Source organism: Dioscorea cayenensis, chromosome 20 (genome assembly GCF_009730915.1).
Source record: "Dioscorea cayenensis subsp. rotundata cultivar TDr96_F1 chromosome 20, TDr96_F1_v2_PseudoChromosome.rev07_lg8_w22 25.fasta, whole genome shotgun sequence".
Taxonomy (NCBI): domain Eukaryota; kingdom Viridiplantae; phylum Streptophyta; class Magnoliopsida; order Dioscoreales; family Dioscoreaceae; genus Dioscorea; species Dioscorea cayenensis.
In genome coordinates, this window is record NC_052490.1 from 32,124,069 (window position 1) to 32,265,549 (window position 141,481).

The 141,481-nt window shown below is 33.7% G+C and overlaps 13 protein-coding genes across 27 annotated transcripts; 7 read left to right on the forward strand and 6 right to left on the reverse strand.

Annotated features, from left to right (window-relative positions):
* Positions 1–3,223: 3,223 nt before the first annotated feature.
* Positions 3,224–7,097, forward strand: LOC120251724 (protein phosphatase 2C 51-like). Its single transcript, XM_039260360.1, has 3 exons — positions 3,224–4,207; positions 5,954–6,059; positions 6,370–7,097. Exons 1-3 carry the CDS (start codon positions 3,437–3,439, stop codon positions 6,690–6,692), a joined length of 1,200 nt encoding a protein of 399 aa, XP_039116294.1. The 5' UTR covers positions 3,224–3,436; the 3' UTR covers positions 6,693–7,097.
* Positions 7,098–9,153: 2,056 nt separating this feature from the next.
* Positions 9,154–15,622, forward strand: LOC120251796 (spermidine synthase 2-like). 7 transcript variants are annotated; one of them, XM_039260449.1, is made up of 11 exons: positions 9,154–9,385; positions 9,995–10,199; positions 10,344–10,388; positions 11,062–11,138; positions 11,244–11,366; positions 11,843–11,947; positions 12,028–12,100; positions 12,278–12,349; positions 13,483–13,678; positions 14,767–14,899; positions 15,257–15,622. In XM_039260449.1, exons 2-11 carry the CDS (start codon positions 10,022–10,024, stop codon positions 15,353–15,355), a joined length of 1,101 nt encoding a protein of 366 aa, XP_039116383.1. In that variant the 5' UTR covers positions 9,154–9,385; positions 9,995–10,021; the 3' UTR covers positions 15,356–15,622. The 7 variants fall into 7 exon arrangements, 6 of the variants coding, with proteins under 6 accessions (XP_039116383.1, XP_039116380.1, XP_039116382.1 ...); XM_039260446.1 differs by having other exon boundaries at positions 9,154–9,361; XR_005533489.1 differs by having other exon boundaries at positions 9,160–9,361; positions 9,971–10,199; positions 14,733–14,899.
* A 584-nt stretch (positions 15,623–16,206) lies between these two features.
* LOC120251461 (long chain acyl-CoA synthetase 4-like) lies at positions 16,207–24,982 on the reverse strand. The gene is made up of 21 exons (XM_039259976.1): positions 24,942–24,982; positions 24,375–24,441; positions 23,115–23,440; positions 22,952–23,015; positions 22,773–22,862; positions 21,955–22,011; positions 21,691–21,739; positions 21,403–21,479; positions 20,857–20,896; positions 20,690–20,784; positions 20,264–20,431; positions 19,697–19,807; positions 19,541–19,628; positions 19,344–19,410; positions 18,976–19,051; positions 18,766–18,883; positions 17,942–18,187; positions 17,587–17,726; positions 17,071–17,253; positions 16,846–16,965; positions 16,207–16,476 (listed from the first exon to the last, which is right to left on the reverse strand). The coding sequence occupies exons 1-21, from the start codon at positions 24,980–24,982 to the stop codon at positions 16,441–16,443; spliced, it is 2,259 nt and encodes a 752-aa protein (XP_039115910.1). The 3' UTR covers positions 16,207–16,440.
* Positions 24,983–26,128: 1,146 nt separating this feature from the next.
* On the reverse strand, positions 26,129–34,089 carry LOC120251550 (beclin-1-like protein). The gene is made up of 10 exons (XM_039260106.1): positions 33,852–34,089; positions 33,132–33,475; positions 32,742–32,912; positions 31,778–31,902; positions 30,710–30,758; positions 29,813–29,971; positions 29,339–29,424; positions 28,474–28,545; positions 26,868–27,017; positions 26,129–26,666 (listed from the first exon to the last, which is right to left on the reverse strand). Exons 1-10 carry the CDS (start codon positions 34,003–34,005, stop codon positions 26,441–26,443), a joined length of 1,536 nt encoding a protein of 511 aa, XP_039116040.1. The 5' UTR covers positions 34,006–34,089; the 3' UTR covers positions 26,129–26,440.
* A 1,949-nt stretch (positions 34,090–36,038) lies between these two features.
* LOC120251946 (splicing factor SF3a60 homolog) lies at positions 36,039–44,306 on the forward strand. The gene is made up of 13 exons (XM_039260597.1): positions 36,039–36,300; positions 36,404–36,517; positions 36,604–36,708; positions 38,227–38,369; positions 38,585–38,681; positions 38,870–39,034; positions 40,717–40,788; positions 41,093–41,251; positions 42,214–42,291; positions 42,482–42,610; positions 43,186–43,332; positions 43,743–43,894; positions 43,978–44,306. The coding sequence occupies exons 1-12, from the start codon at positions 36,127–36,129 to the stop codon at positions 43,887–43,889; spliced, it is 1,530 nt and encodes a 509-aa protein (XP_039116531.1). The 5' UTR covers positions 36,039–36,126; the 3' UTR covers positions 43,890–43,894; positions 43,978–44,306.
* Positions 44,307–44,841: 535 nt separating this feature from the next.
* On the reverse strand, positions 44,842–49,786 carry LOC120251945 (probable plastid-lipid-associated protein 14, chloroplastic). 2 transcript variants are annotated; one of them, XM_039260595.1, is made up of 13 exons: positions 49,302–49,786; positions 49,154–49,197; positions 48,998–49,076; positions 48,751–48,867; positions 48,386–48,568; positions 48,207–48,293; positions 47,455–47,561; positions 47,285–47,372; positions 46,818–46,898; positions 46,659–46,735; positions 46,211–46,346; positions 45,990–46,052; positions 44,842–45,537 (listed from the first exon to the last, which is right to left on the reverse strand). In XM_039260595.1, exons 1-13 carry the CDS (start codon positions 49,641–49,643, stop codon positions 44,905–44,907), a joined length of 2,037 nt encoding a protein of 678 aa, XP_039116529.1. In that variant the 5' UTR covers positions 49,644–49,786; the 3' UTR covers positions 44,842–44,904. The 2 variants fall into 2 exon arrangements, with proteins under 2 accessions (XP_039116529.1, XP_039116530.1); XM_039260596.1 differs by having other exon boundaries at positions 49,154–49,193; positions 49,302–49,423.
* A 761-nt stretch (positions 49,787–50,547) lies between these two features.
* Positions 50,548–59,198, reverse strand: LOC120251816 (histone-lysine N-methyltransferase ATX4-like). Of its 3 annotated transcripts, none has more exons than XM_039260470.1 (21): positions 58,083–59,198; positions 57,924–57,979; positions 57,621–57,804; positions 56,603–56,653; positions 56,424–56,515; positions 56,225–56,314; positions 55,820–55,955; positions 55,440–55,536; positions 55,224–55,323; positions 54,956–55,080; positions 54,543–54,685; positions 54,288–54,392; positions 53,441–53,505; positions 52,912–53,116; positions 52,331–52,420; positions 52,179–52,235; positions 52,008–52,097; positions 51,528–51,614; positions 51,168–51,242; positions 50,954–51,054; positions 50,548–50,817 (listed from the first exon to the last, which is right to left on the reverse strand). In XM_039260470.1, the coding sequence occupies exons 1-21, from the start codon at positions 58,881–58,883 to the stop codon at positions 50,727–50,729; spliced, it is 2,841 nt and encodes a 946-aa protein (XP_039116404.1). In that variant the 5' UTR covers positions 58,884–59,198; the 3' UTR covers positions 50,548–50,726. The 3 variants fall into 3 exon arrangements, with proteins under 3 accessions (XP_039116404.1, XP_039116405.1, XP_039116403.1); XM_039260471.1 differs by having other exon boundaries at positions 55,224–55,320; positions 57,924–57,982; XM_039260469.1 differs by having other exon boundaries at positions 57,924–57,982.
* A 5,477-nt stretch (positions 59,199–64,675) lies between these two features.
* Positions 64,676–69,722, forward strand: LOC120251640 (isocitrate dehydrogenase [NADP]-like). Of its 3 annotated transcripts, none has more exons than XM_039260236.1 (16): positions 64,676–64,796; positions 65,499–65,542; positions 65,621–65,730; positions 66,229–66,266; positions 66,407–66,484; positions 66,584–66,637; positions 66,726–66,827; positions 66,966–67,051; positions 67,155–67,258; positions 67,421–67,489; positions 67,579–67,694; positions 67,808–67,842; positions 68,806–68,948; positions 69,094–69,216; positions 69,328–69,420; positions 69,542–69,722. In XM_039260236.1, exons 1-16 carry the CDS (start codon positions 64,748–64,750, stop codon positions 69,549–69,551), a joined length of 1,254 nt encoding a protein of 417 aa, XP_039116170.1. In that variant the 5' UTR covers positions 64,676–64,747; the 3' UTR covers positions 69,552–69,722. The 3 variants fall into 3 exon arrangements, with proteins under 3 accessions (XP_039116170.1, XP_039116171.1, XP_039116172.1); XM_039260237.1 differs by having other exon boundaries at positions 69,328–69,417; XM_039260238.1 differs by having other exon boundaries at positions 64,677–64,796; positions 69,328–69,450.
* An 85-nt stretch (positions 69,723–69,807) lies between these two features.
* LOC120251642 lies at positions 69,808–70,798 on the forward strand. The gene has a single exon (XM_039260239.1). It carries the CDS (start codon positions 70,400–70,402, stop codon positions 70,640–70,642), a length of 243 nt encoding a protein of 80 aa, XP_039116173.1. The 5' UTR covers positions 69,808–70,399; the 3' UTR covers positions 70,643–70,798.
* An 892-nt stretch (positions 70,799–71,690) lies between these two features.
* LOC120251622 (CTP synthase 1-like) lies at positions 71,691–78,201 on the reverse strand. 2 transcript variants are annotated; one of them, XM_039260212.1, is made up of 21 exons: positions 77,883–78,201; positions 76,781–76,860; positions 76,007–76,093; positions 75,759–75,809; positions 75,552–75,669; positions 75,331–75,435; positions 75,157–75,221; positions 74,956–75,039; positions 74,813–74,863; positions 74,662–74,724; positions 74,507–74,553; positions 74,314–74,383; positions 74,151–74,213; positions 73,812–73,901; positions 73,693–73,731; positions 73,387–73,614; positions 73,235–73,320; positions 73,098–73,146; positions 72,938–73,018; positions 72,741–72,834; positions 71,691–71,887 (listed from the first exon to the last, which is right to left on the reverse strand). In XM_039260212.1, exons 1-21 carry the CDS (start codon positions 77,998–78,000, stop codon positions 71,691–71,693), a joined length of 1,866 nt encoding a protein of 621 aa, XP_039116146.1. In that variant the 5' UTR covers positions 78,001–78,201. The 2 variants fall into 2 exon arrangements, with proteins under 2 accessions (XP_039116146.1, XP_039116147.1); XM_039260213.1 differs by having other exon boundaries at positions 75,331–75,387; positions 77,883–78,061.
* A 17,298-nt stretch (positions 78,202–95,499) lies between these two features.
* On the forward strand, positions 95,500–107,787 carry LOC120251219. The gene is made up of 21 exons (XM_039259757.1): positions 95,500–95,875; positions 95,982–96,066; positions 97,144–97,183; positions 97,293–97,541; positions 98,067–98,166; positions 98,248–98,322; positions 98,751–98,849; positions 99,093–99,209; positions 99,299–99,414; positions 99,546–99,645; positions 99,848–100,206; positions 100,665–100,986; positions 101,568–101,788; positions 102,014–102,232; positions 102,378–102,564; positions 104,074–104,324; positions 104,768–104,860; positions 104,988–105,089; positions 105,228–105,588; positions 106,340–106,477; positions 107,043–107,787. Exons 1-21 carry the CDS (start codon positions 95,744–95,746, stop codon positions 107,556–107,558), a joined length of 3,882 nt encoding a protein of 1,293 aa, XP_039115691.1. The 5' UTR covers positions 95,500–95,743; the 3' UTR covers positions 107,559–107,787.
* Positions 107,788–124,353: 16,566 nt separating this feature from the next.
* On the forward strand, positions 124,354–126,528 carry LOC120251197 (glucan endo-1,3-beta-glucosidase 11-like). Of its 2 annotated transcripts, XR_005533396.1 has the most exons (4): positions 124,354–124,522; positions 124,693–125,732; positions 125,832–126,022; positions 126,252–126,528. XR_005533396.1 is itself a non-coding variant. In XM_039259734.1 (3 exons), the coding sequence occupies exons 1-3, from the start codon at positions 124,450–124,452 to the stop codon at positions 125,907–125,909; spliced, it is 1,191 nt and encodes a 396-aa protein (XP_039115668.1). In that variant the 5' UTR covers positions 124,354–124,449; the 3' UTR covers positions 125,910–126,243. The 2 variants fall into 2 exon arrangements, 1 of the variants encoding a protein (XP_039115668.1); XM_039259734.1 differs by lacking the exon at positions 126,252–126,528 and having other exon boundaries at positions 125,832–126,243.
* A 5,284-nt stretch (positions 126,529–131,812) lies between these two features.
* On the reverse strand, positions 131,813–135,422 carry LOC120251694 (TPR repeat-containing thioredoxin TTL1-like). 2 transcript variants are annotated; one of them, XM_039260312.1, is made up of 7 exons: positions 134,244–135,422; positions 133,804–134,002; positions 133,550–133,731; positions 133,135–133,468; positions 132,853–133,057; positions 132,614–132,696; positions 131,813–132,536 (listed from the first exon to the last, which is right to left on the reverse strand). In XM_039260312.1, exons 1-7 carry the CDS (start codon positions 135,071–135,073, stop codon positions 132,384–132,386), a joined length of 1,986 nt encoding a protein of 661 aa, XP_039116246.1. In that variant the 5' UTR covers positions 135,074–135,422; the 3' UTR covers positions 131,813–132,383. The 2 variants fall into 2 exon arrangements, with proteins under 2 accessions (XP_039116246.1, XP_039116245.1); XM_039260311.1 differs by having other exon boundaries at positions 132,614–132,720; positions 134,244–135,419.
* Positions 135,423–141,481: the final 6,059 nt, after the last annotated feature.

Sequence of the window (141,481 nt, forward strand, 5' to 3'; positions counted from 1 at the left end):
GTTTGTTAAGTTATATATATATAACACAAATGGATAAACTATGAAATTTGTTAAAAAGAAATGCTATTTTTTTTTTTTACAGAGGCAATAAACACTACCCTATAAGAAGGTGTCAAAGAACAAACAGATATGATAGTGCATAAGTTATGATAGCTTATAACAATTCTCTATAAATTTATTAATTTGACCAAACGTTAGATAAAGTGATTAGAGTTTTACCTATGCCTAGAAAATATTTCAGAAATTAAACTGATTTAATAAATCCCCAAAGAAATGCAATTCGAGAATGCATTTATGCAATATGATATTTACACAAAAAAAAAAAGAAAATTAATAACGTTTCGAGTGATATTTGAGTATTTTAAATAATTTAATCTAATTTTCATATTAACCGCGTCCAAAACTACCAATGTCTATTTTTTAATATGGGATTCGCAAAAATTCCTATCAAATAATAATTATTAATAATTATTATTGTTATTATTATGTTAAAAGTATTTTGCCATGGCAAAAATTGAAATTTATTACAATAGAGTCGTTTTATCAAAATTGTAAGTATTTTCATTAATCTTTCTAGCTAACTCTTGATTTATAGTGGATTTTAGTTTTGGAATGCTTAAAAATTAACAATATCATAGCTTATGAATCTTATGTATCTTATGTGAGAATTAATATACGGGTTATATATATATATATATATATATCATGAGTTGATCAACGACCCTTGTTTATTCATATTATTGAACTTGAATAATGTTAAAATAAAAAAAATATATTAAAAATTTACTGAGAATCACTACTGATAATTTAATAATAATTTATTACAAATTGCTTAAGAGAGTAAAAGTTTGAAAATTTGAATAAGTATTATTTATCAATACTATTTGCTAGTTTAGGTGTCGTCTTTTGTAATAGTAACAATATTTTCACCGCTATGGAATTGCACCATAGAAAAATTTAGTTTGTGTTAAGAAAAACTATCACTATACATAAAATATCCATATTTTATCTTTGTATATGAGGGTTAATTGTTATAATATTTTTATCCTGATACTTGCAATGTAGCTAATTGATATTGGATTAGTCCTCCATAATTTAATATTTTATTAATAAAGAGTGTTTAGCTAGGGAAAAAAAATAATTTTTATTTCATGAAAATCAAAAGATTGGAATGGCTAAGAACAAAAGGAAGCTTTTATCCTCCTACTCTTTTGTTCGTTGATACAGATATTTAGATGATCTTTTGTAGAAAATGGATGAAGATGATAAGGCTTTATTCTCTCTTTTTCTTTTTATCAAATGGGACAAGTTTTATGCTATTATTTATTCTATTAATTTATGGATAGTGCACTAGATCTTTCTTTTTTGGTTGCATATGTCATCATGGATAGAATTATTAGGCCATGCAAAGAAAAAAAAGGTGGTTGTGTGACAAGGAGAACAAGGCATGCAAGGTGGCACTTCTCATTCATTGTGGTTTTGGTGTTATTTGAAAATGAGTGGGAAATTAATGGGATAACTTCTCATATATATATATATATATATGATAAATATGGAAAGAGTTAACTATTTTGCTTGAAGGTAATCAAATTCTCAAGGAACTATCATTTTCTTATTGTAGAATTTGTGTATTTTATCTTTTTCTCTTAACTTTTCAAGTATATATATAAATACATGATACTGTGATATAAAATGAAATTGAGATAAGAAAAAAAAAAACATTTCACAATAAATTATTTATTATTATTTATTATCTAATATTTTGATTTACATTTATATAATTTTATTTTATTTTTTAAATATTTAAGTTTTGATAAAAAAAAATAGTAGTATTTGTTTTTTTTCACTATTATACATGATTTTTAAAAGTCTCTTTCATTATTGCAATAGATTCAATAATATGAGTTGGATCTCAGCTTATGGTCATTATCACCAACAAAAGCAATGAAATGCTTACATTATCAAGAATAAGACATAAAGCGGTTTATTTATGTGTGGAAAAAAAAAGTAAATTTATATCATAAATACTATATTCCGAAATCACTGAGATATTTTACAAAAAATAATTGGCGTTATTCATGTGAGAGGAATATCTCTGTCCTAATTTTAGATCATGAGATAAATATAAGGAAACAGTGTGGTATGTACAAAATTAAATCTTCCAAAAAACCGTAGACTAACCCAATAGTAATTATTGTGTAATGTGCTTGAGATCAGGTTTTGAGTTTGAGCCTCTTAACTCGTATTGCACTTGCTCACATGTGAAAGTTCTATGTGAAAATATCTCTTATCCTCTCCTCTACAGTTGTATAACAGAGAGATTTATTTCTACAAGGTTATTCAAATCATTAAAATTGATGTATCTTCTATTTGTCTATCATTTAATTTTAATTTGATGTTTGTTGCCTTAATAAAAAAAGTTAAATCTAAAAAAACCAACTATATAGCTAGTATTCAGAAAATCAAAACATAAACTTTTTAAGACTTATTATATTATTTACAGATAATACTAATCAACACAAACTCATCAAACATGTTTAAAATAACAACTTTAAAATAATAAATGAAATTGTGGACAAAGGTCTGATATTTTGGAGACAAAGAGCAAATATGAGGCAGTTTCCCTTAGCAAAGACGGGCACGCAACACTTACCCATCTCCCAATATTTAAACCCAAATATGTATATATAAATATTTTTCAATAAAATAAATTTTCATTTAATCTTCTATTTTATTTTATTTTATTTTTACACTAATATGATCTAGTGAAGAAGAAGAAGAAGAAGAAGAGGAAGAGACCAAATGGAAACTCCAAGGCCACTGTCTCACTTCCAGAAAACACTCACATGCAAAGCGCCACCACATCCTAACTGACTTACACCTGGAAACTCCACTTCCCGACGCCTGCGTCCCCAGACTTCCCGTGCCTAACTCACTTCCCTAATCCTGAAAACAAGGGCATTCTTGTCATTCCATCCCCCACACATCATCAAATTAAGCGCGCGCATCGCCGGAGCCGAGCCTCGCGACCCGAGTCACCCGACACGCGTCCAACCCGTCCCGAGGTACGAGTCAACATTCCACTGACCCCCACGTCACGCTTCCAGAACTACCCTCGTTTGTCGCTTTCTAAACACGCATCTCGAGGCAAAGTCACGGTCGATTTCGACCCCCCTCATCTCACAAAAAAACAAAAAGCCTCTCATCTCATGCAACGGCGCGAAGAGAATATCTCGCCCGAATCCCAATCGCTCCATCCGAGCCGCCACGTTTTGTAGGTGATGAAATCCAGCCGTCCACGTCTCCATCGTGAATGATCCACGTTGAGATGCGCCAGAGGTACGGCCCAATGGGTGCCTCGTGTACCTGGCGCTCATCGGACGGTGCTTTGTGATCCAACGGTGGGCGTTGATCGGCTTGTTCTCGAGTATTAATAATGGACCCCTCCCCACGCGAGTTGTTCTTCCGTCTTCTTAGTATGACGGAAAATCATAAAGAGATCCCTGAGGAGGGGGATTTCGTAATAATGAGTGGGACTGAGGGGGTTTCTGAAAATAGTGATCTCGGATCCGGGCGGTGGAGGCGGGCGGAGATCCGGCGAGGTAGATCCGATAACGATCGCGAGTTGGAGACTGGGTCCGCCGATGAGAACATGAAGCGGATCCGAGGAGAGAACCAGAGCTCCGACGACTCCTCGTCGGGAGAGCCGTCGTCGTCGTCGTCTTCGTCGACGTCCCACGTCTCGGCGCCTTCGTCGGACTCTGAGACTATCGTCGTCTACGGCGACGGTGGACTGACCCGTGCTTCGGTGTCGGTGGTGGGGAGAAGGAGGGAGATGGAGGACGCGGTGACCATGGCGCCGGGATTTTCCGAGGGATACGATTTCTATGGGGTTTATGATGGTCATGGCGGAGCGAAGGTGGCACGTGTGTGCAGGGACAGGATGCACGTCGTGCTGACGGAGGAGGTGAGGGTGGGAGCTGAAGACGAGGTGGGGTGGAAGGAGGCGTTGATAGCGAGTTTTGCGAAGGTTGACGGGGAGGTGGTTGAAGCGGTGTTGAGTCCGAGGGCTGAGGAAAGGACGGTGGGGTCGACGGCGGTGGTGGCCGTGGTGGACCCAAAGCGGATCATGGTGGCCAACTGCGGCGACTCGCGCGCGGTGCTCTCGCGCGGGGGCGTCGCCGTTCCACTCTCGACTGATCACAAGGTATAAGCCTGGGCACATTCTTTAATCTCGTGATTAAAAATAAAATTTTTGATTAATTTTTTATCATATTATTAGTGGCTCCATGTGTTTTCCGTGCAATCTGTGGATTTATGGGCTTTGAGATGCTTCTAAGTTCTTTCTAACCATGTTTTTTTTTTGGGTACTCTTATTCAATGAATGCATCCTATGAAATGTAGTAGTTTTTTGAATTTTTTTCTTGGTTCCTTAGTTTCACGTTTTATCAACTTCATCTTCTTCTTAGTGTTGTTTTTATGTGATTTCTTATATTTTTATAGAAACTGTGGGCTTCTGAAGTTATTGTGAGGTTTTACCAGTAATGGCCCTTGCATGTGGTTTCTGACAATTAGGAGACATTTTGGGCAGCTTTTGTGTTGATGTCCTAGTTATTATATTGTATGCATTCTGACACATTTGGTTGGAGATCAAATCTCATGTTTTGCTCTAATTAATTACAACTTAATTCCATAAGATAATAATTTTATGGTATCACTAAGCATGTGAAGTAAAGGAAACTCTTTGTAGGTTGTGAGAACCTTGCCATTTGAACCTTGCATCCGAAGAAACCAAGTGTTTTTAGTCTGTGGTTGTTGCCTCTTTTTAAGTTTTAAGTACTACTAAAGTACTACTGCATAAATCTGTTTATGCTGGAGATTTGAAAGAATTTGCTTATGTAACTACTATTTGTTCCTATCAGTAGGAACATTCCACTGAATTCTTGCCTGATGAAGTTGATTATAGTCTTGTTTTTAAAATTAAAAAGATATGAATTGAAGATCTGTTGTTTGTAGGTAAGATTGGTACTTGTCCTTTTTTGGTTCTTGATCATGGGGGATTCTTTTTTTTTACATATTCTAGTGATGGTTAGCAAACTCAAAATTGAGAATGTAGGTGCATGGTTGACATAGTTTTCTTTTTCAAATGATCATCAGTGTTACAGCTTTTGTTTTGTTTTGGTCATGATTTTCAAGAGATGTGTGCCTTAGATTTCTCAGTATGGTACAGTTTATTTGCAGCCTTCCAAGTGATTTTTTACTTATCCAGTTTGTTTACCTCCTGTGGTAGTGGTTTTGTAAAAATTAGTCTTATAATAAGGGGCTTGAGACATGGTCAGAGTTCTTTATCCAGTTTTTTTAAGCTGCTGCTTCAGCTGCCGCATCTCAATGTGCATCGATCGATTAATTCCTCTTATTCTATTGTCATTTTGAAGCTTATCCTGTCTCTCTGTCTGAGGTTGTTCCTCTTCTATTACCAAATTGCTAAGTCACTCTTACTGTCACTCTGGGTAACTATACATGAGATTTTCACCTCATACAGCTCCTCATTCAATTCTTTGGAAGTAATTGGATCCTTCCCTTCATTTGAGAATCTCCTTCTTCCCATCCTCAAGAGTAACTAAGACCAATTTAGTCAAGTTTTCGTTCTTCAATTGAATAGACATTACATGAATATTATTTGACCTTCCGAAGCCATTTTTATTTCAACTCTGGAATATAGTCCATATATCCTTGGATCGTTGGCATTTATTTCTAATCTTATTCTGACTTGAGATTTATTTACCACATTCTATTACAAATAAAGTTTTGCTTGCTTTATAATGATTTGTTTCATCGAATGCATGACTTATAAATGTCTTTTTTCTATAAATCCTATTCTGTCACTTAATTGTTGCAGTGAATAAGGTAATGTCATGTTACTTATACAGTTATACTTAATGCATCTGCACAGCCTGAGAGGCCAGATGAAATGGAACGAATTGAAGCAGCTGGAGGAAGAGTCATCAACTGGAATGGTTATCGGGTTCTAGGAGTACTAGCCACTTCTCGCTCTATAGGTATGCATACTAGAGTATATTTAAAGACTAATATAATGTGACATGTTAAAAGATGAACACAAGTTTTTGACCAACTGGTTTTGCTTAAAGTAGGTTTCCTCCTTGTTGAAAGAACCTAGAAATTCATTCTGTTTATTTGACTGATTGTTTAGCGTTAATCTTGCAAGTTGGAAGCAGACTCTTCATCTATATAACCTTCTAATGGTTTTCCTTGACAAAGCTTTGACATAATTTCTTGTTGCCAGATGTCTTGATCTCATAATTTACCATGTAATTCCCCTCTTGATAGAAAGATCATGATCCTGTGCAGGGGATTACTATCTTAAACCATATGTGATATCTGAACCCGAAGTGACAGTGGTCGACCGGACTGAAAAAGACGAGTTCATTATCCTGGCAACCGATGGACTATGGGACGTCGTATCAAACCAAGTGGCTTGCAAGGTAGCAAGGCAATGCCTCAGTGGGCGAGCAGCTAAGATGTTCCCTGAGGCGGTGAGGGGCCGTACTGCTGTGGAAGCAGCAACATTGTTGGTTGAGCTTGCAATGTCTCGAGGAAGCAAAGACAACATAAGTGTTGTTGTCATCGAGTTGAAGAAATTAAAAGGAACCAAGACCTCGCGAGGTTCTTGATTGCTTGATGCCGCGCCTCGTCTGTGTGCTTTCGTATTATAGGTATGTTCACGTGTAGCAGCTAAGTGTTGGTTGTGTTTACTAGAGATTGTGACCACCCGTTCACCAACCAAACTATGCTCTTGCCTCTTATCTTCTTTGTTTCCCAGTTTCTTGGTGTTTGCAAAGAAGAGATATGTTAATGTTCCTCATGCCATGTTTCAGCTTTGTGTTCTTCTCTACCATGTTATGTGCATCAAATCATGTTTCATCATGCTATGTTTCATATTTGTGTTCTCTAGCATGCCATGTGCATCATATTTATCAGTTATGGTTTACAGAGTGGCAACTGACAACCCATTCTTCAATTGGATTAAAGATGGAATTCTATTAGAGGAAGCTGGGTGTAAACCAAGAGATCAGAAACATTTCCATTTTTGTGATTGAGATTTTTTTTTTTCTCCCATGGTATTGGTAATTGATATTGAGTGGTTGGAAAGCTCATTATTATAAAATGAATTAAGGCCCACTTAGCATTGTCCTGAGTATTGGTCACATGACAAGTGTCAGGCAAGAGATTTTTCAAAACCAAACGAGATCATTCGTTTGAAATGACCTCTTTGCCTGTGAAAGGGACACTTGCTTTCCCTTTCCGGGGTGGGGGTGGTCACATTCTGGGGTCCATTTTGTCTGTCCACGTCAATATGGCTTATTAAAGCAGCGGTGCTTAAGATCCTTTAAGTCTGGGCACGTCATATATTTGTAAAAATAAATAGTTAGAAATAATTCATATTTTTATTTATTTATTTATCTTGGCCTTTTTTATTATTATTCCTCTTTCATGTATGTGTGTACATATTGGTGATATAATGGTTGCAAAGATAAAAAACCCCCCAAAAAAAAAAAACTATTCCTATCTTTTGTTGAACTAATTGAAGGTGAGTAATTTTTAAAAAGTGTATTGATGTAGCAGCGGTATTGAACGGGGGTAAAAGAGACTTTCCACGTAAAATTCAAGCAATAAATTTGGGAAAACAGACCCTCATACTAATTAGGGTGAGTAACATCCAACCTTTGTAGTTTAGTCCTGTTTTGCTATTAATTTATGAACTTTTGACTTCCTTTTTTCACCTATATGTTAATTTTGTTGTGGTCCCTATCCTTTCATCTCCATCATCGAATAAGAAATTATTCTCTCCTTCTCAAATAATGGCTTTTGTACAAAGAAAATTAATTGATTATGTGGGTAGAGATTGGCACGTGGCGGAGATGATGAGTGTTATTCTTCTCACTCTCTCATTTCGGGTAGAAATTTTTTGTCTCCGCCCTGGTTAAGAAATCATGGAAGGAGGAAGTTCTCACTCCTCACCTGCCTCTCAACACAATTTTTTTTAAATTTTTAATAATGTAAGGCATAAATTCATAAATTTAATAGATACCAATTGAGATTAATCTTTGATATTATATCATATTTTTTTTAATGTTTTAATTTTTTTTATTTTAACACACACATATATATATATATATAATAAAAACATTTTGAGGGCAGAAAATCTCTCCTCACTACAGTGATCAGCCAAATTTATTCCACCGTCCCCTCAAGAGAGAATCTAGGATTTCATACCCCATACCCATTATGGGATTACATTTTTCTTTTCTTTGAGAATATTTATTTTATAAAGACTCTTAAAAAGAAGAAAATAATATACTCTTTTAATAAATATGTATTATAGTAGTATGTAATACATATGTGAGAATTAAAAAAATAAAATTGCTTGGGGACTTATCACAATAAAAGTTTTTTAATAAATGTTATTACAATAACTTAGAAAATTACCTGATAGTTATTAAGTATTGACATGTGAGAAAAAAAGCTCGAAAAAAAAAGTAATAAATACTTTTATATATGACAAAATAATAACTAAAATGATAATGGAAGGTCATGACATGTGGCTTATCCGTCCAAAAAATAATAGAAGTAAATTTTATGCATTTAAACATGAATTTTATTAATTTTGTCTTCTTTATGATTTTTTTTTTTTGTCCATGAACAAATATTCATTAAAAAATAACTATTCATAGCACACCATTTGAGAGGAAAAAAAAATCCAAATAGGGATACATTCAAATAAGGAAAAAATAAAAATAAAATAAACTAAACATAAAATATAAACTATAAAGATAAACAATGAAACTTGAAACAGATGAACTTATAAAGCCAACCTAAAAAGGACCCACTAGTTAATGATAAGTGAGGAGGAATAAACACATACTATTATAACAAAGACATTTCTAAACCAAAGTTAAAACAAGCGTCACTAAATTGCTGACGTGGACACAACTACTCAAGAAGAGGTCGAATTAGTGGTCCATTTATTGGGTGGAATAACAAAAAAAAAAGCCAACTGGGAGTGAAATGGACGGCTGATATAGCTTAGATCAGAGTCCCCGATGATCCGATATCACCTTATAAATACGCCCAACCATTCGGCATCTCTTCTCGCTCGCTCTTTTCATTTCTCTTCTTCTCCGCCGACGTCTCGAGAGAAGAAAAGGAGCGAAAAGCGAGCGCCGAAAAGCTCTCCACGATAGAGACCCAAAGCGAAGCAGGAGCATCGTGCGTTGATTCCCATCTTGTGCTTGACGACATCGCTAGATCGCCTTCTTCTCCGCCATTGAAACCAGCTGAGGTTCTCTTCTTTTGGTTTTCACTTGTGCGTCTTTGTAGCTCTTATGAGCTCCTTTTTGTTGGTAATTGACTGTGATCTGGAGATTTGGGTGTTTGATTTTCTTGGGGGTTTGGTTTTGTTGGATGGCGTGTTTTGGAAGTGGTTTTTTAGTCCGGTTTTTTTGAAAGATCTAATGCATTTTTTTTTTAAATATGATTTTTACTAATTTTTTATAGAGTTTTTTTTAGCTTACGCGGTTTTTTTTGGTTGTTTTTGCTGATTTTTTTTTAATCCAATTAAATTATATGTTCTTTTTTTTTTCTTTTTTTCTTTGAATCTTCTTGCATTTTTACGTGATTTTGAAGTGATTTGTTAGTGAGACGATGATTTTTGTTCTTACTTCTAGTTTTTTAAATTTTTTTAATTTTTTTAGTTCTAAATGTTGGCTGTAACGTTCCTTTTTTTAATTTTTTTATTATTATTTTTTTATTTTTTATTTGTGTGTGTGTGTGTGTGTGGGTTCCAGGTGTACATATTTGAGATTTTTAGGGTTTGGTTTCTAAGATGTTGTCTGGTTTGTCTATGCTAGAAAATTTATTTTTTTTGTTGGTTTCTGTGAACTTTTTATAGGGTTTTTTATTTCTGAACTGGTAGATTGAAAACTACAGAGGCAACAAAGTCATGGACATTAGTGGTAGAGGTGGAGGTTCTGAGGCCGCGGAGAACGTGAAGTTAAATGGAGCTGGGGGAAGTGCCTCTCCGAAGCGCATCCCTCCTTGCTGTCAGAAAGCTATGGCTTCCTTGCCAGAATCGGAAGCCAAGTGCCATGCCACTGTGGTTTCCGGGTGGTTCTCTCAGTGTGAGTAGTGCCCTGTTCCTTATCTAGTGATTTTGCGGTAACTGAGACTATTGGCGGTGGCATTTGATTTCTGTTTGGGGCGTTCTACATCTCTCCCTCCAGCTTGCTAATTTTTATTTGGTTGACTTTTTTTTTTTTTTGCAGATAAAGAGGGCAAGCCATTGTATTACAACAACCCAATGTGGCCTGGTATTCTTTATCTTTGAGTGTCTAGACTTTTATCCATGCCTCATTTCCAAAATATACTAAAATGCCCAGTGGGAACATTTCAATTCTTTATCTACCTCAACTCTGTTGGTTAGTAATTTGATGATTGTTTGGTTATGGAATACCTCTTGCATGCTATACATTTGGTTTAAGGACAAAACGAAAATAAAAAAAATTGCTTTGTGGTATGTGATCTGCAGTTAATGGTGTGCTTTATTATCACTATCACTTCTTGATAGCCACCGATGAAATTAATGTTGTCTTTCTCCAAAGTATATGATATATTACTCCTTTTGGACTAAAAAAAGTGCTACATGGTAACAATTACAATGGTTGGTGCAGTGGACAATTATTGCTGATTTCTTACTCCAGCATTGATGGCTTGAAAAAGGGAATATTTTAGGATGCACCTGTCTCAACTCCTTGAGTGCTTTTTTGAAAATAATGTTCATTGTTATCCCAAAACATTTACAAAATCTTAGATCATTTCACCACCTTCACTTGACACCCAATTTTTGAGAACTTTTCTCCTCATTATGCATCTGATCTTGACACTTGATTTTTATTCAACTTAAACTGTTTCTTGGGTAAACTTAGTATCTATATGTCTCATGTGAGGAAGCTTGCAGCTTTAGTATTTTATTGCTTTTTGCAGGAGAAGCTCATTCTCTGAAAGTGGAAAAGATTTTATTCCAAGGAAAGTCAGACTACCAAGAGATCTTGGTCTTTGAGGTTTATGGTGTTCTTTCTGGCAAATATTTCGCCCCTGACATATTATATAGCTAGACCTACCTTTTTTATCTTTCTTAATGAAGCAACTACATAACTTTTGTGCAGTCTACAGTTTATGGTAAAGTTCTTGTGCTCGATGGAATTATCCAGTTGACTGAAGCAGATGAGTGTGCATATCAAGAAATGATTGCTCACCTTCCTCTTTGTTCAATCCCATCCCCCAAAACTGTAATATACCCAGATTCTGCAAAGCATTATATGTATATTTTCTTTTTGCAAACCCAACGCATGCCAATACTGTAAAATAAATGTGGCTTCTTATAGTGTTTGGGTAATCACCAGCCATTGTTGTGTTTTTGTGCAATTATAACTGGGAATCAGTTCTGAGTTCATGCTAAGATTCCATATAGCCTTAACCTGGAAAACCTTGTCATTTATTTGATTTTATAAATTATGGACCCAACGTGATTCCCTACTTTATTGTCCCCTGATTCAGTTTTTAGCTGAATCTGGATTAATTTTTGGCTCAATATGGATGAATCTGCATCATGTTAGACTTTTAGCTCATATTTTATTAAAGCATTAATTCTGTTAGCATGCATATTAGATTTTTCAAGAATTATTCTTTGTTGTTAATGGTCAAGTGTTCCTCATTTCTAGTTGTAGTTGGTTCATCTGAAGTTACATTGAACTTTATGTTGCAGGTTTTGGTGATAGGAGGTGGTGATGGTGGTGTGGTTCGAGAAATTTCACGGCACAGTTCCGTGGAGACAATTGATATATGTGAGATAGACAAATTAGTTATTGATGTAAGCCTGTGTTTTATTTGTATTACGTAGGGAATGACCATGGTTGGTGTTTGTTAATATTTCATTTATTCTCCCGTCAGGTCTGTAAGCAATTCTTTCCAGATTTATCTGTTGGATTTGAGGATCCTCGAGTTCGACTTCATGTTGATGATGGTATGTTAAAAATTGGTTTTATACTTTGGTTATCATATTTACTGTTTAATGATTTTTATGCAACATAAGGATGTGGAAGGTTTTTTTCCTTTGTTTGCCACTTTGCCTCTTGCTGATTGCATTTGACCTACTAAAGTTTTTACATTTCTTGGTCTCCAAACATGACTTTCTATGCAGCTGTGGAATTTTTAAGGAATGCTTCTGAAGGGGCATATGATGCCATCATTGTTGATTCATCTGATCCAATAGGTATGGCAAACTTTGTGCTTGTCAAGGTTTTTATAAGGCCATTGCCTTTTAAGCTCTATATATGGTGCTTTAAGTAGTGCTTGCAATGGGAAGGTGGATGCTAATCTGGAAGTTTTTCTATAAATAGAATAGTTGCATGGGTCCTTATTTTGATAAATTTTTGTGGTCGGCTGTCCTGTATTTTTGTGTGCCCATATCAAGAAGAGGCTGTTGTTGGTGGTTATAGAAAAGACACATTCTTCTAAAGCAATTTACAAAAAAAAAAAGTGCTTATGTTTACATAGTGAAAAGTGATAACTAGCTGATTGTAAGCACAAAGTAGAATACCTTTGTGATTACATGTCCTCCTTCATGTAAACTGCTTGTTGTACATGTCATATTGAACTTATGTCCTGTAAATGTGTGTATATATAAACTAACATGATAAATAGAGCAATTCAAGGAAGCATCTGATGAGCTGTTTGAAAGCTAATCTTTGATGTTAATATTACCTTATATTCAGTAATAAGATGCAATATTACCTTCTGGCTAACATTTTCTTACAAAACTGCTTCACAAAATTTGTAAGTGCTATTGTGAGGAGCCAGGTGGAAAAAATATGATTGTCATTTTATGTGGAGTTGCTAAGGTGACAAGAACAACTCACTTGACACTTGGCAGTCTTGAACTTCATCTACTGGTAAGATGGCTTGCACAGCGGCAGCACAGAAGTTTTGTTGTTCGTATGAGCATGCGAACCATAGTTGTTAATAGGGATTTTTTAATTAAAATATGACTCACAAACAAACTTTGATCTTTTAGGTGAATGGATTTCTATTTGGTTCTAATTTATAGTTGGACTTCAATAAATAAAGCAGATGATATTATTTGTTCTTGGAGGTTGCTACAGTACCCCTTCTATGGATTTCTCAAAAGTCTCTTAGAGTTTCCTAAACTTCTCTCCTCAAGCTCTAAATTATGCATCAAAAGAATCTTTTCTCAGGGCGTATGCTTTTTAACTAATATGGCAAGATTGCATGTTTGTAGTCTCCTTTTGCACTGTTTGGAAACTTTTTATGTGATTTTTTCATTTTTTTTTTAAAATAATTTTCAGATACGATGCAATATTCTCTCTTGCTTAATCTTTGTTACAGGGCCAGCTCAAGAGCTTGTTGAAAAGCCATTCTTTGAGACAATAGCGAGGGCATTGAGGCCAGGTGGTGTTCTATGTAACCAAGCAGAGAGCATGTGGCTTCACACACATCTTATTCAGGACATGCTCTCTATCTGTCATGAAGTCTTTAAAGGTTCTGTGCGTTATGCCTGGACAAGTGTGCCAACATACCCTAGGTATTTAGATTTTAGGCAAAGTTTGTTTTTTGATATTTGATAAATCATGTGAATGCCTATTTATTGCTGCAAAAGCCTTACTGGTCTGAATTGCTCGTGATGAGTTCTCAGTGGTACCTTTTCCCTCATGCCATTTCAACCCTACAGTTTCAGGCTATTCTTCATAGGAAGCTTCTAATATTGCAAAAGCTTTGAACTGAGTTTGCTTAGGTGTAATTATTTCTTTGCAATATTTTAGTAATCAGTGCACATGCAAACGCTGCCGGGTAACTGAGACTCTGATAGAGTTAATATGCATTTGCCCAACTCAATTTATTATTATTATCATGTAGTGTCTGAAGTGATCATATAGCCTTCCTATTGAATTAAATCTAATAACTCTTTTGGCAGTGTCCCAATGAATGAAACATGAACTCAAATGCTTGAATTTGGTTTTTATAAAGACAAGAGTCGCTACCTTTCCATGGTTTGGCCATTTATGCCAATCTCACAAAGCTTTTTTGATTATTCCCATTTGTTGTTTGAACCTTTGAAACTTTCAATATTTGTCCTTTTTTCTGTATTTTCCAAACATTATGCAAAGTTCGTCAGTTTATTTATTCTAAATAAAATTATCTGAAAAATATGAATTCCTCCCTTGTATTTATTCGTTAACTGGTATGAAATAACAAAGGATGCGCTTGATATGCATAGGTTGAATCTCATGTCCTGCAAAACTAAGATTAATGTGGGTAGGTTTTGCTTTTATGTGTACAGATGTCGTGTATGGTTGAATTCCTTCATTATTGTTACATTTATTTTTCATGAGCTAATTGTGTGTCTGTGTTGAACTCTCTCTCATGATGAATCTAGCACTGTCATTGCTTGAAGGAAGATGTATTGTGCCTGAAACATGTATGGTTAAATGTTCCATGAATAATGGTAACATACAAATGGTTTAACCACCTTATATATGTTCAGGATCAGTGAGGGCATGTATCATTTGTGTTAATTCATGCTTTAGCTGGATCATATTCAATTTATTGTACATTGTTATAAATCTGCTTCACTGAAGGGTTGGATGCCTTCATTTGACTGGCCTTTGGCAGTGGTGTCATTGGATTTATACTGTGCTCAAAGGATGGATCACCTGTTGATTTTGTGAATCCTGTAAACCCAATTGAGAAGATTAAAGGAACAACGCTCAAGTCCAAGAAGGAACTCCATTTTTATAATTCAGAGGTATCATTATTCAGTTTTTCTTTATCCTTCCTTATTTCATCAGAGGTGATGTGGTTTTGATTTGGTACGGATATGCATCTAGAATTACATAATGCATACAGCACTGCCACTGGGCATATGTCCTCAACAAAGACCATTAATCTAGGACATGGTTTGATTATGGCTGAAAGATATTTAAAATGCAATTTTTTCCAAAGGACATTTCTTGCTTATATCATTGATGTTTTAAAATATATTCCATTTCAATTTGGGGGGTGGGGGGAGTTTACTTCTAATATTCATGCAAATATTTTTCTCATGCTTATGTGATGTCTATATGTGAATAACATTGGCCATTCGATATTTGCTTATGGGTAGGTACACAAGGCTGCATTTGCATTGCCCTCTTTTGCAAAGAGGGAGCTGAGGACCTTAACAAGGGCAACAACCATGTTGGGGGCTGCTTTGACTTCATAATTTGCTGTTTAGGACTAGATCTAAAACCCTAGATTGTTTTCTTTCGGGAGGATATCACCTTGTTCAGATGAATTCCTGTCCATAAAAAATCCTTTGGAGGATACCACGGAAGTATTGTTACTCTTAATGGCGTAGGAGAAGCTAATACATCATAATCTGAATAAATGTATACTATTGCATATTTTATTTTACTTTTACTGTATGTTGTAGTAAATAACACTTGGAACAAATTGTTACTGAATGGCATCCTCCAGGACTTAAGGTTTTTGGCGTCAAAATGAGCAGCTAGATTGTTAAGAAAGACTGGGAATAGACTAGTCTTGGCAGAGCAAACAGGGGCAGAGCCCATGCACATATAGATCTTGCACACAATTATTGTTCACATTCCCAAAAATATGCTCTTATTTGAGATTCAAATTTTCACCACTTATTAAAAATTTTAACACGGATCCGAATATTAATAGATCACTTGGTTGTTAGTCTTCAAGACTTAATTGTTGTTAAGTTGCTTATATTTTGTGAAGCCAATGGTATGTTGCCAGGATGATTTGGTTTTTTTTTCTTTTCTTTTTTTTTCTGTTTTGGGTAAAATAAAGTGGAATGATGATTTTATATCCATGCTTAATAAAACACAAAAAGGTACTAGTAATGCGTGATTATCAGTCAATTCACGATTGTACGAGTGGGAAAAGCGTGGTTTTTAAAACCATTTTTTTTTTTTAAACTCTTTTTTTATATTAAAAACCAGCATCCTCGTAAATAAATAATTAGTTGTTTTAATTTCAGGAACGTGAATCAACTTGCCAAAAAAAAAAAGAAGATTAAGTAATTGCTTGCGGTAAAAGCGTCCAGATGCTAATGATGAATGCCTGAGATATAATATAGCACAACGCTTCATATGGAAGCTACTCTGATTGTAAGGCTGATGTTCCAATAAGCTATAATGACAATAAATAATTCCTCTGATGCCAAGTACCAAATAGACAGACATGAATTTTGCATATCTACATGTGAGACAGACATGAAATGCTCCGGATAATAGCGGGCTATGCTTGTTTATGAAACACTCGAGCAGCTTCTTCAACTCACTTTGTGCTCTTGTAGAGCTCATCAATGACACTCTAAAAAGGTTTAGCATCATAGTTAACAATTTGAAGATAAGCACATGAAAAACTAGCAAGTAAATAAATAATCTCTAATAATACCAAATGGTGTCAAAGCATATATATTTATTATAATTTCTTATCTACCACTAAAACCAACATATTTGTGTTAATATCCCCCCAAGAACTCTACATGCAAAACAAACTTCATTACTAATGTTTGCAAATATACTAAATGGGGCAATATTTGCAAAAGTCTCAGTTTAATGCTGGGTATATAAGATTATGACTTCAAGAGCAAATTGGTATCAAAAGGCCAAACTTGAATTGAGGAACTGAAACACCTGAAGAATTACAAGATTAGTGAAGAGGGGAAGATGGTCTGACCTTGTAGTATTTAAGTAGTTGTGGGCGCTTCTTTTTGTAGGTAGGAGTAAGCAAATCACGGTCCATGTCAAAGGGTACAGGGTCAAGGTGAACAGCTTTTATGAACTCAAAACCTTTGAGCTGCAAGAACAAGAATAAGAAAAGAGATGATGTAAATACTCTCTCTATCACAACACCTGCAAACCATCTAAATCAGAGCTCATTCTTGAATAAGAATGGTTTAACCTTCTTAGACTTTCCAATCTTAGCAAGCTCCCCAATGAAGTATTCTTTTGCTTTTGGATCCTGGCAAAGAGCTTCAAAATCACCGGTAACTCCATTGGCTTCAGCCCAACGCTCGAGAGCTTGTTTGTTGGGATTTAAAATAGCAACAAGGAAGGACTCGAAGCTGTTCCCGTAGATCCATATCTGCAACAATACCAGACATCTCTCTTGAGAGGGCTCATCTCTAAGAAAAGAGTAATTTTTGAGATTTTCTCTAGTGACTTCAACATTAATTGGGAGTTAGTTAGTAGTTATGAAGAGCATGAATCAGTGGGCCAAGTGTGATATTTTTTTTTTTCAAGGTTTTCAGCTCTTTTGGTATACTTGATCTTAAAATTTCTAATGAAGAAAGGATAGATACAGGGAAGAAAATAAATATACGTAACTTTTAAAAGATGTAAAGGGGAAATGTGACTGACATAGTAACATCACAAGCTTAGCCAATTAAATTAGAGAGTAGTAAGTTAAAAGACATACCGAATCGATATCAGGAACAAGCCCATATATGTTCTCTAGATTTTCAACTGCCACATACTCTCCTTGTGAAAGCTTAAAAATGTTTTTCTTTCGGTCAATTATTTTCAGGCTTCCATTTTGTTGCCATTCACCAACATCACCTGGATCAAGCCATGACAATTTTTTTTATCAAATAAAAAAAAATCATGAAATTTGTTATATAACATGGGAGATAAGCAACATCTAGTTTCATCCTAAATGACACTATGATGTTTCACTAACCCAGTAAATTCAAGCTTATACTTGACCAAGAGTGGATTGACTATGAAATTAAAATAATTATTATAAATAAAATGTCAGATGAGGTGACACAAACCTGTGTGAAACCACCCATCTATCATAACCTCCTTAGTGAGGTCATCTCTTTTATAGTATCCTGAAAACAAAGTTTTTCCCCGGACGCAGATTTCTCCCCGTGGTACGGCAGCAAGAGCATCATAACCCATTTCAGGGACAGACTCCAGGCGCACATCAACATTTGGAACTGGAGGGCCCACAGTGCCAAGCATTGATAATTCATTTGGTAGAGACACAAAAGTCCCTGCGCAGGACTCTGTGAGACCTGTAAGCAAACAAAGGAAGTATTTATAACCAACCAAATTATTAACCAGTCTCTATGTTCTGTAATTTGATTAGCATATGAGACGGCATAATTTTAGGTGCCCAAATAAAAAAATGTTTGGCCACAAAATTTTGATACATATATACATACAAACATATGTGAACGTGCATACAAGGAAGTTGAGACATTCCCAATTTTCATGCAAACATCTTCATCATAGTAGTGACACCATGTCCCAATTTTCCCATTCTAAAGTATTATCCAGTAAAAACAATCCAAGATATAACTTTTTTTTATTAATTACTCGTCCAGAATTTTCGTAGGAAGCAGATACAGGTGCAACTGATTTTGATGGCTTACATGGAATTTTAATCATTACATTAAGAGGGGGAAAAAACATTATGGCTAAGCTATATAGGACCGGCTAACTCTAAAGATAGTCTTGTGATTTTTTCTCCCTATTGCTTCCAAGAGCATCAAAATATTCAATTGAGCAAGTGGGTAATTAGAAAATTACTCATTTCAGTAATAAATGACATATCAATAGATAAGTTATAGTATTATGTTTAGAGAATTACCATAGCCCTGTAAGACATGAGCACATGTCACCACTCGCAAAAACTCTTCAACATGGGTAGCCAACGGAGCTGCTCCAGACAAGATGAGTCGTACATTCCCACCTAGCCCTTGTTTTACCTAAATAATTAATTTGAAACTCATTTAATGAGAACATGCGCAAATGTTGCTGGTTGAAAAGAGGGAACCAAAGCTGCATTTTGATCACTTACCTTGTTAAATACAATCTTATCAACAATCTTAGCTGCTTCTTCATGCTTGGCTCCTTTTGTCATGTTATACAGTTTGCTGCAAGGTTTACAGCAGACACATTGAATGAGATGAAAGGTTATAACTTTCTCATCCTCTTTTTTTTTTTAAAAAAAAAGGGAAAGCAAACTATTATACTGAATAAACATCAGAAATCAATTGGTGCACAACAAAAAGTATTTTCAGCAGCAAAGACAAATTTTAAACATCAACTACAAAAAGTTGAAGAAGGAACAATGTAGGAGATGATTGAAATTTTGATATGTAGTGAATGTGCCAGGTTGTTCATAGGGGTAAATTTTTGACATAAGTTATGATTATAGGAACTTACTATTTGAAACCGAGATTAAACAATGTGCTCTTTAGAAGGCCACCTGATGAGATCTTATCTTGCAGACCTGAGAAACAAGTAAAACAGTTCTCAAAATAATAGTATGAAAGAAACATCATCAGAAACAATAGCATCTCCAACAAGTTGAAAGAACACCAATATAAAATAAATAAATGGAAGTACGGGCTTTTCTTCACCTGTGAAAATTCGATCAAGCACACGTGGAACAGCACAGAAGATAGTTGGTTTTAGCTCCCCAATGTCTTCTACCAATAGTTTGACATCCTGAAAGAGGAACCATAATGAACTGTCCAAGATGGTTCAAAATAGTGTATGTAAATCCTGTTCCTTACCCCACGCCAAAATCCAATTGAAGCTCCACAGAAGATAAACATCTCTTCAATCACCCGATCAAAAATGTGTGCAAGAGGGAGATATGAAATATAGACATCCTTCTCACTCAACTGCACAAAAAATTATTATGTCAGTAATGTCATATACATGAGATCAATAATTAAGTTTAATGCTGATAGTTATTTTCATTTTTTCTTGCTTTCTAACCTCATAATCAACCACTATAATGAAGCATGAGATATGAGAAGTTATGTTTCTCCAGACAAGTTGGTTTATTTAGTACAGAGATATAGATAGGAATATGTTTTTAATTTGTTTGTGCATGCATCTTAGACATTCTGGGCATGTGGTTTTTTTTTTATTGATGCTCAAACACTTGGGGGAACCTTGAAAGTACTTGGAGATATTGCCAAGAAGTAATAAGCAATAAAGCAGGAACATGCAGGCCAACCATGATATAGAAAAAGGCAAGAAAGCTCTAAATTTCCCAACATATTCAATTAATCCTATAAAGCAATAAAATAATAATTATAATAATAATGTACAACATTAAAAAAACAAAATACCTGCTCATTGACACAATCAAGCAAACGAACCACACCAGAAATAAGAGTAGTGATACTTTCATTGGAGATCATCACACCTTTCGGATCACCAGTTGTTCCACTGGTATACATTATAGTACAGATATCGGTCTTCTGGTTAATTGGAAGATCAAACTGCTGATCATTTCCCTGCAGTTTATACATGAAGTGGAACATTAAAGATATAAAACATTTTTGCCTCAAGGAAAGATCATACAAGCAACGCACAAACAATAGTAAGAAAGATCATACAAGCAATGCACAAACAATAGTAAGCACAGACTAACCAAATATCTTTTAAACCAAAGTTCCTGATGTGCCAACATACAAGTTATATTTTTCTTCGGAAAAAGTATTTAATAGAGTTTTATATAAATAAATATAGCAGAAGTTGTTAAATGGGCCTACCAAGAGCAAAAACTCATCCCAAGAATAAATAGCCAAACCAAACTTCTCGACCTCTTCTTTTTGTTCATGAGTGACTTTTCCAAAACTCACAATTGCTGCAAACAGAAAGCATCATGGATAAGGAATATATGGGGCTAATCTGGAATACGAATAACAATATAGCTTACTCTTCAAAAATTTTGTGGAATTTGGAAAGGTTTTCAACACCTGATAAAACAAAAGGAAATATTAGAATTATCAAGGAATAATGCATTTTGTTAATCAAGATCAACTAGCACAATATTTTGATTAAAAATACAAAAAAAAAGGGATAAATTTACAGAATGCTTAAATACATCATTCAAATATTAAGTTATTTTCATATAAATGATATGATGATACAAGAGTGTGTCTTTTGAACAGCTGACAGAAATAATTATTAATTTGCTCAAAAACAGTTTATACTGAAACACAATGGACACTCCAATTCAATGACACTTGGCCCTTCAGCAGTACAGACATGCAAAATTATGGCAGGACTATCAATAAGAACCAATAACTTTAGTAGAACGAAAGAAATTATCAGAAGTTGACAGAAACAATTGATAACCAGAAATCTTCTCTTCATAACCCAAGGAAAACAGGTAATTCATGGAGATGAATTATTTCCTTGGACTCATTTATGTAGAAACTAATAAAAAGCTCAACATGGATGAAGATAAAACATTGTTCACCTCAACAATCTTCTTTTCTTCCACAAAAGCAACTTCAATTTCGGCATGGCATATAATAAATTCCACTGCTCCAGCACCTAAAGGCAGAAACGAAGAAAAAAAAAAAGCGGTGAATAAGAGATGAGCAAGCAGGACAACAGATAGAAGAAAACATTGAATGCTTCATACACAAATGCCAACAAAAAAATATTGATGCAAGTAACCAGAGCAATAATAGTGATTTTCATTAGTCAATGAAAAATAAATACCCAATATGCACAATAAATGGCTGAATAAGTAATTACATACCAAGGGTATCGTACAACGGAACACAGTAAATTCCATGAGCATTGCAAGCCTGTGAAGATCATAAGGTATATGTGAAAAAGATGATGAACAGCTCCAAGCGGGCTCTAATGCAAGAGTAGTTTTCCATGACAGCATTTAAATGGAAAATGCAAAATGTTCAAAATCTTGATGAGATGGAACTTGAAAAAATGAAGCTGAAATTTCAAGGGTACAATCTATCATTTATTCAAGCCATTGACAAATGAGTCTGTGATTAGGAAGTACCTCCATACTGATGACCCACTCAGGACAATTAGCACCATAAATACCACATCGACCTCCCTAAAAAAAAAAAAACATGACAAACATATTAATGGTGACAATGGCTACATTGAAATGCTGTGGGCATACCAGTAACTGTAGATAAAATCAATAAATTCCCAACGTTTATAATATCAAATCAAGGCACATCCTCAAGCGGCAAAAGCTATGCATCTCCCATTAAGCATATAAATTGGTAAAAGCAACTAGTCATATTTTGAAAATAAAAAGACAAAAGTAAAAACGGAATCTGCAATAATTCCTGGTGCAGGGTAGAGAGATGGGGGTAGGTGGGCAACACTGCCACGTCCACTACGAAAAACATTAAGAAGCAGGGGAAGCAGCTATTTCCAGGATAATTTTTAGTTAAGACCAACAGTAATGAAAGCCACGAAGCTGACTTTTCCATTAGAAAATATAATTACTTTTATCTCAAACAAATCAAAGTCCAAATAGATTAAATGATAGTAAAATTCATGCAAAACACAACTAGCGTGACAAAAAGGGATTTTTAAACACGCAAAACTCAAATAAAAACATACCAATACGATTCTAAACAAATGAGACCTCAAAGTAAATAAGCTTATTAGGAAATAGAAACCAATAGTGCTCAAGATGGGGAATTTAGTTTATACCAACCTCATTCATTGCTCACAAGGTACACATAAAAGTAAGAGCACTTTCAATTACATTCCTCAGCATTTACCCAATCACTCTCAGCTAAATCACATTAAACCTATATATATATATATATATATATAAAGATATGAATAAAAAAGTACCTGCCCGACACCACAGCTTCGAATTGAAGCGCCGACCTTCATCACAACATCGTAGACTTCCTTATAAGTCATCCACACGTACTTCCCGGCCTTCACCAACACACATCAAATCAAAGCTCAAAAAATCAGCATCCAAACACTCAATTCACGGATCAAAATCACAAGATCAAACACGATACCTTCCCATCCACAATCTCGCGCCGCCCAAGCATCCTATTCCCGGGATACTTCTCCACCGACAATCTACACCCAAACAAGAAAACCATAGATCCAGTCAATCAACAATCAAAATTCAAAAGCAGAGACCAAAAATCCAAAGATAACGTAAAACCGAATCCAGACCGGAATACATCCCAGCAACTCTCGATGCCCGAGACCGCCGGGGGAAATCCATCCTTCGCGAACGCGCTACGGTAAACGGGTCCGGCGGAAGGGCATCCATCGGCGGCGCCGCGCCCTGGCTCAACCTCAACGAGATGCTCCATCTTCACAGCTTTCAGCCTACGATACCAAATATATATATATATATATAAGATCCGATCTCCGGTGAACTTTGAGAATAGTCGATGTGGGACTAAAATAAATAGAAAGAGAGAAGCAAAAAAAGAAGAAGAAGAGATGAAGATTGGTGGCGCTTGGTGGCCAGAAACAGTTGGGTTTAGAGAAGACTAAATAAGAGAGAAAGAGAAAGAGAAAGTGAAAGAGATGGAGGGTGGGGACCACCAACTCTGAAGTCTTCTCTACTTTTGGATTTTCTCTTTTAATTATATATATATATATATATATAAATGTTTATATTTTTACGTCAATGAGCTTTGGTGTCAATATCGATTATTAAAAAATATTAATGTGACAGCATGAATTGGTCAATTTTGTCCAGAAATAAAATTAATTAATTAATATGCTTGCGTTGAGGTTGGATGAAACAGTGGGTACTTAAAAGCTGATTGGTTTTTTTTGTTTATTTTGATAATTAGAATTATTTATTTATATGTATATATATATATTGATTGGATATGGTTGGTGGTGTAGAGAGGAAACACTTGGTCAAGGTAGAGATTTTGAAGTATAGTGGTGATGAGATATATATATTTTTTTTTATCTATCCGTGGTGTTATTTTATTATTACTATTGCATCTATCACGTTCATGATACTTTAATTTAATTTTTATTAAGTTATTCTCTTATTTATGTTTTTGTTTTGGATATCACATCACATTGTGTGTGATAGAATCATACAAATAGCACAATTATATAATATGTTAAAAATATAAAAAATATAAAAAAAATCACAATAATTATATTATTTTTTATACCATAAAAAAAAGAAACAAAATAAGTAAATCTTAAAATTAAATAAATAAATAAAAACAGTGTTCAATCTCTTCAAACAGCGCTACCATACCAAATCCTAGGATGATCCAAAATGAAATTTCCACATTAATTCACAAGTACTCGGAGGGCATGCATGTAATTACAGAAAGTACAAAATAATATATATATATATATATATATTTATTTATTTATTTATTTATAAAGTAATAAAGAGAGTTAATATTGCGGTGATTGAGTTGGGCCCATGTCTGACTGAGCGTGGCATACCTCGGAATCACGAGTTGTATTAATGAGAATGCTGGAGTCTGGACTACTAGATTCTTTGACATCAATGCTAAATTATAAAAAATTAGAAATTAAAAAAAAAAAATTTCAATGAGTGTTACAAAGTTGGAAAGGGTGGGTGAGCTGAATGGAATGGGCGGCTTTCTTTCATTTATAATGGAGAAAGGTTCACCTGCCCTTCAACTTAATTAGTTATTGAGATATATATGATTTATAATGGTATATAGGTTATGTATGCACTTTGGGTGGAGCCAGTTACCAGTATGTTGGGCTAGTTTTAGAAAGAGCACAATTAAAAAATGCGTTTGATGCGCCAAAACAATGAAGGGTAACATAGTACGATTTTTTTTTTTTTAATGCTTTGTTTGATTTATAAATAAAGTATATGAATATAGAACAAATAAATGGTGATGGACAATTTAATGTTTTTTTTTTTTTGTTTTATTAAAACCATAGGAAAAAATTCATTTAAGAGACATAACAACTATAAGGATTATTATTTTTAAATAAATAAAAAAATTATTGTAATATGTCCCCATTATTATTCACCTCTGCCAACCACTGTTAATCACCACTAGTTCTCCACCCATGATTATCATGGATAAGTCATCAACCACTAACAACTATCGTCGGTCGACCGTTAATCGTCTTTGATTGATCTCTGCTGTCATCTAACTATCATTATCAATAAGTTATTAGTTACCATTAACCACTGTGACTGGCCACTGATATCCTACTTCTATCGCCAACCAATTATTGGCCACCAGCATCATTAGACCATTTTTCAAGTTAGTCATTAATGATAATTTTATTATATATTTCTATATTTTTTTATTTAGTTTTATTTTATATTATTTATTAAACATCAAATATGTAACAACACGAAAACATGCGTTGTAATTCATCCATTTGTGTTGGGCTATATTGCATATGCAGTACCCATACGCGAATCAAAAGGAGTTATTGTTGGGCTTGGTGTGGGCCTGCTTAATTGTTGATGAAATGGTTTCATGGAACCCACACACGGTTCTGGTGGAAGGTGAACCCAAGTCATGTCACTGTTAAAGTGAGTTTTAATTTTGAGGAGATGTGTGCATGTGGGTGTGGGATCACATGTATTATTTATATTTATATCTTCTTTTAAAAATCTATAATTTGTATAACCATATGTCGAAATTTCTTTATATATATGTATATAATGGATGTCTATACATGTATACCATAAGGTCAAAGTCAACCAATTTTTAAAAAAATAACCGAATAATAAAATGAATTTAAAATAATAAAAAAAATCAGATCATTTTTTTTTTTATGATAGGTGTAGTACTTAGTATGGGTGCTCTATGAAGGTAGATAACCAAAACAAATGTGAATTTTTGTAAGGGTTTATATACATGCCATGCTTTTAAATATAATAATACTACACAATGTTTATGTGATTTATAATGTAAAAAGATTAATTTATCTTTCTTGGATCTTGAAATAAATAATTTTATAAACTTAGAGTATAAGATTCATAGAATAATTGATTCTCCCAACTCAGAAAAAGTCTAAGATAATAACAGAGATAATTTTTTTTTTTATCACAAATGTTGATAAAATGGACAAGTTAATGACATTAGTTGGCATTTCCTTATAGCTCAATAAAACGTTTAATTAATTTTTGGTTAAAGAGATAAATAAAGAAATACTAATAATGAATAGTAAACTATTCATCTGCATTCTCAAAAAATAAATAAAATAAAATAAAATGAACATGAGGCCTTCAAGAACAGGTCCACTCAACTGTGCATGTGTGCCCACCCAACCCTAAAACTTGCCGAAACTACATAAAAGACAAAAACAATTAAAGTAGATCTTCCTCACAAATCTCCAGAACTGAATGAGCACATGGTAGGTGTTCTTAAGCATTTATCAATAAAAATAAAATCACAACCATAAATGTGATTAACTGGGATTCTTTGTTAACTTTGCACATTAGGAATAACAACACTTCAGCATTGTTGTTGTATGTACAAGCAGAGGAATGAACGTTGTTATGCCTTTGGTCAGCTTCTAGATTCAGAAGATTGCTTTGCACCTGCAGTTCCGGTTGTCCGAGCTTCGGCATGAGAAAAGGCCATCGTCGAGAGAGGCTGGAAGCTGGTATTCCCAACAAACCAGTATAGCACCCATTTAAGATTGCACATTGTGAATTTCAGAGCCTTTGTCCAGTTTTCCTGTTTGTTAAAACTCTGGGTAATGGTGAAGCCCTCCACTTTATCATTCTCAATCCTATGAACAATAAAACACACTGTTTCAGCAATAATGGAAAAAGAAAGGATGTGAGTTTATGTTGTCCAACACAAAGGCAATGGATGGCGCTGCTTTTGGTGTTTTGGTCATGCATTATCTCATTACAAACTAATGGATGTATGGTTTTAGTTTCTGTCGCGTAAAATTAGAGAAGGGAACAATAAGTACAAGAACACTCACTTGTATGGCAGCTTAAAGCATTTCTCAGGTGGTATATTGTTTTCTTGGTCCTTCAAGTAAGCAAATTCAGCAAATTCCTTGAGGCACGTCAGGTATAATGTCATTGCTTTGTCATAGCGAGTGCTCCAAAATAGGTTGACAGGACCAAACCTGAAAAGTATGTTTGATGAGATGCCTCAGATTATCTTTCACCTAATCAGAGAGAAGATAATACATTTGAAAAAATGTTCAAAATGTTGTCCTCCAAATGAAATCAGACACCTCTTTTCCGAGATTGAATGACGGGGATTTTTGTTGTACTGTTTTCTTGCGAAAGATGCATTCTATAAAATTTTATGTTAACTAATATCCATTATTTCTCATATTTTCCCATACTGCTTGCTCCCTCTTTTTTTTTTTAAATAAAGTAGATAAACCATGAATTTATTAGAGCTTACTACCTCCTTAGTGACTTAAAAAAAAAACAATTGCCAGTATTTGCTGGTGGCTTGTCCTTGCCATATGGTGCCCTATAAACACCGTAAGTATGTTTCATTAATTCTGCCCAATATACATTTTTTTTTTCCAATGAACCCTTCGTGCATCAGTGATAACACTAGCATTAGCATTGTGATTGCACTTACCCATAGCATTGAAGAGGGATGATAAGGAAAGGACACTACCTACATCATTTTTAACAGACACATCTTCAAAATTTTCTCAAAGACTTGAATTTTATAGGTTTAGATCCCAGCTTTCTGAAAGATAGTAACCTACGGAACCTATCCACTTTATCCAACCTAATCTGAATTGATACAAAAATTGGTATGATCAAATTGACCACATTAAACTTGTGAACAACACATATAGACAGAACTCAGAAGGCAATAACACATTTCCACAATAATCATCAACAGTAACTGGCATTTCAATTATTAGCTTGCCTACCTCAACTATCAACTTTTATTTATCAGCACAAAGGAAATAAAAGCAAACAGGCATAATCTTAAAACAAGCAAGTGAGAATAAATTCAAGAAAACTACCCAATACTTTAAATTCTGAAAGAAAGCAGAAAGCAACAACAAACTTGATGATGTTACTTCTCATCCTCAAAATTTATCATGACCCATTTGATAAAAAATCCCTGCACGCGAGTGAGCTTGAACTAGAAATACAAAGAAGAAGCTGCCAACCAACTATAGTAGGAAATTCATTTCAAGATTTGAGTGCAATTATAATAGGATAATGACAACTGAAACCAGCTGTCCATATAGGGATGCTGCAGTGGCATCATGAAGGAATTGAAATCTCTGTTGTTATAATGACAACAAGTATTGAAAAGAAGAAAAGACCCTTAAGCTAATTGATAGTGCCATGTGAACTTCTTAATTTAATGAAAGGCAATTAGCCACATTTTCACCAAAATATAATAATGCATAAAGTGGAAGTTCAACATTACGGAGATATGTAACATATGCTAGATTTAGACTAGCGGAAATGTTAAAGAACCATCTATATCCTATGGATATCAATTTGCCAAAGACAGTAAAAATAAGTTGCATAATAACAATAAAACTTAGTTTGAAACATGAAGAAAAACAAAATGAAGTTAACAAGAGCACTTACAATTCATATGTATTGTTGCTGCTGTCCATAATACGTGGATAACTTCCCATAGGTAGAATTTTGATACGATATCTTTCAACAAAAAGTAAAGGAACCATCCAGTAACAAATTATAATTAAAAAAAAAAATTCAGTTTTCAGTATATAATCCATGCTATAACCGTGAAACATGTGCTGGGCAAGGTACAAAACTGCTTGTGGTTGTGCAAGTGAAGTCTCATGCATTTGTGCATGTGTGCATGAGAACATGTTATGAAACTCAATCAGAAACATATTTGCAAATTACAAACTTAAACTCATTTCAAAAGTAGCATGACATAAAAAGATGAAACAAAGTCATTAAAAGGCACTGCCCCAAATGCATGTGTGCACATGAGCATGTTCTGAACTCAATCACAAACAAATTTGAGAATTACAGGCATAAATTCATTTCAAAGGTGCAAATAAAAGATGAATCAAAACACTAAAAAGCACTATCCATACAATAGCTAATGGTGGTAATCTTACTAACCTGGTCATATAACTCAAGATCGACAAATAGACAGATGTCTTCTCAGGCATACCCCCTTGAAACACACTTCTCATGGTTATACCACGTCAGCAGCACCCTTCTCCTAAGCTAATGCTTCTCTAATTTATCACTCAGCAGCCCTCTCATTGAATGTTATAATATTCTTTTCAGTAATAAAACATGTTTATGAATGTGTATCAGATTTAACAAGAACTACACCAAAGTGCACTTCTTTGGCTATCGCCTACATGGCTAATGGTTGCTTACAATATCATTACTATCCTAGCTATGGCAGTCAAATACAAGAATAGAAAGAAATCATGTCAATGTCAATCAAATACCACTGCAAGGATACTGAAATTTTGGACGAAAATATTGAGCCATTGTATGCAGAAGCAGACATGCCTGCCCCCATGCTGCATTTATCTCATCCCATTCAACCTAACAAGATTCAAATGGCCTTGTCAAACAGTCACAATGAATAGCAAGGTTCACATGGAGCAATGAAACATACTGGAAATCTCTATTTCAGATTCTTGTACTGACACATAAATAATAATAAAAAACAAAGGTGGAAAATCAACACCCGAAAATACTTGAAGCATAAGTTAATTTAAGAGCAGAAAATGAACATATAAAAAACACAAGGATATAGTTAGAGAATGCGTGAAATTCAATGAAACCCAGACATATCCTAGATACAAACTGAGTATTACATGCCAAGAAAAAACAATGAAGTTCAGAAAATATATATATGTATAAAGTAAAATTAGAACTTGGCGGACAAACATAATCTTCAAGAAAAAGGCAAGCGTGGAGACAAAATCACCTGTGTCTTGGGAACACGACCAAGTCGAAAGTTGTTAATGGTCCCAAATTCACCATCATGCCAGATTAGGAATGCATCATTCAACACATTCGTGCGCTTCAGCAATTCTAGGTGAGCTTGGGAAACTTCAATCTTGGCCAAAATGGAATCCCTCTCTTCCTGTCATGTCAATCAAGCTCTGGTTTGATGAGTCTACTGAACATATAACAAAGCTATGTACATAAAAAACTGTAACCGCTCTTAACAAACCATCTGCCAAGTATCTAGAAGATAACATATTATAAGAAACTGACATACTGCAAAAGAATGCTTAATGCAACAAAAGATCAGAATTGAAGAGCAAGATATAACAATGTATGCACATACAATTATATTATGGAAGAACTAAATACTGAGATACAATGATTTCTACGTCGCCCAAGAAAGCTATCATTAGAAAAGATGCGGCTATTTAAAAGGTCCGTCAGTAGTTGTGCAATAAATAGACAAATAAAATGAACATATGATCATAGCTGCCAAAAAGAGACCATCTAACCTTAGAATTTACCATTTGGTGCAATTCTATTACTAAAATTGTTAGAAGTCTTGTATAGCATGCACTCCCAGAACCCCGAAGGGACAAATGCTCCACAAACATCATGTGTGTTGTTTCTCTAGGAACAATCATGAAGACAACCAGGCTATTAGCACCACTACAATGGTTCTAAGATATATACTAAAATATAGGATGAGAGTTTAAACCATACTACTTTTCTTTTTATTATTGTAACTCATAGCGACCTTGCACAGCTATCTTGAACTAATACAAAAAGAACAATAAAATTTGCAGAGAACCCTATGGAATAGCTTGTGGAAAACATAGACTAGAGCTGACATAAAAGGATTCATGAAAACCACCTGGTGTAAGGTCAGCTGGAACTGGAAATTGTTGAACTCATGCCAATACCTGTTATAAGGGAAAAACAGCAATCATAGAGGTCACAATTAAGATGCATAGAATAATGTAACATAGGAAATTGACACACAGAAATGGCAACAATTCTTCAATATCATTATCCCAAATTTTAACCTATTCGAAATTTCTAATTTTCAACATGAACACAAATAACAGGACAGATCTTATGCAAAGACAGAAAAACTAAAAAGCACGATCGCATCAAATGGTCAATAACCATGCACCTTCCACATAATTGTATAGGGATTCATTTTGGAATAAAGAACCCATGAAGTCCAAATGTAACATCTCTCTAGAAAAGAGCCATGAAGTTGATAATACCAGAAACTTTGGGATGACTTTCATAGTTTCTAGAATAATTGACAACATTTTCTCTACCATGTCAGATGCTTGTTACTTGAAAATATTTTTCAGATCACCAAATTAATAAAATACACCACCTACTTTGAAAGATACATTAAGTGGACATTGGTCTATCTTAAAGATAGGTCAAGATACGAAACATATGCACATAATAATAGAAAACAATGCAGGTCAGAGAAGATAGTGCCATCCAAAATGAGTTTTTCAGGGCTTATATATGATGTTCTCTAAGTTCTAAAGAAAAACGAGCAGCTTCTGGGAAAAAATCAATAAAAACATGAGGGCAAGATAAGGAAAGAGGCATCATATAGTGGCAATAGCAATCAGTCATCCACATCAGTGTGGTTTAAGATTGGGATAGTCCTAATGCACTCTGCACCTTGCACAATCCCTTGGGTTTGAAGATAACTGCTGCTTGAGAATCAAAATCTAGTGCAAAAATTCACCAAATTTAACTAAAATAAATACTTTCCAAGAGGCAAATTTTCCACAAGAAAACCAATCATGTTCAATAATTGGAAAAACATAACTCAAACTCAACTTGTTAAAGATCCTTTTGTATTTGCAAGAAACAGAACCAAGTTGAAATTGTTGAAGTTATTAAATACAGAAAGCATACCAAAAAAATTGTAAAAAGAAGCACCTACCTTTCTTCTAATTCCTTAAAATGATTTGATTTTGATTCTAACTCCTTCATTTCAGCATCAACCTCTACACATTGCCTTTCAGCTTCTTCAATTGCAGCTTGAAGTTTTCTTTCTTCTTCCTCAACCTTGAGCATCAACAATTATGAGGGAATGAGGCATATCATCAATGGCTATTTTGGTAAATGCACGGGCACAACATTTTAGATATGCATATGCCATTGTTCAGATTAAAATAAAATTTGGTTAGATTGTGATCATGGTGAACTTCAGGGTTTTTTTTATTTATTTAATTTTATTGCATATATCTTCAAATACTACAGTTACTTGTAAAATCCAATGTACAAAAGACATTCCAGTTTTGACTTAATTCTTTCAAATTGAACGTAGTCTTACCATCACATATGCGCAAAACTCTTCTTATAAAATGTGCACCCGTAATGGAAGGCTTGCTCTTTCCGCAGCTTCTTTGATGCATTATTAAATGAAACTTAATAGAACCAAAGTACTGAACTCAATGAATTTTAGTAAACCATAATTATTGAAAATGAGCAGTTGATCAGCAAATTGCTTACAATGAATAATTCTCCTAACCCGAGCAAAAAGTAGGTACAGAAACAATAAAAGGTTTTAAATATACATAGCCTAAGTTCAGTCTAGTGGTAGCTTAGCTTCAGATGACAAAATATAAATTGCTAGTGACATAATTGAAGAGAAATTTCTAAATAAATTTGACAACAAAACCTTAGTGATGATATCCTACATAGCTTAAGTTTAGTTTAGTGGTAGCTTAGCTTTAGATGACAAATGTATATTGCTAGTAACATAATTGAAGAGAAAATTCAAAATAAATTCAACAACAAAATCTTAGTGATGATATGCCTGCATAAACTACAATATTAAGTAACGGCATGCATTCAGCATTAAATTTCATTAAGGAAATAAAAAAGAAAATCAATTTAATCACCTTCATTTTCTCCCGCTGGAAATCAGCTTCGCTAAGAACATTATATGTCTCAAGGTCAGAACGTTGAAGACATGCCTCATAAGCTTTTATGTCCCTATTCACATCTTCAACCTCCTTATCAAGTCTGTCAGACAAGATCCGCATGCATTCCAAACACAAAGGCTGCTCAACCTATAGAAAAAGTGCAAAGTGCATGTGATAACAAAGAAGTAATCAAACATTGGCTACTAAATTGGCCATGAGGGCCTGTCTATACCAGTATCAGAAACTAAGACTCATACCCTATTGTAATACACAATTTATTTTTAAAGATCATGTCAAATGTTTGAAAATTGATCTAACAGTTCAAGCACTCACTGAACACTAAACAAGTCCCATGCGTATTCTTACCTGTGTCTGTGTCGTGGCGATATCAAATGCACGCTTCAAGACAGTTATTGTTGAATGGAACCCAGAATTATTTGCTTGCAAAGGACTGCTTGGACTGCTCCCAGGAAGAGCAGGGGAATGAGACCCACCTCCCTCAGTCAAGTGCTCATTGTCAAACATTGAAGCGCCAGCAGGAGACACCACTACATATGAATCATCGATTCTGCCCTCTGAATTAGTAGCACCGCTTCTGGGGCGAGGTGGCAAACCATGACCCGGAGTCCTTTGTTTTGCTAATACCACATATGAATGGTCCATTCGGCTGGATCCCATCACACTTCCTTGAACTGTGGAGGCCTGAAAACCTACAGAAAAACAAAGGATGAGTCTCTAATTATATTCCATGCCAGAATAGCAGCTTGATAGAGATTCACAAACTGGATCAAGAATACACATATTATGGTTCCAATGCTAAATGGAAAAACAACTCCTGATGAAAGAAGAAATTTGATTAATCGAGAGTGAGGAACCAACAAAGAAATCAACTTAGCAACTAAAAAATCAAATTGAACGTATTGCGCGCCGGATTCGAATCAGTTCAGCATAAACATGAAAAAAAAATGGGAATATAAACATCAGAAATCATGCAACGGATGCAAAAAGGCGATTCAGTTAACAGATTGGGAAAAATTTTTATGGGAATTTCGGATTTAAAGAGGAAAGGAAGAGGAAAAACCAAACCGGAGCGAGAGGGATCGCTGAAAAACTTGTCAGAATAATACTCGGCGCCGACGATGCAGAGAGAATTACGACAGTTCTGGCAGAGCCATCGAGGAACAGTGGTATCGACGGGCAAGGCCCGACCTTTATCTCCTCCGATGAGCTCGTCCTTCATCTGCTGACGATTAGGGTTTCGGCTTCTCCCGCCCTTTCTTCGCGGCCTGGCCTTTCAGACGAAGTGCGATGCGTTCTCACCGGGACTTGTATTCGTCTCTACCCGATAAAGGGTATCTATTTGCATATACACCCCTCGAATATTTGTAATGACATTGAGATCCTAAAGTTTATAGAAGTAAATGTTTAGCCTGTTTGATTAAGCCAAAGTTATTATATAATTTTTATAATATACCATAATTTAACATTTTTTGATAATTATACCATATCGGTTGTTTGGGTATTTATTTTAAAATATAAAATTATAGTATAATATAAATATTATGAAATCAAATAAATTTTTTTTTTTTTAATCTAGCCACCAACCTATTAGTGATCCGTCCACTTTTCGGCGACCTTTTTTTTATTTTTTTTAACCAAACACTCATTCTTTACAAATAAAATATGTTATAATTTTTGTAATAATCATTTACACTTCTTACATAATCAAATTATACCATATTTTTTTTATTTTATAGACAGTTTTATATAAAATAATTGTTTATGTTTTTTTTCTTGATATTTGTTTTTCATTATAGTTTAAACATTTTAAATGCTCTTTTAAATATTTGGAAGTTGATTTTAAACCGGAAAATACATTAGAATTCCTTAATATAAATGGGTAAATGACCCAAATGGTTACTAAACTATGTGCCAATTCTTATTTTAGTCACTAAAGTAAAAAAAAAATTCTATTCGAGTCACTAAACTTATCAATTCCTTCCAATCAAGTCACCCAGGCAAACAACTTTAACAGAAGGCTGAGCTGGCTTGGCACCTCACCATTAGCCTCGCTTCGTCAGCGACATCTATACACTGTTCATTGTCACAATTCCCTTCTTACGTCTAAACAACTCATTCACCTCTTTCCAAACTCCTCTCTTTCTCTTCGCTCTATCCCCCCCCCCAACACCCAATTATCATCACCTTCTTCCTCTCCTTCTTACTACTACTTAGCTTATCTCCATTAATGAGCACCTCTCTTATCTTTATTTGCCCAATAACCAACACTTGAGCTACAAACCTTCGGCAACCTCTCATTCTGTGTAGCATGCACACAAGCCTCTTCATCCTCTGTTTCTTTTGCATTTGATTCACATTCACTGCTTGCAATGAAAGTAACTAAGTATTCTCTTCATGCACTCTATGTCAACATGGGTTAAAAGATCTTTATTGGAGACTTTAGTGAGTTGCATGGCTATCATGGACTCAAGCTCATGAATGCATGCCTTATTTGGACGCTCGTCAATGGCAGCATGTAGAATTTGAAGGAGATTTTATGCATGTATTGATCCTCTCTTGTTTGGTATTAACCCCATAATTGAGCATATGAGGATAAGGGAGGTGCTCATTAATAGAGATAAGCTGAGTAGTAGTGAGAAGGAGAGGAAGAAAAAGGTGATGATAATGGGGGAGGAGTAGATGAAGGTTGAAGAGATGGAGAAGGAGATGGAGAAGATAGAGAAGAAGAGAAAGAGAGGAGTTTGGAAGGAGATGAAGGAGTTGTTTGTATATAAGAGGGAAATGGTGAGGATGAACAATGTGTGGCTGTCGCTGACGGGGTGAAGCCAATGGTGAGGTGGCAAGTCAGCTCAGCCTTCCGTTAACGTTGTCTACATGAGTGACTTGATTGGAAGGATTTAATAAGTTTAGTGACTCAAATAGAAATTTTTTTTACTTCAATGACAAAAATAGGAATTGGCGCATAGTTTAGTAACCATTTGGGTCATTTACCCAATATAAATTCATCAACAATATCACAAAGCCGAGGGTTAGATCACCGTCCATTCAGGATCAAACGGGCCAGATATCTTAACGAATTCCTTACAGATCCACGCGATATAAACGGTTGGATTGTTTCCATCGTCTCATGGCCCGCAGAATGTACGGTCAGTGATGCAACCAATAATATCAAACTAAATGCTCCCCCGCGGAGCAGCAGACCGACAACGCATTCTTTAAAAAGTAAAAACCCTTCCCCCAAACCCTCTCTCTTTGGTCTTCGGGTTCATTACCCAAGCTCGGAAGCAAACCCTAGATCCAACGCAGGAGCTGCTCTGTTGCCGTTGCTCACTCTCCGGCGATGTCGTCAACGCTTCTGGAGGTGACGCGGTCGGCGCATGAGGATGTGGAGCGGCTGGAGCGCCTTGTCGTGAGGGAACTTCAGCGGGAGCCCACGAACAACCGCGAGCGCCTCTTCCAGAACCACCGTGTTCGGAATATGATCGATTCCATCATCAATACCACCCACAAGCTTGTACTTTCTCTATCCTATATATTTCGCTTTCTTTTCCTCTTTTGTTTATTTTTTTTGGGCTAATTTTTGGGTGATGTTTCGGTTTATGTATTTGTTTTTTAAGATTGAGATCTATGAGGACAAGGATAATGCAAGGAGGGACGAGATTGCGGTACTGGGAGGACAGACGGCGACCGGGATAAACTTGTTCAGTGTTTTCTATGATCGGTTGAAGGAGGTGAGTTTCAGTAAAATAAGTTGTGGCTCATTCGTATTCATTGGAATTATTTTGTTCAATTTTTGTTCTTGAATGGTTCTTAACAGATTCGGGAGTATCACAGGCGCCATCCGGCTGCTCGTGTAGTTGATGCAACTGAGGAGTTTGAGGAGCTGCTCAAAGAAGAGCCGTATGTAGAGTTCAGCGGCGAGGTATTCTACATTCTCCTTTTTTACATCTAATTGGGTGATTTTTTTACGTTGACATGCTTTAGAACTAGTGCCATTCTTTGTCCATGCATTTAAGTTGTGTTGATGGTGATTAATTATGAGATCAGACGATAGTGCAGTTTATTGCGAAAATATTTATGTGACACAGTGTATATGTATTTATATATGCCTAAGAAAGTTCTTTCTTTTTTTGTCTTAGTTCCATGCCTTCCATTATAAGTGAGATTGCGTCCTGCTATGTCTTGCTGGCTTGAGGGTACTGATTTTCTTGTAGGATATTGAATAGCTTGTACTCCTATAGGACCTATACATACTAGCGCCATAACGGTCTCTCGATGGTATGAATCGTATGATAATGATGGATTTTATGTCCTGTTTATTGTAACTGGAAATTACTTTTCCTGTATGTGCCTGAGCACTTGTTTTACAAGTCCTGATATCCTTGGATCACAAGATTTGGTGTTCCTACTGTTTCATACTAAGTTGTATGTACCACTTTGAATGTTAATGGTCTCTTAGCAATTGATCAATATGCCTTTGGGTTTGGCTGGTTAAGTTGCAGATCTCTTATAATTGAAGCCTTCTATTCCTTGATTAATTTATTCCGGGTTGAGTTGATTGTGCATAAGGTCTAGTAAAAGGCAATGCCAAAACTTATTGATCAGTGTAATGACCCCTAAAAGTTCTAATTATCTTGGAAAATGATCTTAGATCTATTCCCTTTTTTTATTCATTCAGAGTTTCAAGATCTTCTTAATTGCGCAAGCCATAAGTCTTTTCAGATCACTAGTTTTTCAATGAATTATTTCGCATTTTTGGTTGTCTTGATGGATGATCTATAGTCAATAATCAACCATGTAACCAAGACATTAACATAAATGGGAGTGGAATACTTGCTTGAGATATAGTAGGTAGAGCCTGATTTTAGGTGAACCTGGTTTAGTTGTTCGATGATCATGAGCTTCTATTTTGTGAAGTCATGGTGCCACGAGGTTGGATGTGATATATTTGTTATAATATACATGAGAGGGGTCATTATAGAAGAAGAGCCATTAGATCTCATCCTAGCTATGAAAGTGTTATGCTCTTCGAAATCGAGTCTTGTTTACTGCTCGGGAAAGTAATAATCATTCATCCACCGGCTTATTTTCTATGTTTCTTATCTTAATTCCTGTTATAGATTCAAAATTTCTCCATGGATTTTTTCTTTTTTCTTCTTTTGATAAGTAAATAGTGTATTGAAAGTTGTTTGTGATTTTGTTGTGATATATGCATCTTAATTCCTGCAGGATTTTTTGATTCTGCGTTTAGGATCATGGTGGCATGCATGGTAAGATTTGGACGATCACTCTGTTGTCCATGTATAATATGAGCAGTTTTAATGAAGCATTATCTCTCTGTTTGTGTATGCATTTGTTTATGTTTAAAACCCCTTATAGTTTTGCCATTGCTTATCTTTCTTAGAGTCTGACATCTGTTGGGAAATTTTTTTGCCTGTAGGAAGCTTTTGGTCGCTATCTAGACATGCATGAACTATTCAATGAGTACATCAACTCAAAATTTGGAGAGCCTATTGAATACTCTGCATATTTGGATACATTTTCGCATACTCACAAGATTCCTTTAAACCTAAAACTGACAAGGTAATGATCCTATTGCGGATTCTGTTGGGTTTGCTCTTTTAGGTAGTTTTTATTTGTCAATCTTAAATATCACAATTTGTTTATTGTTGTGATAATTGCTTGTAAATTTTACCTCGAAAGATGAATTTTGTACATCATTCAAAACATTTATTCCAATGACTTTCCATCAACTTGATTTGCTCAAAGCTATCTTATTCCGTGGCACATTTTTGCAGGCAGTACAGAGATTATTTGGAGCACATTTTGGAATATTTAACATCATTCTTTGAGCGGAGGGAGCCCCTGCAAGACCTTGGTCGTTTATTTTCAAAGGTGCAGTTCTTTTTTCTTTGTTTCTTTCTATTTGAAGTTATTTTCTTGTCTTGTTTTGTGTTTTTTCCCTCAAATTTCAAGGTTTTTGCTTGTGTGTTTGCATAAAACTAATTTAACTAATGTTAATGTAGCTAATGTTATATAACGTTAATTAATAAATCAATTCAATATCCTGCTCTTGGTGGCAGGTTGAGGCTGACTTTGAAGAGCTTTGGGCTGATAGTAAGATAGTTGGATGGGAGAAAAAAGAATTGGAAAATGGGCAGATTTCATTCCTGGAATCTGTTGTTGATCTTGATTATTACAGCACTGTCGAAGAACTCATTGAACTGGGCCCTGAAAAATTAAAAGAGGTTTGCATTTGTATTGCTTTACATTTTTTTATTTTTAATGTTCCCAGTTCTTTTCGATCTATGGAGATCCCTTCTCTTTGTTGCTAAGTTTTCTTAAATTTCTTTGCTAAAAAATGAATTATTTGTATCTAGAGTGCTTCTAATTTCAATGACTGTTAAATATCTTATGTCTGTTAGGGGCCTGCTGAACTTTATATATTGAAATTACCCTGCAATACTTTTAAATTAAGCCTCAACAACTTTTGATTCTATTTTCTTTACGAGATCCATATGGCTTTAAGTTGTTTTCTTCCCTTTCAGATAGTTTGCTCAAGTTTTTTGATTTATAGTTTCATCTGTCCTTTTTCCTCATGATGGTCTTGAAACCATTTTAAGCATTAACTCTTGTCCTGTAATTTTCTTTTTGTTTGGTTCTCTGATTAGCAGCCTTTTGCATTACTGTCCACCTCTTTTTGGTTAGTGTATCAGATTCTTGTAGAAGATGGTTTCCATATTAATCAGAAAATAATCAGAAAGTTTCATTGTCAAAACCTTTTTTGTGTTATTGTACTCGCAGCACTGTCAACTTCTTTCATTAGTCAATTATTTTTCTGTTAGATTTCCATCTGGTATCGAGATGATAGTGGTGTATATAATTATAGAGTGTTTTCTCTATGGGTTTTAACTTGCCAGACATCTTAGTTATTGTTTTTCATCAAGTTTATCCACTGCAAATTTTGTAGTTTCTGCTTGACTTATGTAAATATGAAAAATCTTATATCTTAAATAAAACCTGGATTGCCCTTTTGAACTAAGGGGCTGTTTGGTTACCTGCAACTAGCTGTAAGTAGCTGTAATGTAACTGGTTTTACATGTAAAATGTTGTTTGGTTTGCTGTGAAATCAGTTTTACATGTAAACAGTTTTGCAGTTTTGTGTACTTTTGCTGCATTTCAACTTACAACAAATTTTGCTGTAAGTTGAAATGCAGCAAAACATTTGGGCTAAAATCACCATTCTTCACTCTCCAAATTATGCATTAAAAGAAAATGAAAACTTACATGTAATCAATTGTTAATATAATTAAACTTATACTTATTTATATTTTATTAAATTTATTTTTTTATTTAAAATATACCAATTTGTATTTAATTTTAATTAAAAAAAATATTTTTTTATATAAAATTAAAGAATTTTATATATTTTTAATTTAATAAAATTATTATTAAGTTAATTAATTAATTAATTTACATTAGTGTTAAGAGTAGATGGGGAGAGTTAAATTAATTATTTAGAGTTAGTATTTAATTATTTAAGTTTCTTATTATTATTTGGCTTAGTTATTTGAGTTTCTGATTATTATTTTTAAATGTAATAAATACTTTATTAAATCATTTAATTTAATTTAAAAATTAAATTAAATTAAATTAAATTAATTATTTTAGTTTAAATTATTTTTTTAAAATGCATTAAATAATTAATAATAATACAATATATTGGGGGTAATCTCACCCTCTCTACTTACATGGTGACCATATCTTCTAACTTACATCAAACCAAACAAATTAAAAAGCAATGCAGCATTTTCAGTTACAGCAAACCAAACAGCAGTGATGTAAATAGAAATGCAGCATTTTCACTTACACTGTAATTTCACTTACAGACAACCAAACAGCCCCTAAGTATTCGTGCTTTTTTCCACAGGCCTTAGCAGCTCGTGGATTGAAAACCGGTGGCACTATTCAGCAGCGTGCAGAGCGTCTATTTCTGACCAAGGTAAATGCATATGTGGATTGATTTGAAACTTGTGGATTGCTGACTAATAATTCATTGCTCTAATGGCACATGCCATATCACCAGCTGATTGTGTTATTTCTCAAAATTCTTTTCAAATGGGTAGTAATTAGTAAAGTGTGAATAATCCAAAAATATTTATTCCTTTAAGCATTAGATATGTAATTTGCCAACTTTTGGTTGTGTTTGGCCATTTTTGTTTCACTTTAAATTTTAAAATTGTCGTAATGATACTTGCTCATAACACACTCTATTCTGAAGTCTTTGTCATTACTTCTCTGAGCAGCACACTCCCTTGGAGCTGTTGGATAAAAAGCATTTTGCTAAAGGGTCACGTGGTTCTGAGAAAAATGGAGTGAATTTAAACTCACAGCAAATCGACTCCAATAAGGACATTGCTTTGATGGAAGCTAAGATGCAGCGTTTGTGTGAAATACTACAAGAGGTTTGTTAGTCTTTTGATGATTTTATTGAAGAACCTCCATTTTTTAGTCTTTCCCAGAGTGTAGTCTGTTTAGATGGGTCGCTTCTAAATTCAAAGTAAAACCTGGACCTGAAAGAAAGATGCTGGTTTTGCTTTGTAGTGTGGTTTTAAACTTTTAAGTAAAAGAACCTCCATGAATACTTAACAGAATCTTACCAGTGTCTACCAACTGAAAAAAAAAGTCCTTATTCTGGTACTAGGTTACCAGGGAGTTTAAATTGGCCAATTAAAAGGCCTGCTTAGGCATTTAAGAAGGTCGTTGACATAAAATTGCAAAACAACAAGGGTAATTATACCATAAATGTTACAGCTATTTTGTGAATTACGGTCTTATACCTATTTGTACTATGTAACTTAGGTAGGTTTGCACCCTATTTAAACTAAGGTCTACTTGGTTGGGGGACATCATGGGACCGAGGGTATTCCACCACCTCTAACCAAAAGTCGTTAACACCCAAGTTGTGTTAGGTTGTCCCACCAATCTTCTTTTATTATTATTATTATTATTATTTTTTTACAATATTTATTTGTAAAAGTTTTCCCTCCAAAAACAAATTCAAAAAATTTAACCCTAACCCCATTAACCCATCCACCAAGAGAATGCTGAAGTTAATACTGGGTGAGTTTCGTCTTGTATATGTAAACGGACAACAGACAAGATTAGCATATTTATGTTAAAAATTTAACTGACAATCGTAGACATGTGGCAAATTAATTAAGATTTTTTCTATATTGCGGTGATCTAGCTTTCTTCACATGAGTAATTGCAAAGGTTGTATCCAAATTATCTGCAGAAGCACTTTCAAACAAATTGTTTAAAATTTTCGAGATTCAACTGTATAAGTTGTTTCTTGTTGTTTATAGATTATATTTGGTTCTGTTGGCTTTGGTTGTTGATTTCTTCTTATTTCCTCTGTGCTCAGACTATGCAACAAACAAAAGAAAATGTTGAGAAGAAGCAAGCTTTGACATATGAAGAAATGGAAGCAGAGCGTGAAGAGGTTAACATGCAATTTGAAGTTGATTTTTGTGTTATGCGGATTATAAATACTTTCCTGTGATGGTTTAGAAATCTTAATATGATTTTATATAAGTTTATACATTTTATGCTCAATTAAATTTTCTCAAGATATTTTTCCTTGACAAAACTATAGGTCAGTTCCATTAACATGTTCTCTTTGTATCAAACAGGAAGAATTGCCAGCAGATACTGAAAGTGATGATGAGGAGCAGCAGATCTACAATCCTCTTAAATTGCCTATGGGATGGGATGGAAAGCCAATTCCATATTGGCTCTATAAGCTTCATGGTCTTGGCCAGGTAATTTACCTGACTTTCATAAGATGAGACCACTGTTACGTCTCCATATAAGACTTGTCTGAATAATATGATCTTAAAGCATTCTCTGTCACTGAATTAGTTGTATGATTGTTCAATTGAATTGTTCTAAAACATTATTAGTTTTTATGGTGGATAGTGGGAAACAAGTTCTTTTGAAATCGGTGTTAGATTCTCTTTGTGAATGATCATGTGCCAAAATATAAACCTATAGACTATAGTCATTGCCAGCGACTTGTTTCATGACTATAGTCATGGCTATGGAATTGTACATGACTTGTTCTGAGTTATCATTTCCATTATTATTGTGAATGATTTAGAGTGTGCTTAATAGTTGTGTTGAAGACATGCCTTAGGTTCAGAATGCCAGCTATGAAATTGTCTTTTGTGTGTCTATTTTCCACATTATCTGAAGGTGTAGTTTTCACATGATCTTGATTATTATTATTATTATTAATTTTTTGACCTTTTGAAAAGTTGCTTTCTTAGTTTTCTTAGTTAATCTTGATTATGATACAATTTATCACTCTGGATTGCTTTGTAACCATGCATCCCAGGAATTTAAATGCGAGATATGTGGGAACCACAGTTATTGGGGTCGCAGGGCTTTTGAGCGTCATTTCAAGGAGTGGCGACATCAGCATGGAATGCGCTGCCTCAACATACCTAATACCAAGAACTTCAACGAAATTACATCTATTGAGGTATGCAAGTTATGCATGTACTCTTTTGTATGGGGGGCTTCCTTGTTAATATCATTAAATCATTAATGAATTGTCTATTTGTTGAGCTTACAGATTTGTTTTATTTTTTTGTTCTAAAAGTGTTATGTTTTCAAATATAGATTTGTGCTTCTATAGCAATTATCAAACAATTTATCTTGTCCAGTAATTGTCCTTGACATCTCCATTCAACATGGAGACTAATGAAATCATGTACCTAAGAAAAATACTCTTGATGCTAGCAGTAAAAAAAAGGTATAATACTCTGGTATCGTCTAAATCAAGATGTATGATCATGATTCAAGCTACCTTGTGTTTCACATCATATTTTTACTTCGTGGATATTGCACCTCAAAGTATTTAAAACCTACATGTTCAAATTGTGTAAGCAGGAGGCGAAAAAGTTGTGGGAGAGAATACAAGAACGGCAAGGGCTGAACAAGTGGCGGCCAGATCTTGAAGAAGAATATGAAGACAGGGAGGGTAACATTTATAATAAGAAAACGTACACTGATCTACAGCGCCAAGGCCTGATTTAAGAGAAGTATATAAGACTTCTTATCTCTCCCATGTGTCTACAATTCTTTTGTCAAATGTATTAATTATTTTAATGGATTTGTTTTGCAGCATCTTCTTCTTACCGCATGATTTTTGTTGTCCCATTTGCTTCACTGATCATAAACCTGGGAGGCATAAATATGCATTGATAGGATGACGTGTCTGTATCAAGTTCTCCAAGTGCTTGTAAAAGCAAGATCTTTTTGATGCCTGTGTCTCTGTCTACGAGCTTTGGAACTTTACATTTTCTCAATTGAAATTTTATTGTAAAATCCGTTTTAGCGAACATTAGTTGTTATCCGGTCTTCATGTTATGACACATTATCTAATTTAGGTTCTTGCGATCAACAGAGATATTTTGTGTCTTGATATAAAGCTTGCTCATTTTGATTCTCTGATTGCAATGGCCAGAACATGAATTAATCTGTGGTGTTGAGCATTTTAAGGGATGGCCCAGCCCCTTGAGTTCGTGTTTTGTCAGATTTGAACGGGTAATAAGAGTTCACTAGAACAATTGAAAGAGGCACTTCTTGACCATGCTTGTGTTGATTTCTATTTGATCCATTCCATATAGTTTTTAGGGCAAAGGCTATTTCATTACTACTCCGAATGCAGTCGTTTGTTATTCTCCTCACCTTGGGCATCATCAGAGTAATAATAACAATAACAACAACAATAATAATAATAATCATAAATCAGAGTAGCCTCCATTTTCTAAATATTATCCTGCTAAGATCTTCTTGGTAGAATTTAATTATTCGGATAAATATACTCAATTGTTACTCTTTCCTAAACTATTAACATTAATAGACATTAAGTTTTAAAATATTTAAAATTAATATTTCAAATAAATATTTTTAAAAAAGACTTCAAACCCCATATTGCAGTTTGAAATCATTCAACAGTGATAAGCTCTATCCAAAGAACAACGCATCAACAAAACCTAATTTATACAAACAACTATGCAATTTACAAGTGACTGAATTTCATGAATGGTCAGCACTCAGCAGTATAAGGCGACCTGGTGAAAAGCAATGCAGATCCACTGACCCCACGGAGAACCATCATCCTAGAATCTACATAAGTCCCACACACAAGCTTTGACACATCAAACATCTCCGGGGGGATTTGTGTCCGAACCTCTTGAATTACCCTCTGTGCCACATCAACATTTGATTGTGATGATCCAAGGCTCACTGACACATCGATGTCACCAAATATGAGCTTTGCTGCAGGGAGACTGAATGGAGGTTCTTTGGTCTTGCCTTTCTTCCATTTCTTGCCATATGTTTTCCTGGCGACGAATTCTTGAGAGGATATGTTTTGGGATTCAATGTCTTCTTCTCTGAGATACAATCTCCGTCCAAAGGCTAATTTGAGTGAAGATTTGACTTGCAAGTTGCCAAGATCACCAGATTTGTCATGTGGCCATTGTTGTCCAGGCATGACTTTGAAATCGATATCAGAAGCCAGTAGAAGAGTTGAACCATCTGAATCAGAGGCTTGAGTAAAGGTTAGGTATGCATTGCCAATAAGAACTCTTAATGAAGGTTGCCGAAGTGTCAGGCCTAAATGCCTTCCTGTGCAATACAACAGACGCCATCTACCAGGGAGGAGATCAACCCAATTCTGTGTACAGAAAAGATGGTGCTAAATTAATAACAACTCAAGTGTCAAAATACTATTGTTGCTCTCCAACTCATTTGTTCAGTATAAAGCCGATGGAAGAAAGGAATTGAGAAAAAGCAAACAAAGAGAGTAGTCACTTATGTTTGCTATACTTTGTTTTGCAATCTGTGTCAAAAGCAATTTCACAGTTTTTCAAAAGAAGATAGAAATTAAGTGCACATCAAAAGGAAGAAATTAAGTAGGTAACAAGAAATTAAAGCTTTTCAAAGCTCCACATGAATGTGCTACTGATTTGGAAACATAGGCAGGAGACCTAAAAATATCAGCAAGAATATTCCTGAAGATATTTGAATGAAAGAATAAAAAATGTTTGTGAAAATTAAACAATAGAGTCCAAAAACAGAATAATAGGAAGACAAAGTGCTTGTAGAAGAAATCGATAACTTTATTACCTTCCTTCTTAGATGAGGATTTAGCAACTCCATCAATTCGATGAAATAAGCTATCCTGTTACGCTGTATAAAATGATTGCACAGCAGTGAAAAATTAAGATGTGGGTAGCAGAAGTTAGTGCGTGAAAACAGAACTGGAGTGGCAAACAGAAAAAAGAACATGACAGGAACATAATAACATATGTGTGTGAAATTCCAAATTTAAACAAGAGTTAATTTACCTGACGCGGGACGTAGATGTAATCTTCTACTATTCTTACAGCAGTTGAACCTAAACCCCACCTGATGAGATCCATGGATGAGTCTACACGCCATTTAGGTCCACAAAGAAATGGATGTCGCAGTGCGTCCACACAACTGAAAAAGAAAGAAAACAGAAACATCCCACTCTGCTCAACTTCTAGTTACAAACGGGTGGTAATTTTTAAACAGTAATGACTCAGATGACAGTCAAATAACCTTCTTGATTGTACTTCAGCAGACCTGCATTTCTACAACTCACATAATATTCCAACAAAATACGCCATCTACAGAGATGAAAAAGTAAGAGAGGGAGAACGGATGGGTGGGGTTGAGGTTTATCCCAGGGACGTTTGTAGATTATAAATCAACAAATGTCCCCATAAGGCCATACAGTGATATAACCCACATTATTAGTACCAAGATTACCTAATCCTCTCAGATGGCTTTGTGGCAAGGAGCAATGATAGAAGGTTCCAGCCAGCACCCCAGTTCCTATCAAGAATCTATAATAAAGTCACCAGATGGTCATATTTCGTAAATGACCGGAAAAGCCCACAACGAAATGTAGGAGAAAGTTATAGAGACCTGCAATCCAGCATTTCCAGAATGAGAGTCTCGATATAGAATTGGAAGTAGAAACTCACGTAGGCCAGACGGGCAGTTTCCCTGCAATTGTAGACACACAATAGTTGAGTGAAAGCTCCCTGAACATAAATGCCAGTTAGTCCTGTTAAGACAAATTCCACCTATTCAAACTTCAACATTCAAAAGGCTTGTTTGAGGCCAAAGAGGAATTTTGTCAGTTTCTAATGCCACAGAGCCTCATGTTATAAACTATCATTTGTAGTATGATTTGCTTAAGTCTGGTTCCATGTGTAAATCTGTTCAAGATAAGCAATATATCATCAACTACACACATAGGCCTTGATTTTCACATGTAATAATTTTACCAAGGATAAGTCCAATTATACAAGGGCGCATTTAAAACTTTTTCCCTATCTAATATTTCATCAAATTGTTTGTAAGTGCAACTAAACTGATGGAAAACAAACCTTGAACAAGAAAGTCTTAAACTTGATAAATATTGAAGAGTCCATAAGCTCCCTCAGAACCATTTTTGCCATGATGAATCCAACACATCTGAGGATGATGAAAAAACATACATCATGGAAAAGACCATAACAACTAATTTCGTGCAGAATATAGAAATTATTGCCTCTACCTCATATCAAATGCAATCATTAACTGCCTCCGATTGATGTTTCCATCTGTTGCGCTACTGTTTGTACTGTTCTCATAGAAATCAACAGCATTTCCTAATATGCCTACCTAAGAACAAATAGTATTAACTAGAAGTGGTAAACCATGTCTTCATCAATCACCAACAAAAATTATCATTGCCATTGGCACATCTATTGTAATGGGCATATTTCCCAGTTTGCCTAGCACACTTTCACACATTTCTCAAATAGATTAGTTACATGCATCTAGAGATTTGCCTAATGTGCTCTTGTTGCATTTAAGACTGAGAAAGAGTCTGATGCAAACACATAAATTTACTTGAGTATGAAGCCAAGTTTGTGATATTTATGACGTTATACATGAATTAGAGTATGTTAAATTATAGATCATTTTCCTTGCATATTGTTAGCAGCTTAGTGTAGAAAATGATAAGGAGAGAGAATCTAAATTACTTTTTAGTGACTTACCAGAGGATGGACATGATGGCCATCACAGTTAGCTTAGATTATGACTATTCAATGTTATTAGTTATATTTAACTTAAATTTTAAATATTGGTCCTTCATTACATGATGCTTATATACTTCAATTACACAACTAGATATAGTGAAGACTTTCATGTTTATCATATGCTCAATCTGATTGTATCATAATTTAATGCATTACATGTCTAGCATCTATATAGAGCATAATACACGGTGATCATCTTTAGAAGGATAACACTGTTACTCACTTTGACATGTCTGTCAACCAGGCTAATATGCACGTTCTCCAGCCTTAATTCAGTGTGAGCCAAACCATGGCTGTGTAAGTAATTGACCTTAAGGACCAAAAGCAGAGAGATGACAGTTAGTGTTCCAGATACTGCTACTAGTTTCCCACAAACCGTTATCAAAAAACTATCCAACTTACACCAATCAAAAGATCTCGCATAAGAATCCTGGTCAGCCGTAGTTGTCGTGTAACAGCAGGTCCTCCTAGTTTGTCATCCCCTATCCTCCTAACACACTCCTCATCCAATGTCAAGGCGGCTTCTAAAGTTGGCAGCCAATCTGTCAGTTGGAGCCAATGTTGCAAAGAATAACTCCCATGATACTGCACAAAGACAAGATTTACCCATAATCTCAGGCAATATTCATTGCTGAACATTTAATTAAGACATAAGACAACTCAGAAACTGTTAATCAAGCTCAAACAATTGGCAAGTACATTCGATGAGTCCTGAAAGAAAATATTATAGCTTAAGCATTGCAGAGTTTACAAAGAGTAAATCTCACTCCATGGACTAGGGTGAAAGATTCATCATCCTCGCCACTTATTGGTGATACAAAGCCATAAACTTGCAACGAATAACAGTGGTACATGAGTTGCCGACGTGCAAGCTTCTTCAAGACCTGTATTTCCATGCAAAACTCTCATAATGCAATAGTTCATAGTGGGAAGTGTAATCTCCTATAACTCAACATACACACGACAGAAAACAACACTGAAATACAGCTCAAACTTATTAACAAGCAGACCAACCTCCAGCGCTCGTCGGCCTCTGCGCTGAGCTTGCGTGCTCTTGAGCTGCCGGAGCACCACTCTTGCATTATACAACATACTGTAATCAACCGCATTAACTTCAGTTCAAGTTCAAATTAGCAAATGCTTCCATTTTTAACAAAAATCTAAGCTTACTTGTCCGGATTGCTCACTGTCGCCTCAAAGATCATCTCATCTGCCTAAAACCCCCCATTAATCAATTAAAGAAAAAAAATCACAAAAATCTTAAAATCAAAGCGAAGAAAAAAAAAAAGCAATCAAATTCATAATCACAGAAACATACCCTGCCATGGAGACCAATGCTGACATAGTTAGCAACAACGAAATCGTCCATCTTAAACTTCAAAACCGGCCCCAATTCCTCAGCCTCAACATCCACTCCTCGAGATGCAGTCCCCATCCCAGCTTTACCCACCAAGCATCTCACCGACCTTTGCCGCCTTCTCCACTCAACCAATCCCATCCGACCAACACCTCCGACAAACGAAACACCATCCCTGGATCTCCAGATCGAATCCCGATAATCAAGGCAGGAAAAAACCTTGATCCCACAAAGCGCCATGAGAGAATGGAAAACCACAAACCCTAGAAGGGAAGGAAAAGAGGAGAGATTGGAGAAGGACATGGCGGTGGATATATAGAGAAAGAAAGGGCACGAGGGGATTGCGTGTGGGTATGCGCCCGGGAGCGACTCGCCATGAGCGCGCCGCGCGTCGACCTCACTCTCTAGTCTCTACCGAGAAAAATCTTACTTCCTTTCGTGCTCGAAAGAATGGTAAAATTTCTAAAACACACCCTGAAATACTTACAAATTTGTAAGGGCCATTTGTCTCAGACTAGACTAACTCGTGTCAGCGTCTCAGGGACTCGGAATTGAAGGATAGGATAAATGGCATATGTACCCTTGTCAACTATTAATTGGTTTATTGATATACGGATCGCCGATAGAGCTCTTCACCGAGTGGTGAGAGTTCGATTCTCTGTCACATTCCTGGGAGATGTGAGCGGTGATTGTGTGTGTGGTCCCAACACTCATGTATGTGCGGCCCCGCCCCCACTTGCTCTACCGAGATTTGTGCATGTCTCTGACAATTTAGCAATGTCTTCGGGCTGTCTGTTCCTTTTGATAAAATTTTTTTTTGCATATATATCCTTTTACAAAGGTATATTTATATATATATATATATACCCCTTGATTTTCAGTTAATGGTGACGGAGGTATTATCCTATCCAAAAACATTAATAAAATCAAACAGTAATATAAAAAAACAAGGCATGGGAGTTTCACACAGAAAGTCTTTCGGTGTTCAGATTTGACTTTACGCTTCATGAATAGTATAAATATGAATTTTCTAATTTATACATAGTCAAAGGGTTAGTCTCGTTAGATGAATAAGTGACAACGAATACTTAAACTTTTGACCCACAAAAAATCAGTTCACGGACCATACATATGGATGGGACATTTATTAAAAAAAAATTGAGACAGATGGACAGAAATAAAAAATTCTTTAATCAATAATTGGAACTGTTTCTTTTTTTTTTATAATCACTATGTATACACCATTTACAAAAATGATTCCCTGTGAGGAAAGAATGCCTGTAACAATGAGCTATCACAATCTTGAATATATTTTTTCCCAGAAAAAAAATTAAGATATAGATGGTATTGGAAAGAATGGGTGAATCAGCGGTAATGTACAGAGAGTTAGTTCATAAACTTCCGGCAGTTTGAAGCTTTGCAGAGGCAGGGAACTTTGCTACACTCACCTTCATCTGGATCAAACAAATAGTCATACCTACAACAAGAATACCAGAGATTAACAGTTAGCATTAAAATTGAGAACTTCGTACCAACTCAGCATTCTTAGCTTCTTAAATATGAAGGAAATCATCGTATTTTTTAACATGAAAGAAAGAAGAAAGTGGAAATACGTCAACTCAGTTCCTGCAGAAACATTGCTCTTGGCTATGAGCACAATGCAGCTTTGACCATTTCCAACGCTCATGATTCTTGCATAGCAATTGGGCATGCACTGCATTAGGGAAGATAAAATTAAGAAGCCAGAAAAGTGTAACTAGTATTAAAGTGATTTAGGAATCGTCAGGGAAACAGAAAAGTGAAGTCTGCCAGAATGTTAAGACTTACAGAATGGTTAATTAACCGCGCTATGTTTCCTTTGTTTGTCGCATCTATCACTACCTCTTCACTGATTTTGAATAGCTGCAATCACAGAAGAAAAGGGGATGAATAATTGTGATGCATATGTAATCATGTCCATGCATATATAAACATCCCAAATAGATTGTTTCCTTTAGGATTTTGTATTTGCAATTTTTGATGAGATGTTTCTCAAAAGAGAACTGGTACTCATTTAGTTAGATATAACCTCTACTCATTTAGTTATATACAAATGGCACTTTCCTAAACAGTTGCATAAATTGATAAACAAATGATTAGATTTGCAAAATTAGAGAAACTAATGCACATAGATTAAGGATAGCTTACATAGCAATCTTTGCCTTCCAACCTATACCGTGCCTCCCTCATATCCGCCACAACGCGTCTAACCTGCTCCCCTCGGTATACAAGAACCTATATGCAGGGTCAGAATTATTAGTTCAGGTTTTGCAGGCCTCCAGTATAAACTGACAATTACATAAACTGAGCACAATGGATAATAATATCTCATACTGTGAAATTAAATGGCACTGAAGTCTGAACAATTTTATTGCCTATGTATGTGGGTGATGATTTCCACTCACAACGATGTGCCTTTAAATTGTAAGGATATTATCCCAAAATAGTTCAGGGCCAGGCAATACATATACTTTACTCTAATAACTTCCCAAAATGCAATAGCATAGACATCAGACTTCCAAAACACATTATCAGTCCCACATTAAGCGTGTGTATGACAAACTGAGCTGAGAGCAGCTAAGAAACATTCCCACATGAAGTTAAGAGAGACACGAAATGAATCATTACCATTTCTCCCTCTTGAATGTTCCTCCGTGCAAGGAGTCCCCATCCATGTATCCCTGATCTTCCAAAACAAGCCCTACTTTTTTCGGTTGACTGGAAGTATGAGGAAACAGCAATTAATAAAAATCACAAGATCTACCACTGAGATAGTACCATAGCTGCATGAAAACTTGCCTGCAGGTAGAAGAGCCTCTCCTTAAATGTTGAAAATGGCTCAGAGTCTTTCTTGGCCTGTTAAGTTGGAACAAAGCAGCATAATGCAAGTTTCTGATTGTTCATCGTTATTGTTGTATATCAGACAAAGTTAAAAGGAGAAAAATTCATACCCCAGAATTATTCTTCAAGTTTTCAATAGCATCGAGAGAATGACGACGCGGACCCATCAATATATGGGCAGTGGCATCCTCTTTCTTTCGCTAAAAGGAGGATAAATAGAGGAAATACTATTAGAGGAATTCAATTTTCATACGCCTATATCAGGCTTATCAAACAATTGAGAATGAAATAAGATGCGCAATCACCACTATATAAACACCAGCGCAAATATCAAGACAAAATAGACTAAATACTGAAGTACATTAACATGTGATCAGGGCCAAATAAACCATCCGAGTTGGACAAAAATCAATGGGGTCAGTACAGATCATATCATAAAAAACTGGAACTGATGAAAATATCTTCAGAGAAGATGATATTACAAAACTAAAAAGCCATAGTTCCTGTCAATATGCAGCCAACTTTCAAATAAATAGCATGGTTTTCATGAAGGATTCTTAAATCCATTTTTCATGAGGAAAAAGTCCAAGAACTTTGGTACAAGGACCAAAAATGAGCTTCAATATTTAGTTCCATAAGCATTGACAAGCAATAGCGCCAAGACAATTGTCAGACTAAGAAAAAGAAATACCTCGGTTTCTATCTTCATATATGGCTGACATCTCACAGAAGATGAAGACTCAGAAAGATGAATTGGTGAGATGGATTTTTTTGGGATGTCCTTCCTTATTAACCTTGAACCTTCACGCTTCTCATTACTTGTCTCGGGTGCACTCTTGCCAGATATGACTCCTAAAGGAGTCTTCAAGATCAGTGCAGTATCCATGTTTGGAGCCCTGTAAAGAGTCAAGCTATCAGGTAATTTTCACAGAACAATCTGCACTTCTTCCATCAATTTTATTAGGTACCACAGTATCAAGGTACAACTTAACATAAAATGGCAGGAGATCTATGTTCATTCTGTGATGGATGGTGGAGCTGGCATAACAGGCATCTGAATTTTCAGTTAAAAGAATAAATATTCATAATTTCAAGTAACATCAAGTGAAATAATTTACTAACATAAAAATTAGGCACAAATGATCCATAAGCAAGGCGCGATATTAAATAGGGTGGCGCAGAGACAGTTTTGTGATAAATTCCAAAGACAAATGCATTACCTGTGCTTTGCACAATAAGACACCTTTCTTGTTATCTGCTTCCCATTTACTTCTGAGCAATGCAACTGCAATGCAATGAAAACACATGCAATGATGGAGTATGTTTCATTAGATATAAATGAGATTTATGTGCACAAGCACTATAGGTAAGTATTTCAAATGTAAGATGAACTTCAAGGTGCTACTGAATCATCAAAAACAAAAATGATAGTTATCAGTTGATAAATATGCATAATACTAATTGAAGCATGCAAGAAGATAAAGTAATGTTCCATAACATCAATGTGAGACGACAAGGGACAATTTAGGATCTAGTTTGACTTGAGCTCATCAACTTCTAGATCTAGATTTTGAACCCATATGCCCAAATACGCTAAAATTTCTATGTGAAAACAGTCTTTTATAAAACTTTAAAAAAGGTTTTAGACAGATCTCATACTCTACTTTCACAGAGAGGTGAATCACACGCCACCAAGATGGAACCATGATCTAAATGGATTCCAAATCTGGGCTATTTTGCATATTTCAGATTTAAGCTTGAGCTAAATCCAGATCTGCTTGCAACATTTTCACCCACAAGAGGATTCCAGGATTATGAAAATGAGTTGTACACAATATCAAAATCATCTTTAACATAGCCTTTAGCATGCAAATCTGTGTATGCGTCCTTATCATGTATGCCTTGAGTTTGTTTTACCATGAAGAAATCCCATGAAAATATCATATATTTTGTAAAACATATAACAGATTTAAATCACAAGTGATTATCGTAGCATCAACTAAAAAGATTAGAATCATGAGAATTTTATCAATTAGCATAAATGCTATTTTGAAAAACTGTGACAACCTCCATGCGGTATCCTGCTCTTGACGCACACATTGCATGATAAGAAGTGGAGCACTTGCAGCATTGTATACAGGAACCATGCATTTGCTCGCATATCACACAAACCTGAAAGTAAATGAGTGGTAAACAGTTAAATAGATTGCACTAGGTCATACTCATGTGAGATTATAGCAGCATAATGGCACTGGTTACTAAAAGAAATATTCCAATTCAATTGTTAATAAGCACAAAAAAGAATATGAACTATGTCTTAACCTTTGCAAACGAATTGAGTGGAATTTTCAATATGCCAATAGCAGGTTCCATTTTAAAATTTGCAAAAGAAACCTCCGGGTGAAACCAGGCACATGTCACGTGCACCCATAACATATCAACATCTGTTGGCTTCAAAGCACCCCCTTGAAAAAAAAGATAAATCATCCTTGTCATTAATAGACTAAGAGAAAAGAAAAAAATATGGAAAAGGAAGACAATGGCATCAAAATGCTGCTCAAAGAAATTGACACTTTAATGGACGTGAAAACAAAAGTAACAACAAGAATAGCTTCACTTGCAATGCAAGACCCAAGAAAAACTCACAAATATCATTTTAAATTCACCACATAATGAAAGCCCGAGAATATCCAGAGATGGATCAGCGATCTAATTTTAAATAAATCTAAGCATACCTTTAACAGGACAAAGGCAGCACTGCCGTTCAAGGTGAGGTGTCTCACATGCTCTGCAAATCCATGATGTGAAATCTGTTTCACACACTACACCATAGCATTCCTGGTGAACAGCTATTTGGCATCTGAAAAAAAAAAAAAACAAATAGCCAAATTATAACTCACACCAGTTCACCCTCACAATTTTACACATCCTAGCACAATTCTCTTTTTTTAATTAAGAATGGCTGAATATCAGAACAAATACTCTGACAATATTGCAATATACCTGTTGCAAATGATGATTTTATTGTAATCCCAGTCTTCAACCCATCGGCAGACTGCACATCGTTCTGTTGTCCATTTTGTACATACTGGTTGAAAAGCTTCTGCCGAAATGGTCCATGATCACCAACACATAAGCATGCAATAAATCTTATATACATATTCCCCATAATTAACCATAATTCTTGTCAGAAGAAGAAACATCAGAGGAATTATTTACCTTGCAAGAAATCAAGAATCCTTTCCTTTCTGACATTAGGAACTTGGCTTTCAGCATAACTTACAGAAACCAGGTCATTTGCTTGGAATTGATCTAACTGTACACCAAAACACATATAGAATATAGTCAGCATGCAATTTATCTTGCCAAGGATGATTTGGTTCAAAATGATGCAGATTGATGCCCTAATTAGATGCAAATTATACACTTTTTCATGAAGTTATAGTGTCAACTGTACAGAATGTTCAAGGTTTTGCTCTATGGTTTCTAACTGTGCAGTATATCTGTCCAAACTGCCACACTAAAATATTCAGGACATGACTAACAGAAAACTTTATTTATTCTTAAAATAACTGATAGAATCTGCATTGAGAACAAACCCATTTTCCAAGTGGCATCATTGTGCCTTTTACTTTAACACTCATCTTCCATTTCTTACTTCTGGAACCTGCATGTCGCTCCCATTCACCAAGTGAGAGTTTCTGTGTCTTGCATGAGCCACACTGGCAGATAACCCTGGCAGACATTAAGAGAACAACCTATGTTTTAAGAATAATAACAAGAAACTGGAAATGATCCTAAAAGAACAACCTCTTCACCAGAATCAAATGATAGGTTTGAATAATGATTGCGCTCATCCACAAAAAAATCAAAGAATTAAATCAAATAAAAAAACAAACGGATAAATCAAATTAAAATTCATGAAGCAGCTGTAAGAACGATGCCCATCTATATCAAGCTGCTCATTAAGTGGAATTCACCATAAACTTTTGCTTTGTTCTTACATGTGCTGCTTTAGCAGGTAAGTTCCATCGACACCATTGCAACAAACACTCAGCCTATCAGGTTGTCCACGTTGCTCCATGTTGTCATAACTGCCCAATGAAAAGATAAGGACATCATGTTAGAAGCCATTACACAAAGTGTTGAAGTGAAAAATGCACCCAAATACAGGAAAGGAATCATGGGAAACATTAAGAGTACCTAACCCCTAAGTGCGTTTTATCGGTAACTGATTGTGGAGAAAAACAATTTGCCTTTCGGTCTGGGCAAAAGTAATCAGCAGCGTCCGGACTCTGAGGCATAAAATTCGTCAGGAGTAAAAGAGAAGGGGTTAGGAAAATGCGAAATAGCATTATGCATGAAAAAGGATTCTGTCAAACCTTTGGACTGTGGGCATTTTCATATTCTGCATGACATCCACCGCGTATAACCTAGATTTATAAACCAATATACATAAAAAAAAAAAACGTGCATAATCAATTTTTTGCAAAAGAATTAAAGAAAAATATAGCTCATGATTTAAATTTTGCAGAAAGTATACAGATTTGAAAAAAAAAATAATGAAAAATACATTTCATGGTTTAAAAATTTTGCAGAAAGTCAAATAATTGTCTCGATCTAATTGCTGTAAACAAAATGAGAAAAAGCTGTCTTAAAAATCGAAGATGAGTCAACTGCTTATCTCGATGCAACTTTGTGAAATGACGAGAGGAAAATGCTTCCTACCCCTAGATATGGCCTTGGTTTATAAACCTCAATGGAAGTTAAAATACCTTATTTAGTCCCTCTAATATAGTCAGTCTGTCATTTTAGTCAATCTAATATAGTTTGTTTTTATGAAGTCATTGTATTTTAATTTTTGAAAAATGTAAAAACTACCTAGGGACATATTATATTAGAAAGAGGGATATATATTTCTCAAAAATTAAAATACAAGGATCTTCTAGGGACAAATAATATTAGAGGGACCAAAAGAAAAGACTGACTATATTAAAGGGACTAAATAGGATATTTTATTTTTAAACAGTAATTGTAAATCTTTTATCAATTTTTAGTTGCTCTTAAACTTAGGGCTTAGTCCGTAATTTCCCCACCGTGACTATGATATTTGACAAATTAGAGACTAATAAGATTTAGCTATCTAATCAGTATCCGCAGTGGCTTAGACTCATTTGACCATCCGCAGGTTATCAGACCCTAGATCTAGGGTCAATATATTTCTAAAACCAACAGTCAATTAGAATGACATAATTCTCATGCTAAAACATAGTTTGCACATGGCTCATAGTTAGTTCCCAAAGCAGTTTGACACAAGACATCTGGCATCCTGACAAACATTTGCTACCCATTAAATAATAAGGAAAAAATAATGAAGCTGGACAAAAGTGGCCAACGGACCTTCATCTGCGATTGCCGTTCGTGCACGTGGCTCGAACCTATTGCCTGATCCAATACAGTGCCATCACCCGCATTCATATCCTCCGGCAATCTCAAAAAACCATGCTCAGCCAAGAACGCCTCCTCTATAGCCAAGCGAAAATCACTAGGATTGTTTCCTACCGGCAGAGGCTGCCCTTGAAACCTGACAGAACACATATAGTTTTTACGCACAAATCAGGCCGCCAAATTTTTAACAATTTCACTTCAACAATGAACAAACATTTTCGAAATCAAAAAACCAAAAATTTCAATAATACTAACCTGTCCACATTGTCCAAAAAAGGAAATAACATCTCCTGGTTCACCCATGCATACTGCTGCTTCATAATTAGTCCCAAACTTTGTCAACACAACCTTAAACAGTAAAACCAACTTAACTAATAAATATTTATAATATATATAAACTTGAAATGAATTTACCCTTCTATTTGCGTCACTGGAGTACCCAAGGAGCAATACATAAGCGGACTGATCTGCTCTCCGAATCACAACTGAAGGCCACACCGGCCTACTCTCTCCTGTGTTTGCCCAGAAGATCTCCGCTGGAACAAAACCCACTGGTTTAGCAACATCCTCACAAAGTGCATTGTGCCCGGGCACCCGCATTGCCTCCGAACAACCACCAATTATTGATTGTTGAACTGAATCAATGCCCGTAGGTGAAACACCCTCTGTGACTGCTTCAGAGTTCTCGTCAATCGATGCAAGCGTGCTGCCAGACGTTGAGTTCTCGCAAGCCTGACAAGACGTTCCCTTTTTGAACCATGTCGACGGGATAGCAGGACTAGGGTTTTTATGTAGAATTCTCGCGTTCGAAGGATGGGCTCGATCCTTATCCATTGGGAACTCGGAGTCAAATGCCTGAGCCGTAGGGTTGTCCTTCTCCGAAGGGTCGAGTATCACCGAATCCTTGAACCTCGACGGCAATGCCCTCCCCCGCGACGTCCGCACCATATGCGACCTCTGTTGATTCGACTCCACCTCACCAGAGCAGGACACATCCATCCCGCCTCTCCTCACCACCGGATCCCCTCGGCCACTACTAGATAGGCAAGGAACCCCCACAGCATCGCCTTCTACCTCGATAGGAAACTCGCCGGCAATCCTCCGCCGCCGCTTGCAGCAGCTCCCTGGAGGTTCCTCCCCGCAAGCACACGGCTCCTCCGCGTTGCAGCGCTTCATGCTCGGCATTTGCGTCGCCAAACTCCTCCTCACGATCATATTCTCCAAAACCCAATCCAATCACCAGAATTCCAACGCGTAGAGCACGAATTCGATCCAAGATTAGATCAAAACCCCCACGCCATAGACGAATTCTCCGAATCGAGAACAAGAAAAACGAAACCCTAATCCTCACGGGAGCGTCGCCGGATGAAATCGCTCTCCAACGACTCCCAATTAATTTTTTATTTGTATATATATATATACAAATAAAAAGTTTCACGGTGCGATATGATGAGAAGTGTTGTGGGCGTGATGAAGGAAACCCTCAAATTAATTTTTTTTCCTTTTAATTATAAAATTTATGCCCAAATATAGAGTTTTTTTATTTTTAATTTTTATTATTTATTTATTTTTTTTTTTTTTGGGTTATATTTTGGGTCGAATCCTAGAAGAAATCAAAAGAGCTTGAGGTTCTTCTCTGACTGTTAATGGATTCGGGTTCGGTTTCGCATTTGGATTAGGATTCGGATTAGGATCCGGTATCAAATGATTACAGTTTTAGTTTTTTTATTTTGGTTTTTATTCTGAATTCTATGCTTGTTTTCATGGAATCAGTTTATTTAATTTTTTATTTTCCTAAGAAATTTTGATTTCCTTGTTTCACTTTGGATGTATTTTTGGGAATGATTAATAGTAGTTATTTATGATTCTTTGATTGATGCACTGGAGATCACTGGATCTGAAGACCAGTAAGAGAATGGTTCTTGTTTCTCTTGTATCATCATCATCTTCTTCATTGGATGTTCATGAAGTAATGAGAAAAATGATAACTGATACAGTGTTAAGACTTAAGAGAGCTGAAGAGTCATCAATGGCGATGGTTGTTGCTTTTTCTTTTTCTCTCTCTCTCTAGAACCTATCTGAAATCCTAATAAGTAATTAATGTTTTTTTTAAAAAAAAATAAAATAAAATAAACTGTAGAGCTAGATTGCATGAAGAAAATATCAATTGAAGAAGTTGAATTATTTATTTATTTATGAGAGAAATGTGGTTTGTTTTTAGTGTCTTGTCTTGTCCGGATCTCTTCGTTGTCGCCGTTACCTGGAGATTTAAGATTGATATATGCTCTAGTTGGTTTGAATGATGTATTAATTGTCTCATATTTGGTTTCTAGCTTTCGTTGATGGATTCTTTTGTAACTGGTTTCTTTCTTGGGTGTGTGTTTAATTATTATTATCATCTTGAGAACATTTCTTTCCTAAATTAGTTGTTTCTTTTTTGAAGCATGATTTTTTATACGGCTTTCATTACTATAGTTTTGCCGCAAATTTTGTGATGTAACTTTCTCAATTAAAGCAGTGTTTTTATTTTTTTCAGTACGGGTATTTTTTTTAATAAAAAAAAATTATAGATAACATATGTGCTTGATTTTTTTAAATATACCGCCCACATTTTGCTTGACGGAAATTTTTATCCTCACCTACACTTAAAAAGCCTGATATTAATAGGTTAAAATACTAAATGAGTACTTATATCGAGGGATGCATTTTTGGTGGTTTCGTATCTAAAGCACTTCATGTAGACATTCAAAAATTTATTCATCCGATCACATAACTGAAACAAAACATTAATCATACATTCATACTCATTTATCATACATTCTCCTTAATTGATTAATATAAATTAATATTGTTTTGTATTTTTATTTATTTAATATTATGATTTACCAACAATAATAGTCTAATGATTAAAATACTTGACTCCCTATAAAGATTGTGGATTTAACTCAACTCATTCCTAATGCATGATTGAGAAGTGTGTGTTTTGAGATGACTTGCCCATATTGTTATTAAAAAAAATAATATCTTGATTTTATGAGATTAAGTCTTAAAAATTAAACATCATATGTTTATTTATTAATGATATTTTTTTAACTGTAAATAAAAAAATACATGTTTAAAATATAGTTAAAGTAAAAAAATTACATCAATTATTATCAAATGCAACGCAATTGTGATATAAAAAATTTACTTCATTTAAGAGAAAATACATTATTAATTAATTAATTAAATTTAGATATCACTAGTTATTAGAGTTAATTAATTAAAGGATCAAAAAGAACACAACAAAAATAAGCTCATATCTCTTAAGTAAAGGTGATAATATCTTTACACTATAAAATTCATGTACAAACAAACACAAAAAATGTAAATCTGTAAATTTGTTTTCCACGTCCATCCAATTAAACATACAATTATATATATTTTTTATCGTACACTTACGCATTATTATTGTTTATATAAATTTTTTTAGTAATTAATTAATTAATTAAAATATATACATATATTAAATACATATCCTAATTCAAATAAAAATCAAAATTTTAAAATATGTTTATCTAAGTCATCATAACCGAAGTAATATAATATATGGTTAAGATAAACAAATTTGATATATTCCAAGATTGCCTAAAGAGTATAGATCTGGAAGCAATTTATAAACTAAAAATTATCTAAGAGTACAGATCTTGTAGCAATCTAAAATATGCAAATCTCAATATCATCCGAGCGTTAACTATATGTCCATAGAGTTTATATTGTACATATAGCTTAAAAAAAATTATTTTTTATCATTTACCTCCATTTAACCAGCGCACACCTACCGAAGCAATTACGTAAGTTATTGTCGCCTCATGAGCACCACTCACCGTTGAGTTGGCATGAATATTTCTTGTTCCTATTACCTTCATGGTGAACACCACCATAGCTTCTAAGGACGTGGCCCAAATTTTGGGCTCAATCGTGGGCTCCTCACTCTCCATGAGTGTATTTTTGATTACTTGAGCCATAACAAAATTAGGTTCAATCTTAAAAAAAGATTAGTATTTCAATAAGCTTATCCAAGGAGAATGGGATAGTGTTGGACTTTGAACGTGGTATAAAAAAAGACCTAGAGGTCTTAGTGAATTTAATGTGAATTGGAGACCATGTTTGAGCAGGGGCGGAGCGACAGGTGGATAAGGGGGCGGCCGCCCCACGCCCCTCCCCTCCCCTCCCCTCCCCCGTCGCCCACCTCCTTCCTCCCGCTTTTATTTTTATTTTTAAGCTTATATATATATATATATATTATATTTTCATTATTTTCTATTTTTTTTAATTTTTCATTTGAATAACTTGATTTATTTAATTTTTTTTCTTTCTCATTTATTAGATGCTTGTGTTGAGTTTTTTTTTTAAAACATTTTGAGAAAATTTATAAAAATATTTATGATTGATTAATGTGCATTGATTTAGGGATTTGAGAGATATTAAACCTTTAATTTAGTAATAAATAATTTTATTTTAAATTATGGTTAATTTATATAGAAGTTTAAATGAAATTTATTATTTTTAAAAAATATGTAAATATTGGTTTATTTTGTATTTACTAAGATCTTAAATGTAAATAATTTAAAAAATATTTAAATGAATTCAGATAAATTATTAAAATACATATATCTTGCAAATGAGAATTTTTTTAATTAAAAATATTATTTATATTTTTACAATTATAAATCAGAACAATATCAACCCAACGGTAAAGCGAATGAAGGAATTAGTTTAGGTCATTTGTTTTTTAAAATCCTCATCTTTATAATTTTTTTAATAACAATTTAAAAAAATTAAATTTTGAAAGACTACCAATAATTATCATAATACAAAAATATTTTAATTTAATATTTAATCAATCTAATTTCATCTCGGTTATTTTATTAGATTTTAAAATAATACATTAAGATATTAAATATTTTATTTTAATGCTTAATCAGTTATATCTTCTTTAACTAACTTTTCAAAATTCTAGAGTGATCCTATGTACTGGCTTTTCATGCATTTATTTCTCCAAAATTAATATAATATTTATTTCTTTTAATTAGAAATAAGAGCTTTTATAGTTTTTATATTTTTACAATTTTCTTGTTAGATTTTTATTTTGTTGAGTTTTATTCACAAATTTTAAATATATCTTTTTATCATGAGTTTAGTAGTATGTGAAAAGACAAACAAACATCGCAAATAAGTATTTATTAAAAAAAAACTAAATAAATTTAATTTTTATTAAATAAATTTTAGGATTTATTCTAAATTTTGATAAATATATATATATATAGTTTGATACATTAATTAATTTTAATTATTTCTCTTAAATTTTACTTGTTATAAAAAAAAATAAATGCATTTTATAATTTTAAATTTTAATTTAAAAGTTTTGTTAATTAATTATTTTAAAACATGTAGTTCCCCGCCCTCCTCTATATAATTTTTGGCTCTGCCCCGTGTTTGAGATTTTTTTTTAAAAAAAAAGAAATATGAGCCCCTGGTTGGCTAATCATGGTGAGGACCAAAATAGTGCATTATCACCTTGTTATTCTTTCTCAAACTTGAAGAAGTCTGTCTGTAAGTCAGTCAGTCAGTTTCTTTCATATGTTTTCGGAAAATCCAAACCATTATGCCAGGATATGAATAGCTTAATTTTTAATTTGAACAATTCCATAGGATCAATTATATATATATATATATATATATATGTGATCCATAAGTATGTTATTGATTACTTGAGGCATAGCAGAATCCGGTTCAACCTTAAAAAAACGTAAGTATTTCAGGAAGCTTATCCAAGGAGAATGTAATAGTGTTGGACTTTGAACATGGTATAAAAAAACCTAGAGGTCTTAGTGAATTTCATGTGAAATTGGGAACTAAGTTTGAGTGTTTTTTCAAGAAAGAATATGAGCCCTGGTTGGGTTATCATAGTGAGTGACTTAATGGTGAGGATCAAAATAGTGCATTCCCAATTTATTATTCTTTCTCAAATTTAAAGAAGTCTATATGTAAGTCATCAAAATATGTTTTTTTTCTTTCATATTTTTTGAAAAATCCAAATCATTATGCCACGATATGGATAGCTTAATTTTTAATTTGAACAATTACATAGAATCAATTATATATATTTATATATGTGATCAAAAAAGAAAAGTGCTCCAGAAAAGAATAGTGATGTATGATAAGTATGTATGTATGCAAAGTAGCCTATAAACACACCTGTATGGAAACATTCCCCACTTTCTTTCTTTATTTCATATGCATATTAGAGTTATATATGAAACAAAAGGATGTTTTTAAACTATATTTTCTGACTTCTTAAGTTATTATATTATCACAGTCAACATTTGTTAAAATTACTATCAAATTGGATTATGAAATTAATTAATAAAAGAATAAAGAAAAACTTCTATATAATTTTTTTTTTCAACAAATGATGTCCAATAAGTGATGTGAAGAGATAAACAAGTACAAAAATACATTTATTACAGTGATTTAATGACTTTATAAGAATTAATCTCTTTTATTATGTAACTCTATAGAGGAATAATACACCGCACAACTCTCATAAGAGACCTGTTGTGTATTTATGAGTTGGGGGCTCGAATCCGAGACCTCTTCAACTGTAAAGCAAGTGAGAGCTGTTGGACTACACCTTTGTTCTCTTCTAGTTAATTATTTTAACAATTAAAAAAAAACAATTTTAACTATCACAGTTCCAGGAAGCAGAGAATTTGTATCCCCTGTTCATTTAAATAATAAATAAATAATTGTAATAATTTAAAAAATGTAAAATTAAATAAAAATTAAACTAGAGTTGATATTCTCCTCTCAGGCTCCCACCCGCCTCTTATTATATCCACACGTGACTACACGTGCGCAAAATATAGATGAACACAGATTTCGTCTTTCCCTAATGCTACTGACAGCTGGCGGTGTTGACTGGCCAACTAAGGTCAACCATTCGGACCCTTCTTATACCGAGACTGAGAGCCTGGGATTCCCCGAGCTCTACGCCCATCGTTTACCCTCCGGCGTCACGAGCTCTCCGGCGAACAATGGCGTTCGAGAAGATCAAGGTCGCCAACCCGATTGTAGAGATGGATGGTGAGTGCCTCCTTCGCTTTCTCTGTTTGGTTTGTTCCTGTCACCGCGGCTTCCATGATCCAGTGTCTCACGCTCTCCTTTCTTCCGATCCATCCCACCTATGTCCTTGATCACTCGGATTTTGGTTTCGTTTTGCTGTTCATCTCTGTGGATTGAATTAGATGAGTTTGTGTGCTGGTTTTGGTTTCTGACTTTGATTTTGTGTAGATTTTTCGATTTTTATAATTAAATTCAAAGCATTTCTATGTTTAGTTACGCGTTTGGAGTTTCAATTTCTTGTTGATTTTTTGTGGCTCTCTTGTCTGCGATCTCTGATCGATTTTGTATGCTGCTTTAACTATCTTCAGAGTGTTGTGTGCTGTCTTGAGTCGTGTTTTTTTGTTAGTCTTATTTCATGAGTTCCGTGTTTCCTTGCCCTTTCGTGCTGAACAATTGATTTGCTTGTTTTTGACTTCTGTTGTTCAACTTTTAAGCAATAATTGCTCTTTTATCATTGCATGCAATAACATTTAGGGAGTGTGATGATTTTTTCTTTTTTTATGTGGAACTTAGTTGGAGGTGTTCGTTATCATCAAAGCTCGGTGAAATTTCCCGCCTTTGCACTAGTAAAAAATTATGTCTTTGTGCATATGTGGAACTTGTTTAGCTTATTGATTAATGTTAGTTGTTGGATGCGTCAAAGTTATTATTACTTTGTTGCAGGGGATGAAATGACCAGAGTTTTCTGGAAATCAATCAAAGAGAAGGTGGACAGACTGTTTTGATGTTTTTTTTCCTCTCTAATTGGTTTTGAGTTTTGTTTAATTATGCCATCTCCTTGGCAGCTTATCTTCCCCTTCTTGGATTTGGATATTAAGTACTTCGACTTGGGTCTCCCTCATCGTGATGCTACAGATGATAAGGTCACAGTTGAAAGTGCAGAAGCTACACTAAAGTTAGTATTTTCTTCCTAAGCTGATAGTCCTTTTGATCTATTTCTAACTATACCTACTTGTTTATTTCATTTGCTTCTGCTGTTGTTGGTTTTCTTCTTTGCCGTATTGTAACATTGAAACAGTTTGATGCATGCACCACTAGCCACTAGCTTCCTCATTATTTTATTATGAGGAACTTTACTGTCTTGTCATTTAATCAGAGCATTAGATGAATTTTTGGTTGCAAAAGTGAGAAATAGTTGAATATTGTGCCTTTGTTGTATAGATTTTTCAATGTAAAGGGTGGTTCTTGATTACTTAAACTTTTCACTTTCAACTTTCATGCATTATCTCTCTTTCTGTAAATCCATATTGTAATAGAAATTGCCTCTTTTGACACTGTTTTTTAATTTCTTTCTTGGATTGACATATCACTCTCTCCAATCTTGATGGTTCTGACTTTTTTTTAAGCGTCTATATATGGCATTCGAGCACTAATTGGTGCGCTTCAATTGCAGATATAACGTGGCAATCAAATGCGCAACAATAACTCCTGGTGAAGTTGACTGATCATTATAGACAATATGATATAAATTTATAGTCTTCCTTTTATGTTCAAGTATTAGCACTTAATAATATTTGCTCATGATTACAGTTGAATTTATTCTACTGTACTGTTTTGCCTTTATATAACAGATGAAGCTCGCGTTAAGGAGTTCAACCTGAAAACTATGTGGAAAAGTCCAAATGGGACAATCAGGAACATTTTGAATGGTTAGTCATGATGACACAATGTTGTTGCTGTTGTTTTTTTTTTTTTGTGACCGTGTTCATTTACATGTAATATCTGTTGTATCATTGGTTTTGCTGCAGGGACTGTGTTCAGAGAGCCAATTATTTGCAAAAATGTTCCTCGGCTTGTTCCAGGTTTTGAGAGCTTTTATCATGTTTTTGTTTTTTCCTGTGCAGTATACATGATATTTTCTTTGCATGGCCTGATCTTTGATATATTTAGGGTGGACAAAACCTATATGCGTTGGAAGACATGCTTTTGGTGATCAGTACCGAGCAACCGATACGGTTATTAAAGGCCCCGGCAAGCTCAAATTGGTATTTGGTAAGTTTGCATGTTTCAGTTTGTCATACCAGTCCCCATGAACAATTGCTGACATCACATGGGCTGCTTTTTTTTTCTTAACTTGTTCTTATTATTTCATTTTCATAAAGAATTTTGCATTTACTCTTGTACTTTTAGAGGGGAAAGAAGAGACTGTGAATCTAGAGGTGTTCAACTTTACTGGTGCGGGAGGAGTAGCCTTGTCAATGTATAACACTGATGAGGTTTGCACCTGCTAGCTTAGATGTTTGACTCATTCTGCATCTTTGGAATTGACTTTACATTGCTATTGTCATGCTTGGTTTTCATTCTCTTCATTATGCATAGTCAATTCGGTCATTTGCCGAGGCATCAATGAACACTGCTTATCAGAAGAAGTGGCCACTTTATCTCAGCACTAAAAACACAATTCTTAAGAAATATGATGGAAGGTAAGCTATTCCCCTATGTCAGCAATGATCTTCCAAATAGCTTCCCTTATAAAATCCATGTGCAACATAAAATTTGGTCCTTTTTTGTATTTGACAGTTTACAGTTTACAGTTTACCTGGATTCTGTAAACGCCTAGGATTGATTTTTTTTTCCTTGTGCAGATTTAAAGACATCTTTCAAGAAGTGTATGAAACTGAGTGGAAAGCCAAGTTCGAGGCTGCTGGAATATGGTGAATTGCTTCTGCAGAAAGCATCATTTCTAAATTTTTTTCCCTGAACTTGTATGTGATATTCATACATGTTTATTTTGATGTTTTAGGTATGAGCATAGACTTATTGATGATATGGTTGCCTATGCGCTTAAGAGTGAAGGTGGTTATGTCTGGGCATGCAAGAACTACGATGGTGATGTGCAGAGTGATTTCTTAGCTCAAGGTCTGGACCTTGTTTCCTTCAGTTTGCCTGGAACTAACCTATAGTTATCATGCTATTATCATGGAGAAGTCACCTTTGCCATCTGAAAATCATTTTCTCCTTTCTTTGTGCAGGTTTTGGATCGCTCGGATTGATGACATCAGTACTGGTATGTCGTAATGTAAAAATCTGGTTTGCTCACCTTGTAAGAGTATGCTGCCTATAATAAAATATATTCCTGAGTAGCTTAATGGGTTTCATGAGACTTAAAACGTGGACAAGTTCTAGAATTATATTCTGATGATTAGAATTTCAAGTTATATTATGCCTGCTGTTTCATTAGGACACTAGCATATGCCACTCTATTGTGTGGAGAAAATTTATTATAGAAGCTGTGGCCTACAGGATGTTGGCCTAATTCATGGGCTAAGTTGATAGTTTGAACTCTATTTGTGTATGTTGGATGAGATCTAAAATAATTAAGTATTAAATATATTTATTTAAATAATTAAATATTGTAAAAAGAGGTAGGTGAGATTATTTTTGGATGCTCGGTTTCATAAGCCCCATCTCCCAAACACCAAATTGTTTCCCATTTTGACTTTCTGACTTTTTAATGTAAAAGAATTAATCAAAGTATGGCTTGCCCGTGTATTTGTGAGAAAAGTTTAAACCCGGATTCAACCCTAGTTAAGATGGCATGTGGCAACTGGCCTCCCCCTTCTTCACTCATATACCCTATGAAATGTTTTGTAAAGCCTTCACTAATTATGCATTCAGGCCCAATTTATGCATATGCAGACATACATTTGTTTATATATATGTATAATATTACTGATTGGTGGGCATAATGTAGTTTTGCCATATGTTTTTGCATGTCTAATATGGTCTTCTGGACTCTAATTTTTCTATTTTTGCTCTGATTGTTAGTACTTGTGAACTTAAAGCATTCAGCCAAACTATTATGTTCTCTACTAATAGTTGGTGCGGAAAGCATCTTATGAATGTTGGATCTAATATAATTCTCTGTATTTAAATTAGTTTGCGTGATCAGCAACATTGATTCGCCTCTAGGGATATCTTTCCATTGTGCTCTACTTTATCTATTTACTAGAATCTACTATTTGTTTAGGTTTGCCCTGATGGAAAAACTATTGAAGCTGAGGCTGCACACGGCACCGTCACTAGACACTACCGGGTACACCAGAAGGGTGGTGAAACCAGTACAAACAGTATTGCATCAATCTTTGCTTGGTCAAGAGGGCTTGCACACAGGTATAAATTATCAGCCTAACTGTAATGTGAAGAAACCAACTAACTTCTTGGTTTCAATTAAGTTGTTCTTTTCATTTCATAAATTTTCTCATCATGTAAGTTATGTATTAATAATTGACCAATGATATGTTTTACCGCACACCAGGGCAAAGCTGGATAGCAATGCTAAACTGCTTGATTTCACTAAAAAACTAGAAGCTGCTTGCATTGGATGTGTGGAAGCTGGGAAGATGACCAAAGATCTTGCCCTTCTCATTCATGGACCCAAGTATTTATTTATATATTTTTTTTGTGATTTGCTGCTTCAATCCTTATTTCTTTGGACTTAATGATTTATAAATTTCACCATTCATTTACAAAATCAATTTCTCTTTTCCAGGGTATCCAGAGACCAGTACTTGAACACTGAGGAGTTCATTGATGCTGTTGCAGGAGAGCTGAGAGCAAGACTCTCAACTATTACTTCAAAGTTGTAAATCCTTTCTCACTCCCACAAACTGTGGTATTAGCCCTTGTATATCTTTTTTGAGATGTTATATGGCTTATAATAATGCATTGTTATGATGGTTTCAACTTTTCTCCTTCTTCTACAGGGCTGAATAATGTGCATCTGCAGATAACTATGAAGAAGTTTGGAGTCCCAGATCAAAATCAAATAACAGAGAGGCTTTTAAGAGTCACTCAAACCATGTTTGTTTACAGAATCACAGTGATAGATTCCAACCATGAAGGTTAATTTTTTCATATATATATATATATATATATATTAAACCACTTAAAATATGGTAAAAAATAGATATTGTTTCTTATTTTAATAAAATTATTGTTTATTCACCGCTAATAAAAAAATAAAAATGGGCACATGATGAACAAACAATTAGAAATAAAAAATAATAAATCTTATTTCCTAGCTATAAATCTGTTTATATGATGTATCCTTCTAATAAAAACTATCACCTCGTTAAATAAAAATAAAACGTTTCTGGTAAAATAAAAAAGGATTCTCGGTTTGACAAATAAGTAAGCAAAACAATTAGAAAAGGAATTTTTTTTTATATATGATATATGATGTTTATGCATGATATCTTAAATAACCTATATATTTTACTTTATTGCCTTATTGGTAAAGCTTAAAAAAAAAAAAAAAAAATTCTGTATTTACTTATAAAACTGAGACTATTTTTATTAATATATATTAGCGCAACAATAAATCAGACGGTTGAGAGGTTCTACGCAAACTGCAAACATACCCTGCCATCTCTACACGTGCAGCATAAAACCCAAACACGTGTTACAACCTCCGTTGAGCCTCTCCACCGCTCAACAGCAACGTGTCTACCCTGACCTCTCCCTATAAACTTAAGTCCAAAACAAAGAGAAACAAATTAAGAAACAATAAAGCAAGCATTAATTTCAGGGTGATCTCGGAGAAGAACAACTGAACAAGAGCCATGTCCGGAGCACAGGGCGCGCAGCCTAAGGGTTCACTGACTCCGACGACCTACGAGTCAGTTGAGGGCGGAGAGAACAAGACAAAGATGGATCCCCGGTCCAAGAAAGACCAGGGCCCTATCCAGATAGATAAGATTCAGGATAAGGTTCCTGATGCCGCCGGCAAGGGTGGCCCAGTCTTCGGTGCCGGCAAGGATGACAACAAGGACGATCTCGGCGTCACCGGCACCGGCCCTGCTTAATAATAATAAGAAGAAGAAGAATACTGTTTGTTCTCTCATATATATCTGTGTTTCTTGTATGTATTTCTTTTGTGTTTTATTATGTAAGTTGGTATTGTATTTTTTTTTTTTAATGTTTATTATCAAGGTTAATATGAGTAATATTTTGAGATAAAATTATAATTAAAAATGGATAGATGTATTTTTATGTTGTGTAGGTTTTATATGTAGGAACCGTGGGTGCTAGTCCGCATGTGATTGAGACGTTCTTAGAGTATCTTATATTATAATTCTAAATTCACATTTACTCACATTCTTGAGGAATATTTTTCGTTTTTTCTTCCAAATGTTTTTAAGATTGTATGGTGGGAGTTCAGTGACTTCAGTGTAGGTGGTATATTTTTTTTTTTGAGTTTTTTTTAAAGTGTATTTTATTTACAGGTATTCTCTTCGAATACGAAGACCAAGATCGAAAAAATGGTGCTTGACTTTCTTTCAACGAGGCAATCATGTGTTCCCCTTTTCTTCATAGTTTGTGATAAGTCATCCAATATAATCAAGAACTTTTAAAATCTTTTACTAATTTTCTTTTAAAGATGGTTGCATACTGGTGTTTGGACTGTTTAAACAAATGTGTTTTAAATTTTTAAATTTTTATTTTTATTTGTATTATTTATATTTCTTAATTAGTTTTTAACTATCAGTACATGCCACTCATTTCCACCATTACATTGCAGGAGAGAGTTGGTCCCTAACACAAACCCAGGAAGTGAGCAATTTTTTAATAATAATATATCTTCATAACAAAATAATAAAGGAGAGAAGATCATATGATTAATATATATTTTGAAAATAAAATCACAATCACAATGTACAGATAATGGCATTACCAAGTCCTCTCAAACAAAAATTTCACAAGCTTATAAATAAAAAACAAAAAGAAAAAAAAAATTAAAAAGAAAGACACTATTGCCTGGCAAATACAAACTTGCTGCTCCTCCTTGTAAAAAAGACCGGAGCCAGCAGCTACCATTCTAGCCAATATCTCAAGCTAACAAACATAAGAAAGTTAAACATGAACACCATTGCCATTGGCATAGAAGGTAGCACCATTGACCATGAGCTTACGAGACTTATTTGCATTCCCATTTGGGTACACCTTTTGTGGTAATACACCATTAGCCACAACCTTTGTTTGTACCCTGTTTACATGCCCTTGACCATGCACCAATGTTTCCAATTGCCCACATGAAGCTGCTATCAACCCTGCAACATAACACCATTAATAATAATCAGTACCTGTTTCATTTGTTCTTGAAAATATGAGGAACACTATGGACTGAGTTACTTTCCTTGTCATTCTTGGATTAGAATTTCTGTTTTGGGTTTGATTTTTTAGTGTACATTATCAAGATGTTTTGACGTTATATCCCATTTAATTTGCGAATAAGCGAACTGTACAGTGCAAATGATTGAGTTAAAGCACAAGTGTTTGTATTGTTTTGTGTTTAACAGACAGTAAAATCCTGGGCTTAATCCCAGTTTTATTATGTTTTGTTGAAATCAGATATGTTAAAGGTAATCTGACTTTTTTATTTTAACTACAGATAATTTTATCTATTAATTGTGTTGTAACTTGACAAACACAAAAAAAAAAAAAAATTTGACACAGACGATACCCCATTTAAGGATTAGCCAAGTACGTGCACATGTGGGCAATGCCGATTGTTGGTAACTGACAAATTTTTGTACTATGGTTTTTTTTAATACAAAAAATCTATAAAATTATGTTGTATTTATTTACGTTTTGGATTATACTCCCTACTTTTTTTTGCAAAACAAATGGGCAAAAAAAAAAATATATATATATATAGTGTTGTGCCTCGCATTTTCTATGAGACTAACCCAAAATAAGTTATAACTGATATCTCATTATACTCCATGGGTAGGCACAGTTGTTGCACCCCACAATTTGTGTCTTTGTGTGATTCCTAAATATTTATTCTTTCATTTTTTTTTCCGGCTTCATTGCTACTATGTCTTGAATATTGCTCTAGTTTTATTGTGTGCGTGTGTGTGCGTGATTCAATTAGTCGATAACAATCTGTGGTAAGAGTACCTGAGAAGAGAGCTGATGGTTTTCCCGGCCTTGACTTGAACTCGGGATGGAACTGGACTCCGACAAAGTAAGGATGAGAAGGCAGCTCAATAATCTGGAGAAACATAGAGTTTAACATTTTAGAAATAACAAACAAAGAGTTATATACCAACATTCAGAACTATGAAACTAGTTTTCTATTTTTCTTTCTTTTTCACCTCCATTCTTTTTCCCGTATCATCTTTGCCGACAAATGCAAGACCAGCTTTTTCAAGTTCCATTACCATCTCAGGATTGACCTGCAAACAAGCCCACATTCAGAATATGAAGATATCACGGTTTGTTTAATAAAATCATAAGACAAAGATATTGGTAAACCTCGTATCTATGACGGTGACGTTCATCTACATAGGCTGCATTGCCATACCTGATAAAAGGTGAAACAAAGAAGTCAGACATTGAACAGGGGCAAATGCAGAGATGGAGAGTTTTTGAGGTATGTTTTGTGTGCTTACAACTTTGCAGACTTGCAGTCCATAACCTCAAAATATGTTCTTCTTGATCCTAGGCGCATTGTCGCTCCCATATGAGTTTTCGAACCCTGTGTTTCATAAGTCAGCAATGCAGCAAAATCTCAGGAATCATATAATGAAAGAAATGTACAAACCTCTGGCATGAAGATAACACAAGGATTTGTTGTATTTGGGTTGAACTCTGTGCTGTTTGCATCCCAGAGTTTGAGAATGGAACGACAGTACTCAATGACGGCAATTTGCATGCCTAGACAAATGCCGAGGAATGGGATTTTGTTTTCCCGGGCATATTTTGCTGCTAGTATCTTTCCTTCCACTCCTCTGTCTCCAAATCCTCCTGGAACTAGTACACCGTCCGCACTCTGCAATGGATGTTCATTTCACAAACAGTTCTTATAACAAAGAATTGTGGACAAAATGTCCACAGAAAAATTAGCTACCTTGAGTAACTTCCATGCTGCCTTGTGAACTTCCGGTGCCTGTACAGAGATAGCTTAGAAATTTTTCACAGAAGGATAATAAAGATAAAAAGAAAGAGGTCTCAAACAATCAAACCAACCTCTTTCAAGGTTGTTTCTTCAAGGTCAGAGGCAGGAACCCATTCTACCACAAGCTTGCGACGATGGGCTACAGAAGCGTGAAGTAGTGCCTGCATGGAGGAATGATGCCTTTATAAGTGGTTTTTTCAATAAATGACTGTTTCTATTCATAACTAGATGTGTTTGTGAACATGATTGAGAGGGAAAAAAAAGAGAAGTTACCATTGAGAAACATTTCCAATCATGAAGAACACTTTTTTTATTTTAATTTCTGTTACTCAATTTATAAAAATGAACTACAGCTACTATCTTAAAAGATCAAAAATCGTGGTAAAAAAAACATGGCACGGAGAAATGACCTTCAACACAGAGAGATATGAATCAGAAAGGCCAGTATATTTTCCAACCATGGCAATCGTAACCTGAAAGTTAACAATTTGTCAGCACATTCTATATTATATATATGATAACAAAGTCTTTAAATCACTAGAAAATGTAAAGCAAGTTACAACTAGCACCCACAGTTTCATGCAATGTATCACAGATCTTAGCCCTCTCCATCCATTCGAGTAGCATGGGCTCACGAGCAACACTGGTGAGATGATAAAGAGTTAGGTAAGTACTTCCCATATTCAATACAGATATCACAAACAATAAATTACATTGCAGGCTATACAAGAATTAGTAAAAACTTGAAAGAGTTCATCAGACCAACCCTTGAAGGTTTAGTGCCTTTATAAGAGCTTCATGCGCCTTCTGCTCCTGTTGTACACAAGCACATAAAGATATTATACAAATTCTTCTTCAAAATGATATTGGAAGAAAAAATGACAAGAAAGTGGCATGCAAATCAGCATGTGCAAAATTAACCTTTAGTAGCAAAGGGATATGCCAAATATTTGAAACATCATAGAGATTGACTATATTTGATACCTGCCAAAAAGAATTAGCACCAGATAGATTAACTCCAGCTCTAAGAATAATGTGTAAGCAGCACTAAAAAACAATCTTATCACATTACCGGAACATGACAAAATTGGGAGAGTTTTTCTTTCACATTTTCATCCAGAGCCTGCCCAAAAAAAACCACAACAGAATCAACATATAAATAAGAAAGGTAAAGATGCAGCGAAGACAAATCAAGTAGTGGGCATGGAAACAGACCGTGGTACTGCGACAGGCTAAGATATCAGGTGTCAATCCAAGACCTCTCAGACCACGAACACTATGTTGTGTTGGTTTTGTTTTCTACAGGAAGTTACGAGAGTTTCTCAGAGGCTGATTGCTTAAATCATAAGCGTTGAGCAACTGGTGCAGAGTCTAAGTAATAAGTGCACAAACAAGGCATAAACCAAATGCCCTTACCTGTTCACCAACTACATTTAGAACTGGCACTAGGCTGACATGAACCAGACAGAAGTTGCCAGGACCTGAAACAAAGGACGTGCGAAAAAAATAATAAGAAAGAAAACAGAAAGGGAGAATAAAGATATCAAACCATCTACTCAGAGGCATTGGAGCTATAAGCTATCTACTCACCTACACGACAAGAAAATTGACTCAAAGCTTCAATAAATGGCATGGATTCAATATCCCCTGCATCAAGAATGCCATTCTCAGTATGCCGTGAAAAGATCGAGTCCCCTGCAATCGCATACTTACACTAGTATGGGGCGTGTAATATGAAGTATAATTTACAATAGCAAGGCGCATAAATTATTCTCTTGAAGCATATAAACAAATTCAATAGTTGTCTTCACCTATAGTTCCACCCAATTCGATCACACAAACATCAGCAGGCCCTTCTTTGCCATCAACGGGTATTATTGCAACGCGCTCTATCCATTCTTGTATGGCGTCGGTAATGTGAGGAACAACCTTCAGATGAAACAGAAACAGGTTCAGCATCACAGAGGAGGATATTCTACATTGTTAGAAAGAATATAACAACAACCAGTTGAACTTACCTGGACAGTTTTCCCCAAATAATCTCCTTTTCTCTCCTTGTTGATGACATGCTATCATTCATAGCAAAGACAAACAAAGAAAAAAGTGAGTTACTCTGGGGGAAAAAAAAAAGACAAATATGAGTAATAGGGTTCGAAATTGGCAGATGATTTAAATGTCTATGAAGTTCATAAAAAAAAACACGCCTTGAGATTTAAAACAAGTTAGATAAATACACTTTCTGAAAAGCAGCCTTGTATATTGGTACCTGGTATATCTTGCCGGTTGTGATATTATTATCACGCTTTAATCTGATATCAAGAAATCTCTCATAATTTCCCAGATCCAAATCAACCTTCAAAAATATTAACAACTTTAGTGCAAGAAAAGTGAATTCAACAAGGCAAATAGACCCAAAAATAAACTTTTCCAAACAGATAAGGTTTATTAAAAAAAAAGAAAGAAGGCCTAAGAAAACAGAGAAAGGCTTAACTTGAAGTCACTGTCAGTAGAGCATTCTGGCTGACTGAGAGTGAAACTTATGAGATAATTATAAACTAGAAACATCCGGATTGTCCAAATGAGAATGACAAAACGTTAGAAAGAGAAGACCCACTTTATCAAGATCAATTTTATTTAAAACAAGAAGAAAAGAAAAAGGTGGTATTCTCTTTGCTTATAGAAGAGCCTAGTGAAAGGTGGTTTGGATGTTATATAAAGCAAGAGAAAGCTTGATCAATTTATTTAACATATAAATACTTCAAAATAAGGAAATGCATGAAGCGGAAGCCTGTCAAAAGAGTCCAAACATAGGAAACCTTTGGTTGATTATTTTACATGTAATTAATCAAAATGAGAAATACAAAAAGAGCCTGCAATATTAAACAAATTAAGTGCTTTAGTTCAAGTCTTCCAAACACTAAATGGTTGCATCTGCTCATGCTAGGAACAAAACAAAGATGACCAGATTAAACAATAACTTAATACTAAAGGACACAGTGAACTAGCATAAAGCAAAGGATGGCAAGAGGTTCTTCCTTACCTCACCACCATCATCTAAAACAAACACCTCCCCGTGCTCGAACGGCGACATTGTCCCGGCATCTGTGTTTAGATATGGGTCTACAAGCATTCAATAAACATAATGAGCACATGACATGAAAAATAAAAAACCAGGGGCATTCAGCTAGCCAATATGGCTTGATAATCATCTCAAAGACTAACAAAACAATTGCATCCAAAAAAATGTCTGATTAGTTAACACATATCCTCAGCTGCAAACTACCAATTAAAACCAAGGGAAGAACACATATGAATTATTAAACAAACATCCCATGTTCAGCATCATGTCAAGACATTCAAAAGGACATAAAAAGTCATGGTCCCCATCCAACCAAAAGAGAAATTTTCTTTTATACAACAAGTCTATCTTTCTTTTCCATTTGATAGCGGTTTCCCTTTTGCTTGAGCAAGAAACATTGGGTCCCTTGGTTGCTTTTCCTTAAGAAGAGGAGAACCTGGTGTCTGAAATCTCTCTTCACAATATAACAAGTATAGAAGCATGAAAGCTCGCTTCAATAGGCAATATTGAAGCTTCAATATTCTTACTAAAAAGGGAAAAAATCATCCATTTTCTCAGCTTGCTAGATATTCAAAGCCATGTCAAATCCATCTATATGAAATCAATTAAAGCTATCAAAAATTCTTTCTTCATTTTCTTTCTTCATCATTATCACATAAATAAAAAAATCTGTTCGAGCTTCTGAAAAAAAAATATAAAAAAAAAATTAACGAAAAAACGAAAAGATGTGCAAATTAACGAAAATCACACTACCGTCATGTCATATCTTTCCACCTAAAAATCCATACTTTTTTTTTTTATGGACACAAACGCGCGCGCGCGCACACTCATACATATCAAAAAGAAAAACTCAGCCATTCGGTGAAATGCTACAAAACCAAAACCAGCTTCATCAAAACCCCAAACTTTCTGAACCCCCTCAAGAAAAAAAAAAACCACAACAAAACAGCTCACGCAACTTCTCTATGTGCTTCCCCCAAAGAAAACCAACAAAAAATTAGTATTCCCAAACCCCCAAAAGGACAGAGAAAAATGGGGAAGAAAAATCAAGCACGCAAAATACCAATCTTAATGGAAGTGATTCGGAGTCCACAGGCCTTAAGCACCACTCCGATGCTACTCGCCGTCACTCCCTTCCCCAGCCCACTCACAACTCCTCCAGTCACCAGCACGTACTTCATCTCTCCTCCTCCTTCTCTCTCTCTCTCTCTCTCTCTCTCTCCCTCTCTCCCAACTTTCCAATCCCCCCACTAAACCCCACTACCGCAAGAAAAACCACACCTTTGGGCCTCTCGCCGCCTCCCTTGTTCCCGCACAGCACTATGATCCCTTGCTATGCCTCTCTCTCTCGCTCTCTCTCTTCCTCGATGGCCTCGAAGAGCTCCAATGGAGGACTTTAAATACGCTCGACGCCGAAGGCTCTTTGTCTCTTTTGATTTATTTATTTATTTATTTATTTAAAATTTATATTTTTTCCTCCCTTTTTTTCTTTTTAAATATTTCCACTTGCTTTTCATACTTTCAAATTTCAATAGTCTTTAAATATGCACAGTTAATTTAGTTGACCAATTTAGTCACTAATTGTACCCTAATTAGTCATTAATCCTATCCATTACTTTGAGAAAACCTCTTTTAACTATCCTACGTACCACTACACCTATGGCCTATGCCTATTTGCATTTAATTAAATTATTTTTCATGTTCATGTGGGCCGGTCCGGGCCGGCCGGGCTTTTCATGCCCGAACATGTTATTTTATAATTTTTCATTCTAGAATTTTAATTTTAAAATTAAAAATAATTATTTAAATAATTTAAATAATTTGGGGGTTGTGTGTGTGTGGGTGGGGTGGGGGTTTTGCCATAAAAAGGAAAGGTTTCCGAAACATTATTTTCGAAATTTTGGTTGAGTTTATTTGGCTTCTATTTTCACTCAAAAAACTGACTAGGACATGAAATTAGTTTGTGTTGGTTGCGTTAGGTGCGTTGGTTAGTGCCTTCTTGTGATGTTAACTAATAACTAGATGGATTTATTAAGTATCTTTATCTTCTTGCATTTACTATCTTGTCCATCTCTATATTGGATACTAATGGTAAAAATCCATAATAAACCATCTATTTACCATTACCTTTAGAAAAAAGAAAAAAAGATAGGCGTTATATAACTACTTTCCCTCCATTCGTTTTTTATCCGTCATAAACCCTATGTTTCTTTTTTTCATCGATTTTTTTATATTAAGAAGTATTTATTTTTTTTTATCAAAACTACCATAATACTCTATTCAATTCTCTTATTAGAATTAAATATGAGAGAGAAATGTAAAGATATAAATTATTGGTAATTTTGGAAAGATAACAAACTTTTTATAAAAATTTGTGAAATAACTAAATTTATTGGTATGTGAAATTCGGTTATTCACGACAGATAAAAAAAACAGAGGGAGTATTTTATAAAAATTAATATTTAAATAAAAAATATATTAATTGTTAATTTTCAAAAAATATTAATAGTAATAAACAATTAACAATATTCATAGAAAAAAATAATTTAATTTTATTAATTCTAATTAAATTAAATGTCTGTTGGTTCCTGTAAAAAAATTTAGGGAAAAGTAAAAAAACAATACCTTGTAGTTTTCCGAGATTTGCAAAATAAGGAATGTGGTTTTTTTTTCAATTTTATGATGTATGATTTTTCAAATTTGTAAGAAAAAAAGAAAAACAGCATTAACGATGATTAACTTTTGATCATTTTTATAGTGGCAAAAATCGTCCATTCATATAAAAAAAAACTGCCACGTGACATAAAAAATATAATTTTTCAACATGATTTTATTAGATTTTTGAAAAATTTAAATTTTTTTATTTAGGAGAATTTTGGAATAAATTAATAAACTTAAAATAAATAAATAATAAATAAATATTTATTTATATTATATAAGTTAATTTTAAAATAAAATGCGATTTTGTCTCTTTGAGTTAACACCATTAATGACTTAGTAACAGTTTTTCTCTTTTTTGTAAATTTTAGGAAACTATTACTTTTCCCAAAATTTTAACCCCACACTCATATCTCCTGATTAGACATCCTACATAAACTTATCCCTGTCTTTATGGATTGCCAATTGCCTTATGTGATGTTCTCCATTTTTTTTTAGTTTAATTTTGAGGCAGAACTAATTAATAAAATAGTATGTTTTTTCACTCAACATGCAATATGTTCCACTTAAAAAATAAATACATGATTTCTCTAGCTCAACACCATGTGCAAAATTATCTTAAAAACATTTTTTTTTTTCTTCACTCCTTAGAAAAAAGAATCTCGCATGTGCAAACACCAACTGTTTGCAACCTCAGTGCATCAACCGTTTTCAATTTTTCTTTTTTTAAGAATATTATTATAAAACATTAATTCATAGTGTATTACAGAACCACTTTGTATTCCTTTGAAACATGGATGGAAAAAATTATAACAATTAAAATTTTTATACCAGTGATTTCAAATGATATTTGTATCATTGTTGAAAAGATGAGTTTGAACCTCAGTTTACATAAGTTGAGAATATATGTGTTGAAGTATTAATTTTATATTTGTGTATGCCTTTTACATAATTGACACGCTTTAAAAATAAAAAAAAAATATTTTTTTTTAAATGAAAAGTAAAATGGGTCCAATGGTAGTGATAGATTGAATTGTTTTTTAAAAAAAAACATAAATAGTCAAGAATTCACATTGATATATACATATAAAAGAAAATTCATTTGTGACGTTTATAGGGATGTCCCCAAATTTTTAAAATATTAAGAGAGGAATGAGAAGAGAGAGATAGAAAGAAATAGGCGCATAAATAGTAATATCAATAGTATTCTAGCATGGTACCTTTTTCAATTGGTTGTTCTAATATTCCTTGTGTTCCACTTTAGATTTAGTAGAAATCAAATTAGATAGCTAAAATTGATTGAGTCAATATTATAAAAATACTATACATCCTATTTTTTACTGTGCTAATAATTATAAGCATAGTAAAACTATACATATGAGTGATCCCGACCGTTACTTTCTGATCTAAGGTTTTCAGAAAAACAGTGATAATGTTCATTGGATAGTGAATACCTGTTGGATTGAAATCCAACGGTCTTGATCAACGTTAAATCGAACGATTGTTTACTAAAACATAGGTCTCTACAAAGTCATAAGACCATGTATGGAGGCTAACACCTGCCCAGTGCCGGAAGATCAAGAAAGTTGGTCGTTAATCTATGAACGTTAGTGGAATGATCCTCGTGTGTGTATTCAAATAAAGCTTTTGTTGGTCATGTGCCACATCCTTGATATCTCGATTTTCATTTGACTATGACATCAGGTGAGAATTGACCAGGACCATCTTAGTCATGGCAAGCTTAGGTAATGGAAAAATTGTGGATAAAATGGTTTATCTATAAAGTTTTCTCAAATATAAAGTAAAATAAATATAAAATACAGTTAAATATTTTTTTTGTATGACAATAAGAGGTGTTGTCACGTATGTTAAAAAAAAATATATATAAAAAATATATTTTTTTATATAAATAAGACTCTTGATATCTCACATTGAAATTTATGACTCTTAAAAGACAAGTAGGTAAAAACCCTGAAAAAATATATATCATTAAAAATTATTAGAACTTATATATATATATAAGTTAAAATTTAATAGTTTGAAAACTTCCATTTAATCATTTGTAAATTGTATAAAGGAAACCTTAAACAGTAACTTGAAAGCTCCCCATCAACCAAAATTACATCAAATTTTGTTGAAATAAATAAACAGATATTTGTCACTTTGTGAATTATTTTGACACTTATAATGAACATTATCTTAAAACCGGCCTTTTCAAATTCATATTAGTAAATTGGAAAAAAAAAAAAAGGTGAATTATAATTTACTCCAAGTAATCAAACGAAACAATATATATACCCCTTTCGAAAATAGGGATATTTACTTGTATATCTTTATCCATTACTTTTATTCACTTATATATTTACATGATTAAAATTCAATTAAAATTCTTTTTGTTAGTGAACTATCATTTATTTTCTTCTCTTCGTTTATTGTTAAAAGAAAAATAAATAAATAAATAAATAAATAAAATCCATAAAATTTATAAACTTTTTTTTTGTCAATAAAGTTATAAAATTAAATAAAAATTTTTATGTAAGAGTAAATAACCAAATATGATTTTTACAGTGAGATATTAATAATTACACACTTTTATTATAAATTTTTTATGAGCCCTTAAATAATTAGAATATAAAAATTTTCTTTTATGGTTTATAAAAATGTAATTTATATGTCGGCAAAAAAAAAAACTCACATGGATCAAAATTTTTGGGGTTTAATCAGAATGACATTTAATTGTCTGTCATGTTATAATCATCAAGATGATGACATTGATAAAAAGAGTTGTTGAAAATTCTTGTTGCTAGATTTTGAGATGGCAAACCTAAAAGCATGATAAATCAATGGTCACAATGCTGCTATGGATCATATGCAAACAGCATTAATAAAGACATTTTCGCAACCCTTGCCATTATCACTTCTTAGAATTAATTATTTCAAGTATATTATAAACAATAATTTATTTTTCTTTTTCATTATTAAATGTATGAGCAAATAATATGGGATAACTAGTCAGGAGGTGGCTAAGTGGTAGAGATTCGAACCATTTAAAGAAATAGTTTTGAGTTTAAATTTTTTAATCTTTTAGTATCACGTTTTGATTGGTTTAGAGCTCATGGATCTTAAAAATTTAGATGATACAAAACTTTAAAAATATTTTTAAAAAATACACAATAACAATATATATGTGTGCACTTTTCTCGTGAAATTTAAATTTATGTTGCAAGTCTATGACATATATATCTATATATATTTGCTTATTATCTTTTCAAAGTCCCATTAAAATAAATGTTTTTTTTATTCTTTTCCACTATTAAAATTGTGAGAAAACAAATGTGAAATAATTAAGAGAAGTTACTCTAAATAATAGAGACTTGAGTCATTTAAACAAATAATTTTGAGTTTAAATTTTTTAAATTTTGTAGTTGTTGATCTAGAACTCATGGATCTTACAAAATCTAAAGGATTAAAAATAAAAAATAAAAAAATGGTAGCACTAGTATATGTATAAATTGTTTATTATCTTTTCAAAATTTCATCTTTCCTAGAGGAAGCACCAAAGCATTAATAAACAAAATTACAGAAGAGATATTATTCTCTGATAACAAACTCATGTGATATGCATTATCATCTCCAATAATTAATCGCTCAAGTTATGATTAAAAAAAATTCCTAAAACTCATAATTGATGGGACATAATTATTTTTTTTAATTTAACTCAACACAATAATTCTTAAGAGCAATGGTCTCTAAATCTATATAAGTGATGTACTAAAAATCTGCTAAAATAAAAATATATATATTTGAATTCAAAATAATTTATTTTTTATTTTTGATAAAATTTATAAATGATAAACGAATATGAAAGTGCACCAATTACGGTGGTTTGACTGACCTCACAGAAGTCTCTTAGAAAATGAATTGTAATATGAGATGGTCAAATTTAATACCTCTCAATCACAAGTACGGGTAGTTATCAGTAAACACCAATTACAGTAGCTAGACTGACCTCACAGGGGTCTCAGAAAATGAATTATAATATGTGATGCTCAAATTCAATACCTCTCAATTGCAAGTACAGATAATTACCAGTGAGTTAGGACACAGTTCCTCAAAATCATTTACTTAAACTACTAAACTATGTACCACTCCGAGTTATAACCTATTAATAGAAATTCATATATTTATTAATAATAAAGATAAATTTATTATCACTTTTAATGAGTGATTTTTTTATGTATATAAGAATTTGAAATTGACATAACTTAGTTAAACGACTCGAGTTTTTATTACCTAAACTATAACTTAGTTAAACGACTTGAGCACCCCCTTGGCCCCATCTTTTATATATATATATATACATATACTAATATATATATATATAGATATATATTATATTTATATTTCTAATTAATATGAATGTATTTATATGTTTATATTTAATATAATCTTGGATCATGTGGATTTATTTTTTATATTCTATCGTAACAAGTTGCTTCACCCTATTGAAAATTTACTCTAATGATTTTTCTATATAAAATCTTCAAATTTTTAAAAACAACTTTATAATAAGTTTTGATTTTGTTGAATGTCATAATTTTGTGAGTCTTACTATTGAACTAATTAAAATTAGATTGTATTTGGTCGAATGATTCAACTTTTACTTAGTAGTGATAGTTGTTAGATGTATATATATTTTATATTTTTTAAAATATTAATTATTATTTAGTTTGAATTAATATAATTTCATATTTAAATTGAAACGAGATTGGATTTGACTGAATAATTCAACTCTTATCTCATAGCAATATAATCGTGGTATATTTTTTGAAATATTAATTATTATAATTTTAAATTTAAAGTAATATAATTTTTAAAAAAAATTAAAATTAGTACCCTTTGATTTTGGCCCTAGTTCTGCCACTGTCGGTAATAATAATAAATTTTTGGACACACATTCATTAAAAAAGGGGAAAAATAAATTAATTTTCTATCAAATAAAAAAACATGAGAAGGCAGGGTTTTGGTGGAGGCCTTGGGCAGAGGGTAATGTGACACATGGGAGGTTGGCTTTTTAAATTAGCTTTATCTTCAAATGTGTTTTTGCTCTTTGCTCTCCTCCTCGTGGAAAACTATGTCCAAGAGATTCTCTTCTTAACATGTGTCTGCTTTTGTATTTATTGACTCAACACCGCCACCTTGACTTGTTAACATCCCATTTTTTATTTATTATTTATTTCTCAATTAAATTGTCATAAATAATAATAATAATAATAATAAATTTAATTAGCATTAATATGAAAACAACTAACGGGTGTAAAACAAACATTATTTTTACAAATTTAAACAAATCATGTGTCAAAAATATGCACGTGAAAAAACTGATTTTTATACCACTTGTGCGATCCAACTGTATAAATTGAGTTTTTAAATTCATATTTTTAATGTGAGTTATGGATATAAAACAAATATTTGTACTTGATAATTAAAAATAAAAATTTAATATATATATAGAAGAAAGAAAAGAAAATCTAGATAACAACTATCTTGTACTCAATGCTGAAAAAGTGTAAAATGATCGATGAAAACATTTAACATGAACAACAATAAACGAAACAAACAAATTAGTAAGCCTAACGTTAAAGTCAAGTAAATACAAAATAACAAAAATATTAAAAATGAAATAATTCAAAGAGGGTGTCTGGGTGTGTCATGCGTGAGTCATGGCATGTGAATATAACAACGAATCTTGTTAGTTAGTACACTTGTTGAAGTGGATCCGTTTCATATTAAAGTTGTATATATTTGTTTTTAATTTGAGACGTGATTATTAGTGACATGGCACTCTCTCATTTGTCACAAGTCTCACGAGTTTTGATTTTTCCTTGTTAACCCAATCCAAGTGAAAATTCGCCACTCTCAACGCCGAAATAGGCAACATCAAGTCAATCACGGGGGTACCATATTTATATATATACAAAAAATTAATTAATTGTTAGTACATATTAAAATATGTTCATAAACTTTATATTTGGCATCTAGTTCACTAATTATATATATTTTTTAATTACTAATATTTTTTTATAAAATGAATAAATAACGTTTAATTAAAACTTAAAAAACATATGCACAAAATAAAAAAAAAGTAGTCTAAGAAAATATTACCCAGAACAATCAAAAAAGCTATATGACGTATTCTAATACCTCCATGAACTAAAAGTCTGATCATAGTTTATATTAATAACTGGATCACCTAGTTTACTGATACCCATAAACTCGAGATTTCTTTTGATTTTCATAAATGACTCCTTTAAGTCAACTCTCTTCATATCTGTCATATCTGTCATTGTAAGAATCAAAGCAAGCAATATATGATTGATTTTTGAAATAATCAGGGTTAATCCGAATTTTATTTTATTTTCTTTTTATTTTTAAATGTGTTAAAATATTTTAAAATATAAAAATGGAAAATAAATGTTGCAATAAACTGTGAAGATAAAAAAATAAAAAATAAAAAATTGTTTCCATGTAATAATAAATATAATAATTATTATTATCATTATTTTCAAAATATAATAAGCAGGGCAGAAGGTCCGAGGATTTCGCGGGGGAGTGGGGCCCAGCGGTCCGGTGCGACCGACCAACCGTCCCGTCGCCATCCGCTCAATACGCCACGTCATATGTGGGGCCCATAGTGGCCGTTGGTCAGTTCTGCCCCGCAGTATTACAGGGCCCCACGTTGGCGCCGTTTGTCCCCACTCCCAACACCCCATCGCACGTGGCCGGCAGCTGCTGCCGTTGTTAGTTATTACCTGATTCTTTTGACCCTCCTCCCTCAACACACCCACCCTACCTTTCCCACTCACTACCACTCCATTGTTTTATTTTATTTTTTATTTTTTATTTTTTATTCTCTCTTTAATAAGAATTATTGGATTTGTTGGTAAAATATCGTATTAAATGGCAAACGTAAAATAGAATATCCTATTTAATCCCACTAATATAGTCAATCTATCTTTTAGTCTCTCTAATATAATTTATCCCTACAAAATTACTACATTTTAATTTTTAAGAAATATAAATTTTTATATGAATTTATTAAGGACAAATTATATTAAAAAAATAGACTTATATTTTTTAAAAATTAAAATACAGGGACTTTCAAAGAACAATTATATTCGAGAGTCCAAAAGAAATATTGACTATATTAGAAGGACTAAATAGGATATTCTACTTTTTTTTTTTTAATAAATATAAATAAGTTTTGTGTGAGAGCATGACACATATGAGAAACAGAAGCACAAGTTTTTAAAGTCTTCACCCTGTATAAATTTAAATTCGAATTAGCCTTTTCAATTAGATAAAAATATGTTTTATAAGTTTAAATTCAAATCTGTCTTTTCGATTAGACAAAAATATGTTATATATGAGATTGATTGAATGCTAAAAGAGTACACAGTAGTTAGCATTTACCACTATTATTATTATATTTAGAATTAACTTTTTATCATTATTATTTTTTCTTATAAAAAACATACTGTTCATTAGTATTTTTTATTAAAAATAAAAAATGTTTGATTGGGAAATAAAAATACAATGTTATTTTTAAAAAATATTGAATAAAAAATTTATTTACATTGATCAAAATTTTGATATGACTAATATTTAAAAATTATTTTTTAAAGATAATAATAAGTATTTATTAATATAAAAATTAATAAATATATTTATTTTTGGTTGAGAAAATTATTCTTTATCCCAATCAAACGTGGCGAAGCATTGAAGAAATTCAAATAAGGTATTAAACTAGTTAATAATTTTTATAACTTTTTTTCCGGAGGACTCGGAACTATGATAAGAATGTGTCATTTTTTTCTTCAATACTTAATTAATGCACCAATTGACGGAGGTTGCTTAGTGTGATTAATGATCTAATTAATAAATTATTAAAATAATAAATGAGTTGTTATTAGAGATTTTAATTTGAGTTTAGTTACATATAGTACTTGCAATATTTAAAAAATGGGAGATTTATATTTAATCGAAAGAATAGTCTAAATAGTTTTTTGTAATAAAACATGGACACAAGCCATGGCAAGGAGGTGCACAAATGTGAATTTAATTTTTTAATACACCTATGCCATCATCATGTGTGAATCGATGTTCAAATGCCAATTTTCATGATAAAAATATGAACACCATATACTAGAGAATCAAATGCTAATAAATTAAGAGTTCATTGGTGTTCTAATATAAAGTTTTTATATAAATTTTTAGTTAAAAATAAACAATTAATAAATAAATTTATTTATTTATTTTTATACTTTTTCCTTCCTTTCTTTCTTTCTTTCTTTCTTTCTTCTTCTGTGATAAAGAAAGATGTAAAAAGGGTAGTTGGGTTGGTGACCACTCTTTGTACAACCTCATGCACGTTTTAATAGAACTGTCCTATTTTAGAATGGCTGCTTTACGTCAATTTAATTAGGTTTAAACATAATCAAAAGGTCTTATTCACTATTTAGTCTTCTCTGAATAAATGAAGTCTAGTTTCCATACCTTAGTCATCTTGTGTTTATTTTGCTTATAAGAAAAAAAATACATATACATATATATATATATAATATTAAATATTGTTTAATGGCATGCATGTTCAAGTGGGAATTTGATAAAAATGTTAGGTGATAAATAATATGAGAGAGAAAACTGCATTTCATATTGTAAAACAAAGATAACTTTGTTTTTATTTAATCATAATTTTTTAGAAAGTTTATTTGTGACAAGAAAGTTTATATATCGACAAAAAATCCAATTCGAATGTTTATATCTCCTGTATAACGTGTGCTCTTTTTTTTTTGCATAAAAAAAAATCATTTGTTATATTTTTTTTTATGACATGTTAAATCACTAAAATCACAATTTTTTAAAAACTTTTTTTATACAAATATGATGCGATGTATTAACACTAAATTTTGTTTTTTTTAATACAATGACAAAACACAAATTAACATCAATAAGTTGTTGCCATCATATAAAAAAATCATATTTAATGTGAACTGTAATAATCTTGCTCTTTAATTTATTTATCCTATGTTCACTTTTATAAATATAAAAGAAATTATATATATTAATTCTTTAAAGTTATACCTTAGTCACCTTATATATATTTTGTTTATAAATATATGTATATATATATATATTATTTAACGGGATGCACGCTGAAGTTGGAATTTGACAAAAATGTTAGGTAAAAAATAATTTGAGAGAGAAAAAACTTATATTATATTTTTTTTAAATAAATGGATAAATCATTTCAATTAGAACGCTTATCCCTTATTGTAATACATGAATATTTTTATTTTAGATTTAATCATATATTTATTTTTTAATTTATTTATGATGGGAAAGTTTATTGACAAAAACTCTAATTTGAAATTCTAAATATGTCTTGTGCATAAAATGCAAATTTTTTTTTGTAATATATATATATATATATATATATCATGTGTTTCATTTTTCTTCTAGACTCGTCAAATCAGTAAAATCTAAATGATTTTAGAACTCACTTTTTTTTTTTTGTTCTTCATACAAATATGATGCTATGCACGTATTAACGTTAAATTTATTTTTCTTGTGCAATGACAAAGCACAAACAACAAAAAAGTCTTGCTATCATATAAAAAAAGAAAATGATGTATTTAATGTGAATAGTAAGAAACTTGATTTTCCCTTGTCCTGTACTCACTTTTGTATATATATAAAAAGAATTTATATATAGTCTTTGAAGTTATTTCTCATTTAGTTTGGAATTAAAAGTTTGGTTTACCAACTTTGCCACCAATCCTCATGTTTCATTCCATTCAAACCCTATGATTTAGAAATACAAAGTCTATCCAAACTTATCTTCCAGCACATTCCTATATAATTTATATTCAAACTTGACTTCTTGTTTCCTCTAAAAAAGCACATCATGCGCCTCATGCATACAGTGTTTATATAAACGATGGCATGTTTCTTGCTTTTCATTTATTCTGACATATACATATAGAATATGAAATCATGAAATGTACGTGAGTAAAAATAAACATTGATGTTTATTAATTCACTCTTGAAAATCAGTGGAGATACCTTGTATAGTTTGGATTGTGATATTTTTTTAATTGTTATTTTTTGGATCTAAGTTGAAGTACCGTATATTTCGCTTAAAAAATATAGGTTTCATGTTTTAAAAGAGCTTATGGTTTATTATTGTGTTTTTTTTAATGTAACATTAATGTTATGATTTATTTAATATATAATATATGTTTCATTAATTTTTTTATAAAGCATGTATAAATCATATTAAAAATGTGCATATACATGAAGTTAATTATTTAATATATTTATGTTCTTAATATATATAAATTGAGATTCAAACTAATTTTTTTTAGTAGGGAGTAAACACTCTATATAAAGCGGATTTTCTTAAAATCAGAATTAAAATTCAAACTCTAGGTCTAACAGACCAAAACACGCTTGGGTTTTTAAAATCAAAAAGCAAATGTCAATTAAGATCACTTTTGAACTTAAGACATAACCAGTCTTCTTAAACTCACTAATGAGTGTACACGTGGCAGCATGGAAAGCAAGGCCCACACGTGTCATTTGTCCAAGTCTATTCTTTGGATCTTGTGGGCCCGACAAAGTTCCAAGATTATAGGAAGCCTTTATCAAGGTGGCCGGCACTTGCCGACTCTCTGATTAAGAACATAATAAAGAAGATTAAGATTAAGATTAAGATAAAGGAGCTCCTCAAATCATTGGGACATCTGTTTTTTTTTTTTGTTTGGGAAAAGGAGCTGGATCAGCTATTTCATTGGGACATCTGGTTCACAGCTCCACATTAACAACTACACCATCCTGAAACTAACTTATAATATTTAGATTATATATTGTTAATCAAACAATTAGACTTTATTGATTAGAGCCAATTAAACTAATTTGCTTATTATCATAATTAAGCCGGCCTTATGTTGTCTAATTAGCATAAAACCAAACAAGTCGATGATTTGACTTGGACTTTATTGGTGAGAACGTCAAATTATTTCCCCGTCGGATCCGAGTATGATCGGATAGCTAGCATTGAAAGCTAAGGAGATATTATTTTTTATTTTTAATTAGACGTACAAGAAGAATTGATATTATTTTTCTAGCTCCAATGAGAAGAGATTGCTTAATTTAGTTATTTTTTAATAATTAAATAATTAATTCTTTTATATTGATTTTATTGGTAGCATTTGACATACCTTCACGCTGCTGTGTTGGCGCTGCATCGGCATTTCTTAAATACTATATTATATCTAGTATAAATATTAGGCTTGACTTTTTTCCGCGTGCAAAGAAATTTTCAAACAAGAGAAATACGGACTGATTTGAAGTAATGTGATTAAGACTTTTAGCCTAGTTTATTTCATTCCAAATTATTTATATTTAATTAATAAATCAAGCTTTAAACTTTTGCAAATGTGTGTGTGTATATATATATATATATATATATATATATATATAAGTGGATAGCTTCATTGAAAGCGTTGAGAGTAATTATAAACAATTACTTGTCATGAGACAATTAGTTGTAACTTACCACAACAACAAGAGAGGAATAGAAAAAAATAATAATGATTTATCTTAAATAGCATTGTGGTAGATGAAATAAGCTAATATTTTAACTAGGTCCAAGGTTATGCATGTGTCATTCCATCAAAATCAGTGGATGATCCGAAGAATACTCAAGGTTGCGCTTAATAGTCATAACGAAATCCTTCTTCTGTAAGATCATGTGTATGATACCAGTAAAGTCACACATAAATATATATTGTATGCAAATCCTTAATTAAATTCAAATTCTTTTTATGTTTTTTTATGTACGTATTAATGCAAAATCAAACTTCTAGAAACATATAGACACGAAATAAACAAGTAAATACTAATAAATAATGTCATGAAAAGGGAATAAACCCTCAGTGGAAGTTCGTGAAGTTTAGGACTTGTACATTTTCAAAAGTTTTTTATTTCAAATTAAAAATTTTAGTTTAGGAAAGTAATTCCTTGTGCATGACTAGTATTAGTTACTTACAAATAATAACCAAGCTGAAAAATCTCTTATAAATCTTAATTCGTAGGGGAAAAAAAAATTGAGTTTATTCTCTCATTTTTCTAAATTTATTTTGAGTTGAGAATCAAAATATAAGTTTTAGGAAAAAATTTAATTATTTTAAAATTGACCACCACACGGATGTCAATAAGTTAAGACGCTATTAACTATATATATACATATGTTTGAAGTAAATATGTTGAAATATGTTGAAATATATTTTATATATTTTGTATTTGCATCAACCGTACTAAGTCACGGTTGGTGTTCTGCTTTCACCAATCTACATATATGAGCTGGAACCTTAGTTTTGCTGACGTGGATGGTCAAAAGTAGGACTGCAATATTCAACCATCCTACGTGTAAAGATTAAATGAAATCAATGTCTCCATTTAAATATATAATATGTTAAAAGTCAAAGTAAAATGCACACTTTTCCATAGATAGAGCCATATAGGTATGGTCCAATACCATGAATTCAAATTAAGACCCTATGGTAGACAACAACTGCCATTTGTTCCATATGGTCAAAAGTTAAAAGGACATGGAATCTTGGAAACAAGAAGGAAAAGGCGAAGATGACTTTTCCATACTTGCAAACCTTTTAGATAATATATATATATATATATATATATCTAAACCCTATGCAAAACAAACGACAACTAATACAAAACAGATAAAAGATACCAAAAACATGAATATATATGGGAAGCAAGATTATCTATTATATCTGAAACATAGAAACATAGAATCATGAAGTTGGTCTTCATGGATACATTTTGATATGTATCAATATATATATGCACAAAAAGAGACAAAGAGAGGCAAATGTGCCTGAAAATACAAGTGTGTATGATGAAGAGGAGTCATATATATGAGGTTTGTCTTCCATCATGAAGGTGGTCTGATCAAGATGGAGCCCTCTCATTGATGAGAGAATTGTTTATGGTGAATCCTCAAGCAATCCAAAACTGTTTATTTGTTCTTGAATGAGGACCTGCTAACTTTGCCATACCTTGTCTTTGACTTTAAGGCACTTATGCTTTAGTATTTTTTATTTTTTTAATTATTGTTATTATTATTACTGTGTTGAGGCTCCATCAAAAAGAGAGATAGAGAGGTCGTTAGTTATTAATTAATGGCACTGTAAAAATTAAGAAACTCCAGACACGTACTCATTGCTGATGTTTCATTAATTAATTATATGCATGCATGAAAGAGTGAGCTTAATGACCTCTTACGTGTCGAGGCTCATGCATGCATGCATGCAATGCATGGAAACTCACGATAGGAAGAGAGAGCTACGTGTTGAGGTTTCATTAATTACATGCATGAATGGAAACTTTATGGAGAGAAAGAGAGATTAGAGAGCTCTACCCAAGTAACAAATTGTATGCTTGCATGCATGTGGATCAAGGTTAGGGGCATATTAAATTAAGCTCTATATATAGTACGTGTGTGTATATTTATATATTAAAAAAAATAGGAAAATCATTGCAGCATTATATTTAATAATTAATATGAATCAACTGACTCCTCCTTATATGTATAGGTTTTTTAATTTGTGTCCTTAATTTCTTAAAATCTTCTTTTGTAAATTAAATATTATTAGGATTCAGGGTTGAGAACCTCAACAAGCTAGCTTGCACTCTCTAACGTTTATAATTAAGACTGCATTACTTTCTCTCTTTTGGGAGACAAGCAGCACCACCTGAGGTTCTGGGTGACTCATAAGTTTGTCAAATAGTGATGATCAGGAGAGTGAAGACAACATCTATGATCACCAAGATAAAAACAAAAAATGAATGAATAAATAAATAAATAAATAAATCAAAAGAGATGCAGTAATTTATTAGTATAGATGTAGCTGAGGCCCTGAGGGGATTCCTTGGCATTGAATGGAAATGAAATTGAGAGGAGGGGGCCATGTGATGCCATGATCTATTCATGTCAGGATGAACCAGTGATCTCCGACACCACACATGGCACTCACATCACACCACCATGTGCCATTATTTCCTTCAATTCTCTCTGCATGCCTTCATGACTTTTTATTAATTTCCTGCTTTTTTTTTTACTTATACATTATTGGTGGCTAGCTATAATAATACTTTGGTGCACTGGTGTAGTCTTTAGGACCAGCATGCATAGCTAGAGAGGTCTCTTCTTCTTTCATTTCCTTCACTGCATGCATTAATGGATGAGATTCAATGCATCATCATCACCATGCATGCCTCATCATCATCATCATCATCATCATCATCTCTCATATCCTATAATATTTCTTGCTTTGAATCCATTAAAATCTAAGTGTACTGCAGCTGTTATTGAAGGGAGTTATGACTTGTAGTGCAAGTGCTGATTAATATAATTAATGCGTATGAGTTTCTTCTCTTCATAACCTGTGTTCTTTACCTTTTTATTTATGTCTTTGTATGTATTTGCCGTATTGTTTCTTAACTTATTTAATTTGTTGTTGTTATTGTCGATGTGGACATGTCTGCAGGTAAAGTGTATCTTTATTAATGTTTTGATGGAGAAAAATAATAGTAAAAGTACTACTCAAATTATGTACAAAAATCATCCGTATATTTGATTTTATTATCTACTTAATTAATTCAAAAGATTCGATTAAAATTATCAACATTGCATTTGATTCAACTACAGAAGGGTTGGAAAATGTATGAAGTTTTCAATGAGATGATAATAGGTTTGCATCTTTAATCTATTTGAACACATGGGTACTTGTATACATTATTCCCCTGACTAATAAGAAAAAAGTTTATCAGTACCAGTTCCGTGCATGCATGTGAATTATCAACTCCACTTTAATTCACTTTATTTTCAAACATATGTATATACAATGCAGAGCATGCAGTGGTTCATGTTAAGTCATTAAATACTTTTTTAATAATTATCATGTTAAGTCATTTAATCAATATTTATAACTCTCAAGTCGCACTAAAACTACCACAAATGGGCCAGTACATATGCGGCCATTTGATACTTTTTTATTATCATGTTAAGTCATTTAATCAATATTTATTACTCTAATTAAGTTGCACCACTAACACTACACACAAATGGGTAGTTACCATTTAATACTTTTTAATTATCATGTTAAGTCATTTAATCAATATTTATAACTCTTAAGTTGCACATAAAACCACACACAAATGGGTACATGCGTATCTATACTATCTGTATGTATGTGAACCAACTACTCCTAAATTATTATTATTAGTTCCATTCCAAAATTAATGCGTGACTTCAATTTTAACATGTTTATAATTACGTTAGCTTTGTTAACTTCTCTAAAACTACTTGCTTGAAGGACTAATTACTTTATTAAAAAAAAAATTTTATGTCAAAATCAGTACAAAAATTATATAGTTAAATGATTTTCAAGATTATGTATATATATTTAATGATTTTTAAGTATAAATTATACACAACAAGAATAAATAATAGACAACACTCCATGAAAATTCATACGAGATTTGAAGATTCGATAAACAACATGCAAAGATTTGATGACCTGACTTATAACATAATAATAACAATGTGGACTCATATTAGGTCTATAATATTAATTGATGGTATTTATCAATATCATTTAATTAAGACACACATATAAAGACAATTATGAAAATTACCTAGCAAATTGTGATGTATTTACTTGAAATTACGATCCAAACCCTGACTACTTCGTGGAAATGGGCCAGCTCTGGATTAATTTCTGAATTTGGGCCAACCCATAATAAGGCCCATTAAAAGAAATGTTTTTCATAAGAACCCCTGAAAATAATGTAATTACATAATGATTCATCTAAAAGAATTTGTTTTATTTTCCGGGGGTTATTTGGAAATTTTATCAAACCACTGCTTGTCACCGACCTTCGACCCTCCTTTCGATCGATCTCGGGAGGTTTGAAGACGGAGAGAAAGCGAACCGAAGAGAAGCTCAGCGACGTTCCGTTCATCGACCTCCTGCTCCGGCCTCCATTCATGGTGTTCCGGGTTCTTCGATCCTTCTCTGTGTCCGCGAAGCCTCCTAGTTCGATCGGAAGGTTTAGATCTTAATCGCATTTTTTTTTTCGTTTTGAGACTGAAAGAGGAGGATTGTAGAGAGAGAGATGCTTCGATTGAGGGCTTTCCGGCCGTCGAATGACAAGATCGTGAAGATCCAGTTGCATCCGACGCATCCATGGCTTGTCACGGCCGACGCTTCCGATCACGTGTCCGTCTGGAACTGGGAGCACCGGCAGGTAGGTTGAGATCCTTGGTGTTGGTATTTTGGATCTAATGCCTGTGAAAATTAGCTCGGGAAATTCAGTTGGTTTTGATGTCTTAATTTGTTGTTGTTTCTTTTAGGTTATTTACGAGCTGAAAGCTGGTGGAGTGGATGAGCGGCGGTTGGTCGGAGCGAAGCTGGAGAAGCTTGCTGAAGGAGATTCAGGTACTTGTTGATCTCTTTCTATGATTTGCTTGAAATCCTGGATAGTAGTTTAAGTTGTTAGTTTGCATCCGTTCTCATTTTATAGTGAATTTTGCATCACAAATGACTGTAGTAGAAGAATTTTGCATCGTGGTCCTATTTCTTAAAACTGGCTTTACTGAAATCATGTACTAGCTGTTATGTGATGAATATATGATAATTGTAGATTCAAATGCCATTTTTTCCTGACATTAATTCTTGACGCGATTAAGCAAGGAGGTGAGAAATTGATAAAATCATGATGACAAAGTTAGATTCATGGTAAGAGGGAAATACGTGTTAGCGACAATACAATGTCTTGTAAGTATAGTTTATGGAAAGGATATTAGATTGTTTATGGATTTAGCATCAATCTTCAAAGGCTGCTAAGGCAATATTCTTGCAGATGACATGGTTACTTTTTGATCCAATTAAGCACTCAGAGAGGATGAAACGATGCTTAAGAAAGCCATACAAATTTAAGAACCATGAAATACGTTTGCTTTATCTAGAGCTCATTATGATATTTGATACGTTTTGATACCCAATAAATCTAATTATGTGATAAAATAAATGTCTGATACCAGATTTTAACATGAAAATTCTGATTGTTCAAAGTCGTTTACGCAAGCATTGGCGCTGAAAGTTCTTACTAGATGTTAGTCTAAATTTAGTCACCCCCAATATAGGGTTCACTAAATAATTATGTTATTGGTATAACTCATGTTGAATGTGCCCAACAAATTAGCCCAATCATCCATTTGAGCGTTTCTATCATGCGCTTGGATGCTCTCGTTTTAATTGAAAATAGAAAATTGTAAATGGAGGATTTATGTGGCCAATTTAAACCATATGTATTAGGCTTGCTGGTCATGCTGTTTACCTTTACTCTATGAAAGATAACCAGTGATCTTGATTACATTTGCTTAAAAATGTCAAGGCAGTGTTTTGTGGCGAGGTGTATGTACTCAACTGCCTGTTTTGTGTTCTCTGTACCTGTGTATTTGTTTAGCACTGGTAGAACACATTAATTTTTTTTCCCGTTCTTACCACTTGCAGAACCTAAAGGAAAACCAACAGAGGCAATTCGTGGAGGCAGGTAAAAGTTATTATTAATTTTTTTTTGCCTAATTTATTTTCCTCTTACATCGCCTTTCTGAAACATTTTCTGTGTGAGATTAATGACTTGATAACCATGGTATCCAAAGTGTGAAGCAAATTGGCTTTTATGATGATGATGTGCGGTTTTGGCAACATTGGCGTAATCGCTCTGCAGCTGCTGAAGCCCCATCTGCAGTTAATCAGCATCCTTCCGCTTTTAATTCTCCAGTGCCATCCACTAGAGGACGGCATTTTCTTGTCATCTGTTGTGAAAATAAGGCCATTTTTTTGGATTTAGTGACAATGCGTGGCCGTGATGTGCCTAAGCAGGAGCTTGATAACAAGTCTCTTCTTTGGTAAATTTTCTGGTTCTCAGTGTCTTCAATTTTTTCAATGATAAGAAGAATGCACTTTTGTTTACTGATCTTTCCTAGTGAATTATCAGATCATCAGTCAAAGGCGCAGGTTTTCTTATGCATAATGAGATAAATCAGAATGCTCATTTAAATCTAGAGGGATTTTTATGGTTGACAGTTAGAGTTAATTAATATGAAAGTAATTTACAAATTGGCTATTTTTCTTTATGTCCAGTGACTTTAGATGCTTGAGTTGTGAACATAACATAAGCTAATAATTAAAATGCATTTTTAGAGTTTTCCATATTTTGTGAATTAGTTGTGTGAAATTTTATTTGATATGAATTGTGAATTGTTCTTGAATTTCCCAAAAATCTTGAAATTTATATGACCATGATTTCCATTTTATTCCCTGCCTGCATTATTTTCTAACACCTTCTTAGTACCTTCAGATCCTACTCACATGGTTCTGCTGCTATTCGGCTGTTTAGATTTGGAAAATCTTAACTTGTGCTATCTTTGCAGTATGGAATTCCTATCCAAAGCTGCTATTGCTGATGGCCCTCTTGTTGCATTTGGTGCATCAGATGGTGTTATTAGGGTTCTTTCAATGATAACATGGAAGGTTTTGACTATCAATATTCAACTATGTGATATTTAACACAATTAAAATATATTGATGCGATATCCGTGGTGCTTTTTACAGCTTGTTCGTCGCTATACCGGTGGGCATAAAGGATCAATAACTTGCTTGATGACATTCATGGCATCTTCTGGCGAGGTAGCCTGCCACTTTTGTAACTTTTATGTTTATTAAATACTAAATATAATGTTTCATGTGCTAAATTTATTAGATTTTTCTGGTATAATTGAATTCATCTTCTGTCCTAGACTTATGCTAAGATTTGGTCACTAGGCTGAAGTTGGTATTTTGAACATAAAAAAAATTGCTAGATTGGAAATGGACATGATTCATACATCCAGATTGATATTAAATAATGTGCTAATATTAGTGCTTAGGCATCTTGGCTACTCTTTAATTGGTTTTATCTCTTCTAAAGATCTGATCCATATTCAAATGGCTATCCTTGTTTGGTTACATAATTGGCAAGTTTGATACCTTTGCTATTGTCAAATGAAAACTGAATTGCAAAAACTGAAATATCATTAAAGATTTGCATTCTGCTGCTTAATTATTTGCAATTTCAGGCTTTCCTAGTTTCTGGCGCTAGTGATGGTTTGCTTATACTCTGGAGTGCAGATCATATCCATGATTCAAGGGAACTCATCCCCAAGCTAACAATAAAGGTAGTAATGTCTTATTTGAAAACCTCTATTGAGGGCATTCGTTGGAGCATAATAGTATAGGTTCTCTATATGATGCCATGAACTCATTGGGTTTTGTTGTGATTACTGATTAGTACTTCAAAGGAGGAACTTGTTTGTCTTCATCCTTTGAAAGTTGAAAATACTAGTTTTCTTTTTTTGTGTTCTTTTTCTATTGTTAGATAACTACTTTGAACCTTATGCATCTTTCTGCTGGACATCAAGGCACACGATGGAGGTGTTGTGGCAGTTGAACTTTCTAGGGTTATGGGTGGTGCACCACAACTCATTTCTATCGGTGCGGATAAAACGTTGGCTATCTGGGACACTATATCATTCAAGGTAGCTGATAACTTTAGGATCTCTGCATTTTAATCTTTGCTTCATCTTCTCCTGCCTTATCGCAAGAGTTTATGCCACTTTATTTGTAGGAACTGCGACGAATAAAACCTGTTCCAAAACTTGCTTGTCATAGTGTGACATCTTGGTGCCATCCTCGGGCTCCAAACCTTGATATTCTCACTTGTGTCAAGGATTCTCATATTTGGTATGCAAACATTCTTCTCAGTTAAGATATCTCAACTAGTCGCATAATCAATTTCAGCATAGAATATTAAACATGTGGTAAAATTCAACCATTAAATTTAAGGCTACAACAATTTTTTGTCTGTCAATCAGGGCCATTGAACATCCAACATATTCAGCTTTAACGCGGCCATTGTGTGAATTATCATCACTTGTTCCTCCTCAATTACTCGCATCAAACAAAAAACTCAGGGTATGTCCTTGTTTTATGAGCCTTGTTACCTTTGTATATACTTTGGCCGGTGGAAGTTTTAGAAGTTTTGCTTTTCAAGATCACTAACATGTTTACTGCAGTGCTTGTCCTTTATTTTTAATAAAATTCTCTTTTGGTCTTCTGTAAGTGATTGTTTATCTGAAAGGAAGTACATTTTATAAGTTATGATTGCTTGTTCCAGGTATACTGCATGGTGGCTCATACATTGCAGCCACATCTTGTTGCCACAGGAACCAATATTGGTGTTATCCTAAGTGAGTTTGATGCAAGATCACTTCCTTCTGTGGCTCCACTACCAACACCTCCAGGAAGCAGGGAGCATTCTGCTGTATACATAGTTGAAAGAGAGCTAAAATTGCTACAGTTTCAGCTGTCTAACACTGCTAATCCATCTCTTGGGAGTACTGGTTCCATACCTGAAACTGGAAGATCCAGGGCAGATTCAACAGAGTCATTGGTGGTTAAGCAAATAAGGAAGCATATAAGTACGCCTGCCCCACATGATTCGTACTCAATTCTCTCTGTAAGCAGTTCGGGAAAGTGAGTTCCTACTTCCGTGTCTTAATAATTTGTTTGCTTGCCTATGCTTGAGTGCACATTATAAGATTTCATCTTGTAGATCATTGACTGGATTTTACTTGGTCTTGGTATTGGTCTTGCTGCACATCTCATAGTTTTACTAGAAACATTGTGTTCCCATGAATTTCTATGGTGTACACACACACATGCACTCACATGAATGATGACTTACACTCAATAAGAACAATATTTCTTACTGTACACATTCCACCAGCAAACTGTCATTCGCTTAACTATGGTGGAGCATTCATCTGAATTGGCTTTCCCAATTCGTACTCAGCCTGTCCAACACCTTCTATGTAATTGAATGTCTGCCCAAAGGCTAAAAGCTGCCAAAAGTTTGCAAACTATCATGTCTAAATCTTTTAAATGATTACCATTCCATCTGAAATTTACTTTGTAGTTTCATTTCAATTCAGGTATGTTGCGATCGTGTGGCCTGATATTCCTTCATTTTCGGTATTTAAGGTCAGTGATTGGTCAGTTGTGGATTCAGGGACATGTAGGCTCTTTGCCTGGGACACATGCCGAGATAGGTATGCTTTGTTGGAGACTGCTTTGGCTCCTAGAATACCTGTTATAAAGGGGGGTTCCTCTAAAAAGGCAAAAGAAGCTGCAGCTGCAGCTGCTGCTGCAGCAGCTGCTAGTGCTGCTTCCGCAACAACTGTGCAAGTCCGAATCATATTGGATGATGGAACTTCGCATGTTTTGTCAAGATCTATTGATGGTCGAAGTGAACCAGTATGCTATTCTTGACTTCTCTTGCAAATCATACTGTAACCAGTGGCTTTCTTTTTCTCTTGCTACACCCTTGCCTGTAATAGATGTACTTCTGTGCTTGATATCTGAACATGTGGTGTATATCCGATCTTTTATTTCTCATGCAACCTTCAACACGTCAGACTTCTTTCAGATGCGTTTTGATGTTAGCTCTTTTTATCTTAAAAGCTTTAATGCTATTTTGCCAGAATGTTGTGAGCATGCTTTAATGGTTATCTTGTCAAGATTTTTGATGTCCTTGTTAATGCGTTATTATCTGATTGGAACAATATTCATTACCTTAGTTGCTTAGTATATATTTTGGCTTATTCGCAGCCTACAATTTTTTGCTTGATCTAAATATTGGGCATTTAATTGCATCCTGAACAATGTTTGATTCTTGATTTTTTATTTCTGAATATAATGTCTCTATAATTTATCAGCATGTAGAAATTTAGTTGTCATTTATGTTGTGAAATGCAGCCTTCTGATGTTTAGTTCCTGATTTTTTTTATCAGTGGAGTGATTCTGTGTGTGACTGATACATTAATTTGACAATGAAGGTCATCGCTTTGCATGGTGGTGCTTTGCTTGGTGTTGCATACCGGACATCACGAAGGATCAACCCCATGGCTGCAACAGCTATTTCAAGTATTCACTCAATGCCATTGTCAGGTATCGGCAGTAGTGGAGCTCTTTCATCCTTCACCCAAGTTGATGATTCATTTTCTTCTGGCAAGCCTTCCCCTGCTGAAGCAGCTCCTCAAAATTTCCAGTTATACAGGTACCAAAGGATGATTCCACTGATTTCCATCGTGTTCATTAACTCTTTATTATCCATTTCTTGCTTGATGGGATAGTTTGATAATCAATACATTACACAGTGTTGATTACAGTTCTGGAATACTTGATGCTAATCTGATTCTTTGGGGTGTGATTGTGCAGATTGGCAATTTTCATTATCTAATCTTATGCCATACCTCTTAATTGGGTAATACTTACTGTGCAGTTGGGAGACTTTCCAGCCAGTTGGCAATCTTCTTTCCCAGCCAGAATGGACAGCGTGGGACCAGACGGTGGAATATTGTGCCTTTGGTTACCATCAGTATATTGTGATATCTTCCCTGCGACCTCAATACAGATATCTTGGAGATGTTGCAATTCCTTGTGCTACAGGTGCTGTTTGGCATCGCAGGCAACTGTTTGTTGCTACACCAACAACCATTGAGTAAGTTGATCCAATAACTTCTCTTGATCTTTCTAAATTTTGTTATTGAGTTTGCTCCTTGATTATGCTCATTCTTTGTGAATGACCCAGTGCGGAAGGTATTAATTTCTTTCCTTGTGTTCTTAACTGAATATTTATGTTCCAGATGTGTCTTTGTGGATGCTGGAGTTGCACCCATTGACCTTGAAACAAAAAGAAGAAAGGAAGAAATGAAAGCCAGAGAAGCTCAAAGCAGAGCGGTTGCGGAACATGGTGAGTTGGCCCTCATCACAGTGGATAACCCCCAAGTTGCAGCAACTGAAAGGATTTCTCTGAGGCCACCCATGCTACAGGTAATTGTTCTTGGGAACCCACTGCTTCGTCAATTGTCATTTCTCCCTAATCTTTCCAAGAGCTCGTTATTTTAGATACACGCATTATTTGATTTATTTTATTAACTTCAATGGTATTTGGTTTAGGGATGGGGAAGGGGATGTAATTCCCCCATCCCTTAAAGTGGGATGAGCGGCGCCCCACCATTTAGCACATCCCACTCTTTTCATTTAATAAAATTTTCAAAGTTTTTATCAAAATTAATTAATAATTTTTTAAATATAAGAATTATTTATAATTTTAAAATATTACAAAAATTAATTTGTAATTTAGAATTTATTATTAAATAAAATGCAAAAATTAATTTAAAATTATAAATATTATAATTAATTAATTATGGTGGCTAAAAAGAAGTTATTTTATACAAATATTAACAATATATATATATATATATATCCCGCCTCTTCATCCATGCCAACCAAACAATAAACAAGAAAAACTATTTCCATTCTTTCTACATCCCCATCTAATCACATCCTCATCCAGTGATAAATCCATCCAACTAATCTTTAAAGGATCAAAATAATGTCTTTCCTCTTGGAAATGGACTGAAGCTCCGGGGCAGGGCTGGGAGCCTGTGCAGTTCGTATGCAGCTGTCTGAGGCTTCCAAACTATAAGTTTGTACTGATCTATAATATGGTATTTGTTATTAGATAGCAATAGATAATTATAGATGATGACATTTTTTTTAATGCAAACTGATCAATTAACTTCATGGTTAATGCTAATCATAGGTACAGGACCATGTACATCAATGATAAATAAAGGTTTAAGTTATTTTGTCTCATGCAGTAGTATTACACTTTATTGATATAAGATCTGTGCATTGTTGCACTAATGGCCTATGCACAGTGCCTTTAATAATCTAATACTTGATATGGATTGCAAATCTATGGCCTAAAGCCATTAATCATACTCATTATAAACCATCAATTTATTTATGAAAACAAAGTACTTGTAGCTTGATATCATCCACGTTCCTTGACTTTTCTTGAGAAAAGGAAAGAAGGATGATATACATGTGGCCGGGAGAACATTTCCCTATCATGTTCAGTCAATCCTTCTGAGATGAAAGCCTTTGGCTTTTCTACTAGTTCTGTCAACCCCGAGGAATTTTGAAGTGGTTTGTTGGTTGGTCAGTATATTCTCATCCTATAAATATTCAAATAGCTATTAATGATCAGGGTGTTGCGGATAAATGGCTGTCAAAACAGGGAATTGACTTGATACAATAATTTTTGATGGATGATAAAGTTTGTTTACCATGACCATTTTGTTCTCTTATCGGTATTTTTTACTTGATGTAATGTTTTCTATTCCAAAACATGAATTTGCTCTGGTGTATTTTGTCAAGCTGCATGTTTTAGTTTACAAGAACTTGTACTGTTTTGACCTCATCATCACTTATATTCTATCTGCTGATTTTACCTTTAAGCATATGGTAATGTTTGTATTAATTTTTGTTTAGGTGGTACGATTGGCCTCCTTTCAGCATGCCCCTTCTATACCTCCGTTTATCTCATTGCCAAAGCAGTCAAAAATAGATGGAGAGGACCCAGTTACATATAAAGAGGTGGAAGAAAGGAAAGTTAGTGAAGTGGCTGTTGCAGGTGGTGGTGTATCAGTGGCAGTCACCCGGTTCCCTCAAGAACAGAAGCGTCCTATCGGGCCTCTTGTTGTTGTTGGTGTCAGGGATGGGGTCCTTTGGCTCATTGACAGGTGCAACTCACTCAAAATCTGTTTTTCCCATCATCAAAAGTCATGTCCTTAACAAATTACTTGCAAATGAGTGACAGTTTGCTTTGATTACCAGCTAGAGAGTGCTGTGAGTAATATTAAATTTCTCTTTTGGTGCCAGAAGAATAATTAACAAGGCCTACTCAATTCCATTTTCAACCTTAATGATTCATGATTAAAACTATGAGGAAATTTTTTTTCTTACAAAGGAAAAAAAGGCAAGGCCATGCTAAGCAATCATTTACGTGACAAATGAACACACTTGCAAGGGAACAGATTAGAAATGCCTTCGTGATCCAAGCATCAGAATTTTCTTGTTTGAGTTCTTATGCAAAGTCATCAGACTGCTGATTTCATCTCATCTTATGTGTCTTGTTCTTTCCCTTGAAAATATGATTTATTACTTGAAATTATATCTGCCTCAGGTATATGTGTGCACATGCCCTGGCTCTTAGTCATCCTGGTATTCGATGTCGATGTCTTGCTGCTTATGGAGATGCTGTTAGTGCAGTGAAATGGTATGACCTACAAAATTTATTTCTTATGATTAGAATACTTGTCAATACAATAACTTGTTTTTAAGCAAGATGGCAATACGTTGACTAATATCAATATGTGTATGAATGTAATATTGGGTATACACAGGGCTAGCAGGCTTGGTAGAGAACATCATGATGACTTGGCTCAGTTCATGCTTGGGATGGGTTATGCAACTGAAGCTCTTCATTTACCTGGGATATCTAAAAGGTTCAAGTGCCAATGAATTTTGTATGAGTAATATACAATTTATTTTAAATTAATCTGCAGATACTTGTCTTGTTCAGCTTATTATGTTGTTGATTTCTAACAATTGAGAGTCTGAAGGTTGTTACCTGTATTCATCAGGTTGGAGTTTGACTTGGCAATGCAGAGTAATGACTTGAAAAGAGCTCTCCAATGCTTGCTAACAATGAGCAATAGCAGAGACGTTGGTCAAGAAAAAAACACCTCTGATGTATCTGAAATTCTCAGTTTGACAGCTGCTACAAAGGAAAATCTTGTTGATGCCGTTGAAGGAATAGTGAAGTTCGCGAAGGAATTTATGGATCTTATTGATGCTGCAGATGCTACCGGGCAAGCTGATATTGCCCGTGAAGCACTTAAAAGGTTAGCAGCTGCAGGATCCGTTAAGGGTGCCTTGCAAGGCCAGGTCTTGAGAGGAGTAGCACTCCGACTTGCAAACCATGGAGAGCTGACACGACTTTCGGTTTGTTCCCACTTCCTACTGTTGTAGTGCAATTAAATATCTAGTACCCAGCTCTTAATTTTTCTGATGAATATCGACTTAGATAAGGTCATTTATTGCAAGCCCTGGGCATTTTATACCTTCACTGTTGTTTTATCAAATGAGAGGATTTCAAGGGGAGTGCTCAACTTTTAGCCACAAAAGATTAGTTTTGGGAGAAAAAGCATTAATTTGTGTTTTTGTAGAGAGTTTTCCCTTTAAAATTGATCCCCTCCAGTAGACCATTTTGGTTGCTGTTAATCCAAATTGTGTTTAATTCCTAGGTACTTTGCTTAGAGAGGTAAAATGATTGGGATCTTTCCATAATGACAGAAAAATCTTGCCAATTATCCAGTATTCTGTCTGTTGACTATCCCGTCATAGTTTCAGTTTTCTTCCCTGCTGATCTTTTTTTCTCTGGAATATATTAATGTAGATGGGGTCCGCAGGACCTTTCAACATTTTTTCATAATAAGTAAAGAAGCTGGAGGACTTTTCTAACCACCACTAGTTGCTGTCTTTTTGTCCTTACAACTGGAATATCTATACCATGTTTAAAAATTCTAAATATCTTTATCAGACTGGAACCGTGAGATTTTTGGTTATTAAGGATACAAGCTACGGGTTCATTTTTCTTGGGCATAATTTCACCTGCAAACGCTGTTCATATGTGAAATCCATGTGTTACTGAAATTGTGAGTGCAGTAAATGACAGAAGGCATGCATCTTGCAGGGACTGATTACAAATTTGATTACAGCTGGGCATGGTCGTGAAGCAGCATTTTCTGCGGCTGTTTTGGGAGATAATGCCCTGATGGAGAAGGCATGGCAAGACACTGGGATGCTTGCGGAGGCCGTCCTACATGCTCATGTAATTGTCTTGCAAATATAGTTTTTGTACCCAGCTAGGTTTTGCATTCTTTTTTCTACTGGTGATTATTCTCTTGTTGGCATGGTTACTTACCATGAAGAAGTAATTTTGAGTCTCTGTGGTACTAGGATAATAATTTTCTTCTTAAGCGGGATCATGTGCTCTTTGCTATGTTCTTTGGGACATTTAGGTTATAGGAAAGCAAGTCTTCTATTTTCTGATCTCATAATGCTAGAGGATTTTGTTACATAAATAGGATGCTGATGGATAGCCTTTGTTTGCTCCAATATTTGCATATAATTCTCTGTGATAATTATTTGGGTGGCTTATGCGGTACCATGTCATAGCTACTAAATTTAACATCATTTTAGTATGAGTATAATTTCCTCATAGTGCTTCCTCGTAATTTCTGCATGGTTTGATATTATTGTAATATTTCATGTTCTAGAACATGGGTCTAGAGATGAGCAAACCTGTTCCTATATCCCAAAGCAGTACTATTTAATTATTTATTTTCTTGACTTGGTTTTAACTTGTTCTCCAAATGATAACATTCTTCTTTTAGGCCCATGGTCGTCCAACATTGAAGAACCTCGTTCAAGCATGGAATAAGATGCTACAGAAAGAGCTTGAGCACACTCCAACAGTAAAAACTGATGCTGCAGCAGCATTTTTAGCATCATTGGAGGATCCAAAGCTTACAAGTTTGGGTGAAGCTCCAAAGAAGCCTCCAATAGAAATCCTTCCACCAGGGATGGCTTCTCTTTCAGCTCCTCCTATCACAACAATCAAAAAGCCAACTGGTGCTTCCGCTGCTGCTGCCAGTGCTGGTGCACAGAACACCACCCAACAACAGCCTGCTAAGCCACTAATGTTGGAAGCACCTCCTGCTGAGCATCCGGATAGCAATCCTCCGGCTTCAGAACCATCACAACCATCACAACCAGCAACTGAGCCAACTCCAGTTCCTGAACCCGTAAATGACCCTCCAGTTCCTGAGCCAGTGAATGACCCAACCCCTCCAACTCAACCAGACGCTCCATCTGAGGCGCCTCCTTTGATGGCTGAGAATATGCCATAGGTTATAGATATGTCCTATTTCAAGTGCATGGTTGATGTTGCAGTTATTAAATCTTATACTGGTGAATATAGTTTTATCCCACACAGTAACTGCAGAGATGTGTAAAATGAGTGGTGAATTCCTTTTTGGTGTGATCAACTTATTCTTTCTTAGGATTAAGCTGTGTTTATTATTATTATTACTATTAATTTTTTTTTAATGTAATATTGAGAGCTATTCTTTTATGTAATATGATTGCCATTCCATTCCTGATCGTGTGGGTTATCATTTAAGTTGCTAACTCATTTATTTTATATTAGGCTTATGGTAAAGTTGCTTGACCCTCGGAGCTCTATCAAGTAATTAAAGGTAATACCATCCATCCCATGTTTACAGAGGAAAAGTAGTTCGGAAAAACGTCTGATGTTTATGTTGTGGAAATTCCATTGTGATAATTATGTGTTTGAACAGTATAGGACGACCTATGGGCTTTGTTTAGATAACTTTTGTTTTTTATTGGCCGAGCAGTTGTTTTTGACTCAATCAAGGATCTTTGAATTAACTTTAGTTGTTTGGATTGGTATTTTTTTCAGAGGGAGAAGTTTTAAAAAAGCCAAAATAAAATAAAATAAAATAAAAACCTTATTTTGAGAATAACTAGCAGGAGTTGTTACTTAAAAACCTTCTCGAGTTGTTTTGAGGTTTTTTTGGAACCAAAAACACCTTTTAATAGTTTTTATAAATTGTTTTTCACATCCATAATACACCCTTAATTTATTTAATTTTTTTTTGTATTTGAGAAAAACTTCATAGTCACCATTCTAGATTTTTTTGTGTAAATAAGCTTTATAACATGTGAGAATCCATGGTCTCTCGGTCATCTTTGGATCAAGTAATCTCATAGTCTAGGGGCCGTTTGGTTCGCGGTTATGATATATTACCACGTAACGAGATTACCGTAGTAATAAGATTGGGAATGTTATATGCCCAGGAATGTTGTGCTAATTCATGATAACTATGTTTGGTTGGAAACTCATGTTACATAAGTAATAAAACTTGGTAATATTCTAAATTTCGAAAAATACCCTTGTGTCTACTATTTTTATGAAAGTTTAAATTTAAAATAAAATAAAATTTTTGGATAAAAAAATTAAATTTTTTTGAAGCTAAACATATTCAAAAAAATAATGTTATTTAAATTTAATTTTTGTATCCAACAAATAAAAGTACTGAAAAATTATTATATTTAAACAAAGGGCATATTTGTCCAAAAAATATTTCAGATTACCACCCACTTGGTAATCCAACATAGCTACCTATTTTGGTGGTAATGGGATTACCAAGTTTCTAGTAATCTTCCAGGTTAATGAATCATAGATTACCATCAATATTACCACTACTAATAATCCAAACACTGGTAATGTGAAAAGATTCTGACGTAATGCATGACAGTAATGTTTGCACATTACCGCCAACCAAACGGCCCCTAAAAGTATTATATCGCAAATTAAATATTGGGTGTTTAAGTTTTTCTTTTCTTTTTTTTTTTTAAATTTTTTGTTTGATAATTGCAAGAAAAATGCCACAGTTATAAAGTTTAAAGAAAATAATCATGTGTTATTTATTAATGAATACCCACTTTTTACTGATGATAACTCAAACAAATTCAAAACATTTTTGAATTGATATAACCAAATAGAAAAATTTATTGAAAAAATAAATTGTTGAAAAGTCCTACGAAAATAATTTTTTTTTTCAAGTTGCTAATGAAAATACGATATTTCTTTTACAGGAAAGGACTAACAAGCCCCTTGGAATGTTGCATGTGATTAATAAAGGTTTTGAAAAGTCAACGCTCTTTTAAAACCGTCACCTAATTTTTTGTGACCACTTAAATCATGACATTAATTATTTTTTTAATAAAAATATATTTTTACCCTTGCCATTTATTTTATTCCTTCCTGGTCTTCATCATCTCTCTTATTTTCATTATTGGGTTTGATTAAAGCTACATATGTGGAGCTTGATTGGTAACTGATGCGATAGAAGAATGTAAGCCATGAGTAGAAGCATGTGGAGAATTATTTAATTTTAGAATAAGTTAAAAGTTAGGTTAAGAGTTGTTACCTTATTTTTAAGTATTTGCATGTTGTTTCTCATTGTTATCATGTAGCTAAGGCATGCTTCTTATTCTTAAATATGTGTAGTGATGAAAAATAAATAAATAAATAAATAAATAAATAAATAAAAGAACATGTGTTCTCATTGTGAAATATTTTTTCTTGAATTATTATAGATCCAACATTTGGTATCCAAGCTATTAGATCTAAAGGACCTGTGAATGATCAACATAGCTACTAGCAATACGTCCGCTATTTCACCCCTAATTTTCAATGGTGAAAATTATAAAATTTGGGATATCAAGATGAAGGCTTATTTGAAGGGGTTTGGTTTGTGACAATCGATTGAAAATGAGAGGAGCATACAACCTTTGGGAGATAATCTGACACTCAGTCAAATCAGAGCTCATGCAGAGGAAGAAGCAAAAGCTCCAAGAGCCTTATCCTTTATTCATGTTGTTGTTTTAGAATCAATTTTCACAAGAATCATGATATGATGTGCTACAAGAACTATTTCTAGGCAATGATAGAACAAGACGAATGCAAGTGCTAAATCTCAAATGAGATTTTGACATTCTACTCATGAAAAAAAATGAGAACATACAAGCTTACTTTGATAGGTTAACGATAGTGGTGAATAAAATTAGACTGATGGGAGAAGAGCTACCTGATAGTAGAATAGTAAAAAAAGTGTTTATAAGTTTGGCAGGATGATTTGAGGCAAAAATTTCATCTCTAGAAAATTCAAGAGATATTAGTCAAATAACTTTGATAGAACTAATTAATGCTTCGGAAGCAGATGAACAAAAGAGAAGTATGAGAGAAGGAGTAGCACAGACACTTGAGGGAGCTTATCTAGCCAAAAGTTCATCTTCAAAAAAAAAAAAAGAAGAAGAATACTCCAATGTGACTAGTACAAGAAGTCAGATCATGAAGAGAAAGATTGTTGGCACAAAGGAAAACCACAATGTTTTAAGTGCAAAAGATTTGGGCATATATAAGTTAATTGCAAATTTAAAAATGAAGACCAAGCAAATTTAGTAGAAGAGTCCAAAGAAGTTCTTTTTTAAATTAGTTGTGAAAAGTGTATCTAGTGAAGAGAAGTGCTTCATGAGTTATAGAAGAGTGGAGAGAATTGCTTCATAATGTTTGAAGTTTGGAGAGAAGTGCTCCAAAACAAAATTTGAAATTCTTGAAGTTAAGAATTGTGCAGCTTTGAATCAAGAGGGAGTGTTGGGTTTGATTAAAGCTGCATATGTCGAGCTTGAGTGGTAGCTGATGTGGAAGAAGAATGTAGGCCATGAGTAGAAGCACGCGGAGAATTATTTAATCTTAGAATAATTAGTCCAAAGTTAGGTTAAGAGTTGTTACCTTGTTTTTAGTATTTATTTTAATGTTGTTTCTCATTGTTATCATATGGTTGAGGCATGTTTCTTATTCTTAAATATGTGTAGTGATAAAGTAAGAAAGGGAAATGAATAAAAGAATGTGTGTTCTCACTGTGAAACTTCTCTTGAATTATTATAGATCCAACATTCTCCTCCTCAATCTATCTTTCAACGACCTATCAGCCTCACAAGTATATTCATAATTACTCACTCTTCAACTTGCCATGTCGGTGATGTATGGATAGGATGAGGCCGATGACGTGATCAGGCTTGCCACCCATGGGTGGCGCAACACAAATATCTCTCTTGTAATGGACAATGGGCCCTTGTCTCCCTCCATGGTCCCTTCTAGACTCACGCTGCAATTCTTTTTCCCCATTGTAAAACTCAACTTTGTAATATTATCCAATTTTGATATGATCTATGAATCTAGTTTGCCAAAGAGAAACCTTGTTTTTTCTCCTCTCTCCTCAAACAAATAGGAAAGATCAAATTCAGGAGAGAAGGATATGATATGGAAAGCATTCAAACTCGTTGGTCTCAGTAGCCCCAATACAGGCCTCTGATTCAGACTTTGATTAATTGTGATTACTCATTGGGTGGCCATGGGATATCAGTCGTCAAAGTTGTAAAAATGGTAATTCTCGATATAGTTATGAACATGCCATGCATAATCCCTTCTTGAACCAATAGTTCTCCATGATCTATAGAATATTGGTGATTATCGTATATTAATTGGTAACAAGGAATCGGGAGAGAGAGGGAGAGCTCTGGTGAAAACCATTGTGGACATTGGAACTCGTCTTTATAGATTTTCCGGTAAGGTTCTGGTCATGGAACATAAGGTATCTGGTCATGAGGACAAAAAGGATGACGCCAAGCCAAGGACCAAATGGTCTATTGGTATATGGGTCGCCGATAGAGCTCTTTATCGACTGGTGAAAGTTCGATTCTCGGCTGAGAGCACATTTCTGGGAGATGTGAGCGGTGGTTGTGTGCGGGTGGTCCTAGCGCCCATGTGTGCGCGGGCACCACCCCCACTTGCTCCACAGAGGCTTGTGCACGCTCCTGACCATTTAGCAAGGCCTTCGGGCTGTCTGTTCCTCTTGTCAAAAAAAAAGAATGACGCCACATGACCAAATGGCAGCCTTCTCAATATCATACCCATGACTCATGAGTACCTCCTGTGTGATATGTGCTGAAGCCCCACAAAATGTGTGAGAGGCTTTAAAAATGAAAAGATATTAATGTAATAAGCACCACTTGTAAGACAACTAATGAGAGCTTATCATTTGTAATTTCATTAATTAATGAATGATTATTTTATTCTATTTGAAAAGATGTCTAATTAATGAAATAATGTCTCATTAGTAAAGTGGTGTGTCTATTTAATGAAGTGGTCTCATTAATGAAATAATGTGTTATTTTATTGAAGTGGTATGATGAAATGATGTGTCTTTTTAAATGACACTCATTATTGAAGTGGTGTCTCTTTACTAAACACCACTTCATTCCTATAAAAATAATCTCCTACCATCATTCAAGTCAATTTGAATGACAAACAAACTCCTCACAAGTTCATTTGCTTTGTTCTTTGAGTGCACAAAAGATAGAAGCAAACTTTCACTTTGTAAAAGCCATTGTTGTCTTTGCTTGAGTTTGGAAGTACAAACCATACTCAAGGGTCTTCATTGTATCCTAAAGGAAATTCGCCATTCAATCCATTTTGCATCCAAGGTTTGAAATTAGGTGGAGGCGAATTAAGCTTAAAGGAAAGTGTTTCCCACGCCTTGAAGACTTGTGCACTACTTTCTTTCTAATCTCTTCTTCTTTATTCCTCAAAGAATCATCTCCACCAACAAAATGTGTGGAAGAGCCTGTCCTGCAAGATTTGCTTGGAGACAGAGGAAAGCCTAATGAGATTTGGACCATGGAAATCAGGGATCAGTGGATTGAGATCACGCCTTTGCTCATCCTTTGTCGATCATTCTGGTGTTTTGGTATTCTTCCTAACCTGGCTGTGATAGAATTTGTACAAAAATAATTTTTGATCCCATTGTTCTCAAAGAATATACAATGTAATATGAAGAAGAAAACACTCATGCAAATCTTCTAATTGCCTTCTACTTTCACGCCTAATATGACTCTTTTTAACAGCAGAAATATCCTATTATAATTACAAATATTCACAAGATCAATAATATTCACAAAATATTCTCATGTCTCCAATATCCTTATTAAGGAGTAGAGGAGTGTGGTTGGGGTCTGGAAAAGTTTGGACATTGGTGAAGGCAACCGTGTGTAGATTGGAGGAGGACGAGATCTAAGATGGAGGCAACAACGAGAGTAAAATGGTCAATTAAAAAATCATGGTCTTATCAGTCATTTGCAAAACTCTAGGCCTTGTATAGTAACTTTGAAACTATACAAGCCATGTTAAGTAATTTTTCCTATTTTTAAGCAACTTCATTAGTTCTAATTTTTGTTGAATTGCCAACCTTTTGTCCTGTTAGCACCGGAGATTGGTTTAGACCTTAACTTATGCAAAGTGATGGCACATATGAGTTGAGGTATTAACTTCTTATTTATGCACACCCATGATGTGGTTTATCCATATTCGGGAAAAAAAAAATCAAGTTTATTGTTTCATATTTCATTAATTATTTGAAACTACAGTAAATGTGAGTTTTTATTTAATGAAATCTAAACAGATTAATTCAATGATCAGTAACACACCAGCCGGTAATCTTTTCATAAATTTTGGTTGGTGAGTGATGTAATTTTCTTATTGTCGCTATAACGGGAACCCCTCTGTTTATTATTATATCTCTGTTGATCAAATAGAAATGAGGCGAATCAAGCACACTCATCATCCACAAGGGAGGTCTTAACCTTCTAATTTGGGCAGCTTCTTAGAAGGAGACATGAACTTCTTAAATAACACAAAGAAAAAGTAAAGGGAAAATGATATCTCAATATAGCCATACATGAGGTATGGTTCATCTAGAACTTCAAACACTGGACAAACATGATTGTCTTCAAATTTGACTTTTTCTTCTTCCCTTCTACCATTACCATTGACTACTTTAAGTATTGATGCAAGGGTAATGACCATACAAAAATTTTGGCCAGACATGAATAATAGAATTAGGATGCAATTTTACCGCAAGAGGTGATTAAGTATTTCCATGATAAAGAAAAAAAAAAAGACTAGTTGAAAAAGAACCGGAACTAAACAGATTGACAAACAGAGTTTTCATGTGATGATGACAATTGTGTATGATCATTTTTCTATAATAATTTTGTCGAATTGAGTCCCGGGAACAAGTTACTTTCACTTGTTTCTCAATGAACAATTCCAGCACACTAGTTTTTCATATTGTATTTTGGAACACGTGCGTGTTAGCCTAACTAACACAAGAATCAGTCTCAATGTGTTCTTTACTTTTGAGACATAACAAGGTACATAATGCACATAAGTGGAGGGGAGAACGGACTCTAAAAGACCGGCCTAGTAGGAAAAGTTGCCCCTACTTATATACACACAATTGGTCCATCTCATAGCCGATGTGGGACTAAAGAGGTTAGTTCATTTGCAATCATTACAATTGACTTCAAATTAAATACCAAAAGATATAGAAATACTGTTTTTAATTCAAGACTAACTTATGCTGACTTTGATGTTGTAAACTAAGAAAAACAAAATAAAAATTCAACTGGCTATGTTTCCGAGAATTCTATTCAGAGATTTGAGAAGAATGGATCAAATCTTAACAAATTAATGTTTCTTCTCTAATTAAATCTCAATTTGGAACGGATCCAAATCTTAACAAATTGATGTTTCTTCTCTAATTAAATCTCAAATTGGAAAGGATCAAATGCATGTACTTTTTATTATAATCTAATCCTTTACTGCAATTCAAGATGACATCAGAATAGGCATTGACAAAGCCAATCTCAAAGTCAAATGGTTCCAAGACTTCTTCTTAATTTCACTCTTTAAAAACAGGCATAATTTTGACTGATCGGAGATCTGGTTCAGAGAACTAAGAAAAGTCCATATATTTACTCCAAGTAGGTAGTCACAAATTAATATCTTCCATGATCCCAACCAGCGGCCAAGTGGATGGAAATATAAGTTTGATAATTAGATATTAAAGCCAACTAATTAAGATCAACATGTGTTAAGCCCATAGTTTAGGATGATAATTAAGCATAATAATTAAGTTTAGAAACAACTCTAGAAGCGCATGAAGAGATGGCATACATGACACATCAAGTTGGGGGTGGGTGGGGAACACTAACTGCCTCTGTGGACTTGATCCTTGGTTTTTGTTCCCTTAATGGTATTTAATTTGGTTTTAATCTGGATTACTCTCATATATTAATAACCAAAACAACCAAAAAAAAATTAAGAAGAGTACTTCATGATTGGGATACTAGTTGCCTCTGTGGACTTGATCCTTGGTTTTATTTGTTCCCTTAATGGAATTTAATTTGGTTTTAAACTGGGATTAACCTCATATGTTAATAACCAAAACAATATTAATAACCAAAACAACCAAAAAAAATTAAGAAGAGTACTTCATGATTGGAATACTAGTTATTATAATTAAATTGAGATCTTCAAAGGTGAGCTAATTAGTATCATTAGTAAACAACTAGAAAAAAGGGTTTACCATCCTCAACTAAAAGATTTTTTTTTTTAGATAAATTTTAATGATGTGATTTCTTGATATAAGGTTTCTTTTGAGTTATTTATTTTGAACTTGTTATAAATATATATTTTAATAAAAATAATTAGTGATTCTCAACATTTGATTATTATATATATAACAAACGGTTAATCTCTACTATCTAGGATTATATGATGAGAAAAAAAACTAATGCACATGTGGATCATTTAACTTTAATTTGATGTCTTCAATGCTACAAATTGGATATTTAACACGAAAGCAAAAAACCAATAAAATTGATTCAAAGACTCCAATGCTATAAATTGCATATTTATCACGAAAGCAAAAACCAATTTATTTTATTCAATGACTTTAATGCACAAATAGAATATTTAACACTAAAACAAAAACTTTTGACGTTTAATTATTTTGAAGTTAATTTATTTACATTGTGGTAACAAAATTGTATTAGCTGTTAGATATTCAAACCACACTTTTTGTGGAAGTTTGAATGATCAATTTGAGTCATTTTCCATCTAACTGCTCCAAGTAGCAAGCTTAATCCTTATACATATTTTTCCTCCCATAAGATCTTTGATTGCATAAATCACACCCAATTACAGCACAATTGCATACTAACTAAGGATTAATTAACGATGATTTATTGATTAGATACTACATATGATCCAATCTAATTTTTCAAAACAAGATAATTTTAAAAATTCTATTATATTCATATTTCCCAAAAATTTTAAAATTAATGATCAATAAAATCAGTTTGAGTCATTAAATAATTGGAAAAGTCACATGCATGATGAAAAACCTTTGTGTATCAACCATACAAGTTTAGACGCATGAAATACATTGGCCAATGACCATATAAATATCCCAATTAATGTCAAAGACGATGACTTTCCCTACATGACTTTTTATATTGTTCTTGGTTTGACCGTTACTTCGGTAATTAGTTCTCCTCGATTTCCCTCCTTCTCAATGTTCTAAATACTATATAAGTATCATATAGCCGCCAAACTTATCATTTCCTACACTAAAACAACTCACCAATTTTAAGACATATATAACCTTAAACTCTAAGAATAAAGCTCGCCGGCCATCCGTTTATCTTCATGTCTGGTGAGTCTTCAAAGGCCGTGACAGTGAAGATCATTGAAACTCAGTTTGTTCAGACAGATGCCGAGCAGTTCAAGTCTGTTGTCCAAAGATTAACCGGAAAGTCCTCGTCCTCGGCATGTGAAAGAATGAAGATGGTTAATGATAAGGAACAAGGAACAGCGTTGATGGTGGAGTCTAACAAGGTGAAAGTTGATCAGGATGTAGAAGGGTTGAAGTACATGGAGATGCCATCACTTGAAGATTTGTACAAGTTTTTAAGGGACTGAAAATTTCTAAGTCTGTTAATTATAATGTGTGATTAATTTGTTGGTGCAATGTTTGATATTTCTTTTTGATTGAATTGGAGGAGTGAATGATGTATTAATTTGTTGTTGAGCACACGGCACTGTAATTGGGTTTGGTTGAGTTAATATTTGTATGACTTATTCATGACATGCATGTTAAGAAGGAGGGTCTGTTACAATGAATGCTAGCCATGAATGTATGATGGTTGGAGTTGTAGATCAAACAAGTAAAGGTGTATTCGGTTGAGTGTGTCAACGACGAGGATGTGATCAATTATGTGTGGTAATGCATTACATAACAATTAATGTGATTGTATCTCAATTTGATCGGTCAAATATCATGTGATATATACATGTAATTTTTTTAAAAAATTTTTTTTTTACTAAAAGGACAAACCCTAAGTAAAAGTGTGGGGTAGTTGTTTTGAATATATCGCCTGCTCTCACCCTGGATATAGAGAAAACCATACTGCAGTGCACAAGTAACCATATTCACTACGCACTAATTGAAGGCACACACTCCACATGGGAAGGCAGTGCTATAACTGTTGGGGTAGCCCAAAATTGGTGTAATTTTTTTTAAAAAAAAATAAAAAATATTTATTTTAATAAATAAATCATAATTTTATTAAAAAAATGATTGAGTACAAGTACATTAAATAATAAAACAGAATTTTGATTTGATTACATAAAACTAATAAGAGCCAAAGAATTCATAATACAATGACATTGGCCCCATAGGGGAAAAAAAGAGGGGGCCAAGGGTGTGCTTGAGCACCCCCTTGCCCCCATGAAAATGTTTATATATTATATATATAATATATGTATAATATTAAAATATTAGCAATTATAATTCATATATTTATAGTTATCTCTTTATTTATTTATTTTTTTAAAATTCCAACTCATGCTATATATATATATAATATGTTTATATTTTAAATTTTTTTTATTGAATTTATCAAATTAAAATTATCAACTTTTTTATGAATATTAATTTAAAAAATAAAATTATAATAAATAAAATAAAAACTTGAAAAAAAATGCAACCACTATCTCAAAAATATCTAAGAAAGATGTAATCCTTATCTCTCAAGTTCAAATGCAATTTTTCTCTCTTTTATAAATCAAAAGCGTAGTACAACAGTGAAATTTAACTCTATATCATTTGTTGGTTGAGTTGATTGATGAGTTTTTTTCTATTCACTCAATCTCTTCCAATTTTCTGTTTTATGTGAGACTTATCTTTTTTTTTAATCGAATTTAATTTGATTCATTAATTGTTTTATTATTTTTTTATTAATTTTTTTTTTATATTTGTTAAATATTTGTTTTGTTATTTGTTATGAAAATTTGTTATGAAGAATTTATTGTGCAAATTATTATAAAAATTTGTTAAATATTTTTTTATTAATTGTTGTGAAAATTTTGATTGTTCATTAGATTACAAATTAAATTAGATTATGAATTTGCATTAAGTTCTTTTTAAATTGCATTATTTGTTACTAGTAAGTTGAGTTGATTGTTAATTATGTAGCCATAATAGTTTTTACATTTAACCCAAAAATTTTTTTAGATGTATGTATATTTTTATATAGATTATTATTATTATTATAATCTCAAGTTTGAATTAATAGAATTATTCAAAATTTTTATATATATTTTTTTAAATTTGAATTCAGCACTCCCTTAATTTTATTTCTAGTTTCGCCACTATTTGGCCCCACTATATAAAAAGTTGGTGTGGGGATTTAAGAGCATGAATTCAAGTCTTGCTAAATATAGAAATTGTAACGGATGCCCAGTTGTGGGGGCAAGCTTGCAATTTGAACTTTGTGTCACTAGGCGAGGGTGTATAAGCTGGACAATCAAATTTCTGGCATTGTACATGCACTGGCGGATGCAAGGTAAATATAAACTTCATAGGTATATATGTGAAAAACATAAAAATTAAAACAACTTCTCCAAGTAATCCTAAGAAGTTAGTGAGAACCGTGAGTCCTTGACATACCTTTTCTCTCCCTTTGACTCTCCCCCATGTGGTCACCTATTAGTCACCCTTGTTGCCACCTCACTTTAGGCCTGGCCATCATCGGCTGACCATCCACCGTCCACCATCAAAGTACTAATGTCCTTGACGGTGACTCATCAGTTCACCGTCATGTTTCTGGCTCCCGGATGATCTTCTAATCAGGGTTCTACACTCCTTCCTGAATTGGCGAACAAAGATCAGGCAGTTTACTGCGCCACTTCAACAGGCTGGCCACGAAGGCCGCCTACTACAGTAGGACACCACCAAATAAACCATGTAAGTATATCTCAACATGGAGTCCATAATCAGAACAATAATAATTAAACAACCAGAATATCATCTATTTCCACACATAAAAATGATGAAAGCATAAGCATATCCAAAGTTTCATAAAACGATTTAATACACAACTCATAGCACAAATATTATCATGAAAATTTTTCATCGAACATCAACATTTTTTAAGTAAGAAGCATCAATGAAGAAGTTTACTTCAAGACAATCAAAGCCTCAATTCAAGTATTAAAACCCAAAAAAAAACTTCACTCAAGCAATATAATATATATATATATATATATATATATATATATATATATATAGGTATAATTCTCGTAGAATTATGCACAACAAGCTCACTCACAACTTAGACGATTAAATTTCCCCGGACGCTGATCCTTCGCTGGCTCCTTGCCTCGAGCTAAGACTTCACCGCCTTGCCAAAACACAAACAAAAATATCAACAAGAATTAGACAAAATAAATCAAACAATGAATCCTTAGGTTTCTCTAACAAACAACACTAAATTGATCCTAGGGCTGGCTCAAAACTAGATCTTTAGGTTACTAATGAATTTCTAAGGATATGAGCTTCTCTCTAAACCAAAGAGGAAAAAGAAACAACTAAAGCTCACTGGCGCTATAGTACTGCTACAATAATAAACGCCTGCTACAGTAACCCCGACCTTAACAATGATGTTCTGTCAAATTTACAGCATTAAACATGGAAATTTCTATACATACATCAACCACAGTGAATCACAAAATCACTAACTTCAATTTAAACCTATAATCTCCCATAGATCAAGCTCTAAATCTAGGTTTTTGAAGAATTCAAATACGATAAAATATGAGCAAAATACGGAATAAAACTTGGATTGAAGCTCTTACCGAATTCAAGGGTAAGAGAGGAAGAGATTTCAAGCTTGGATTCACCGGAATAGGTCGCCGGAGAGGTTTTTTAAAAAAAAAAAATGGGAAGTTGCCGGCCAAAGAAAGGAAGAAGAAGGAAAAGAAAGAAATGGAGAAATAAGGAGAAAGTAATGCAAAACTCGGGTGATACAGTACCATATGCTACAGTAGTGAGCTGAAAATGCTACAGAAAAATTTGGTTATAATACAGTACCAAGCTGGTTATAACAGTTTTGGGGGAATTTAAAAATGTGAGCTTCAGTGAATTTGGGGAAGAAGGTGCTTCAATGGTTTTGTCCCCGTGTTCATTTCATCTATGTTTTTTCTTATATTTATTTTGTACAAAATATGTAATTTTTGTTTGGTTTTAATGTGGGCTTCCCCTCTACCCTCATTGAGTGTGCCTAGCGTAACGAGGTAAACTCTTTGAACTATTAATTTTGCTAGTTGTTCTTTTGTTTGATGTATCACCAATATTTCAATATATTTGATTAATTTCCATTGCTTACTCTGTTCTTCTCTCACATTAGTGTTAGTGATGTGACTGATGTTTGAGATGCTAGTTGTTATGTTGAACATTTTAGGGTGATTATATATATTTGTTCTTTTATTTTGTCTTCTTGTTGATTATGAATTGTAAGATTTGGTGTTTAGGTTATGAATTATAATTTAAATTTTCTAATTAACATGAGTTTGATTATATTTAGAAAGCTATTATAGTGGATAAGATAGTTCTCTTTGCTACTTATATATTTTCTAACATATTTCCTTGTAATCTTTAATTATAATATTTATCTCATCAATTTCTGTGTTAATTAGTTTAGATTTCTCAAATGAAGAATCAAACAATTGATTTTTTTTTTTTTAAAGAAAAGAAGCTCTCCAACTAATACATCTACTCCATTAAATTTAATTGAGTCTTCAAGTGAAATTATTGTGCATGAGGAAGAACTATCAACTAAAACTCCTTGATTGGCTGAAAAGAAGATGACCTAGATTCTTTGGAACGTGATCCCGGAAAGCGCTCACTAATTTGGACTTATCTGATACACCAACAATATGAAATACGGCGTACATGCATCAAAGCCGGTCCATTAAATTCAATTATAGAAGCCCCCTCCCCACGGTTTAATTTCTACATTCGATCACTGTGTACACGCTACAGATTTTGCTCTAAAAACAGTATACTTTGTGTATTTGTATAAAAAATCACATGTATATATATATATATATATATATATATATATATATATATATATATATATATATATAAGCAAGATTATTTAACTAATTAATCTATTATTTGAAGTTACCAAATTGCCATAATGGGGAATTATCTCTAGTATAATTTGTAATTACACATCTGTGTATTTGTATAAAAAAATCACATGTATATATATATATATAAGCAAGATTATTTAACTAATTAATCTATTATTTGAAGTTACCAAATTGCCATAATGGGGAATTATCTCTAGTATAATTTGTAATTACACATCTAAATTAACCATGTGATTCATGTGAACAATTATCTTTGTTGGAGGTTACTTGACTTTTCTTCAAATTAAAACCCATTCTAATTATTCTCCATCAGGATCATAAATTTATCATGTAAATAATTAAATGCACAACATGTTAACATATAAACGCATCATCATTTTACACCACCAGTTGTGGGACAGGATTGGTTTTCACACGCAAAGCAAGGAGCCGTTTACATTGCATTGAATATATATATACGTAAATGACCAATTATTCAATGTATATATATATTGGAATATAACTTTATTTGAACATCTGAATGCCTACCATGAAAAAGTTATATATAATGTACAATAGTACTTATGCATGCATGGTGATCAAGTGCAGCTCTTTCAATGCCAAGAGCTTTTCCACCGTATATATATATGTATGCATATACATATATATCTTTCTCTTTGCTTTCTCTTGCATGCAAAGGGAGGAAGCACCCTGGCAATGCACTGTGTCAAACGTGAGGACTTTTTTGAAGCCATGTTTAAAGAGATCATGGAGGAAAAAATAAAAAGGGGGAAGTGAGATTGGGATAAGGCAAGGACCATATATAGCAAGCCATGTCTCCATCACCACGTATTCATTTGCTTATCCCTTGTGGCTTTGTCTCCTCATTCCTCTCAGTTGGGTTCCTTAGTTTGTCTCTCTGACAAATGAGCTTGTTCCTCTTTCCATGCACTTAGCTTTCCTCTACATACTCCACACCAAACACTACCACTTGAGGTTTCCTTTTCTCTTTAGTGATGTGGTGAAAGGATAGACTTTAGTTTTTGGACATGATAAAGACTCTTGTGAGGTCATCCTTGAATGACCTTAAGACTATAAATGATGGTTTTTGTACGAAAAGGATATGGTGGAAAGCTTGGTGTGTTTCTATTGCTAATTAGAGATTTAATTTTAATGGATGAGTACGTGTATAAACACACACACACACACACACACACACATATATATATATATTGAAGTGGGTGGTGATAAGCTGTTTAGTCTCCAAGTGTTTAATTTAGAGAAGGGGCATATATGCTGTATTTGGTGTTTTTATTAATTATTATTCTTTCTTTAATATCCTTTGCAGTGTAGGGCCATGAGTTCAATAGTTGGAATCACTGTCACATATGATAAAAAGTTAGAGGAAACAGTGCATATATTTATGTTCTAGAAAGATGAAGCTGTTCTTGAGAGGTGATAAGATTCAATACTTTTTTCATTATGATATGTATTTGATGCAAAAGAGGATATGATGTTCATGTAGACAATCGATCAAGTGTCTCTTTGAAATCCCAAAGAACTCTTTTATCTTGAGATCTTCACTTGGCTTTGTATATATGCTTTACAAGCAATCAAGTTTTGTTTTATTATTCCCTTTTAATGTTTTATCTTTTGGAATATTTGTTCGTTTTGAGAAGTGATATAGAAATAAACATTTTCTTGTAATATAATAAATAAATCATAATTTCATAAGCAGACATTGACATATATCATCCAATTCACTGTTTTTTTAGTTAAAAATTTTCATATTTGACGATTGTATTGAACTAATTAAGAAATAAGTAATCAATATTAAAGATTATGTACCATGGTGACAATATTTTCAAGTTGTTATCATTGTTATTGTTATTATTAAATTTTATTTTCAGAAGTATTTATTCTATTTTATGAAAATCAAATAAATCAAAGATTCATAGAAAGAGGAAAAAGAGAGACTAACGTATAAGCTATAGCCAACATTAGTAATTTACTAATTTTCCACCTAAATAGTTTATTTTTTTATATGAAAGTACGTATAAAAATGATTGCCAAATAAAATGAGAGCAAAAGTAATGCACCAAATATTCTAGTGATTATATATAGAGAGAGAAGATATATATAAAGTATAATTTGAGCTAACAAAGAGAGAAAATAAAACCAAGAAAACAAACCAAAAAATGAAATCAAACACATGATATCAAAGACAAAGTTAGTTACCAAATTCTCCAAGACAAAATGAAGCCGTATATATGTTTCATAGAAACCAAAGAAGAACATCAACAAAAGGGATTAATAATAAAACCTAATAACATGGTCCACTCTAAGTTGACAAGAAGAAGCCATGGCCAATTCCATGTTCTTAGGCTTTGTTACACCATGAGATGCATTGAGCCCTTTTCTTTTGTCCTCCTTGTCATTCCTTCTCCTTTTCCTTTAATTTCCACCTTTTGTTGTCTTAAAGGCCCCTTCATTGTGTCATTTGTGGTACTAGACCACAATGGGACACCAGAAGGCATCGTTGTAAAGACAATGACCTCCACTAAAGCAACTTCAACCATGAGCCAAGCACTACATCCTCCAAACCTCAAAATATATTAATCCCTTCTCTTTCTCTCTTTGCCATCATACCCAACCCAACGCCATCCCTTTCTTTCATATTATCTATATAATATATATATATATATATATATATATATATGTAACAAGGAAAGAATACCTCCTCTTCAAACTCTCTCTCTCTCTCTCTCTCTCTTTCACACACACACACACACACACACACAGAGGCTCTTTCTCTTTCTCTGTTTCTTTCCATGGGTTCCTATATACTCTGTGATGAGATGAGAATAAAGGTGATCTTTGTTATGGTTTTTCTTTTCTCTTCAGGTGACTGTTTTCCTCTTTTAACTTTGTATTCATGTCCATCATTCGCCTCCAATAAGCCTTCTTTCATACAAAACAATATTCATGCATGATCTCAATGTTCAACACTAGCTAATTTTTGATATGTTTGAATGATATATATGTGCTAATTTGTCTACATGCATGCATTGCAGAGTTTGGTCTTCAACAACTTGGTGCAACACTAGGCATCAACTATGGCCAAGTAGCAAACAACCTCCCATCTCCTGACCAAGCCCTGATCCTCATAAACTCCCTAAAGATCACCAAAACAAGGATCTATGACACCAACCCTCAAGTTCTTACAGCATTTGCTAACTCTAGCATTGAGCTTATCATCACTGCACCGAACGAGATCGTCGGAGAATTAACAAATCCACAACAAGCTTTACAATGGGTAATGACCAATGTGCAACCTTATATTCCGACAACAAAGATCACCGGCATCGCCGTCGGTAACGAAGTCTATACTACTGAGGATGAAGCTCTCATGTCCAACCTAGTCCCTGCCATGATTGCCCTCCATTCAGCTCTAGTCCAACTCAGTCTAGACTCATCCATCTATATATCAACAGCTAATTCTCTTGCAGTGCTTGAGAACTCTTATCCTCCATCTTTAGGTTCATTCAAGCCTGAACTGGTTCCTCTACTTGCCCCATTCTTACAGTTCTTAGACACAACCAAGGCTCCATTCTGGATCAATGCATACCCTTACTTTGCTTATAAAAATGACCCTATTAGGGTTCCACTAGACTATGTCTTATTTAACCCTAATTCTACAGGGATGGTGGATCCTTACACCAACCTACACTATGACAACATGTTATACGCTCAGGTTGATGCAGTGACCTTTGCCATTGCTCGGATGGGGTATGAAGGGATAGAAGTTAGAGTTTCGGAGACCGGTTGGCCTTCGAAAGGCGATGGCGATGAGATTGGTGCAACAATGGATAATGCTAGAGTTTACAATAGGAACTTGCTACTTAGGCAGATGGAGAATGAAGGGACACCATTGAAGCCAAACCAGAAGTTGGACGTTTACTTGTTTGCTTTGTTTAATGAGGATTTGAAGCCCGGACCAACATCAGAAAGAAACTATGGTTTGTATCAGCCTGATGGCACCCTGGCTTACAATGTTGGCCTTACCACCCTCACTTCTGGAGCTTCCATTTCTCTCACTTCTTCTGCTACTTTGGTATGGAATTAATGCATATATAAATACTTATTATTTATGTTCATATATATATATATATATATATATATATAATTGACTACATGTTTCTTTGTGAGGCAGGGATGTAGAGAAGAAGTTGGGAGCTTATGGTGTTGGATTTTGATGCTGGCATTGCTAAGAATAATGATGATATTGTGAAGAAAGGAATGGCTTTCATGTGTATATAATTAACTTTGACTCAAGAGGAAATGAGAAACTATGAGTCAACTTCTCCAAAAGAAGCAAGGAAATTAACTTGTGTATATAATGAAGTATGTGGCCCTATTTCTCATCCTAAACCAACATCATTGTTCTTGAGAAGTTAAAGAAAATAAATGCAACATCGATCTCATCATAATCTTCATTTGTTTATAGAGAACCACCAACCAAATCAGATTCTCAATGTTTTTCATTCATTTATTTATTTATTTTTTCTTGAATATTTCAAGAAAGTGTGGCCAGTGTTAGTAACCTTTGTTCTTCTTTTTCAACTGTTGGCAGGGAAAAGCAAGTAAAGAGAGCTATGCTTTGCAACGTGGAACGCATTACAAAGGGTCTATAAGATTAGAACTCTTTTCCACTTTGTTGGAATTTTCTTTATTATTATTTTTTTAAAAAAAAAAGACTTTTTTTTAGTCAAATATTGGTGATTTAAAAATGGAGGAAAATGGTCAGTATAAGTGAATAAAGACAATGGGCGAAGTGTGGGGCAAGGTTCTTGCTTTCTGTGGCTTAACTTTATTCTTAGTCCATAACCATAACCTTGTGCAATGGATCACCTTTGTATATATATCATATGACATGATCTAGTGATCATTTTCATATTTTAATTATATATATCAAGTCTCATTTTCATGATATCTTTGAAAATTATTGTTGCATTAAAATTATTTTGAGGGTGAGATCTTTAGATACAAACAAAAATGAAATGTAATAAGAAGAGACAGATACGATTGATAAGATCAAGGTGAGTTTTCCTAGTTAAGAGATTTTTCTTGATTGTTTCTATCACCTTTAATTAATGGCTTGATATATTTGGAATTAGTAACTAATAAATCCAATTCATGACGTTTAATTAATTAGATATACCCAAAGTCAAAATTTTGTCTCTTTCAATATTTAAATGCTAAAAAAAAAAAGTCTTTTTCTTTACACATATGTAGTTCACTAAACAAGTATTATTCTTTCACAAATTTGCACCGAAAGATTGATAAATTAGGCAGCCTACAATTGATTAAATGTTGTATATATATATTTATTAACAATAAGAATACATTAACATAGAGTGATAAAAATGATAAAAGTGATTAATGTGACAATGATAGGCTCAAGAAGGAGAAGCAATTAAAGGATTCCAAAGACTATAAAGCTACAAAGAGGATGCCTTAGAATATGAAATCAAAATGTGAGAAAAAAAAATATATAGTATTTATTGTGGATCTTATTCATTCCCCATTGGTTGTTATATCCATCTTTCGGCTATCAATCAATTATGTCCCACATTTGACTTGGATAAATGAAAATTAGACTTAATCATATACATATACATGATATACAATAATCAAATGTAGATTAATTGTTTATTTGATCTAAAAATGGATGGAAATTTAAACAAGTAGTGTGAATTCTATATATCCTTTCATTGTGCAAGAAACAAATAGTACACACAAATTGTATAGATTCCCTTCTGCCTTCTATAAAGTTATGGATAAAAAGAGGAGATTCCGAGATGTGTGACGAAGACACACATAAGAGTTAGAGATTAATTTATGTTTTTTTTTTCTCAAAATTTGATTGGAGAATTAAAAAGCATCGAGTACAAAACTGTGAATTGTAATTCATATTAACATAGAGAAAAACTAAGATAACTATAAGTTGTTCTATTAAGCGAAGATGAGGAAGTTTTATAAAGCAGCTATTTTTTAGGAAAAAAAATTCTAGACATAAATGAATTAATAAAACAACGAAATAGATTGAAAATCTTTCATTCTCAAACTTTTTATCATAATTACTGGAGATGCTAAGCTTATATTATATTAGTAGCTTAATGTACTAAAGTTATATTATCTAAAGGAATAATGTTATATGCATCGAAAGTACTTAGAACACAAATTGAAAGAGAAAATATACAAATATGACCTTTAAGTAACAACCACTATTTGGTGTAGTGGATTGTTACTTAAATAATAAATATGCCAATCTAGGGTTAGTAATACTGTAGTAATTTGTGCAAATGCCAGTAATACTATAGGAATATTGTTTATTCATAATTTATTGGATCTTTTGTGGGAGGGCGTCGTTTTTCTCCCCTCCAGAATTGTATGGCTTGAGGAATTTATTAGCTAGATTTGATTTCTGAAAAATCTTTTGTACATGCACATACGTCTCTAATCGCCTTATATGACTTCTGATCAAGTTAATATATAAATCTCTAAGAGATCAATAAACCACTGTAATTATTGCACTATCATATACATGTCTATATCTTAATTAACAAATTAACCCTTTTGTCAGATAGCACATGTGGCTTTTAAAAAGAAATACCAACCCTAGTGGTAGTGGATATGTTCCATAAGATCATCACATATACTTTAGAAGATATATATATATATATATATATATATATATATATGGACAACATTTTGATTAAATTTAAAATCCATATATATAATATAACACGAGGAGAAACAAAAAACAATTCACCTCCATACCCACCTTAAAAAAAAGGAAAAAAAGAGAGGAAAATGTGATTGCCAAAAGCTTGAACAAGGAGAATCTAAAATGGTTACAATATGGGGCGGAGTTCCCCAATGTATAACAATCCACCAATTATAAGAGAACATGGTGTCACTATCATTCATCTTGAAAATTCAATTCATTATACATACATACATAGATACATAGATATAATCTATGGAAATTCATTATGGGTGTGCATGGCCATTTTGAAACACTAGCTAGAGGATGAATGCAAAGCCTGCATACTTCCCACTAATTCTCCGTCACTCATTGTCTTAACCTCCCTTAATTGTTCTTCTCTCCCACTCTCAATACAAATTAATGCACAACAAATTAAATGGCCTATAAATCCTTTCAAACTCTCCCAGACATCAACTAATTATATTGGATGAAAAAGAAGGTGGCATATATTGTGAAAGAGGGCCATGAAGAGGCCGGGCATGAAGTTTGCTTTCTCTCATATAAAACAGTTCCAACTTTTCCTTAGGCCTTCTCACTATTAATTATATATATATATATATATATATATATATATATATATATATATATATATATAGGCATCATTGGGTTTAATTGGTTTTGCAACTGAGACTGGTTGCATGTGGGTGGCGCATGCAAGAGAAAAACATTGAAATTAACTTTAATTAAAATGATTAATAAGTTAGTGAGCTATGATATGACACTACCATTAATTCATGGATAAATTTCAAGCAAGAGTATTAAGAAGGTTGTAGGAGTGACGGCTAAGGTATTCTTTCTTTTTGGGGGTTTTTTTATTTTATAAATATGGGCAAATCACGTCATTGATATACATAAATGTGGAATTAATACTATGTGCTTTAGGTTTGAATTTATTTCTTTGATGAAAACATGAACATCATACACTGGGGACTTAATGTCAATAAATATAAAAGTCGTGAATTATAATTATTGTCGGTGAGTTTTTGGTGAAAAAGAATAGATGATTATTAATTACTTGCTATCAATTGTTTGTTATCAATATAGTTATCTTGTTTTGTAATGATTATTATTATTGAGATATAAGGGTGCAATTAATAGAATGTTTGGTTCAATGTTCATAATATCTTGTGAATTTTTATTTTTTCCAAACTTTTACAAGCAAATCTGGTTGTTAGGAAGAATCAAATTAGTCCAAGCACCTGTTTCATCTTTAGTAAAATAGATAGTATAAAAAAATACGGATGTACAAGCATGTTAAAAAAATAATTTTTTTTTTTAAAAAAAGACTGGTCAGCTTTTTATAAGAACTTTCAAATAATTAACCTTAATTATAATAATTATGTATTATTTAATTAAATAAAAATTGATGACAAAATTTTGAATTATATAGATGAGATTTTGTTTTCTAGAGACCCTAAGTCAATATCCAACAACTCATAAAATCCACCAATTCTACTAAACCCCCGCCCCCGGTATTTCTCTCTCTTTATTGATTCTTTCTCTTATTTTTATCACATGCAAATTTTTATAGACATTCACAAATAACTTATTATAAATATATATTTATAATGCCATAAACATTATTAGTCTGTCACTCTTTAATTTATTGTGAAAACAATAAAATCATAAAAACAAATAAATAAATTAAAGATGCAAAAATTTATGTTAAATAGAAGGAAAATTCCACTGATTCAAGTACAAATTGGTTATCTCTACACTTGAACTCATTATCTCTACAACTCAATTTATGTGTAAACATACACACACATAAATACATCCAATTCAGAAGCCCAAAATTTTTTACATTGAAATAGAACATAATTAAATAATTGATTAATCACTTCTAAACTGATTATACACAGTAAATTTAGTTTGGAATACAAAATTGTCTCATTCCAAATAAAAGATAATAATTTATCATCCATATATAAAAACCAAATGTTCCAAAGTTTTATTCTGAAATAATTATATTTCTTCATTGATAATGACATTCATAAAACCAAAGGCAAACAACAGTCCAAATAAACAAACTATCACCATAATTAGAGCCCAAACCAAATTCAAACAAACATTAGCAAGAGCCAAATTTTGGATGCTTTTCAACAACCATGGCCTTGCAACAATGAAATAATTGGGTCCAGACCAATTATTAGATGGTCAGACTTAGTCCAAAAAAGGCCCCTCTGTGCTTCTCTTTAGGACCACTCACTATTTCCAAATCCCAACCCTCTATTCCTGTGGGCTTTACAAAATGTCTGCATAGGTTGGTATGGCTTAAATTGTTTTTTTATTTTTTATTTTTTTTCCCAAACCAGTCAAGTCACACGTTAAGAAGGGATGTACCGTTCAAAATTGATCATACTTATGCACATCCACTCGACAGATGCTATATTGGATTACAAACCCGCTCCTACAATTAGTTTTTAACCACTGTATTTGATGTGTTTCAAACCATAGATATTATAAGTCTTCATAAGATATTTTTTTGCAGTGAGGTCAATTATAGCAGCCCAGTATCATTAAATCAAAAGTGTTTGGTGCCTAAATTGTTATATTAGCTAGAAAAATAAAAAGAAAAAGAAAAATGTACAATGATTTGCAATGTTTGAGAAGCATTAGACAATGGAATTTATGATGGCAATGGATTGCAAGCTGTTGATAGGAATAGGGTCCCCCCATTAGACTCCCATTAAGCTTTTCATATAGGTGGTGGGGTTTACTATGTTCTCCATTGGGAAGCACTTCTGTTATTCATTCTGATGTTTTTGTCTTTAGAGGTTGATTGCATTCCAAGTTAATTCAATCTAAGTTTGGATTGGTAAACAAGAAGCAATGTGGTGGAATAAAGGTTACTCCAAGATGAGGACTGAGTCCTAATCTTTTACCATATTAGAGATTGATTTAGGAATAAAAGTTACATTTTTGACTTCTTGTTTTTGGAATAGGAATCTCAGTATCATTGTTATTCTCTTTGTTGTTCTTTATCTAAGAGTCAAAAACACTGCAATAGTAGCTTATTTCCTATTCCAATTTGTTTTGGAAAAGCATTGGCTTAGTCTGGAAAAAGAAGGAACAAGAAATACATAATGTATCAGTCCAATGTGACATTAAATGCAATTGCTGCAAATTAATTGAGAAACAACAGATTAAAGAGACTAATGAAAAATTTGAAGAGATGGATCTGATTGACAATCAATGGAGTTACAAATGATGCATGACAAAGAATTTTTAAGCTTTTTTTATTCATAGAAATTGTAGCATTTATTAACTGCAGCATCTCCAGCAGGAAAAAAAAAAAAAAGAGTTGATGAAAAATTTGAAGAGATAGATCTTGTTGACATTCAATGGAGTTACAAACGATGCATGATAAAGAATTTTTAAGCTTTTTTATTCATAGAAATTGTAGCATTTATCAGCAGCAGCATCTCCAGCAAAAAAACAAAAAAAAAAACAACAATGACCTCTCTTTCTCTCTCTCTCTCTCTCTTCTATCTCTAGGACAAGCAGCAGCAGCAGCAGCAGCAGCAGCAGCACATCCAAACCAAAATGGCCTCAAATGCTTGGTGTATGGTCTATATACATGTAATGTTTCTATTAACCTTCAGCTCTCATTCAATCTCTCTCAAACAAGCTATCTCAAGAAGAATATGCAGAGAATTGAAGCTAGCCTAGGCTAATTTGGAGAAGGTCGAAAGGTGAATCAAGTGCTGAAAATGGAAAGAATAAATGAGATGGGTAAGATGCTAAATAAGGGGGGAGAATGGACTAGACAAGGGGAAACGAAATGCAAAAACTGAGCTCCTATCTATCTCTTGTCCATGATTCCGCTTGATAAGTTGCTATCTAGGAGGTTCACTTGGGAGCTGAAGTTCATATGAATTGAATGTCCGAGATGCTATGAAAAATCAGTATAACTAATTCCTGTTTTTGATACTAAAGGCCATAGTGCCTCACTGAGCATTCCAGCACCTGCTGGCTCGGGCAGATCATCTCCTTCACTTTTGTTCCATTCTTGTAGATTTTGAATGTTGGAACTATCATCACATTCTCTGCTTTGGCAACGGCCGGGATTTCATTGATATCGACCTGTTTGTTTGAACAGAATGCAAATGATTAGTTTCAGAAATTTGCTCAAATGTGTCATTGCATGAGAGATGGATTACCTTGAGAAAACTCACAGATGGGTATCTACTACAAAGAAGATCTACAAAAGGAGCTAACTTGGTACATTGTGTGTTTGACACCGCTACAAAATGGACAACAGAAACTCCTGAAATAAGAATTTGATCTCACATGAGACATCATCAGCACAACGAAGCTTAAAAGGGACACAAGATATATACAAAGCATGCCAGATTACAATCAGATCAATACGGAGAATCATATAGGCCAGGAGACATACCGGGTAAAGCTATCGCAGCTCGAAACTGCTCAATACCATTAATTTCTTCAACTTCACCACCGAACTTCATATTTGAGACCTCTTCACCGCGGGACCTTTTCAGTGCGACTTGAGCATGGAATAACGCCTCAGCCACTTCATTGTCACCAGGTAGTTCCTTCCTAAGCACTTCATAGTCTCGTACTGCCTCCACCCAGCGTTCAAGCTAATCACCCGGAAAAGAGCAATAAACATTAGCATGGTACTTTGGGAATGAAATACAATTGATGCCAGATAATTCACCTTGCTGTAAGAAGTGGCTCGTCTAAGAAGTGCCTTGGTGTAGTTTGGTTGGATTTTGAGGGCCTCATTACAATCCTCGATAGATTTCTCCCACTGCCCCAGCTTAGACCTACAAGCTGCTCTATTGCAGTGAAGTACAGAGTTCGAAGGATCATACTTGAGTCCTTCACCATAAGCTATACAGGCTTCTGCAAAATTACTGGCTTTAAAGAAATCATTCCCCTCAAGCCGGGCTTTTGCTACTGATCTAACATTGCTAAGTATCACTGTTACTTCTACATTTCTAGGATCAATGTGCTTGGCTTTCTCAGCCATAGTAACTGCACTCTCAAACCTGCAGAAAATTCATCACAGGCACACTCACTAATCCTGTAATCTTAATCACCTCATCAAAACTTTAAAGCTATGATCTTACCTTCCCAATGCCATTTCAACATGAGACCACACAATGTAGATATATGCATCATTGAGCATACCAACGAACTTGGTCTGCAGATTCGATGAAAAAGGCACATATTTGGATGCACTACAGATTGCTGATTCAGCTTCTTTAAGGTGATGAAGACGCAGAAATGCTTCCGCTTTCATTGCATTGAGCTGCAAATTGGAAATCCTGACTTAGGAGGTGCTCGATATACAAAAATTAAGACTGGGACTGCAAAATCTTACCAGAGGAGAAGAATCGGCACCAGCTGCAATGGCAGCATCGCATTCCCTCAATGCACCCTTCCAATCACTAGACTTCCTCGACTCCTCGCATCTTCTCAAATGCCTCTCCACTTCCCGCAGCTTCTGAAGCTCAACAGAGTCCGGTTGCTGCGCCGATGACGCAAAGAGATGCCTCCTCGCACTCTCAACCTGTCCTAATCTGTAGTGAAAACCAGAACAAAGAATGCATGGCCAATAAATCTAAACAAATTCCAGGATGCAATTCAGTTGTTGCCACTCAAACAAGATCTCAATACAATGAACAGAACAAACAAAGAAACCAAAATGCAGATCTAAGAGAGCGCATCCGACAACACTAAGATTTGATCTTTTGAATCAGACAAACCAAACCAATCCACAAAGAACAAGAGAAAACCAAAGAAGAGACAATGAGGTCTTACCTCAAATGCAAAGAGGCAAGACGAAGGTGAGCGCGGCCGTGGCCGTGGTCGAGCCGCACAGCCTCCTCGAACTCCTTCACGGCCTCGGAGAGCCTGCCGAGCCCTGTGAGCGCCGTCGCCTTGTTATAGCGGCATGCCGCGTTGTCCGGGCACATCGTCACTGCGCGGTTGTAGAGCTTGAGCGCGTCAAGGAACTCTCCCTTCTTGTAGTGCTCATTGCCGGCTTTCGTCAACGCCTCAGGGTGGTTCAAGCTCGACAATGGCTTCCCACTCGCCGTCGGGGAGTCAGCCTTCGGCGCGCCGCCGCGCATTATGCTCCCATGGCCGTAATTCCCAGTGCCAGAGCCAAGCACATCGTTTCTAGCCGGAGTCCGGCTCATCATCCCTGGTTTCCCGATCTTGCCCGACGGGCAGATGTTCCCAGCGGGAAGCACATTCGTCATCGGCGAGCTCGCAGTGCTCCCGCTGCTAGTGTAAATCAGAGGCCCCGACCCTGACCGACGGTGACCAGGGCGAGAGGGGAACCCAGTGGGGCTGCTCTCGCCCGATGCAGAGAGCTCTCCGGAGTGACTCCGCCCACCTGCGGCGCCACCTTCAGAGACTTTCCTGACGGCCGCATTGCGCTGCGCTTTGCCGGAAACGGAGCTGGAGCCGGACGAACTGGAGCTACTACTAGTATTCGTGGGCGCCGCATGGGGATTGCGGAGAGGGGACACCGGCGAGCCGAGATCAACAAACTCCTTGGAATCCGGCTTGTCACCATGCCCATCCAAACAAAGATCCGCATGGAACCGGTCGGAGAGCGCGCCTAGCTTCTGAGAGTGCGACATCAAAGCCAAGGTGACGACTTTATGACCAAATCCTCTTCAGATCTCTTCAAAACGAGCTCCTATTGAAGCTCCGTGCTAGATCAACGGCGTATGCTAGAAGAGAAAGCCATGGGCAAAGCAAAAGAGCACCAAAGCTGACACCTTTGAAGAAGATAAAAACCCAAACATGAAGAACAAGAAGAAGAAGAAGAGATAAAGCAAGCGATGGGGATCTCGTGATTAGAGAAGAAGAGGAAGCAAGGAATGAATGTGGGTAGATTGGGAGATAGATTGAGAAGAGAACGGAGAAGATAGAGAAAGAGAGAGAAAGAAGAAGAGGAAACAAATAAAAAGTTTGGATCTTTTTATTTATTTCCTCAATATTTCTCTCTTTCCTTCTCAAAAACTCTTTCTTTCTCTCTCTCTCTCTCTCTCTCTCTCTTCCTTCACGAGAAACCCAACCCAGTCTTCTTCTCTTTCTCTCTCTCTTTCATCACTCTTACCTTTTTATTGTTGTTTTCCTTCTTTAAGGCCTCAAAGAAATGGTCATCTTCTTCTCCAACTTCTCTCTCTTCTTTTTATTTTATTTATTTATTTATTTATTTTGGTGCAAAAGTGTAATTATCTTTGAAAAGTTGCAATTTTTATTTGTTTTTAGTGGAATATAAGAATAATCCCTCTGACTTTTCTCTCTCTCTCTCTCTCTCTTTTTCAATCTGTATATATAGACATATATATATATATATATATATATATGAATATATCTGTTTTTGTGTATAAAATCTGTTTCTCATATTTCTATGCAAAATAAATGGTTAGATTCTGTACCTCGAGTTAAGCCATTTGCCAAATGACTATTCTACCCTTCCATATCATATTTATTTTCATATAATTATAAATTTTTACTAATCATCAACCGGGTCGGATCAAAATCGCATAAATAAATAATTTTAAGTTAAAATACTAATTTATACAAAAATTTATTAAAATATTTTTATATATGGTTTTCAGTATCTCTAATTTAGAATCAGTGATTCTTACAAAATAAACAGGTTAAAAACAAAAAATATAAACATTTTTAGTATTATTATCTCAGTTTTGACCAATATATGAATTTATTGTGATTATAATGTAATAAGTGTTTAAAGAAGGAAGGGTAGAAAGGTAAATTTGGGTTAAATAGGGTAGGGGTATAATGGTAAAAATGTGTGAGGGCTGGAGACAGAGGCAGCTGGCCATGTGAAAGGGTGCCGCGCCAGCTGGCCCATTCAGGGAACCCTAAGCACTCCATCGCCGTCCAGCTCAGCAACTTAACGGAGATCACTAACGCCGTCACAGATATCCTTGGAATATTCTGTCAAGGGTTTTGTGCTGATTATGTTGGGTTGGTTAATCTTATCATTCACTAATTTCACTGCAGTTAATTAAATAATGAATGCTAACCAAAAAAAGTGGCGCTATTTATGTATAAATATAAATGATGTAATTAATTGCTGTGGTTTTTTGAGCATGAATCTTTTAAAATGTGTTCAATGTATGATAAATCTTTTAATTCATCACTTTGATTTTATTTCTCAATATATCAACATCAATATGTACATATGATATGGAAATATTTTATATGCCATGAAACCTTCGAGTGTATTTTTCCACTTGATATTTTACCTTTATATTCATTCTATTGTATAATACTATATGAAATTTTCAAAAATATTTTTTTTTACGCAAATTTTTTTTAACAAAATGTATTAGTCATGTCAACGTACATATGTTAAAAAATATAGACAAATATTGAAAAAAAAAAATTTAACAAAATGTACTAGTTATATCAGAGTGTGTATGAATGTGAAATTAATACCGTAACACATCTGTGTCTTGCCTTGTATGAATTAAGATTCGAAAAATACAAACACTCTATATAGGGATCCTGTACCAATAAACAAAGAAGTTGTTGATAAATTGTTAAAAAAATCAATGATTTATTATGAAAAAATTTATATTATATTAATAATAGTGAATTGTTTATTACTGAAATTTTATTAATTCCAATTGTTAATAGAGATATATAAAGTGAAAAATATGATACCTTTTAGGTATGTATATATAATATATTTATAGATTGAGAAGTAGAACATCTTGATCTTTGGCTACACATTTAGCAAGCAAATCTTCAAATTAAACCTTATTAATGAGATAATAAAAGGATTAGAGATTTTTAGAGGTTTAAGTCAAAGATATGAAGGGATATACTGGGAATTAAATTATATTACTATGATTATGTTGAAATCCCTTTTATGTATATGATTCTTATAACACAAGGCTTAATAATGTTATCAGATTCAATGATGAAACAATTGAGTATTCGATCTTATGTTTATATGGTTGTTAAGGTGGGGTATATGAGATTTTGTTTAAGTTTTTAGTGTTACACTAGGCCAATAACTGGTTTTTATAGGTTAAAATAAGATTAATCACAAATCAAGGAATGGTTTGGAATGGCATGAATTATTAGTGAAATTGTTAATGTTCAAATAGTTATTTTTAGGTGATTATTTTTTTTGGATTAGGGTCCCGGGGCCCGGGGAATATTAAAGGTTTAAAACATAGTATATGATTTTTTATTTTTTATTTTAAAAAAAGGATTGATTCTATGCTTGCTTGTGACACTTATAGATTAATTATTGAATTTGAGAGTCAATTAAGTTATGATTAAATATCAAACTTTGTGAGTAGCATTGTTTATATAGTCTTCTCTTTTACATGTTATGATTCTCTCTTTCATGTAAAGAAATTTTTTCATAGTGAAGCTTAAGAGTGAAGTTAGAAACACATTAAATGTTTTTGGTTTAAAAAATGGGGGGAAAATAGTCAAACAACCTTGTTGGTAAAGAAAAGTCTAAATATATTAGTCATTTAAATTTTTATATTAAATAAACAAACTATTATTGATTTTGTATTAAATTAAAATGAATTCTATATTAATAGAGACATGATCTAAATAGTAGAGATTTTGACCGTTTAAGTAAATAGTTTTGAGTTTGATATATTATGTATCTAAAAAACACCAAATGGGAGAGATCTATTTTTTTATAGAATTCTCATTACTTAGCATGGACTGGTTTAAAATCTATAGCTCTCAGGAAATCGGCGGATTAAACACTTTAAAACAAATCATTATATAAATTTAAAAAAAATATTGTCATCTAATTTAATGTTAATCTTTTAAACATATATATGAATTTAAATCAATGGCGGACCAATGAATTTGGTACAGCCTGGGGTTAAATAAAAATCGATGTTTATAATATACACATTGTGTCCCAACCACGGCTTCACCTCGGGTTTTTCTTCCCTCAACCCAGACTTAAACCTTATTAGATGGAGTTTTTCTAAGCTTTTCTTGCCGGCCAGCCTGGGCTGCCACCCATGTGGGTTCACCACTGATTTAAATAACAAAGAGAAACATAATTAAATTAAAAAATGATGAATTATTTGCAACAAGGTGGTGGTAGGAAAGGGAAGAAATTAATTAAGTTGGCAATCCTCATCCTTTCCAGCCATGAAACCCAAATTACCACTCAGCAAATGGTCCTACAAACACAGCCTCATGAGGTCCATTTCCAGAAAACCATGATAATCAATTTCCAAGTTTCTCTGGCCACACAACATACCAATCCAACAACAAACACAACAATTTTTTGTACTACCTCATTTCTATTTGTATTTCCAAGTTTTACTTTTTCCTTTTTTAAGTTGTGGACATGTTATGAGTGGGATTCGAATACTCCAGTCTTTTATTAACCAGGGATAGGAATAAAATATCAATTTTTCTATTGCAAAATTAGTCCAGATATTATATTCAATGAGCAATATTTATATTACCCATTAATATATATTTATATACACACATACAATAATTAATCTGAATTTTATTTTTACCCCAAGGAAGGACTTGTTTTCATCATAAGTTTTTTTTTTAATAAATATGGATATACCACTGGATGATACTTTAACTTTTTGATTTAAAACAAAACTAAAATACCAACTCACTTATTGAAAAATAAATTTTTTTTAAACAATGTAGACAAGCCACCTTAACATATATTTTATTATTAAAATCTCAATCATGCATTAAAAGGGAGTTAAACATTTGATCTTTTTATGTATAGGAGTTAAATGATTTAAGTATTAGTTATTGCCACAGTGGCTCAAAGTCATTTTTGATTATAAAATATGATATAATTTAGTATAAATATACTTTATAAAAATTTATTTTAATTAATTAAAAAAAATAAGGATGTTCCCCATCAGATTATAAGATAAGATTTATATGTATATTCAATTAAAAAAACTAGAGAGAGAGTTATCAATCAATCTTTTTATTAAAGTCGGCCACATTGCCATCCCTAATCTTACAAAGTCATAAAAGTAGGTGCACTATATGATGTATAAAAAACAAAACATTTGTCCCAATAAGTGGTATGTAAGGTAATGATTCCATGTATAACTTAGGTTGAAGAATCATGACTTGTGGCTTCTTATGACCATTGAGTAGGTACTTGATATAGTAAGTTGTGATGAAAGCCAATATTTACCTGCTCCTTATGTTGCTCCCTTATGTCTCTGTACTATTGTGACATGAACATGATGGGAATCATGCTTAAGTTTGAAAGCCAAGCTTTGCAAGCATTGACAAAAATCTGCCATCTTTCACATTTTAAAGCACTTGTTTTTCCATAGACCAAATCATGTGGATGATTAACATAGAGTTAGTACAATCTATCTTAAAAAATTGAACTAATTAATGAAGAAACATTAATTTGGCTAAATAATTTAGAGTACTTTAAAATATATATACATAAATTTATAAGCATTTTTATATTGAGAACACTTTTCACCAAACAAAAGAGATGAGGAAAAAAAAAGTAGAAGATAGCAACATGTCTGAGTTAATGTTTGTCACAATCTGCTTGTGATTATCTTTGTGACTTCACAGTTTCATACAAAGGTGGTCCATATCATATTATTGTTTTTCTATTTTTTTAAGTTGTAATATTGAACTCTTGTTTATGCATATATATATATATATATATATATAATCATCTCCATAAATTACTCTTCTTTGCCACTGTAAGTGAGTAAAGTCCTATCTATAAGAGATACATAGATATATGAGGAGGGACTGAGAAACTCTTGATAATGAATACAGTAACAAGAAACAACAGCAGTGTGAAAAATAAAAGAAATTGAAGAATGAATATGGCAAGGATTATGGGGAATCTCCCACCCAAGAATGAGACAAGATCTCCCATTCCTCAAAACTTAAAATGTACGGATGGATGTGTTAAAAGAAAAGAAAAGAAAAGAAAAGAGAGAAAGAGGGAAGGGAAGCATGAATATAAGGCAAATGAAACAAAAGAGTGAGGGAAGTCCAAGACAGCACAATGATCAGCATGCATGCAAATGCAAATGCAAAAGTAATGGGCCAGAGATTCAGAGAACTAGGACGGCTAATTTGTATTATAAGAAACCATTTTATTAGTGTGCTTTTGCATGAAGGTGACGTAATCTAGTGGGTGGTACGCATGTGTGGGGCTTGGGGACACGTGAAGGTGCCACGTGCGAGCCACATGCACGACAGAGGCAACTTATCTTGGGTCCTCTGCCATTGGACGACATGGATAATGCTCCTCAACCTCTCTCTCTCTCTCTCTCTCTCTCTCTCTCTTTTGTTGATCAGCTGAGTCCTGTTTCATTGGCTAAATTAAAGCACTTGGTTTTTCTCATCTTATTAGTTATTATGAATGATGGATGGGTCTAGACGTCTAGTATATAAATAATATAAACTGTGAAAGAGCACAGTAGTAATTAGATTTTATTCTCTTAAAACCCAAAGGATATCATTGTGATATTTTCTAATATTGCACTTCCTACCTTTAACATATCACTATTCAAGAGAAATGAATTAAATTAAAATGATTTGATTTCACTCAATCATAAAGTTTGGTTTTGGAAAGTTAAAAGAGATGAAAGTGAAGCTTAATTTTACACTACTAATTAACAACAACTTCACAGAAGAAATAAGCATGTTTTGTTCATGGTAACCACAAAACTAAATTTGAAGTCTAGATCTAAAAACAATGTCGTCAGATCCAGATCAGAGAGGTCATGTGGTACCCAATTAATGGGTGGGTGCTCACTGCTCAGAGAGGTTGGGTTCATGACTGTGATGCATGTTATGAGTGGGATCAGTTCCAATTAAGTTTGGGAGAAGAAACAAACAATGTAAAGACAACAAGAAAAATAATCATGACGCTTTCCTTGGGTTATGAGAGAGAGAGAGAGAGATAGAAAGAGAGATGACACCATTTCACTTGTCTGAATATAAGCAATCCTTTTCTATCAAGACTGGAGTCTGTTCATCACCAC

Coding starts and splice junctions, on each gene's coding strand:
- LOC120251724 (XM_039260360.1), top strand. CDS start 3,437: ATGGACCCCTCCCCACGCGAGTTGTTCTTCCGTCTTCTTAGTATGACG. Junction 4,208..5,953: donor CACTCTCGACTGATCACAAG/GTATAAGCCTGG, acceptor GCATCTGCACAG/CCTGAGAGGCCAGATGAAAT. Junction 6,060..6,369: donor AGCCACTTCTCGCTCTATAG/GTATGCATACTA, acceptor GATCCTGTGCAG/GGGATTACTATCTTAAACCA.
- LOC120251796 (XM_039260449.1), top strand. CDS start 10,022: ATGGACATTAGTGGTAGAGGTGGAGGTTCTGAGGCCGCGGAGAACGTG. Junction 11,367..11,842: donor CAATCCCATCCCCCAAAACT/GTAATATACCCA, acceptor TTTATGTTGCAG/GTTTTGGTGATAGGAGGTGG. Junction 12,101..12,277: donor TCGACTTCATGTTGATGATG/GTATGTTAAAAA, acceptor CTTTCTATGCAG/CTGTGGAATTTTTAAGGAAT.
- LOC120251461 (XM_039259976.1), bottom strand. CDS start 24,982: ATGGGTGGAGAACTAGTGGTGATTAACAGTGGTTGGCAGAG. Junction 19,629..19,696: donor CAATTGGATTTTGGCGTGGG/GTAAGGAACAGG, acceptor TTCCTCTTTCAG/GATGTCAAACTATTGGTAGA. Junction 19,411..19,540: donor GCTTGATCGAATTTTCACAG/GTGAAGAAAAGC, acceptor CTTGTTTCTCAG/GTCTGCAAGATAAGATCTCA.
- LOC120251550 (XM_039260106.1), bottom strand. CDS start 34,005: ATGAAGGACGAGCTCATCGGAGGAGATAAAGGTCGGGCCTTGCCCGTC. Junction 30,759..31,777: donor TTTAAGGAATTAGAAGAAAG/GTAGGTGCTTCT, acceptor CCCTTATAACAG/GTATTGGCATGAGTTCAACA. Junction 26,667..26,867: donor TGCTTTAAGCTGCCATACAA/GTGAGTGTTCTT, acceptor TATTGTTCATAG/GATTGAGAATGATAAAGTGG.
- LOC120251946 (XM_039260597.1), top strand. CDS start 36,127: ATGTCGTCAACGCTTCTGGAGGTGACGCGGTCGGCGCATGAGGATGTG. Junction 39,035..40,716: donor GCCCTGAAAAATTAAAAGAG/GTTTGCATTTGT, acceptor TTTTTTCCACAG/GCCTTAGCAGCTCGTGGATT. Junction 42,611..43,185: donor AGCTTCATGGTCTTGGCCAG/GTAATTTACCTG, acceptor CATGCATCCCAG/GAATTTAAATGCGAGATATG.
- LOC120251945 (XM_039260595.1), bottom strand. CDS start 49,643: ATGTCCTTCTCCAATCTCTCCTCTTTTCCTTCCCTTCTAGGGTTTGTG. Junction 46,899..47,284: donor TTAAGACTTTCTTGTTCAAG/GTTTGTTTTCCA, acceptor CTACAATTGCAG/GGAAACTGCCCGTCTGGCCT. Junction 46,347..46,658: donor AAGCCATCTGAGAGGATTAG/GTAATCTTGGTA, acceptor TTTCTTTTTCAG/TTGTGTGGACGCACTGCGAC.
- LOC120251816 (XM_039260469.1), bottom strand. CDS start 58,883: ATGATCGTGAGGAGGAGTTTGGCGACGCAAATGCCGAGCATGAAGCGC. Junction 55,537..55,819: donor TGATGCCACTTGGAAAATGG/GTTTGTTCTCAA, acceptor TTTGGTGTACAG/TTAGATCAATTCCAAGCAAA. Junction 52,421..52,911: donor ATATGAAGATAGAAACCGAG/GTATTTCTTTTT, acceptor TCCTCCTTTTAG/CGAAAGAAAGAGGATGCCAC.
- LOC120251640 (XM_039260236.1), top strand. CDS start 64,748: ATGGCGTTCGAGAAGATCAAGGTCGCCAACCCGATTGTAGAGATGGAT. Junction 64,797..65,498: donor CCCGATTGTAGAGATGGATG/GTGAGTGCCTCC, acceptor ACTTTGTTGCAG/GGGATGAAATGACCAGAGTT. Junction 67,052..67,154: donor CAATGTATAACACTGATGAG/GTTTGCACCTGC, acceptor CATTATGCATAG/TCAATTCGGTCATTTGCCGA.
- LOC120251642 (XM_039260239.1), top strand. CDS start 70,400: ATGTCCGGAGCACAGGGCGCGCAGCCTAAGGGTTCACTGACTCCGACG.
- LOC120251622 (XM_039260212.1), bottom strand. CDS start 78,000: ATGAAGTACGTGCTGGTGACTGGAGGAGTTGTGAGTGGGCTGGGGAAG. Junction 75,222..75,330: donor TCAATTTTCTTGTCGTGTAG/GTGAGTAGATAG, acceptor CCTTTGTTTCAG/GTCCTGGCAACTTCTGTCTG. Junction 74,384..74,506: donor AAGGCACTAAACCTTCAAGG/GTTGGTCTGATG, acceptor TCATCTCACCAG/TGTTGCTCGTGAGCCCATGC.
- LOC120251219 (XM_039259757.1), top strand. CDS start 95,744: ATGCTTCGATTGAGGGCTTTCCGGCCGTCGAATGACAAGATCGTGAAG. Junction 98,167..98,247: donor TTTCAATGATAACATGGAAG/GTTTTGACTATC, acceptor TGCTTTTTACAG/CTTGTTCGTCGCTATACCGG. Junction 101,789..102,013: donor CAAAATTTCCAGTTATACAG/GTACCAAAGGAT, acceptor CTTACTGTGCAG/TTGGGAGACTTTCCAGCCAG.
- LOC120251197 (XM_039259734.1), top strand. CDS start 124,450: ATGGGTTCCTATATACTCTGTGATGAGATGAGAATAAAGGTGATCTTT. Junction 124,523..124,692: donor GGTTTTTCTTTTCTCTTCAG/GTGACTGTTTTC, acceptor CATGCATTGCAG/AGTTTGGTCTTCAACAACTT. Junction 125,733..125,831: donor TCACTTCTTCTGCTACTTTG/GTATGGAATTAA, acceptor TTTGTGAGGCAG/GGATGTAGAGAAGAAGTTGG.
- LOC120251694 (XM_039260311.1), bottom strand. CDS start 135,073: ATGTCGCACTCTCAGAAGCTAGGCGCGCTCTCCGACCGGTTCCATGCG. Junction 133,058..133,134: donor GAGCCACTTCTTACAGCAAG/GTGAATTATCTG, acceptor CCGGGTGATTAG/CTTGAACGCTGGGTGGAGGC. Junction 132,537..132,613: donor CATCTGTGAGTTTTCTCAAG/GTAATCCATCTC, acceptor TCAAACAAACAG/GTCGATATCAATGAAATCCC.